This window comes from Lathamus discolor, chromosome 3 (assembly GCF_037157495.1).
Source record: "Lathamus discolor isolate bLatDis1 chromosome 3, bLatDis1.hap1, whole genome shotgun sequence".
Taxonomy (NCBI): domain Eukaryota; kingdom Metazoa; phylum Chordata; class Aves; order Psittaciformes; family Psittacidae; genus Lathamus; species Lathamus discolor.
The window spans coordinates 9,542,923-9,649,040 of NC_088886.1; the positions used below are offsets into that span (position 1 = coordinate 9,542,923).

The window sequence follows — 106,118 nt, forward strand, 5'->3', positions numbered from 1 at the left end:
CGTGTGTTACAGACAGCCCAGAAGGTTATTCTGGCTCAGCCTCTTGTTGCTGTATTGACTTGATGTTGGCTTTGATGTTTACCTTGTATGTTGTCAACATAATCGCCAAGTGAATTCTGATTACTTCATTTCTCATTTTCTTTGTATTTCAGGATTGTCTAGCATTATCATAGAATAGTTAGGGTTGGAAAGGACCTTAAGATCACCCAGTTCCAACCCCACTGCCATGGGCAGGGACACCTCACACTAAACCATGTCACCCAAGGCTCTGTCCAACCTGGCCTTGAACACTGCCAGGGATGGAACATTATCCTCCCACTGCCATGCGTGTTCACCACCCATACTGAACTGACCACAGCACACGGAGAAAGAAATGACACTAAACCCTCGAGAAGCCATCTAACACAGCAGCATCAGTCTTGGCGAGGGATGTTACAAACTGCTTTATCATTTCTGGGGAGCAGAAGGAATAGACAGAGCTTGGACTGCACCCTGATGGGATGTGCAGCACTCACCATCAGGGGAACACTTTATCTTGCAATGAAGTTGATCAGTAAATAATTGGAGGGCATAAATCTGGAAACTCCTAGAGTCAGCTGCATTCTGGGCTCTAAAGACACAATCCAAACCATTGAATTTGAGGAGGTAGAGTCTTATCAATGCAACACGTTAAACAACCTTAACTCCAGTGAGCAATGGCACCACTGTAACACTTATTAGAAAAATGCATCTGATCTCAAAGGCCTGCATGACAAGTTCATTACATATCAATTTAATTAGCTGATTTACATTTAATTTACATTTCAATTAATGTCTTTAGCAACAAAACGTTGCCTTAATAGGGTAATTGCCTGTTAGGCAATATGTAAAAGAATAAATAGTCACATTCTGAGGAAGAATTCCTATTTTCAATTTTTTATTACCATAAATAACCTAAATAATTATTGCTGTTAAGGGGCCATGTCCCAGTTCCCTTCTGGGTCTAATTATAAAGACTTAGTACCTCATTAAGCAAAATGCTTTTGGAGTCACAGAAAAGCATTACTCTAATCGTGACTCATTAGTTTCGACAAAAGAGGGGAAAAACTGCAGAAGTCGGCACATTTCACGATATTATTCTTGTGGTTCATAAGCAGCAGCGCATTTGAGACGTGGCTGTTACAGCTGTGCAGGCGTTTCTGCCACGAAGCCCTATTTTCAGAGCAGTTTTTTTGTGTAACTTTGGTCATTAAGAGAGTCACATCCGACTGGAAAAGCTGTCATGTGCGCCCCTGGCATGGAGCAAGAAGCTTGAGCAAAGTTTTGGTTTCCTGTTCCCTCAGAGCTCTTGTTTTCCCCATGTGGCCACAAGCATGGTGTAACACAGGATTCCTCTTTTTCCACCATGCCAGAAGGGTTGCTTTCATCACCCAGTGCATAGAAAATGGGCATGTCTTTTAGGATCTGTTTAAATTCAGTGATGCTTTATCACAGCACTCCTTGTCTGTAACTAGAGAGCAAAAACTGATGCAGGCTTGGGTGTGACCAGACTGTGACTTTAAGGCTCTTAGTATTGGATTCAAGCCACCGTGGCAATGCGATGTAAACCACTGATCTCATCTATGCTCACTCTGCTGTTTTAATTTGTTCAAAAACCCGTGGAAAGTTTGGCATGGTGCTGGCAGGTTTTATGCTCCATTAGGCATTGACTCTCTGTGCTAGTCTAAAACATTACACTGGATCCAGCATCGTCTGTCCTTCGGCAGCCAGTGCAAAGCCAATGCTAAAGCACTAAGCTGGCACAAACTCTGTGTCAGGAGCTCTGCCTGATTTGATTAACATGTGTGAGTTTTGTTTGGGTGAAGTTTGCTCTGCTGACGATCCAGTGGTGCAAAGATCCAGAACTGATGACTGGAACTAAGGCACTGATTGCATTTGCTTAAAATTATGTCTTCTATGGAAAGAAAAAGGGACTGATTAAGGTTTTGTTTAGCAAAAAATGAATTCATAATATTCTAGGAATATATACAGTTTTAAAAAAGAAGGTATTTAATGAGAAAACAACCTTTTCATATAGTGTCATTTCCTCATTAACCTTTAATTATGATTCATATGTAAAAGAAACCCAAACACCATGCTATTCTTCCTTATATTGCAAATAAAGCCAAAGCTAGCAATAGGATTTTTTATGATAGTATTGTACAGCTTCTAAGAACAAATAATTCACGTTTTTCTTTTTTTTTTTTAATTTTTTCCCCTTTTTTTCTTTCTTTTTTTAAGTGACTGTTACTATCTTAATTTCACAGGTAGTTAAACCAGCAGCACAAAAAGTGATGTTTCATATCTCAGAGCTGTAAAAGAGACCCCCTAACCTCACAGTCCAGCCATCCTGGACTACTGAAGTAAATGATGGCTTTAGTGGATTTTGGAACTGATCTTCAACCCCAAGGTCTTCAGACAACTAAAGACTGTGGTGCAAACACTGCTCACTGCTGCCTGGCATAACTCGCCCAACTTCAGAGGTAATTCATCTGGACTATGTGCTTGGGCAAATTTACTGCCAGAGACTGGGCAAGCTCTAGTTCCTCAGTGGTTAATTCTCCTGTAACAGGAAGCTGTATGAATATACCATTAGAACAGTAAAAAAGAAATCAGGAGGGAGTCACTTTCTTCTAATAATAAATGTACCCTTTCAGTGGGATAAGGAAAACAGTGCTGTCTTTAGACAGAAAGAAAAGGTTCCACTTCCCAAAAAATTTCTTCTTACCTTCAGAAGTTAATTGCTTAGGACTCAGAGGTATCTCCTGGTATTCTGCATTTTACTTTTGCTCCTATACTTGATGGATCTGGAATTCTCTTCTGAGCTGCTAACTCAATTTTTGCTTTTTAAAGCTCATTTAAAACCTTTCCTACTTTCCTGTGTCTCTGATTAACACTAATCCACTCTACCCTTTCTTTTCCTATAGCTTCTTATATTCGTCCCTTGCTGCAGCCTGCAAGAATTCTAATTGGCATCTGCTCTTCTTTTTGGGTTTCCATTTTTTTCCTTTCTTCCTGCTCCATTTTCTCTCTGTTGCTATCTGGGCTGCTCTATGCCGTCCTGTTATACTTTCTAGCCCAGATCTGCCTACTGCTGTAAAGGGTTTGACTGTTTTCTTTAGGAACAACTCTAATAATAGCCACAATCCTGCCCCTTTACAAATCGTCCTCCAAATGAAAAAAAGTTCTTCCCTCCAGAGTGAATTCCATTGAAAACCAAAAGTTCTTGTTAAAAAATAACATCTCCCTCTCTGTTCCTGATGGATTGGAGAAATTTTAAAGGAGCAATGTTGTAATTCACAGGGAATTTGAGCATAGATCTCAGAGCTCCCTATTAGACAGAGTAACTTCAGCCATTATTTAAAGAAAGCATTTCAGTTTTCATCTCTAATACAACAGCAAGCTACACTTTGTAACAGGAAAACAAGCCAACCAGAAAATCCTTGAGGTTCTCTAGTGACTTCACTGTTGTCAATCAAATTAACATGAAGATGCTAAAACACTGGTGCTTTAATGGGCAAAGGGACAAAACTCCTGACACATTGCAGAAAGGTTTTTGAAAAACAAGTGCCTAGATGCCATCTGAGCTGGATGAGGCTAAGAGAAACCAGAGCCTGGGACTATCATGGGACGTCATGGATTTTGAGCTTTAACTGCTATTCGGGTGGCCTATGCCAAAACTGCCATTTCTCAGCCCCTTATTCAGCTGCTGCCTCAGCCTGGCAGCCCAGAAGTGAATATTTTTCCTCTGAAGACTGGGGCCTGATGCTCGCCTCCTGGCCCTGATCAGAAGTAGTCAGTAAGACAACTCTGGCAAGCTTGGAGCCACATTGTGCCTTTGCTCTCAAGGCCTCAGAAGCCAGCATTCCCTGCTGCCCTCCAGTATTTCCTTTGGCCATGCCAGGTGCTGCAACGCACAGGCTCCGAAGCAAACTCTCCAGAGCCCTATCCTCTGTTCTCTGCTCAGTAAGCAATACTTTTATCACCTACATTTTAATATCTTTTACAGTCACAATGTTTACAGACAGAACATACTGTTATTAAGGTAGCCTCCTATACATCACAGACCATTAAATACTGTTGTCACTCTTCAACTATAGTATGTTTTGTTTAGACAAATGTCTTTCTTTAGTCAGTTCTTTGTTTTCCTTTTGATAGTTTGTTCCAGAGATTACTCACTTTCTCTGTTACGATACAGTGCCCAAAATCTAATTAAATATTTTTAGCTTCATCTTCTAGCAATTGCCTTTTGCTATGCTTTTCCCAGTTATATTAAAGATCCATACAGCACCCCGCATTTTTCAACACAAAGGTATTATCAACTGTACTCAAGCCACAGCTTTTGGTTTTCTGTTAAGGCCACTGTGCTATGGCTGCTGCAGCTGGAGCCATCACAGCTAAACTTCTGCGAGCAACGGTTCTTCAATGCAGAATACAGGTGCCTTTTTGTACACTTCCAAGCCAGCTGCTCTGAATTATTGCAGGATCAGAGTTGTTGTCTCTGGGATGACAGAAGAATGGATTAGAGTAGTTGGTGATTTTGGCTTCCTCCATGACCATCATCTTGAGTTGCTTTGCCAACCCGACAATGTTCTTTTCTTTGCTTTTTAAATACAAAGCTGTACAGGCGTAAGGAATAAAAGCTCTAATTTATTCTGCAAAAGTGTTCATCAAGTGAGAGACAGGACTCTGGGAAAAGATTAAGAGCTTACATTTTTCATTTGACTTATTTCACATAAAATTTCATAGAGGATAAAATGATGGGAGGCAAAGAAGCAAAGATATTTCTGTTTTATCTCCGTCTAAGGACCATAAATCTTTCTGAAGTACCATTAATTATAGCAGCGCCATTCACAACGCTATTGTTAAGGGTCTATCAGCAGTCCCATTATAAACCCCTATTTTCAGGGGTTTATAACTTGGTTTGAAGAATTTTGTTTCAGGCAAAAACTTCACTGGGCAATGTCTTTATCTAAGACATTTTTACTTTTTCAATGTAAAACATAAAGGAAAGTGTTACCTCTTTTGAACCGAATAAGGGAGAGCCCAGGAACTGTCTAGGGGTACAAAGCTAATGCTGTCTTGGCTGATTATATCTGTACCATTTGTGAATTCTTCAGACTGTATTCACAGAAGTTATCTCAAAGATGAATTTAGACCATTCCTTTAAAATGCAAGTTTCCAATTAGTACAACTGAATTCAAGGTCTGGAATATTCCTCTAGTGGCTGTAATCAAATCAGATTTGATTTCTTTTTTACCTGCGGCCAGCCAAGAAAGAATTTAGCAGAACTGGAAAGCAGCTTAAATGTTAAATAAACTTCAGTGTCTTTAGCTTGCCTTTTTCTTGTTGTTATTGCAGGCATGACCTACATCAAGAATCAGTGAAGTTAATGGTCACATCCATTAAAGAGCATATTGGCTTAGCAGCAGAGGAATTTCTCTTTCATGGCTGAGGCCATACTGAAATGTTAGAGAGGTGCTGTGTTTCTCTAGATGTGTAGTGAAAAATGCTCTTCAATAGGCACTAGTGAGACTGGGAGGGCACAGGGAAGAAAGGTCACTGATTCACCTATATAATGCCATGAGCAGGTGGCCTTTTGCCTGTAGCAACTTGTAGGTTCATCAAGGAAGCCTAGAGCTCTGCCCAGCTGTGTACCTGCACATTAAGAAAGAGCCAGATCCTCAACAAAACAGGATAGACAAAACCGTTTTGTGTTTTTTCTAAAGCAATGGATATTAATGAATGGTAACTTCTGGGCAACTTTTTCCTGCTTTATGAAAATGTATTTTGTGAAGAGTGTACTGACACTCTCAGGTAATCTCCATCCTCTGTCCTTATCAATCATCTAACACTCTAGCTCCCTCGTTACATTACTGTCTGCAGTAATGCAAATCACTTTGGTCCTCTTAGATCCTATCAGAACCTCTTACATTACAAAATTCTTCCAGCTCTGCCCTACAGCATACTAGGACTGTTTAGTCTTAACTTCTGCTGCCTGTTTTCCTCCACTATGGTTCTCTGCACAGGAACTGACTTTTGTGAATTGCACATTTAACCCAACCAGAGAGTGAGATCAAAATAAGTAATGCATGTGGGTATTCTCTTATGGCATCCCCTACGGTGCTCTGATTCTGCTTTAAACGCTGTTGAATGTATCTTGTTATAATGAGTTCCACTATCTAAAGTACTTTCTTCTATCAGTCTTGATTGTGTTGTCTTTTAATTTCATTGCATGTGTCCTCTGAAAGGATAAATAGGTATGGGTAAATAGAAGAACCTATTTCTACATATTATTTAATCCCTTATGTACTTCTTTTGTATTACATCTTATTTTTCTCCTCTCCAAAGTAAAACTGTCTTAATGTTTTGTTTGTTTGCTTTTTCTAATATGGAAATCTTTCCATATCTCATAACTCATTGCTGTTATTTGAGCAGATGTCTTCCTGGAATTCTCCACAGTTATTAATGACAAGACTATCATGCTTTAGATGATATCTAAATAAAGGATGTGCAGTAAGACAGAGGTCTCTTCTGGCAGCTCTGTCAACATCAGGGGTTTGAAGTAGGCAGAAATGGCTCTCTGACAACACCCATACAGACTGCAGCACAGTGTGGAAAACTGTGGAAAGCTCCTTTACTTCCTTTATTCTTATTGCCAGAATGATTCTGCAATGCCACTCTGTACCCAGCAGAACACTTCCTAAGTTTAAGGAGAAAATCATTCCTGGCTTCTTAGCCAAAAGTGACTCTCCTGACAAATGCAGTCATGTTAGACTTGCTCACTGACCTCCCGTCTTATTTGAACTAATTCTGTCTAATTCACATTATTTTACAGATCCTGCACTTCAGAATATCCACTATTTGCAAACCTGTATCTTCCCAGTTTTCCTCACTTTACTTATTTTGAAGCAGGTTTTCATACATTGAAACTCCTGAGGCCTGACAGTCACGAGCACTGCAACAATAAGGTACAAATCTTGTGATAATTGTATTAAATCAGTGCAACCTCATTCTTTTCACAGTTACTCTTGGTCTGTAATGACAGAAACAGGAGCAGAATTGAGTATTTTGATGACAACAGGGTTCTTCCATAGCAGGCATGTTGGAGGGCCTGGAGGACAGAAAAGGATGAAGCTTTCAAATGGAGGAGATTGCAAAAACCTTAGCATAATGCAAAGCTGTCATCCAGGCTTTTTTATTACATGGAACTAAGCATAAGTAGCGTTACAAGCAGATTTACTTTTCTAAAAGCAAAGGAATTCATGTATTTTCACAGCATGGAACTTTACAGCAGTTAAAACCTCAGGTCTATTAAAGTAGCATGCACTTTCTGTGGATTTGCTTATCAGTTTTGCCTATTAGCAAATGGATTTATGCTGAAAGCCAGAGTTTCCCTCGTTGTCCCCCAAATTCCTGCAGTGCAAATGTAAAAATAAATGGTGCATTTCAACAGAATGAGAAGGTCCAGATGGATCTCCCTCTGCTGCAGAAAGGTCTGGACAGGAAAAGCACTGCAGCAGCAGCAGCCTTTCTTCCCAAGACCCAGTGGGGTGAAGTGGAAGAAGCTCTGCAGACAGAGGGATGGAGAAGCATCTCTGTGCAGACTGCACTGCTCTCCAGTCTACCTCAAATTCTCCCTGACTCGCTAAGGAAAAGCACTGAAATTCATCGCTGCCTTATCACTTCAGAGGAGCTTTCTGTCCTGCCTTGTGCTTCTTTTTCAAGGGTTATAAAGTACTTCTGTTCCAGGGCACTGCACATGGATATTAAATTTTCATCACAAACATGATGCCATTTTTGATTTCAGCATTTATCTATCTTCCGTTCTTATATGGCCACACTTACTGTAGTATCTCATACTTCACGATCTTTAACACATTACTTATCCCTTCAAAAAGCATGTATGTGAAAGGTAACCAAAAATAAGAAATAAACCATATTAATACTGTTCCCATCTAGAGGCTACAGATCTTCAAGAATTTTTTTCTCATTAACTCTGGAATGCTATTCATAACCTTGAGGCTGATAATACATAGAAAATTATTACATCCAAGTGGCAACCGCTCCTTAATATATCTGTTACAGGTCTATGATTCAAAAATTAGTCTTTCCCAGGTCTTTTCCAGAATCCTGTTCTTTGCTTAGATAAGAAAATAAAAAGTCCCATTAATAAAAATAAGACCTGCATTTCCAATCATTTATTTATGTTAAAAGACTGGTATCAGGTATTAGCAGTGATATTTAATCCATCTATAGAGTTCACTTTTGTCTGCACTAGCATATTATGTTCTTTGCTCAGTTTCCTTAAAAAAAACCAAACAATCAAAATTAAACCATTTTGAGAATGCTGTTTCTTTCCAGATAGCAGCAGTAGCTTTCTACATCACTCAGCATGATTTTTCTTTGACACGCTAGTGTGCGCTCGCAGCCCAGAAAGCCAACCGCATCCTGGGCTGCATCAAAAGGAGCGTGACCAGCAGGCCGAAGGAGGTGATCCTGCCCCTCTACTCTGCTCTCTTGAGACCTCACCTGGAGTATTGTGTGCAGTTCTGGTGTCCTCAACATAAAAAGGACATGGAACTGCTGGAACAAGTCCAGAGGAGGGCCATGAGGATGATCAGGGGACTGGAGCACCTCCCGTATGAAGACAGGCTGAGGAAGTTGGGGCTGTTCAGCCTGGAGAAGAGAAGGCTGCGTGGAGACCTCAGAGCAGCCTTCCAGTACCTGAAGGGGGCCCATAGGGATGCTGGGGAGGGACTCTTCGTCAGGGACTGTAGTGACAGGACAAGGGGTAACGGGTTAAAACTTAAACAGGGGAAGTTTAGATTGGATCTAAGGAGGAAATTCTTTCCTGTTAGGGTGGTGAGGCACTGGAATCGGTTGCCCAGGGAGGTTGTGAGTGCTCCATCCCCTGGCAGTGTTCAAGGCCAGGTTGGATGAAGCCTTGGGTGGGATGATTTACTGTGAGGTGTCCCTGCCCATGGCAGGGGGGCTGGAACTGGATGATCTTGAGGTCCTTTCCAACCCTAACTATTCTATGATTCTATGATTAAAATAAAGCAATCCCTTGGATGCATTTGAGCCACTGCTCTCTTTTGTAAGCAATCAAAATTTGAGGCTCGGTTTCCTCCTTTCTATACAACTGTACTTGTGAATTTGAAAAGTATTTCAAGGCTTAAACTCCCTCACAGCCTTAGACTGAGATGAACTGAAGCTGCCAAAACATAAAAGTCAGACTGACCTGGTGTTACACGTCACTGCAAATAACTCTTGAGAACAACGTTGCAGCAAAGACTTTGGCGAATAGCCTTGGTACAATCACAATGGTGCTCAAGATCAGCACCATAAATCTGAATGAATCTAGTAATAACAGAAAGGCAGGCCTGAAAAGACAGTTTCAGATATGGAGTGCGGACACGAGACTCTGAAGATGGGACTGGTCACAATATACCGTGCTCACTCTGCGTCCCACAGGACTAGACACACTGAAACTCAGTGCTTTTGGCTATTCAGCCCAGGAACTGTGTGAAACTTGGGTTTTCCCCTCTTCCGAAGAAGTCTTTTGGCACCTTTGTCCAGGAGGACCAAAAAACTGGAGATATTAGATACATCACAAACTGCCTTCTCCTTCCAGATGCCCCACAATACCACTGCTCATACGTGGCCTGGTTCTCTGCCCTAAGTAGATACTTCAGCTTTTGCTCCAGCAATCCATCCCCAACACAGCACCCATGAGTGTGACTGTCCCTCCCGACGCTGAGGGCTTGGGAATTACTCCGCTTCCCATACACCACAGCAGCTCCCCAGCAGCACCACTGAGGCCCTGAGGGAAGTGCCAAAGCAGGCTGTTCTGTAAGAACAGGAATGAGGGCCGCACCAGCGCATACTGTGTGCACAAGCACAGAGAGCTCTGCGGCGAGCAGAGCGAGGCCAGCAGCACCACGCACACCGCAATATGGCCGCCACACGAGCGGCCGTTACCGCAGGGCACTGTGGGAAGGACAGTCGCGCCCGCGCACGGCATTGTGGGAAGGCGGGAGCGGCGCCGGAAGTGCTGCGGTTGCCGTGACGACGGCGTCGGCCCCTCGGCGCGGGCGAGCCGGAGCGGGCCGGGACCCCGCGGCCCATGCCGCGGAAGGCGCTGCGCTGCGTCCTGCAGCTGGACGTCCGCTCGGTGAGTGCCCGGTGTGTGGGACCCGCCGTGCTCAGCCGGGGCTCGGCGGCCCGCAGGCTGCAGGAGAAGCCGCGGTTTGCCCTTCCGGCGCCGCTTCCCGCCCCATTTCACCTCTCCCTGCCGCCGCCCGCCCCCAGTTCTGCCGGCCTGGTGGTTCCGCTGGCAGACCGGTCTGCGCTCCGTAGCTGAGAGGGAGTCACCCTCGGTCTTGAGCTCCAGCTGGCTCCTGGGCAACTTGTGCTCTTTTGTGTGTGCATCCCCCGGCAGCCGGTCCCCAGGCTCCCCGGTGATACTAGCACCAGCCGTGCTCCTCCACCGTCCTCACTTCCCCGTGTTAAAGGTCTTTTTTAAGAGACACTGATTCTTGCGGAGCTGTACGGTGTGGGAAGAGCACTTGTGAACCGAACAAAGTAAAAGAGATCCCAGGAAACAGCAGCTTACACATGGCATACACATCTCTGTGAGTGGTGAGGCACCTGTGAGTGAAGGATGTGGTATTGGGCAGCTATGAAGTGCCTGAAAGAGGCTGTGAGGTCAGTAGGTGTGAAAGTGGAAAGTTTTCCCGTTAATCATGTTAGGACCGTTCCCTGTGCACTTTGCAAAGTTTTTTGCTCATATACAGTGTAGGAGTAAATATGACTATCGTTTTCCTGATAACTTTTAAGGAGCAATTAAAGTAATCAGTGCACTGTCACTCTGGAGCTGTTGGCTTCATACACCCTGGTTGCTGTAACCCAGAAGTTTGGACTCCTCATAGGGCAAGAGCTGACAGAATACTTGCTGCTGAAAGGAAAACCCAAGGTGCCATCTAAAACATTTAAGTGCAGGTCCAGAAAGTATATACTGGGAAATGGACCCTGATTGCTGAGCCACCTTTGTTCCCAAACTTGTGCGGCTGCTCTGATACAGCGTTGTGAATTTCTGCACGTAGACTGTGAGGGTATCACACTAATGGTGTTGTTTTGCTGTCCCAACAGTTAGTGTCTATAATGCAAAGGCTCACTTGATTGCTGGAAAGCTATGGAGCCAATTTGGCATTTCACTCCTGTGATGGTTTGAAAGCTTTCCAGCCTGAATTTCCTTCTGATTAGTTGACACCCTACTCTTAAATATCAACACTGATCTTTCACTTAAATAATTTTCTTCCTTCCTTGGTGTTTGCTCTCTTGATGTATTTTTAGACACCAGTTCTATCATTTCACAAGCGATCTTTGTTAGCTAGAAAGACCTGGTTCTTTTGATAGTGTTTTACGTGATTGAGCAGTCTTTTGATCATCTTAGGGATGGGTGCCACTTTTCCCCTTTAAAACTGCATTGATCAGGATCAGAATTGAATTCAGCATTCCAGATGGGGTCTCACTGTTGCTTTAGGTTATATCGGGGAAAAAAGTCCAACATTCATCCTATATGTCTTAATCTAATAGTCTCCTCACAGCTGTGCTGCTGTTATGCTGTCATTTATTTGTTAACACACTCATCTTTCCCTCAGCCCATTTGAAGGTTAGTTCCCCCACAGTGAAACCAAAACCTGTTGTTGATACACGGTAAGTACATCTCATCCATGTCACTGTGGTCCCACAAAACAGGTTTTTCTGTAACATTTTGTTGACCTTTGATAATTTCTGAATTTTAATTGGAAAATGTCACGAGAATACTCTGACTTTTTGTGTCAGGGTCATTAAAAATATTAAAAGGCATGGATCCCAGCATATACAGAGCACCATTTTTAATAGTAACCCTCAGATCGATGTCTGCCAGTTTTGTACGTAATTGATGTGGAAGGTGTCCCTGCCTATGGCAGGGGATTGGAACCAGATGATCTTTAAGGTCCCTTCCGACCCAAACCATTCTGTGATTCTGTCCTTTGGGCAGTTCTGTGGCACCTTAGGACTTTCGTACTAACTCCCATCTTCTGCATCATAAGTAAAATTTTCTTGTGTGGCACCATATGATATCCTTTGTCCAGAAAACAGGTTTTTCAAGAAACTGTCAGGTTTTGCATGACTGATCTATTTTTATGAAATGCACTGCTGGGCTTTTTTCTAGTCATGTTTCCTGCCACATCTTTATTCTTTTATATATTTAAATATTCTTGTTGATGGGGTTAGATTTTTTCAGATCTCTTTTTCTGCCTCATGTAGTCCTTGTGTTTGTTATTTTTCAACAGATGGTGCTATCCTTGTTTTCATAACATAGGCTTTATTTATGTATAGACTCCACAAGAAAAATTACATGCTTTCAGAGCTTCCACTGAATGTGATTCAGCCTCCTTGTGGCTGCTTGGTCCAGGCTTATGGCATATTGGGTAAATTCTGTTACCATCATTTCATTGTTTAAGTTGTTTGGTTTTTTGCTCCTGTGTTAAGTATTATTAAAACCAGGGTAAATGATTCAATTGTTTCTGGGACATAGGTTTGTTTTCACATCTTGGTTGTTTATGCTACTTCCATTGCTTTTTTTCTTGTTTACTTTATTTGTGACTAAAATCTTGTCCAAATTTATGATTACCTTTCCTATTCTTTTACAACATTCCGCATATTTCTTAACCCTCTTTGAAACCTATCCACTTGTGTCAGATGTTCTGTCCTCTTTCGTTTTCCCTTGCTTTAGGATACAGATGGATTTTGCTCCTTTTAACTTAGTGAAATTCCAAGATCTTTTCCAACCTGAGTCCGCTAGCTCTTTGGTTTATCTTACTGCTAGTTTTCTTCATTTTTGAAAGGCTGCTCTTCTAAAATGAAAAACTTCAGTTAAAGGCCTTATTTGGTTTACTCTGGCATTAATTAAAGTTGAATAATTCATGATTGCTCAGACTGAGATTTCATTGTTATTTGTTTTTTTGGGACTAATTTTGGTGCCCTCCTCTGCTGCTGGCATTTAGATTGCTCATGTAGGAACAGAATGAAATTCGCATTATTCTTCATGTCATTGCTACATGGAGAATTCACAAATGCAGCAGGGAAGGTAGGTGAAACTTAAGCACTGTGGTGAATTAATAGTTTTGTGGATTACTGTCAGGTAAGGAGACTAAAATCTCTTCACATGGAGAAGATTATTTTTGCAACTCTGAGTCCAAAATGCTGTTCTTTCTGGAAGCTTGCACTCAACAGAAGTTAATACTGGCCATGGCCCTTCACAGGGAGCTCTTTGTTTTGATGGTAATGGGCAATTAAAGGTATTTTTCCAGGCCTGCCTTTGTCATTGGTTACATAGGCAGCTACAGTTTTATAACTGCATGTGACAAACGGATGCCACAGGGAGTTGTGGATCAGTAGAATTCTGTTCCTTTCCATGAGATCACAGAATGGTTGAGGCTAGAAGGGTCACCTAGACCACATTACTCAGGATTGTCTCCAGATGGCTCTTGAATATCTCCAGGGAAGGAGACTCCTCAGCCTCTCTGGGCAACATATTCCCATGTTGAGTCACCCTCATGGTAAATTTCTTCCTCCTGTTCAGGTGGAACTTTCTGTGAATTGAGTGTTTTCTTTATGGCTATTTGTGATGTCCCAACAATAAGGTTGTTACACATTTCCCATCCTCCTGGAAACTGCTTCAGGGAAGTCCAGAGTAATGCTGTCCTAGGCATTCATCATAGACCTCCTGGCTAGTAGTAAGATCAGTTAATTGCAGCATTGATATCCCTCTTCCTTAGCTAATCCATAGATTACTATGACAGTTTTTAAAATGGTCCCTGCCTGAACAGTTTGCACTCAGATAAGAGCTTCAATTTGTCTCCTAAGTGTTGTGAAGCTCCATGCATCACGTATTACAAAATAGATTTCATGAACTGCAGGAATACATGTGTCATTCGTTTTTTGGAGCTGTTTTAGTCACATAAACATGTAGATCTGTTGTTCCAGCCGAGGCAGCAAATTGTGCAGTTTATCTCAAAGGTAGTAACAGCACAACTTTCCGCATGTTTTATCTTGCCCCATGTGATAATTTGTAAGGATTATTCTTCTTTTGCAGGATAGCCAGAATAAATAGCACCTGTTATTTTCAGTTTTGTCCTCTCTGATGTCTTCAAACCTTTCATTTCAATAAATAGGCAAATATTGGTTGCATTCTGTAAGGTGAAAGGCACAAAACCCCAGCGAAAAACGACAGTCAATTCTACAGAAGTGTCAAGATGAAAAGCAAGAACTAAGCTAACATGACATGTAGTATGTAGTTTGGAGGATCTTGCTTTCTATGAATGAAATCTGTCTCTTTCACTCCCTGCTATTCACACTTGCAACTGCATGAGTGTCATATAAGCTGTTTCATGCTTGACAGTCTGTTTCAACTGGGATATCTATTACTCTGGCACTTCTGTTGCAGGTTCGAAGCCCTCATTTACATGAAGTGGAAACCCTTTTTTTTTCCTCCTCGGATTTTTATGAGTAGAAGCACTATTTTTTTTTTTCTTACACTATATCTATAATAATCCATCACACATTGGTTTCTCTTGTTTCTTTCACCTGAGGCTGTTCTTCTATTTATATAGTTTTCTTTTAAATCTGGTTAGGATTTCTCAAGTAAAACATTCATTTGGGAGTAGGAAACTGTAAGCAAAGAACTTATTTTCATTCCTGTCACTCTCCTCCTTTGTCTTTCTACCTGGCAATTGAAAGTCTGAGCACTTTCTCCAACAACCTTATGTTGGAAGAGATAACCTCATATTTATTGTATTGAGATAAAAAGTGAACAGTAGAACTGAACTGAAAGGTGACAGTTCTCTGGCTGGCTAATAGAATAAAACCACATGGCTGGGAAGAAAACAGCAGATAGTTTTACAGTAAGTTCTGTACATCCTTGCAGTGGAAACTCAAGAAAGAACATCTAATGTTCATCAGAGCTTTGAAAACACACCAACTTCTTCTTGCTTAAAGAATAAGAATTGTTAAGTGGCAGTATCAGGGAACCTAATGAGGAGCTTTCCCTGCCTTGAATACCCTGCATGGTGGCCAAACTTCTCAGGTGAAGCTTTGTGTGCTAAGTAAGTGTCTGATAGAATCATAGAATAGTTAGGGTTGGAAAGGAACTTAAGATCATGCAGTTCCAACCCCCCTGCCATGGGCAGGGACACCTCACACTAAACCATGTCACCCAAGGCTCTGTCCAGCCTGGCCTTGAACACTGCCAGGGATGGAGCATTCACAACTTCCCTGGGCAACCCATTCCAGTGCCTCACCACCCTCACAGTAAAGAACTTTTTCCTTAGATCCAATCTAAACTTCCCCTGTAAGTTTTAACCCATTACCCCTTGTCCTATTTACATATTAGAAGGCAAAGTTAATAACGTTTTTGCAAATGGACTTGCCTTTTTTGGTGACTGGACAGAGTATGAATGTCTAAATATGTACATTTACCAATGTCATTCTCTCTGTAGCTACACTAAAATTTGGATGGGTTTTTGTGTCTTGGCATCCTGTAGACCTTATTCAACATGACTCCATATAGAACCTCATGTTACCCTTGATGGTTAACTGTGGTATAGTTAGTCTATGCCTTAACTGTGGGATGCCAGGCTTCACTTGTAATTGAAGACTGGAGTATGTTTACTTACAGTGAGAAGAATTTGGTCCTGATTATTTTAAAATGGTGATTATTTTTCCTAGTCAGTCTGTACAAACAGAATTGCTTCAGAAAGGATTTTTTTTTTCACTCTAGTCTGTTATAATCTGACTCTTGGAAATCAACCATTTCAGCCTTGACCATTTCATTTTTGTCTTGAAAACAGCCATTACTTCTGTAGCTGAAGTTCAGGTTGTTTAATGAATGTGTTACTCTTACAGATAACTTGCCCTGGAGTGCTGCTGAAAGACAAAGAGGATCTTTATCTCAGTGTCTCTGTATTTGGGCAGCACAAAAAAACTCAATGCGTCCCAGCAGCGTTTCCACTCTTCTTTCAAGAAAAACTAGTATTTGAGAAGGTAAGATAGTGTCAAGAGCTAATGCAAGCCAAGTAAAACCTATCCCAAACTCCACAGAAACTCACTGCAAAACCCCTGGGCACAAGCAGTCACACTGAGGGTGGGAGTCACACACACAACTCCTGCTTTTCTTCAGCACATAGGAGGTATGTGTGTATATTATCCACATGTTTTACTCAAGATTTTTGCATGCTAGAGATTATAATGTATGTTGAGACTTTTTAGATATTTGTTCATTCTTCTGCGAACTGTCCTTTCTCAGTGTCTGTTTTCCTGGCTTGGAAGGAACTGAATGTTGTTTTAAAAATTATGGCAAGTTGAAGAACAAAGGCAACATGATATAGGAGAGTTAATTTAATTTAGTAGAAAGACAGAATAGCAGCTCAAGCCTTTTTGGTGACATCTTTCTCCCTTTGAGATACTTTTCTCACAGTTTGTCACCAGAATTCCCAGGTTGGTACTCTGGCCTTCTAATTTATAGTTGTTTATTACTTATTCTGAGTCCCTGCTAGCTTCATTATTAGTACCACAGGGATAATGAAACAGTATCTTCCAGATATGATCTGGCTTCTGGACTACCTATGAATAATAATACTTTGCCCTTTCTAGTTCTTTTCCTTTAAGCATCCCCCAGCACTTTGAAAACCAGACTGAGTAAACATCAGTGATGCTGTGGTGATGTGGGTAAGATACAAACAATGATAATTTCACCAGCTACTGAACTGTCAAAAAGACCATAGTTCTTTAAAGGCAAACATACCACAAACTACTTAAGGGAGATGTATTGAATACTGTTTTCAGTTTAATTTAGGGGAAGACACCAGGATCCATCTGCTTACAAAAGAGGTGAACAAGAAAGCTGAGAATATCTGTCTTCTTACAAATAGCTATTGCTCAGGTCTAGATACTTGTGCAGCACCAGTACTTTGTGTTTTTTAGTGGCTGGTACCTTGAAAGTGATCTACACGACTCTGCTGAGACTTTTGTACTGAATTAGAGGAAAATCTGTTACCTACTGAATATCCAGTGCATCATCCTCCCCTATGCCTTGCCACCTATTTCACATGGGATTCAGGTTAAAAAACCCTGAACAGTACTCTGTACACGAATAGTCGCTTCCATGGAAATAAAGCTCAAGGTGTAAATATATTAAAGAACATATTTTTCATCTATCAGAATTCTAGTGTATTCAGCAATTTATCTTTCTCTTTCAAAATTTTCTCAGACAATACTTATCTCTTTGTGTTCAGCTCTTCACAATACCTCCTAATTTAAATATGGAGAGCTAACCCTGAATGGCTAGAAAGCATATGACAAGAGCTGCTAGCTTTCAATGAATTTGATCATGTGCCAAATGATAATTTCAGTTTCCTTTCTTTTACCAGTGGGGATAGGACTCTTGGCAACCATCTTGGCAAGGGAGAATATTGTCTTTTAGAGGGTTTTTTTAACTTCTTTTTCCCTAGAGGTCTATCTGATTACTTTGGCCCATTATTACTTTTTATTAATTTCTTTTCCAGACATTTGCTAATATAGTTGATCCTGGAGACCTTGTGGAGTTACTGGAACGTAGGTTCTGCTTTTTATCTATACTATGTTGTATGTATTAATGTCATGTATGTATAGGCTCCAAAGACTTTTTTGGGGATTAAAGTATGTGATAATTTTTCTGTCAGGAACCTGTTCTCTGAAAAGCTAGTGGGTAACCAATGTAGTATGTCATGTACTAAGTAAGTAGAACAATAACATGAGTGGGTTTTCAGAACAGAAGATTCCTGGCCAGTGCAGGCCAGGAGGTTTTTTGCTGTCTTTGAATACTAGTAACTTCCCCAAAATACTGTTATCTAACAAAATGCCTCTAGAAATGTGTGCTACATGCTTTAGAACAGGAAAAGGGTAAAAAGTCATAATTAATGGAAAATCCAGCTGGTTATCCAGAGAGATAACAGATTCCTGTATCTGATCTTTTTTTATTACTATTATTAATAATTTTCAAATAAGCATAAACCTTTGGTTTTTGTAAAATTGCTCATTTTACTTCTTAAGAAAATTATCTTTTGCCACATGTGGAGCATAATGAATTGTAATGAGACAGCACTGAACTCAAACTCCACAAATACGCTCCTTCATATTGGGAGTTATATGAAAAGGCAGCAAAGTTTGCTTCATCTTTAAAAGGGAGGACAAACTTGGCAGCAGATAGGACTTACGAATTTCTAAGTCAAATTTAGAGTTGTCATTTGTACGCTGCTAATGCCATTGTGTTCATCTGTGGTATTATGCAAACTGTTCTTAATTTCCTCTTATTGTTGGTGTAGCGGAGGTAGTTCAGCTATGTACAGTGCTGTGGAGCTTAAATCAGTGAGCTGGTTTTCTTGGGGTTTGACTGGGATAATTACTTCCATTTTCTATTTTTTAACTCATGAAAAAACTTTTTCCCTTTCTAGTTGACACAACAGTACTTGAACTAATACAGCTTGTTCCTCCAGGTATTGTATCAGTCTCTTCATAAATTATGCAGTTTAATAGGTGAATTTCCATGAGGACATTGCCCCATTACAGCACAATCACTTCTTCCAAGACACAAACAACATAGAAAGCTCTTCAACAAATAGTCCTCTGAATATAAAATGTTAATAGATCAAGAGGATCTCATTCTTGAAAGAGAGTAATAACTGAATATTGAAATGTACCATACTCAAGCTTAGGAAAGTGATAATATTTTAAAAATGGAAAATAAACTGAACTCATCCAGTGCACACTAATTAACTGCATCACAATTCACTTGCAAAGTGGCTGTCTGTGAAATTTCAGAGTGCATAATCTTGTTCTCAGAATGACACTTTTTTTCCTTCCATTTTAATGGTGACCATTGGGAAAACTCTCATCCTCACTATAAGTATTACAGGTCTCTTGGGATATGTGAAGATAATAAATAGCGATTTGTCATACTTCTGTTATTGGTTTGTGTGATTATAAAAATCCATTTTAATGAAATTCAAGTGTTCCCATGAATAATGTAAATCTGCATTTTATTGGAAATAAAGTCAAGTTTTAAAGAGGACTCATTTGGAAACTGGTATTAAAAGCACTCGCTGTCTCCTGTCCTTAATACTTTCAAGGAAGCAGTTTCTTCTCTTGGGTGACTCACCAGGCTCTTTATGTGAAGAAATATACTAAACAGATTTTTGTTGCGGGAGGGTAAAAGATCTTTCTCAAAGGAGTTAAATTTCAGGGATCAGCCCAACATAAGCTGATGACTGCAATAGCACAGTTTTTAATTTTTTTTTATACTATACATTCAAGGTTTTCCCCTAAAGAAAATATTTTTTTTTAGAGAAGTAGTAAACCAGGGTAGTGACAAAATCTTGGGATAATTATTTTGATGTTGCTTGCATTTCTTTCTTATTACTATGCCCACTATTACTACTACTATTCTGTAATATGGAATGATGCAGCTTTTGATAAGGGATTTGCTGCCATAAAAAAGAATACTGATTTATTCTGTGGCATGGAAGTGAAAAAAAGGGGAAAACTACTTCAGAATTACCTAGAGAAGACTTCTCATATGTCTCTTACAGAACAGTTAAGACAATCTTATTTATTTTTTTCCTGTAATTATGAATCATACTTTCAGAGTAGATTCTGCACATTGCTGCTGATTTAACTTGATAAGGTTATTTCCCAGTGTGATACGAGTTTTAGAGCCTTGCTGTTAATTTGTAGAGAACAAAACTTACTGAGTTTCAGTATGGTCTTGTGTGTGGTGTCTGTGCATGTCACTTTGTCTATTTTCCAATTAAAGTACATATTTTTCTTTTTAGTAGGAAATGTTCTAGCTACATATGAAGAAAATACAAGAGATTTCCTGTTTCCTGACCCTAAGCTTACCCGTGGGCACCATGGTTTTGATCGTGAGATTTTAATGAAGAGGTCCTCTTCTTTTACAGTGAGTGAATATCTATGAATTGTATTTATGGTACAGTGTGTTCCACAGAAGAAGCCCCTTGAACTACTTCAAATGAAAAGTGATTACTTCTGACAGATTTTGCCATTTCAGGTGTTGAATGTACAAATTCACAGTTGAACTTTGGTGAAGGTATAATCTCTTTTCAAAATGCTTCAAGAAATTACGCAATGAGAAAAAGTTAGTTTCCACTTGGTTTGCAGTGTGGCTTCATGACATTGCTTCCATACAATTTAATCCATGATGCAGTTGGGAGTGGAAGGGGTGCAAGAGAAGAGGGAAATACCACACCAACTTCACAGTTCTCAACACAAAAACCATGTAACCCTCCTCCTCAGTTTGGCTTTGTAGCAATTTGTTTTGGACCATTTTTGGTACCGTTTAAGACAATGATAGTCAGCACGAATGTCTAGTGTTATGTCATCTGACTTGTGGGCCTCTCTGAGGTGCAACATCACCATGAAAACAGTAAGGAACTGAAATTTAGCTTAGTGCTGCATGATTATTTTTCAGTTCCAAAGCCTGTTTCTTAAGTTTGAGCCATTCACACTAGTTTAGTAACTTGGCTTTTCTACAGTTTCAAAAAAGCTATGATAAATGACAACTAATTGGCAGAATGAGTGCAATGAATTAATGTTAATTTTCTGGAGATAACAGCTCAAGTACGTAGTAAATGAAAATGAATTCATATCACACTGCCCTTTCATAGCATTTTACTGTTGAATCTTGGGCGTCGGTGGAATAACTCAGGAAGGCACTTTGAAGATGATGATGTGGGAGATGTGTTTTGTGGCTTGTTTTATCCTATTTTCGTTAAGTTTTACTGGTGGATTGGCAGGAGATTTGGATTGGGAAAGTAGGGGCTTACTTACCCTGTCCATTGTGATTGGATTGAAAACTCATGTCTGGAGGAAAATTATGACTAAAGGTCATTGGTACCTTTTAGCTGGTATAATCTTTCCCCTGCGAGGGCAACTTGGAAATTGCCCAGTCACTTGCAATTAGAAGTGCTAATTTGTTGTCTAATGTTGTGTTACATTTAAATGAATTAAAGCTGTGATTTTGTGATACAAAATGTATGGTTCTGCAGCAGCTTAAACTGTCCCTGCAAAAATAGCAAAATTGGTTTTTGACCATAGCATTCTTTGATATGGCTTATCCTATGCACGTAAGTGGTGGCTCAAGAGAGGGGATGGGATTGTATTTCTTTCATATTACTTGTAGAATAGGTACTTTCCTAATGTTGGGAAAACACAGATAGGGAGGCAGTAATATATGAGATGGTACTAGCAAAATGGTTTCAGATTTTTTTGTGAATGGAATATGAGGAATCTTTGTAGAAGCAGAACCAATAAAGAAGTTTGTTGGACTAAGGTCTTTAATACAAAAATTAGGTTCCTTCTAATAAAGAGAAGGTGCTGTAATTTGTGAGCTCTAGAAGATGTGATCAGAGTCATTTGGATGTGTAGCTGAATGATGACACTGTAGTAGCTTTAAGAGGTGTAAGACAGATGTAAGACAGAAATGTGCTTCCGTGTCCTTGGGAACAGTGTAAATGAAATCCATCTCTGCCCTGGAACGAGGACTACAGCAGCTGTTGCTCCATACCATCTCCATCGCAGAAACAGTTTAAGAAAGGAATTTGGCACACTGACCCCAGTTTTCTGAATAATAAAGAATCTGTGTTAGATGGAATTGGAGGGAGGCTCCCAAAAAGAACTTGTGGTTGCTTGCCAAATGGGATAGCTGTGAGAGAATTTTTACCTCCAGTAGAAGTGCAGTCTTAAGTGCCTCCATCTTCTAATGTTCCTTAATCTTTATTGGCAAGTATCTCCTGCTAACTCTGTCCACACCAAGCACTGAATGTGAATGCTAAGCAAAAGGCAAAAGTGTTAAACAAGGTCATGAGAACCCTTATACATTGTTCCTATGCCAGTGAAAGCCATGTTCTTCATGAAAAGTTATTTATAGCTAGCTGAGATGTTGAATATTTTTGACTGACAGCTGTGCTTCAGCAGCACTTTGATTCCCAATAAATTTGTCTTTTATTAAAAAAATAAAGGTAGCAACAGCAAGGTTACGGTTGTGGAGTTCAGATAGGCAGTGACAAGCAGTGTCTGATTAACACTGCTAATCTGCCAGTTGGAAGGAATCCCAAGTTTAGAGGATCAGAACTCCTCCAGAAATCTGGCACTTGCCTGATAATGTCTCTGGCTAAATGTCTTACGAGGTTTACAAACACAATACACATACAGGACATGCCTCGAGTTATCTCTCCTGGTCCAGTGTTGCCCAGCTGAGGCTTTTGCTAGCTCTTCTGTATTTCACTGCAACCTTTGCCTTGCAGAATATGTTTAAGCCTTGACTGCTGATGACTTCTTACAGATGGTCTTATCTCCATTCCCACTCTCATGTAGTATTTGCCATGTTACTTAAAGCAGTTTCTTTTTAGCTATGCTTTCATTAGCAAACCAATGCAAGACGTTCTATTATATTCATATATACCTTTTTATGCTACAAACTTGTACTTATTCTCCTTACAGTCAAAGCACATATTAGACCTGTTTTCTAACTTGTGTTCTTCTAAATATGAACCACCTTTAATTTTTTTTTCTATGAGCAAATTGTTATTACATCCTTATCACTTCTGTTTAATGGCTGATACAGAAGGATTGACAAGCCTGATGAGGGCTGTAGACACCACTAAGTCAGAGGCAGAAGAACAGATCCCAAAAACTTTCTGGCTGGATTTTCATTTGCAGATATGTTTGGGGCTATATGGCAGTCTTTTCATAATGCTATATTGGATAGCCTTCAGCAATCCCTAGTTTGGGAACTGCAGAAAACAGAAGTTCTCTGATTGCTTTTGGCCTATAAGTTACTTTTGACATCTCCTTGGCTGTATATGCCAGTGCCATCCCATATCCGCTCTCCACAAACCATTTCTTTGGAGAAGATATAGTTTTGTGTGACTTATTTATTTATTTTAGGAAGGAGCATTTAACAATCCTGTAATCATTTCCAGTCTCTGTAAGAGCAGTAGGTGCTCAGTTGTTGCTTTTTATAGAAGACTTACTAATTCTGATACGTCCTTTTTTAAATTGTTGATAGCACTTGACAATTCATTAGTAATAAAATCAGTTGATTAAAGACGGTCAGCTTTAAAGTCTCTTTTATGTACCATAACTTGACTTGATTGAATCCTGGGCCCAGTTAATTGTTATGACTGAGCTTTTGTGGCATTTTTGTCATTTCATTTCCGTAATCTAACCTGGAGTCAGATCATATTCCCTTGTGGGAAATCAGTGTGTGTTCAGTCTGGTGTTAGAGCATAGTTTGGTTCAGCAGTAGCCTTCACTTACGAAGTTCCTGCTAATCCTTAAGAACATAGGGCAGAGTCACAAACAGACCAGCTCCTTTTTGTTTCTTGGTGATTTCGTGCGTTCATGTGCGCAAACGCCCATGCACACAGATGCCTCAGGGCAGCAAACTCTGTCTGTGTCGAAGGGAGAGAGAGTAGAAAGTTCTAGGGATGCTTGATTCTGTCTTTGCTTCTGCAGAGCTGTATAAGATGCACATAGATGATCCCCACTTTTTATAGCATATGTGGCCTTTAGTTCTTTTATGCCTTTTTTAATGTCACTCAACTTGTGTGTTGTAATCTCTGCCATTTGCACCCAGTACATTTGTACACGTTGGTCAATTCTAGATAAATTTCACAGGAGACAGAGCTCTTGGAGGTACTATGTTTCTAGGCATGGCTGCAGTAAAAAAAGATGAGTTGAACAGAAACTGTTAGTCACATAAAGACAGAGAAACCTGCTAGCCATTAGTACAAGTGTGCTGGTTGTCCAGGAGGTCCAGTTAGACCTCACTGATTCTAAGTTGGTCAAACTAGGGCTGCCTCTTGCCAGCCACATGTATAAGAGGGGATCGAGAGAAAGTGAAACGTGGTTATAGAACATGGGAGACAATCCATAGAAATCAGACTTTGATCTAATGGTTACAGAATAAAGATTATTCTTAAACATACTGTTACAAATTGGTGATAATTTGCAGTGTAACTGACCAATTTTCAATGTTTTTACCAAAAAAGATTGCACAATTGAGGCTGTTTATAAGTAAGTTTCCAAAGTTAGAGTTAATGAAACTTCCAGAGCATGACTGGAATTTTTATTGATGCTATATAGCATGACATGAAAAATCTTTAAAAGTGCTTTTGACTAAGATATGTGTTGAAATAAAAGTCAGACCTTAATTGTTGTACGAAAGCAATATAATCATCTGTAATTGAATTGTCAGAAATGCAAATGTTAGCATCTTGACATTTACCATTGCTGTTCTGTCTTTTCTAATTATCTTTATTAAAGGCTGAAATTAACAAAGGAAATGGCTGAAAATTAGGAATGGTTTGTTACATTAGGTGACATTTACCTCTTTGATACCCTTTATCTTGAGTTGGAGCTTGATGTTCAATTATTGTCTCTCTTCTAGGGAATTGCACCAAAATTGAGATTTTCTACAAGCTCCCTTATTACAGAAAGCCTGTTAAGCTCAGGAAGGAGTCACATACAGGTTAGCATAATTTAATTGTTTGCAATTTAATTTTTAGATTTAATATTGATAGCCTTGCTTCCAATTTTTGCATGTGCTGCTCACTTCAAACTTTTCTCATTCTTTTGTTGTGGTTAAAGCAGTTATCATGGGTGCTTGACAACTTGATTAAATTTTTAATCAAGTATGAGTAAAGAGTGGGCTTGGTGCATGACAGCAAATGCTGAGAGTTCCTTGAATCTGAAACAATTATCAGCTGCTGTGTTCTATGATCAGCTGAAGTGTCAATCCCCCGTGTATTTATAGGTGGGAAGATGCCTTCTCACCATTTCTTACTGACACTTAAAATTAAGGACAATGAAAGCCAGGTGAAGTCAGTAAAGGTATCTTATAAAAACCAAGCCAATTAATTTAATTGTTTTCTGTAACAGTATCAGTAACAGTAATGAAAATGAAAAAAAATGATGTTTTTTTTGTTGAAATGGCTGTCACCAGTATTAATCTGGAAATGCTGCTTCTGCAACAAGTGAAGTTGGAGGTGAAGTAGCTGAAGAGACTAGGGGGGAAAAAATCTATGTGTGTCATTCGGTAGCACTTTACTCTGGTCTCATAGATTGGAATTTTGGTTGGGTTTCCTGACACAAGTTCTTATGTAAAGTTATTCTTATGTCCTCCTGTTTTTTGCTGTAGTACTGGGAAAATGGTTCAGCCTCATTAAAATGGAATGGTTTTCAGGAAGGCTTGCATGCAAAGAAGGTCAGGGAAGTGTTTGTGGCATTGCTAATTAGTTATTGAGAAGTTTCTTCCAAATTTAGCAAAAAATGGATTGAGACAATTAGATAAAGAATAAAAAAAAATAGTAAAACCAGTAGCTGTCAGAAAACTAACTTCAGTTTGATTTAAAATTTAAAATGTCCTTTAAAGTATTTCATATGCTATGAATGGCATATAAAATTTGTATGTGTTGCAGTGAAGGTCTAGTTTCACAATTGGTGTAAGCCAGAAGAAGCACAGCTTACTTCTGATTAAATTGAAATTAAGCTTAGAGAATTAGGTCTCTGTTCGTTTGGGCCAGTTCCATACTCCAGTTTGCTACAGGTGCACAAGTGCTAATGCAGAGTGAGAAAGATGCTCGCATGAATAGTCCGAGTGATGCCAGATTCAAACTGTGTTGATGCAAAACAAACGTACAACCTCAGCCTCTTTCATTGTTGGGTGGAGAAGTGATTCAGAGCAGTCCTGCAGAGAAGGACTTGGGGGTGTTGGTTGATGAGAAACCGAATGTGAGCCAGCAGTGTGCACTTGCAGCCCAGAAAGCCAGTCATATACTGGGCTGCATCAAAAGAAGCGTGACCAGCAGGTCAAAGGAGGTGATCCCGCCCCTCTACTCTGCTGTCATGAGAACTCACTTGGAGTATTTTGTGCAGTTCTGGTGTCCTCAACATAAAAAGGACATGGAGCTGTTGGAGCAAGTCCAGAGAACGCCACGAGGATCATAAGGGGCCTGGAGCACCTCCCATACAAAGACAGGCTGGGAAAGTTGGGGCTGTTCAGCCTGGAGAAGACAAGGCTTGCATGGAGACCTCATAGCAGCCTTCCAGTGTCTAAAGGGGGGGCCTATAAGGATGTTGGGGAGGGACTTTTCATCAGGGACAGAGGATAGGACAAGGGGCAATGGGTTTAAACTTGAGCAAGAGAGATTTAGGTTAGACATTAGGCAGAAGTTCTTCCTTGTGAGGCACTGGAATAGGCTGCCCAAAGAAGTGGTAACTGCTCCATCCCTGGCAGTGTTCAAGGCCAGGTTGGACAGAGCCTTGGGTGACACAGTCTAGTGTGAGGTGTCTCTGCCCATGGCAGGATATGGGACTAGATGATCTTCAGGTCCTTTCCAACCCACACCATTCTATGATTCTGTGTAGAGAGAAAGGCTTGAAGTCAAGCTGGACATTTAATTTCTGAGTTCTTCTAAAGCAGTTTGTGCAACATTCAGATTTATGACTAATGTCAATTTCCTCAAGTTTGAAGAGGAATTTCTAACAGGAAGTAGAGTTTTTCTATATGATAATTTTTTGTCTTTTATAATTTGTGAATTTGGGCCAAATTTGAACAAAAAGTCTAATTATATCTATACTGTGGTATTCAAAGTTAAAATGCTGCTAACTGTGTAGCCTAGTAAGAGTTGTAGAATCTCGAGTGTCTTGACCTATAAAGCTTGTAGAATAATTGATTGCTCATTTAATGCTAGGGTTTACAAAGGAATGATAATGTATTTCCAACAAAACTTCAGTGTTGGAAACAGCTTCCCAGAATATGAAATCAGTCACTGAAGACGTTAATAGTTACTTGGAGGGGGTGTCAGCCCTGGTTGCTAGATAAGCTTTGCTGATTGTGGGAAGGGAGGTGGCGAGGTTGGTTGTTCCTCCACGTTCCTTGTTTCTGCTGTATGTAGGTGTTTTGACAGCAATGCCACTTCAGAGATAGACTTTTAAGGCAATATTTGATAATAGTGGGATTTTTATAAGTTTTAGCTTCAAAATCCATATTGTGGATGTCAAGTGCCAGCTGTAAAAATAAACAGCTGCTTTACCTCTCCTTTTGCAGAAGCATTCACACAATTTGAGAGGATCTTGGGAAGACGGTCTTCAAACATTTTTTGTTGGTATTTTTTTGGGGAGGATGTTATTTGTTTGGCTGGTTTTTTACTAAACATAGCTTCTTTATTATAACTCGTTGAAAAACTGGTAACTTCACTATGATCCAAGAAAATATAAATTTCAGAGAATGCACTGAGACTTCTTGTAAGGCTTTAGGCAACTCTAAATCCACATAAATTAAAATATTAAACAGGCTTCTAGTTTAATTTATATATTTCATTTTAAAGGGCAAGACTTCTAAAAGGTTAAAAAGAGTTTAAACAGATGAAAAAATGCTTCAAATCTGTGTCTGTGCAAGCCAGGTAAAGTTTGTGTGAAATGAAGTTATGACAAAACTCAATTTTTCACAGTCTCTGTACACTAACTGTGTGAGAAAGCTAATTGGGTGAGTATCAGACACTCTGCCTTAACTAACATCTAGTAACGTGTGGTTTAACCTTCTTTTGGTTCCAGAGAAAATGGAAAATACGTTGTTGCATTTTAAATTGCTGTTTGATTATAGTTGTTTGAGGGGAAATCAGTTCCCTGTTTACATTATTTTCAGTGATCTTTGTTCCACATGCTGTCAAAGCAGATAATTTCTCTTTTTCACTTTAGGATGATTTGAATTTGGTACATCACTCAACCCCAAATGGAAAATTGCAAACAAAGTTGCCAAAGAAAAATACTCTTTCACCTGAGAAAAACAGGCACAGCTTAGCAACAAAGAGCTACGAGCAGCCTACAATAGCTTCTAAATCACGTTCTCCATCTCCATACACAAAAAGACGAATGTGTGAGCTATCACAAGACGCCAGGCAACGACTGGCCCATTTAAAACTTGGTCCTTATGAATTCAGAAGAGATACCGATAAACCTCCATTTGTAGTTAGACGGGTTTGTATTCTCTCCAAAGTGCTTCCAGCTTAACTCAGATCAAATATTGTTCTTTCACTAAATATAGCTCCAAAATTTCATTCAGCTCTTAGTTTAGATGAATAATTTTTCTCTCCTTAACAGTCTGTCACATAGTGATTTAAATGTAAAATTAACTAAAATAAAATTTCTTTTATCCACATTAGTAACAGGAAAAGATCAAATTCTTTCATGAATATCTTGGTTAAATTCTCCAAGGCTCCATTTCTTTTCTTCCAGCGCACTAGACAGGATAATAGGTGTATAAATTCAGCTTGGAAGTAATTGATATTGGTATTAAAAATTCCTGAATAAGACTTTAAAGAAGGAGTGTCTAGTCACATTCTGAACATTTGCACTTCCTCTCTTTCAACTTTTTTTATGTTGGCATCCTGTGATCTTTGAAACACTTCCTTTGCTCGGAGCTACATCTCTAACACTTTGACTCATAACACTAACACTTTGGTTCATAATCAAACTGACTTTAGCACCCGCATAAGGACTTTGTTAACCGTAAGTGAAAAATTGCTCTGAAATCTGGTACTTATTTAAAGAAACTGTGTTTAAGTGCTTTAATACGAAGGGGGCAGATTTCACATCCTCTTGGAGGGTGATATTCTCATACTTGTTTTTCCCCCTTTTAGTATTACATATCATTGCAACAGTCCTTTCTTTTTAGAAAACCAATTTGAATGTATAGGGCCAGAAATGGGATTGTTCTGATTCTCTGCTATGACATTATGATTTGTCTACAATTCTTGTCAAAGCCATTGAGAATTTAGTGTTTAATTAGTTTGCGTCTCACTTTATTTATGGGTTTTTTTTTTTAGTTTATGTACAAATGAATTAATAATATCTTGCCAAATTTCAGAACTCTTTTCCAAGTTTTGTTCTACATATGGGTACCTTCAGAAATTCAGATTAGCCTTAATAAACCATTAATCATTCATAACATACTGTTTATCTCTCTTTATTTCTCTCTCAGATATTTTACTTTTATCTCCTTCTAATCAATTCTTCAGTTTTTTGATCTATAGGTGAAGTTTAGTTTAATTATAGCATCTTTAAACACTGATTATTGATTCAATTGCTTGGTTATATTTGTACAAAAAAGGAAAAAGCTTTTCTCTTAATGTACCATATTCTGACTTTCATGGCCTTTCTAGATTGAGAATGCTCCTTGTAGGGCAGCTTTACTGCTGAGGACTCTTTTGGCCTGGAGATTTTGTTTTAAATGAAGATTAAAATTAGATTATGTTAAATGTAACTTTTTAAATTAGAAAGAAATTCAGATCTCAGTTTGTGACATCTGAACTGTTTGGATTAAGTATGAGATACAAGAATTGATTCAAAAACTGCAGACACAATAGATGAAAGAGAAACTAACTGCATTTTTTTTTCTTTGAACAATATGATATTGAGAGCTTTCTAGACCTTCCCAGCACTATGCTCAGTAATGTTAATAATATATATAATGTAAGCAAAGTGTAGTAAAATCAGTTTCAAATAGTATTTAAATAAAAATAGTATATTTCAGACAGGACTGGATGTGATCTTATGAACAAAAACAAAAAAATAGGAACTTGTCCATCTGATACTGATCATTTTAACAGTATCTTTGCTTCAGGTTGAACAACCAAGTCCTGGTGCTAAACTTCATACCTGTTGTCACACACGAGAAAGTGCAGCAGAAGTCTGGAACAAGGTAGACCATGGTCAGTATTTTCTACTATATATTTCATTAATGCTTTTGTTATCTGCAGATATGTTGGTCTATAATGGAGAAAAAGCTGTTCTTTCTTCCTAGGAATAGGAAGAATACTGCATAAGCTACTGGTGCAAAAGGTGGTTTTGAGTACTACTTTACTTCATGAAACTTGAAACATAGTCCTGTGTAGTATGAAAGTAGGAGTAGAAAATAGCAAAGCCCAGGTGAGGACTCTGTTTCACACCACTTGTTTTAATGAGTTGGATAGTGCAGCAAATCTGCACCTCAGCCTGTAGGTGTGTTGATCAGGCTTGGAGTATTGATCGTTTTGAAGTTTAAGGGCTTTTTTGCTTCAGAAATGAGTATTTATTTCAGCAGTATTTGTGAGTAGTGGATCAGTGACTTACCATTATTAATGAGCATCCAGGATGTGCTCCAATATCTGCTTCATCATTCATTAGTGTCAGTAAGTGAGAGTTTAATAAGAAGTGTCAGACCAAAATTTAAAGAAGTACCCTAAAACGTGATTTTATTGCCTGTGTCTGGCAATGTGAGTATTTCACGTCTCATCAGTATTTGTTCATTATGTGTGCTCTGCCTCATTCTTATTGTGCCTCCTCACTAATTACAAGTTGTTATGTAGGAAATTATTGTGAATTTGTTATTTTGCATTTGTTCTTTCTAGTAACACTGAATCTGCCTCGAGAGAATTCACTGGTTACCTGCTTGTGTCTTGAAGCTTAACTGTAACGTCTGAACAAAACAGATTCCTAGGATTAAAAACCTTAACACTGACAGTAGAGTTTACTCCTTTTGGCTTTTGTGCAGGTAGCTTATAGGGGGGTGTCTTTACACTGTGGTACAGCATAGATGTACCTCTTTGAGCTTAGGTCACTACAGACTGGTAGAAATGATCAAGAAAGCAGATATAACTTAATGTTAGTCTCTCAGGTGAAACATCACCCAATATTGACCTAATAGTTTCCTCACATATGTTTCCACGGGCTTCATACTCATGTTTGTTGCATCAGTTGTGAAGGATGAAATTAAGAGATGATAAGAGGAGGGAAAAGCAGTCATAAGGAAGCTTGTCCAGAGATTAGTAAAGTACTGTAATGTACATGAGAAATTTTGGGAATGGTGGAGCCTGATTTTATACAGATTTAGGCAATTAATAGATTAACAAATGCCAGGACACTTGCATACACAAGTTAATTATTATAAATATTATATTCCATTAAATGTGGGAATTGTTTTCAGCCAAAGAAGGTGATCTCCTGAAATATTCTGAGACTGTTTAGAATTTCAGAGGGTATAATAACAACAACAACAACAATAATAATAATAATAACTTTAATATTGTTTGGGAGGAGAGGTAAGCTATTTTGTAGAAAATTTCATAAAATTGGGGACATTTGGATTTTTTTTTTTTTTTTTTTTAATTTTTTCTGGGATACATCTTTTTTCTTTCTCCAGATTCTTCTCTTCTTGGCAGCTACAGACCCAGGGAAGCCAAAGTGAGTACTCTGAAATACTACTGTTTACACACTGTTTTTTGGGAAGCTCTGAGTGAGAAGGATTGTCTTGCATATTTTCTTGCATCGGTATTTTTGAAACTTTATCTACTGTAGTAGCAAAAGCAAGAAAAGGGGAATGTTAAATCTGATCTAACCCAGTTTAGGCCTGCTGACAGCTTATTTACACGTAGAAAATTTAAACTTAACACTCTATATTTGTGCTTGTAGGTACAGGCCTTGCTTCTCCTTGGCATTAAGGCTTGTGACAAGGCCTAGAAGAGCTTTTAAAGGCAGTTTGCCTTCGCAGTCCTTCTGAAAGCAAACTCCACTCTAGATTTATATAGAAGGGTAGCACTTGTGCAACTGGGCAGTCACTGTTCTGTTATTTCATATCCTTCCTTTTTCAGACCTTAGCTGCTTTGTATATTGCATGGATCTAAAGAATGATGTCAGGGTTCCTTTGGTTTTGGTGGGTTTTATTCTTTCCATCCTCATTTAGTTGGTTTTGCCTGTCTTCCCAAAGTACTGTAGGAATCATGGGTTTAAGCATTTAATTATGTATGCCCTTTTGGATTTCCTAATGGCTGGGAAAACTGATGATAACAGGGAGGAGGAAAGAAGGTGAATTATAAGGATAAACCTTGCCATATATTAAGTGCAGTTTTGTCAGATTCTAAGCTTTTATTACCAAGGATTGCAGTTTTGCCTACCATGTAATTCTAATATATTGTGCCACTTCTAGCTTGTTCCATGGCTGTAAATGAGATACTGTAAAGAAAACAGGGAAATTCTACTAAATATACTAAATATGTATTTTTTGTTTTGGTTTTTTAAGATGGCTATTTTAAAGTCATGTTGTTTCCCACATCCCTCTGCTCTCCCCCAGTGGGAAAGCAGATCTTAGGAGCAGTAGATTTTATGCAGATAGCCGCAGGTTAAGTCATCATGTTCTTGATACCACTAATCACTTGTGATTCTCATAAAATTAGGGCTGAAGAGAATGTATCTCTTTCTTGCCAGAAACATAATACAGCTTTGTTTAAAAGGAGCTGTTTCCCAAAGCTGAGAGAAAATAACCCAGCAGCCTGGAAACAGCTTATGAATAACCTGATTACTATTGGTCTGGTTTTGTTGTGGGTTTTGTGTGTTTTCCTTAGATTTGGCAAAAAGCTCCTGTAGAAGTCCCCATGCCAGATAAAAGGTGGTAACCCACAGAGACATTTTAGTGGTATGTTACATGTTAAGGGGAATCATGAAAGGAGTAATGAGTGTCATGAAGAGTGAGTAGATGATTAGATGGGCCTGAGTTTTCCCTTGAGGAACATCAGATCATGAGAGAACAAAAAGTCTAAGAACAAGGGGTATCAGACCGAGGAGAAGTCTAAGGTTTGTGTTCTTTAAACTCTCTGGCATCATTCTGAATCTGTGAGATTTCTGGGAAGGGTAAGCCTTTAAACTGTGCAATCAGACAAGGTGATAAAAGGGCTGTTACAGTAGACTTTGCCATAAGATGGTGTGTAAGATACCAGCAAAATCCTCTGACACTTGCTAATTTAATTTAGACCAGGGCTGTTTCTATGAAATGAGGGTCCTTGTTCTTTCTGCAGCAGGCAGATATTCCTGCTGCGTGTATGTGCAATCTTTAGCCTTTTGGTTTGAAAAACAGGAATATGAAATGTGTGGATCTTGATATTCATATTGAAATTTAGCAAGGTTTGGTGGGGTTTTTTACAGGCAAAATCACCTCCTGGAAAATACTTTGGCAGCTCTGATGTTTGCAATGAGGATGTGATCTCAACTCCAGGCAACAGACGGTCCCATTCTGCTGGTTCATTAGAGCATTCAGCATCTCCAGCACTTCAAAAGCATTCTCTAAGTTCTGTGCTAAATCGATCCTCTCTAAGGGAAAGGTAATGTCCTAGTTTTGTTTGTGAAATTCTGGAGTTACTAACATGAGCAGATGATAACAGTGCTTGCATAACTGTAGTTTGCGTGTTTGGAGGTATGCAGGCTGAAGAGACTGAAAAATCTTTCCCCAACAACTGTATTGTTGTTTGACTTCTCTTCAGGTGCAGTGTTTGCCATCCCCTCTCTGCTTAATGAATAATACAGCAATGAAAAGGATCTTTGATATCTCTGCTGCTAACCTTCTCTGAAATAATGAAGCTCTAGATTTCAGGCTGCCAAATGTCCATCTAAGAGAATACTTAAGTAATCATTGTTTCACAGACAATTAGAATCTCAGGAATGTGACTGTAGCTACATGTCAAATAGGCTTAATGGGAGGTACCTGGAAACCTTTTGTAAGCACATACTTGCAGTTATGCTGTAGTCAGATGCATGACTAGTGTGTGTAACATGCTTGGGCTAGCATTAATCTAGTAAGTATATTATTTTCCAATCTTTCTGATTTATTGACAGCTTAAGATTTTGTTTTGTTTGAGTTGAAGCGTGGGTCTCTGCAGGAGTTATGTATATATTAATTGCTATATTTAAATTAGTTTTACTAGTCTCCACTGACCACAGTGGGGTTGGGATGGAGACAGTTTCCAGTATTCCTTAGTTCAGTGGATTTCAATCCCTGGGTTAGTATTTTGAGCAAGTCTTACAGCTTCAGTCTCATGAGAGTGAGATGAAAGAAATGTCAAAAAGCAACAGATTTTTTCTTGCTTAATTCCTCCAGTCCTTCAAGGCCAGGATTCCCTAACTCCTGCTGAGTGTATTTGGTGCACAATGCCTCTACTGTACATTCAGTTTAGCAAGTAACTAGATAGCTTTCTGGGAGCAAAAAATCTATATGCAAGCTGGACCTGAAAAAGCAAATACATAAAATAATTGGGAGAAGCTGAGGATCAAACAGATGTCCTGCCCTAAATGCTGAAGTGTTTTCCGAGGCCCTACTTGGAGATGTACTTCAGTGGCTAGTTCACACTCGTTCCAGACTGTTTCACCCATGTTACCAGTTGTACCTCAGTTAGTCAATGCTCACAAGGTGCCTTTTATAGCCTACACACACTCTAATGCTTTTTTCCAAAGAAAAATTGTCTCAGATTTTTTTCTCTAAGAAGAAAAATGACAGATGGCAGGTGGGGATTGAATTTTTAATATTCATAAAGATCAAGTTGGTGTTTTAACATCTTCCTCTGCTTGAAAACTTGCTTGTTTGTTGATCTGTGTAATAGTATTTCTTGAGAACTGTTATACAGAGATTAGGATGCAGCTGGGTTTTGGAGGAGGTTTCTTTGTCATCTTGTCTACCTCCCCACTCTCTTCTGATAATGTCAGTGTATTAGTTCCCCATGTCTGGGGAAGAGATGTTGTAATGGGGACTTCTTTAATCCTTTTTCCAGCTGGACTTCTTTTGGGATGGGGGGGTACATTTTAAAATGCATTATATTTAAAGCTGGAAGTGTCCTTTATATTGATAGCAGAAAAGTCTTGTATGTTGTGAGCTGCTGTTACATGCATGGTAATTTAGTCATCTGTCACTTAATCTTGAACTTGTCTGAATGTTCTTGCTTTTTCTCTTTATGAGCCCCTCTTCAGAAGAGATTTGTGATCTTGTGAAATTATGTTTTTTCTTCTTATTAGAACAAATGTTCTCAGCTTTTTAGAGATATAAGATCTCTTTATGTTACTCTTTATGTTAAAGATGTAAGCACTTAATTTTGTCATCAGGAAAATATAAAAATGAGAAGGTACAGGGCATAGGCTCAAAAAAATTTATCTCTATTTCATGCTGCTGAGAGAACAGTTTTAGCTGACTGTATACTGAGAGTTATACTTGGAATGACAAACATGGAGCAGAGGTCAATGTTTGGAAATGCATGCAAACACTGTTGTTCAGATCATAGAAATATAGAGAAAATCAGTAGTACTGAAAGTACATCAGTGTTAAACTATATTCTATTCGCAAGAATATAGAGTCTTATCTCACAGTATTTGATGTTTATTTCCTCAATTTTATTTTGAATTACAAAGACAAAGAGCTTAGCATATCCAGGCTTATATTTTTAATGCTAGTTAACCCAGAGTGAGTATGGAACTTGACTCCCCACCTTGACCTTTAGTTCCCTTTTTCCCTTCTTTTTTTCTTAAAAGAGTAGTGTGAAGTGAATGTATGTCTTCTTGGGAGTATTTGCCAGAGCCAGCTACTGAGTAACTGTGAAGTCACTGCAATACTTTTCCAAGGTACAGAAAATGGGGTCTTGCATAAGGTCCTCTGAGCCCTTTTGTATCCTTTCTAGCAGTTTCCAGTCCCTTTGCTTGAGGGACCACAAGGACAGTCCTCTCCCCTTTTCCCCTGGGTTTGAGCCAGAAGCAGAACTGTAAATAGATTTACTGCTGAATCAGGGCAGTGAAGTTTTGAATATTTATTCTTAATATTTTAGTTTTACATTTTTCATTATTTAGGTCACCTAACATTGGCTGGTGTTGCAAACTGACTCTCAGTAGAGCATGGCTGTACAATTCCAATTCCCACTTTAATTCTAGCTGCTGTGCAGACCAGTGGTACATACACACTCTTCAGTTCCTGCCCATGGTGTGTGGCCAGCAGTGTATCAATGCAGTTGACTTGTCCCCATGGTCTGGTTGTTTGTGCATACATATGTATCCTTTTGTGTATAGCTAGGTATCCTGCATGCTTTGCAAAAGAGCATTAGTACTATATTCTCTCAGTGCTGCTCCAGGAAAGCAAAATCCATGGTGTATATACATCCTCATGCGCTCCTAGAAGGTGGTATTTTTCCTGGGGACTTACAAGCTAAGCCTTCCTTGCAGCACTGAAACCTGGAGCAAAGTACCTTTCATAAAGAAAAGGAGAAATAGTGAAATGGATTCTGTAAGGTCAAGAAGCCCTATGAATGGAGCTACATGCTGGCACAAGAAAAATCCTTTTCTGAAGAGACTATAGCAATCATAGAAGTATTTGACCATTTCTGTTATGTTGAGAGGCAAAGCTACTTCTTATGCATTTGGGATCAAAGGATTCTTTTTCTTACTCTGGAAATGGCAGGCTTTTGCTTTTGTTTCCAGAGTGAAGTACAGCTCAATGTTTTTTTTTTTTTTATATTCTCCTGGTTACACTTCAGATATGTGATCTTACCCACTATAAAATTTAACAGAAATCTAAGTTCTCTTTGAAGTAAGACAGAGGTTAACTGTCAGGATCAGATGCTCTTCTGTAATATTCCTCTATTGTTTTACTACCATCTTTTTATATTATCTTTTTCCAAGTGCTAGGGAAATACCAACATTGTTAGATGTTACTGATGATAGATATAATGATAGATCCTAATAGTTAAATATTAATAAAATACTAGATCCTACATGAAGGCCTTGAAAACTCCAGTTTTCAGAAGCTTTGGCTTCAATGATTTGGAAATGTGTCACCCCAGGATCTAGGGTACTAATTTTGTCACAGAGCAAAATCCAGACACAGGTAGTTCACCTGGTATTTTTGATTGTGGCATATATCCTAAGACAGAGTTTACTTCTATGAAAGTATACGTTTAAGTTCTGACAAGTTTCCACTACAAATAGAACACTGAAAAAATTAGCATTCTTGGGAAAAAAGGCTTGCTATAGGAAGAGGCTGCAACTTGGTTTCCTGTCTGTCTCTAGTCATTTATAAGTAATCATATCCGATTTTATTTTGAATTTAGTTTGGTAGTGAGGTTGTTCTTGAATCCTTTGGGTTTATCACTCTCACCTCTTTGGGGAAGTTTACTTATTTTGCATTCTTTAAGTTAACTTCTGGAATCAGCACTTGAAGATCAGTTATTTCATACTATAGTTTGCAAAACTGAGCAATACCTAAGCCTTGTTTCGTATTTTTGAGCAACATCTGCACGATTTGTTATCTTCATTGGTTGATTTTGCTGCAGTGGTAAGTAAATTCGAAATTGATTGCTGTCAAAGCTGTTTTGTGTATAAATTAATAAATTCAGAGAAGATAGAAAGTAATGGAAAAGCTTCCAAAGAGAGTAAGGAGGTGCAGCCCATTTATGACATACTAATGATTTAGTACCAGCATAACTTCAACCTTTTTGGGAGCAACTGCTCAGCTAGGATATTGGCCTGCCTTGAAATCTCAGAAGCTTCACATTTTACATGAGAGTGCTTCATCCTGTCACAGTTTTAAGGGCTAGATCTGAAACTTAGAAGGGAAAAGAAAGCCTTTACTGTTGTGAAAACTCAACACTGAATGCATCTTTACTGCTTGAAGGCCTAACTGTAGACAGGGCTTGTGAAAATAAGAGGAACTATATAGAAAGGATGAGAAATGTTTACTCTTTTTTTTTTTTTTTCCCATTTCTTACTGAAGAGGCATACAGCTAAGCTGTCAGCTTCTGCTTCCAAATATTTAGGCTTCTGTGCTTTGATTTAAGGCCTTGTCTGTGTGTAATTGTTTCAGCTTCATAGTAGTATTCTGGTATTGTGAAACCAGCCTACTTCTTCCACTTCAAATACCGTGAGAATGTAAGGATTTTTATGTTGGCATATTTTCATTACAATTCAAGAACTGGTATGTACCAACATAGTCTCTAAACCACTTCTGTGTGGCATCTACACTAAGGTTTATAGCAGTCAGTCATTTTAAGAGAAAGCAAAACAAAATTGCATCCTTTACTAAGTAGACCAGTAAAACTCTCTTAAGTGTAGCCCAAGCTTTCTATTGTGCCTCTATACAGACCAGTATACACTGAGAACCAAGTTCATCGTACTGAATTACCACTTCACATGCTCTTAAATGAGAAATAAAGCAACTTCTCCACTTACAGTGAATGCTGCGTAAGTGCCTACTTAGATATAAAATCTGTGAGGTTTCTCTTCTATTTCAGATTAAAATATATTGGGCTTTCTCGAGAATCTCTCTTCTTCCATGTTTAAGTTCTTGCAGATTGTGTTTTCTTCAGGTTACAGTTAGCTTTAAGAGTTCTTTCTCACTCTTTCCCCCAATTACAGTAGTGCTCTTTCCAATTGAGAATCTGGTACTATAGGACTTAATTGATTTCTGTCCTCTGATAGTTTGTCCTTGTATGTGTATTTGCTCAGCATGAAGTCTGTATCTTTGAAGCTGATGAATTCTTCATGGAGGCCACATGCACCGAGTTATTCACAGGCTAGAAGGTGTAATGGTGGGGGAAGGGGTCATGATAGGCTTTGCAAATATCCTGCAGTAGGCTTCTGCTTTAATTCTACTGATATGAAATGTATTAGTATCTCCTGCTGAAATGTGATATTAACATTTTGGCTATGTGCAAGAGGATGGCTGGATTGTCTGACATTTGAAAATTCCTATTTATTACAGCTCTCAAGTTTTCAAGCTGCTGTTTGACTACAGTAAATGGGATGTATCCTGTTTGTATTTCTAATGGAGTATTTCATCTTAATGGATAAAATTATACATGAAAACAACTTTAATCTTTAGCAGAGGATCTAGACTGTCTGCTTGGCTTCCTTGTTTGTTTGTTTTCTTTGGGTTTTATTTTTATCAAGGTGGATATTTTCTCTATGACCTTAAAAAAAAATCCTTATCTCAGAAAAGAAAATAAATGCCTTTAGTCACGTTACAGGGAAAATGGTTCTGTTTCCTCGATTGGACTCGACACAACATCTTTGAAATTAATCTTGAGAAGCTGTCTGATTGATCTGGCTCTTTCTAGGTCACTGAGCTATATTTCCAAAGTGTTTATACAATCTATTGGAATCAATAAACAATTTAAACTGATGTAACTGCAGAATGTTTGCAAGTCCCAAGGAAAATTGAAAGTATGACAAAGAATACAGCTGTAGAAGTTTATTTTGTTTATCAGGACAAACTGTCATTGAAATGAAATTACTTTCCTTTCAGCATTGCCATATGATAGTGACACCTTAATCACATAAATAAGTAGCTAGTCATTTTAAAAACTTTGTTATTGGTGATTTTAGGCAAATAGAATCTCTTTATTTATACTCTAAGAGGCTGTGCTATAAAGCCTGTTTTATAAAATATTTCCAATAGGAGAGTTAGAGTATCATGAAAAGGTTTCACTTCAGAGTGGAGCTGCTAGATTTCAGGCATGATTTTATTTTAGCTTAAGTTTTAGTTGATGTAAATATTAACATTGTGACTTTAAATGTGAATTAGACTCTGTAGTTATTACTTAAATTAGACAATAACAATACTAGAAGAGCTAATTAAAAAGAAGCTGGTACTGTTTTAATCACGCTCCAGGTTTTGATTTTCGTTTTTGTTCCTCATTTACGGGGAGTAAATGAAGTTGGGGGGGGATGTGTGAGTGCCTAAGGTTTGTTATACCGCAGCGCACACTAGTGGATTGATCCATAAAATCACCCGAAGAAAGAAATTTAATAGTTCTTGAATGAAGTACTTAAATCTTTTCCTTCTTCTGCAGACATAGCCACTATTTTTTAAATGAATACAATAGCAAGGTGGGTTTTCTTTTTTCCAAAAGTAAATACATTTATCTCCAAGGATATTTGTAAATTTAAGATTAATAACAATGATCTGAAATCTTACATATGAACTTCATAACATTTATTTCCCAAAGGCAATCTATTCCAACTTCTCTGTGGCAGCAACCTGGATGTTGGAAGAACAGCAGCAGCTGCTGTATAAATAAAAGAAAATGCCATGACTTCATGGGTCTATCTTTTATTTGTCAAATGGGAAATGACTCACTCTTACCGCATCTAGGATGCAGATTTTTAAACATGCATTTTGGGGGTTCTTTAATATTAGTAAATGTTTGGAAATGCTAATGGGAAGCCATAAGATGATAGTCTCTTTCAGGTTACCTCTCCGTCCCTTTCGTTTACCTCTCTTCTTTATAAAAAGAAGAAAAAAAGGATGGGGTTTTCTTTCGAACCACCACCAGTGATAGAGCACATGCATTATAATGCAGTACATCAAACTGGGTTTGACTGTGTTAGGGAAATGAATGTTCCTGCCTGCTTAAGGGACTTAGACTTTTATTTCTTTAAAGGCAATGCTTTCCCCCACTAATAAAATTCACTAACCATTTTGCTTTCTCTTAGAAAAAGTTATGTGAGATCTTTTCATGCAACAGATCGTTAGATTCTAGTATGCAAAGGAATTGAACAGTATGGATTTGCCATACATGCTGTAGGGTTTGAAATTATTTGTTAGTGTTCAGGATGCTAATGCAATTGTTATAACCAGTTTTATAAAAATTCTTGCCTTTAATGATCCAATAATAAACAATGTTAAATGACATTAGAAATGTGGAGAATACATCCCCATATAGATATATGATTCATGCTTCCAATATTGTGTCATTTCTTGGCATTCAGAAAAAGGCAATTTAATTTACAGAAACTCAGAAATAGTCTGAAAATATTGGGGCTGTTTAGAACAGAGATATATGTTTCATAAAGGTAAGCAGTAATAAGTGAGTCCAAATAAGTTGATAAGATACAAGAAAATAGAAGAAAGTTACTTAAAAGCAGAGAAGTGGTCACTTTCTACTTACATTTCTGTTTCTTTCTGGTAGTAGAATGAATGATTCAAAAGACTGCAAAGAACTCCCTGTGTTGCCTTAACCTTCAAGGCAGACTGGCACTTCCTATTTTCAGGATCCTGCTTCCGTTAATTTTAACATTGACAAGTTACTTGTTTTGTACTAAAGCTTTCTGTGTGTACTTGACTTGTCCTTTTTAGAAAGAGCTGTGCAGTTCTTTAGCTGTATTGAAATTTCTGGAAGTCTGATGAAGGTAAACTAAGCCAGGTATGATAAGATTGAGGATTTCAGAGTGACACGCTGCATAATGTACGGAATAGATAAACTGGAGAGAAGAGGGCAGAGGGGCTTGCAGTCCCAGTCCCACAAACCCATCCAGAGCCCACTGTAGAATCTCAGAGTTTAGAGTCAGGATGTTTCTCCGCTGCATCAAATTTGTGAAGCCAGCTATCAAAACATGTCACTGTTTCTTGTGCTCCTAATCCACCCAGAGTATGGCAGCCCAGTACTGCTGTTGGCTGTTGTTCCACCAGCTCAGATTGCACTGGTATGGCTTGCCAGCTCACAGCTTGCGCGGTGACCTGCATTTGTAATAACGTGATACCACACTGTGAGCTTTTATTTTCCTCGTACAAAGTCAGGTTCTCAGTGTGTAAATGATCCTATTGTTAAAATCTTACTTGCCTCCCTTAACAGTCTGAATATAACTATTGATATGAAATTTATAGAACCATAGAGTGGGTTGGGTTGGAAAGAAACTTCTGATCATCTAATTCCAACCCCCCTGCCATGGACAGGAACACCTCACATTAGACCATGTCACCCAAGGCTCTGTCCAGCCTGGTCTTGAACACTGCCAGGGATGGAGCATTCACAACTTCTCTGGGCAACCCCTTCCAGTTCCTCACCATCCTCACAGTAAAGAACTTCTTCCTTACTCCAAGTGGGGTTTACAAGAGCAGAGTAGAGGGGCAGGATCATCTCCTTTGACCTGCTGGTCAGGCTTCTTTTGATGCAGCCCAGGATAATTTCAGGAAGCTTCTGAACTTGCTGAGACAGATGAGGGTGGTGAGGCACTGGAATGGGTTGCCCAGGGAAGTTGTGAATGCTCCATCCCTGGCGGTGTTCAAGGCCAGGTTGGACAGAGCCTTGGGTGACGTGGTTTAGTGTGAGGTGTCCCTGCCTATGGCAGGGGGGTTGGAACCAGATGATCTTAAGGTCCTTTCCAACCCTAACTATTCTATGATTCTATGAGGGGGTTGAGTTTTAGAAAAGCGGGAAAAAATGTGCTGCAAAGCATAGAAGGATAAAATCCCAAAGTAGCTGTTAGCTTGAAGTCGCTCATATCAAGCAAGCTACCTGGTTTTTAATTTAAAAAAGCAACTTAAAATGCAGTTCTGTCTTGTGAAATAAAGACTGTGAATTTGCAACTTTTTTACTCCATAGGCTTTCCAATTTGCACTCGTTGGGGTTATCTTCCTGTTGATTTATTCCAGTGAAAAGAATTTGATGTGTATTATACTTCCTTTAAAGAGAGTAAAATAAAACCTGATCACTGAGAACAGAATAACTGTATAGCTTTTCTATACCGTAGAGACAATGCAGACATTACAGAAATATTACTGAAGTTGCAAAATCATCAACATTTTCTGTTTCACATCTTTTGTTGGTATTGTGCACTGCTTTGAAATCGCTCTTTACTTGTACCCCAGAGGAGCAAAAGAAACAAACCTAAACATTGTGTATGTTCCAAATAGAAAGAAGTAATGCATGCTTCATGATTTAAAACAACAACAGAATAAAAAACCACAAACAAACCTGAGTCTAAAGCATGTTTGAGCTTTCCAACAAGGAAATGTTTCTTCCCTTTGTTTTTCCTCTTCCAGATTTAGCTCTGGTTGGCCTTTACCAGCAAATGGAGAGGAGATCCACACGAGAGTGAAAAATATTTTGAGGACACACAGTGCTAGACAGCGCCTAATATTTGTGAGTTTGACTGCAAACTAAATCCTTTCTTTTCTCCAAGATGGCTGAGGAAGAGAACTGTACCTGCAGTCCTGCTTTTATTATAATATTGTCCTTTTGAGGCAGCCTTGACTGTAGAAATATGGATCTAGTTCCTAAGCCGAACTCTTTCACACTGTTTTGAGTAGCCTGCTTATGTGTAGTTGCTGTAGGTAACCCTTTCATGGGTTACTGAGAACAAATATTTTCTTATATATATATCTAGTTTTCCACTTCCAATTCAAGAAAAAAAATATGTTACAGATCTGTAGAACATTAAGGCTTAACATGTTGTGCAGCTGCACATCAGCAGCTGCTTGTATCCAGCTGTTTATAGAGCTAATATTATTCTTCAGATGTGTGCTTTTTTTCCCTTAATTACATGACTTTCGGTGAGCAGAGCTCTTTATCTAATAAGATTATGCCCGGGATCAGAATATCTTGTCCTTGAGACTGATGGAATTTTGAAGTGTGGTTTTAGACAGATAAAAATTTTTGCTATTGCGATTTTAAGAAACCCAGTTGTGACCCAGCACAATCCCAAAGCATTATACAAACTGAATAACAGTAGTGCTCATCTGCAAAGGACTCAGGGTCTTAAGTGTGAGGTGAGGTAGAAGAAAGGTAAAATAAAAGGATATAAAGGTGAGATTAGGTAAGATTAAGATTAGGAGCTCTGATAAAATGACTATTTTTGTCTGACTGTCATAAGACACAAATGTTATTGATGGGTTAGAAGATACGAGTCTTCCAAAGTGGAGAAAGACATCTTTTTTTGCTTCAGTTTCTCCTCTTAGAAAAAAGGGAGTGTTGATAGAAATTTGCTTTTGAATGGTCCTGCAACTTTAAGTTACTACTGTCCCCAGCTGTCCACCTTTCTCCTCTGATGTAGTTTACTGTGTCAGTGAGAAGTGTGGAAGCCTGTCCCACCACCTCACACTTCAACACAGGAACAGCAGATGTAACACACTGGCACATGAGCTTTGCTGGCTGGGACACGGTGACTCCACCTACTACAGTAAACTTGTGGCAGAGTGAAGGATGTTGTCTCAATCCACTGCTTCAAGATGTACAGAAAAAAAGTCAGCTCTGAAGTCTCTATTTATTTATTTATTTCCCCAAATTCAGCCATCCTCGGCAGCTCTTTGTGTTGCCTGCATGCTTTCTTAATCTATTTTCTCTTTTCTGTTCAGTCTTCATTTTCAGCTTAGTTGTTGTCCTTTTTGTTTTAAACTCAAAATCGCTTCTCTCATGCATGCTAAGATTGTTTGATTTAGTTCATGCTGTACCTCCCTGGGTTTATATACCAACATTGTGGTCTTGTGAGCTGCTGCCTCTCAAATAGAAGATGCCCATCACACTTTTCTCTCTCAGTTACTCCAAAATAGGTACAAATCATGTCAAATGCTTCTCTGATGTTTCAATGAACTTAAGATAAGAAATTGGATTTCATTATGGTCTAGCACCTACATGTAATGAAAGTTTGCACAGCCTGATACTATCTCCAGTGGTCTTTCACTACTTCCTTGAGCAATAGACCATGACTTTTTAGTAAAAGATTGACTAGTTTATTAGGACAGCTGGATGGCTGATTACATGGTCTCTTCAGACAGTCATAAAGACCATTAAGTACAATAATGGATAAAGGACAATTCCATCATTTTCTTCCTATTTACTTACTTATATAATTTAAAACATTTAGAATGATTAAAACATACAGATATTCACTTGTTGCTGCAACATTGCACAGATGCACGCATTTTGCAGGCATGTTGTTAGATTCTTGGAGCATGGTACTTTCTGTTGGCTTTCTGTTAGCACACCTTGTCACTTCCAGAATCAAACCCTTGCTGAATACTCACAGGGATTAAAAATCAGAGATGATGCTTTTCTGTTTCCTTTCCTGCCCAAGAAAATCCAGATATCAGGGTACTGGATAAGATTTTTGAGTCTTTAATTAGCAACATGGTCAGAACAGTGTTGAAAAAGGACCATTTTTCTTCCCCCATTTACTTCCACCAAGCAAAAGGAATGGGAGGATGTTACAGAGAAGTCTCATGGTGTTTGGTGGCTGTGTATGGCTAACTTGTGAAAGCTGTGCTAACAGCAGCTGACCTGCTTCAAAAAAATGAAAATCAGGCCTACTTGTAGTGAGTACTGTAAAATACACCAGGATTGCTTTGTTCTTCCCCAGACTGCACAAAATCTAGAATGAGTTGTTGCACAGTGGATGGATGAGGTAAATGAGTCATTTTGAAAGTGAAGGGATAGTAAATCAAGTGCACTGGCAGTGTGGCGAGTAGATTTTGACTCCAGTCTGGATTCTCCTTCAAACTTTGAAAGGTTAAAAAATATCTCTTATTTTGTTTCGTTCTGCTAAATAACTATTCCCAGAAGCATTCAGCTGTGTTTTCCAAAATTTTGTTTCCATAATATTCTATAAAACTAGTGTGACTAGAGCTCTGCTGCAGATTCCTTAGGGTGCCCACTGTAGCTTTCTGCTGTGACATTCTGACAGTATCCATAATGTTTCCATCTTTTTTTGCTTTCCACAACATAATTTGCCTCTGGCAAATGCTGCAGTTTTATTTACCACTGTACCCCATTTCCTCTTCAGTGCTCTATAGTCTGTGACTGCTGAAGCAAGAGAGTTTGCCTGTTTACAAATACACTTATTACCTCATATTATACCACAATAAATTGTGTTAGGTTTTTCCCCATCCATACACCTGCCGTTCAGTTTGCTCTGCATCTTACTGCCATTTTCCACTATATTCATTGTCTTTTCTCTCAGTTTTGTGTTACCAGCAAGTGTGATGATTTTTACTGCACAGTCTTTGTTTCCAGTTATTTCTTCTATAGCATGAAAGATGATTTTGTTTACTAATCCTTACAACAACTGGCTTCTGCTGAAAGCCACACTTAGTATCACCTCTTAAGTAGTGCCTTTGCTCTTCAGAGTAGAGTGAACGTGGTTGTGTGTGGTGGAATTTCTACCATCCTGCCTCAGGTGAGCTACTGGCTCCCTTCACATGAAATGTTGTCTTTGTTACTTACCTAAGAAGGCAAATATGGCTTAATTAATGTCTAGATAGCATTTAGAAAATCAGACTGCTTTCTAGTGACTACTAAGAATACCACTGAAGGGTCATTAAGTGTATCATAGATATTTTTTTTAATTGGCTAAGTATGTTCTCAGTCTTGTATGTGGAATCGAAGTATTCAGATGTGTGGAATGCTTCCATCTGGTAAAATGCATTAAATGGATAATGATGGCTCATTAGAAAAGCTAATAAATAATAAGTTTTAGGTTCTTTTCCCCTCTTTTCTGCAAGAAACAAAAGTAAGGCAGTGAGCAGTTTCATAACATTTTACCCATGTGTTTGTTGGGGATTACTGAAGCTTGTGTGTCTGCATAGTTCTCTAGATCTATATTGTCTAGAAATTCTTTCCAGTTTATTACCTGAAAATTATTAGCTGAATTGTACTGAACTTAATTAAAAGTGTTCATAAATGGCATTTGGCTCATTACACTTTGTCCCTTTCTCCCCCAAGAAATGTAAGCACTTTAATAGTCTTCTCCTAAATGGAAAGAATTTTTGAAATGAGATCATTGTAATCAGAAACCAAGGTAATGAGAATTTGATTTCTTCCTTTTTTTTTTCCAGGATGAGAGTAACTCATCTAAAGGAGGCTTGACTAAGACAAGAGAATCTGCGCATAAAGCACCCTTATCCATGAGGGAACAACAGAACGGGTATGGAGTTTTTCTCTGGCCAAGACAGAACAGTCATAATCTTGATATTGCCCTTTAAATTTAGCTAAAAATTCCTCTTCCTATTTTGAGCTATGTAATATATTGCACTGGGGAAAAGCTTCTGTAGGAGTTACTCCTACCAAAAGCAAAATGCAGTTAACTATAATTATGCCTTTCATGCTGTTTGGCAGTGTGTCAGTATAGTCTTCATAAAACACTCATTTTGGAGCTGGACTTGGTCATAAAAATGATCCTTGGGCAGCATGCTTTAGATTTCATCAGCCAGAGAGCAAATGTCACTTTAAAAATAACTAATTAGTTATTTTTTCTTAAACCTATGGGAGTACAAAAATAAATTGGAGTTTATTTAGTGATATGGCTTCGGGCTGTTTGGTTGTTTTCTTCTTTTTTTTCCAAAACACATTTGGAAAAGAGAAGCAGCTTCAAAATACACAGCAAATACATATACTGTGGTTTTGTGATTCAGCTTGCCATATTTCAGAAGACATCTTGAAAGCCTGAGATCTTGAAAGCCTGGTTTATGTAGGTTAATTATTCTGTGTACTCCTCACATTTATGACTAGGGTTTTGCTTGAATATTTTACTTAAAAGCACCAGTTGAATTGGCTTTGACAACGTCTTTAGTAGAAGTTATCAATATTGATGTACTCTATGTATGCACACAGTATTTTATACAACATTTTGGGTGCTTGTTGGAGGAAAAATGCCACGTAATGTAAAAAGTTTTTTGAATTGTATGGATTTGGATTGTTTGGATTTTGGATTTTCTGATTTTGTTTGTATAAAGAGAGAAGTCCTGGAACTATGATGCTAGATTTGAGAGGTCCTGACATAAGAATAAATAGGGTTTATTTCGATAATTGTGATGCAATATTTTGTAACAAAGGCTTCCGGACTCGTACTTGAAAGGAGGGTAAGTCAATATGGGTATCGTAGCAAACTTCAACTTGCAATTAGTTAGCTCTAAGATGTTCATTTATGATTTCTTGGCTTTTTTTTTTTTTAATTCCTATAAATTGTAGTCACTTCTGTGCAAGGGATCTAGTTAGTCAGATTTCTACATGTCTGCGAAGTTGCTGTTGAAGTTGTTGGTATTCCTGTGCTCACTACTTTAATCTGCGTGTAGCCTTTTTGCTTCCTTAACCTTGGCCCTGACAGCTGCTGCAATTACATTTTGTAGGATGTGCTTGTGAGAAAGAAAGTGCAAGTTTTTGTTTTGGGCAGCTTTGGGACTTTGAGGTTGATGCTGAAACTGCAGACCATGAAAAAAGAAAACCCAAACCTTAATACTACAGAATCTTGAAGTGATGAGATATGAAATGTGGCACTCAAATTGGGAAAAGGCTGCTCCTTGGGTTTAGAGGCCAGCAGCACTAAGGGCGAGGCATGAAAGGACTCGAGGAAAGTGACTGCTGAGTGTTTGCCCCAGTGCTCATAAACAGGATACAAGGACAAAGTTCATAGAAGGACATGGTACTGTCGACCAAATGTTGGCAGTAAAGTATATAGATGATTGAAAACCACTGGGAGTAAGGAAAAGGTCTGTGTTTTGTGAAATAGTACATGATTCACTCAGAAAAGAACTTCTGTGACTCTTAAAGGAGATGTATGAGGGAACAAAAGCCTATGACAGGTATTTCAGAGCAAGAGTTGCGTGAAGAAGTCTTGCTGTTAATACAATTTGTGAGTGTAATTCCCAGGTTGCTTAGCTCGGGTATTCAGCTGGTTTCCAGTTGAGGCAACAGAGGGACCCTTCTCTAGCTTGGCTGTATCCTTTTGCACACTAGTGCTAAGTATCTCATGTGCAAGGTCTGGCTAATGGAAATGTACACACTCCCCCCTCCAAAAACAGGAAGGTAAAATGAAGCTTATGTCTTTTTTTTTTTTAAGTCTTTGTCAGTACCAGAATAAGGAACCTGTGAAAGTTACTGTTGGGTTTTGGAGTCTTTCCTTTGCTGCAGTTGAAGTGGTTGGATTTTGAGTGTCTCTACATGTAGATCAAGCTTTTAGTCAAAGAAAAAGTCAAGCACAAGGCTGCCTGCAGGAAATGAATACCAGGGAAAAGAGTGTCAGAGTTATTTCTTGTATAGTTACAAGTGCCACTTCTAGCACCGTGCTTATTTGTTGGCCTGAGAATGCTTCATCACAAGTGAGATAACACCAACTGAAGAAAAGAGGAGGTGAAACTTCAGTTGTTGGTGGGTCCTGAGGGTATTGACTTGTCTACATTTAACACAGGCCTGTATAACTTTTCTATCAGTTTTGCTGTTTGCTAGGTTGGTTCTTTGTGTCCAAACTGTGAGCACAGTTCACCCTCTCCGGGATGGTGAACAGGTTTAAGTTTGCTTCATGCTGCTGACTGACTTTTAAGTGTTGGAGCTCTTTTGAAAAAGTGTGAAAGTGGCCTGCCTTCCTTTCTGATATTGGAGCCACATTGAGATCTTGTTGTTTTACATGGTATAGGTTGGCATCACCCTAATATTTGAATGTTAGAAATCTAAAAGCAAAAACTATTCCTTCTTTTGTTTTCACAGGACAGTGGGAACTTAGAAATGGGAATTTAGAAAACTGATCCTACATCTTCCTCTTCTTCCCTCACCGTTTTCCTTTCTTAAAGTGAAAACTTTGTGTTTTGATGCAGCTAGATAGAAGTACATTTGTGAGTCCTTTGACAAAAGGTTTCTTTCAATTGTGTCACAGGTGTTTATTGATACTAACTTAGAATCATAGAATAGTTAGGGTTGGAAAGGACCTTAAGATCATCTAGTTCCAACACCCCTGCCATGGGCAGGGACACCACACACTAAACCATGTCACCCAAGGCTCTGTCCAACCTGGCCTTGAACACCGCCAGGGATGGAGCATTCACAACTTCCCTTTGCAACCCATTCACTGCCTGACCACTCTAACAGGAAAGAACTTCTTCCTTATATCCAATCTAAACTTCCCCTGTTTAAGTTTTAACTTGTTACCCCTTGTCCTATCACTACAGTCCCTGACGAAGAGTCCCTCCCCAGCATCTTTACAGGCCCCCTTCAGATACTGGAAGGCTGCTATGAGGTCTCCACGCAGCCTTCTCTTCTCCAGGCTGAACAGCCCCAACTTCCTCAGCCTGTCTTCATACGGAAGGTGCTCCAGTCCCCAATCATCCTTGTGGTACATCCTCTGGACTTGTTCCAGCAGCTCCATGTCCTTTTTATGTTGAGGACACCAGAACTGCACACAATACTCCAGGTGAGGTCTCAAGAGAGCAGAGTAGAGGGGCAGGATCACCTCCTTTGACCTGCTGGTCACGTTCCTTTTGATGCAGCCCAGGATGCGGTTGGCTTTCTGGGCTGTGAGCGCACACTGAAGCCGGCTCATGTTCATTTTCTCATTGACCAACACCCCCAAGTCCTTCTCCGCAGGGCTGCTCTGAATCTCTTCTCTGCCCAACCTGTAGCTGTGCCTGGGATTGCTCCAACCCAGGTGTAGGACCTTGCACTTGGCATGGTTAAACTTCATAAGGCTGGCATCAGCCCACCTCACAAGCGTGTCAAGGTCCCTCTGGATGGCATTCCTGCCCTCCAGCGTATCAACTGAACCACACAGCTTGGTGTCATTGGCAAACTTGGTGAGGGCACACTCACTCCCACTGTCCATGTCACCATGTCACTTGAGGACAATGTTTTAAGTACTGGTTTGACCATAGTAGATTAATAAGTTACATGTGTGTAAGAAAATGTAAAGCTTCCCTGCAATATGTAATCCATTTCCTAAGCAAAGATGGACACTGTAAGCTCATATTTCTGGTTTCATTTCACAGACTGAGAACATTCACATAAGGCTGAAGATAACTCTGTCCTAATTTTTACATGTCCTAAGTGTTTGAATCTTTGGGCAAATGTGAAAAATACCACCTCAGTAGCCATTTTCTGCTTATGGTTTTTTTAACTACTTGTTTCATGCTTTATTACAGGAAAATGCTCTTTTCATTACGTGACACAAGCCTTTGTTTTGAAAGTTTTAAGAGAAGGCAAATAGTCATGAAGTTTCGCTGTACATACTTCAGCTCTGTCAGTGTTTTGTAATGATTTTCAGAAAATAAATTTCACTTCGTAGATCCAGGAAATAATTTCTCAAAGCAGCTGAAATATGAGGCTGTTATTTGTGTTTAATATTAAAACAGTGACACAGAAGATGGGGTGGGGAAGGAACATTCGATTGCCACTATATCATAATGTATTTGGGAGAATACTTAATCCAAGATGCTTCCGATAGAGCACTTTGCAGCTGCAACCACAGTAATTTAGTATACCTCTGATAGATTGTCTTCATATTGAAATAGCTGCTTGTGGTTACATTTTAACCTTGAAAGGACGCAAAAATCCTACTGTGTTGCTCTTACATAGGCTTAGTACCTAGCACGCTGCCTATCAATAGACAGCAAGATTACTGCATGCTCTTTGAAAATTAATTTGCTTTCTATTTGGGAGGTATTATCAAGTGCACTCAGATAAGTGGGGGAGAATTTGTGTGTATGAATAACATGAGGCTCCCATTTTTTAGAAGTAGCTGCAGTGCAGTTTTCATTTCAATTTGTGAAAGGTAATCTGTGTTTAGCAGCTCTACATTGTGATTTCTGATGATTTTGTGCTTCTGGTTCCTATTCCTTATCTTGATTTGTTCTTTATTTCTTCTCTCCTTTGTTTTGACAGTTCACCAGTGCAGCAGAACACTACTGTTCACTTGGATAATGGTGAATATTGGTCTAATCGTGCATCTGTATACAAAGGGAAGCCTCACAGAGCCATCTTTGAAGAGAGTCTTGAGAAAATATACAGAAACATGTACCAAAAAGCTGCTGGCACTGCTTCAGACAAAAAACCACACTCCTAATAACAATTCACCTGGAAATGCACAGTATGCAGTGTTCGTATTTGTTATGAGATCTATTTTTATGTAACAAATATTTGTACTCTATTTTTAAGGTGTAATTATGGTTGGGCAGGGTTTTCAAGAAGTGGAGTTTTGGCCTGGGTTGCCAAAGAAATCTATTAACTCTGCTCCTCACCTTGCTCTTCCTTCTCTTCCTCACCCTCCAAACAACAAATCAAACAAAAAAACAACAGCAACTAAGCCCATCCACAGTTAAGCAAGATGGTATTACTCATGTGGGACTATGAAAAGAAGGCTCATTTGAAAATATCTGAAGAGTAATAGGTCTGCTGGACATTGCTGTCTGATATTAACTCAGGGTTTTGCTGCAGCCAATTCTTACTTAATAATTAAAGCTATTTAGTGACATAAACAGACTTGACTGACAAAGCAGTATATCATAGTGTTCAGAGGGGGGGTCTAAAAAGGAAAGTGAATGTGAGCGTTGTCTTAAAAGCATCCCATGTGGGACAAAGGGAATTGTTTTCTAGAATATTGGCTTTGGATTATTTAGTTTTGAGAACTCTGATACTGACCTATAGACCTGTTTTCAAAGTGCTTTCAAGCACCTTTAGTCACAAATTTCCTAATACTGTCAAATTTTAAAAGAAACCCTCACAGCCCAGCAGCCTTTGTATCCGAAGAAAGGTCATCTTCACACACCTTGTGCATTTGAGAGTTTCCAGCTTCTCTTGAATGCAGCCACAGTATTTGCCAATATACTTGTAATTTTAACCAATATGAATAATAAAAGAGTGTGGAGGGGGAAAGACTGCAACTACTCAGCAAACTCCTCATATGCTCTGTGCAGGCCTTCTGAAGTTCGTGCATCACAATCCCACCTAATCTGGAGCCTGTCCTTCCCAGTCTGCTGGGATCCTGTTGGCAGAAATAGCATCGTTTTTGCTAAAGGCCACCAAATGTTCATCAGCAGTTCGATGCTTTCCCCAGAGATGGAACCTTTACAGCCTCGCATTGAACAGATCCCACATTAGCAGACCAGGGCAAATTGCCCATGTATTGAAAAGCAGAATGTTTTAAAAGGGCAAGAGTGTCCATCTCCTGCTTCCTTTCAGAATGGGGGAAAAAACAAATGCCTGTTATGGCTCCTTCTCTGAGAGAACAGATTCAGTTACACCAATGCCATTTTACCTGTTATGATTGGATAAAGGATAAAGCTAGCAGCACAGATGGCAGAACATATGACTGTAACCTGCCAGCATGCCTAGATAAACAAGAAGTTGGTCTACTCTGCCTTCCATCCTTTAGTGCTGAGACAACGTAATTGAATTGAGAAAGCAGTTGGTGAGCAATTATGCTAGTGGGAAAGCATGTTGAAAGGCTTTGTGCTTCTGTTTCAGGAATGGGGACTCTCAGAGGAAGTGTCTTGCATACAGACATTTCTATTCTTCGTAACTGTTAAACCAGTTGAAGTGGATTAGCACTGATAACTTCCTGTCCCTGATGCCATTTAGCACATTAGTGCTTTCAAAGGGCATTAGTTGCACAGTCTTATACTATAGATAAGTGTTGAGTCACTCTATGAAGTAGTAGTGCACTTTTTTTGCAGAAGTGAAAAGTAAAACTTACTCAAGATGTGCCACTGAAGGCATAGTGGCCATGGAGTATTGTGCTACCAGTACCTGGTATTCATTCATCAGCCTGTTCCTGTCCATGTTTGTCCATAAAGGAACAGTTTCTTTCTCCATGCTGCTCAGGAAAGTAGGTATATTCAAATGGATCCTAAATAGGTAGGGCACATTCTAAGAGATACTTTCCAAGCTTTGGGCTTAAATGAATCTACTGAAATCTGAAGGTTGTTGCAGTTACCTAGGTTTGAGCCATAGGATTTGTTGTTCTTCTTATGGTATCCCACAGTTTTCATTCAATATTCTCTGTGTTTTGCCTCCCCAACGTCATAGCTTAGCAGAAGTTCCAGTCTTCTGAATATTGGCTGCTTGCCTTTGGCCTAATCTGTGACAGAATGACTTTTCCGTTCCTGGCAATCCAACAGATTTTAGTCCCTGTTCTATACGTTAGAAGGCCTGACTGCTGAGTCTTTGGGGTTTTCTTAATGGATGAGTAGGAGCACAAGTTGACATGAATTCAAGACACAAAGAGGAGATGAAGGAAGTTGGAGGCCATGGTGAAAAAACAATGTAATGTTTTTGAGAGGTCCAGGGGAATGGCTAGGGTATATCTGTTTGATTCCCCTAGCTAAAGAAAGGAAACATATGGTCATACGGCAACCTTCAGTTTTTCAGCAAAGATGAAAAGTCTTTCATCAAAGTTGAAAACTAGATGGGAATTAAAAAAGAAGTTGTTGACCAGGATGAATATTCTCAGTGTAGCATTCATATGCAGCATAACAACAAATGAAGCAGATAGACTGTGAGTGTCTTTGGCCCTGCTCCAGCTGCGAGGAGAGATGGTGTGTATAATGTCTTTCTGAATCAGCTGCTGCAGGATATGTGCTTCTCTCTTGGGTCAGAGTCATTCCACAGCTTGTATGCTGTGGTACAACAGAGAGTGTTCTTTTCCAAGCACTGTGCTGGAAATCTGGTTTGGTTAATGGAAAACTTTTCTCTGAAATGTGACTTAAAACCCAAATTACTCCGATCCATCCATAAAATCTGCAAGCCACTTTGTTTTCAGAAGCATTTGGCCCCTTCCCTGTTTGCTCAGCTAACCCTCTTATTAATATGCATGCAGCTCAAGTGCACAGAGCACTGCTGCTCCTTTGCTGCTGCAGTATGTGATAAGTATAGGTTCAGGCAGCGAACCAACGTAGTAATAAACTGTAATTGTTTAGTGCACCTTGCCTTCTAATACAATTTAAATCCCTTCTATCAAATGCAAATTTCCAGGTTCCTGAGTGGATCTTTAAATAGCCTTTTTCTATGCTCATTCCTTATCTTTTGCCATCCACAAAGTGGTCTGTTAGTGACAGTGGGATGGCATAATTCCACCCCCGTCATTTTACCTCCTAAAGGAAAGCTGCCTACTCAAATCTAGAAATAATGGGCTAGATTAAGAGGGAATTATTGTTTTTCTGAAGAGTCTGTCTCTTTCTCTTGCCCTCCCCAAGTTATTATAACCCATGAGTATTCTCACCAAATGCTATTCAGCATCCAGTGTTGCTTGCAGTATGCATTCAGTGCAGTATTTTAATCACTTTCATTTTAATTAAGTCAGTCTGCTTCCTACTTACTCCCTCCCCTCTTTCCTACAAATAACTTGTTACAGTTTAGGATCTTGGGGTGGCTTTAGGCAAACTATCTACCTGTGTTCAGTAGAAATACAAATCCTTTGGTGAGTAGTAGTTGCTTTGGAAATCACTCGGTCATTGACCTATTGTGGATTAAAGGCAAAAATGTCAAACTCTAATGATTTGCCTTATCTAAATTTTCCACTAGAAGAAGAGAAGCTTAAATTGGTCCACTGGGCACAGGAGAAGATGAGTAATGGGGACACGTAGGAGCATCTTGGCAGTCCTGAAGTGACGGATCTTAAAGGTCTTTTCCAATCTAGTTGATTCTGTGATTCTGTAGATGGGCAGCAGTGTTTATACTCCAAATCTGAGCAGCTTGGAGGATGATGAGAGCTGTTCTTTAGATTGTGCACCACATGTTTGTATTTTGCTATTACTTCAGAGGCTGCCAAAATGGTGAGGGGAGAAAGAAATGTACCTAGAGTTGTGGGGAATCTATATTTTTGGTAAAGTAACAGAACATTTAGCTCTGCTCAGTATTAAAGAGTCTTCCAAACTCCCTCTCATTGTTACCTCAGCTGTAAAATGGGGAGTTTGTGCTCTGTTGAAGCTTAATTAAATGACTGTGAAGTGCTTTGGGATCCTGAGGTGACTGTTGCAGAAATTATTTTGTGGAAGCCTGGCTGAAAAGTCCCATCTCATCTCCAGGTTATTAAAGAGGCTTTATTTTAATTTTCCCAGTTTTATTATGTTTTAATTAGACAGTTATTAAGCAAGTGTTAATCTTATCAAGATAGAAATCTATTAAGTCTAAGAGACGGCTGAAAAAGATAATGAAGTACTTTACTACATGTGCTTTTAGGCGCTAATTTTTGCAGTTGGTATCCTGCTCAGCTTCTGTCTCCTGCATGATTTGGGTTCATCATATTCAGACTGATTGTTCTCATGATATCTTTTCTTTTTTAATACAAATCATTTTTGTCATCCTGATATCTCAGTGCTGTCTGCTGTGTGTACTAATCAGCGCTATTAACATCTATCACATCATTTGTTCTCATCCTCTCCCCAGGAGCAAGGGGTGCAATGATGTGTGCAACTTGACAGTGGACAAGTTTGTGTGGTGTGCCATGGGTTTGTCAGAGAAAGTAAGTTGGAAGGAATCTCTGCCATTTCAGGCCATGTGCATGGAATAGCGTATTAAATCTACTCTTCCTGATTTTCAAGCTTCAAAGTCTTTGCTGAACTATGCAACAAAATTCTTCACCTTTTAGTAGTGGTCACATAACTGTATAAATCTTGTAATGTGGAATCTCTGGGTCATAGGAAAACCTACCATGATGTTCATTTCTTCAGTGGTTATGGAGTGATCATTATCAGGATGCTGAGAGTATCTCAAGAGATTCGGTTAGTAGTAAAGGAATTTGGGGAAACTTTCAAATCAATGGAACTTAGCTTCTTGAGTCTGGTGAAAATAATTGAAGCTAGAAGAATATTTCTGTGGATGATCTTGATGAGCTACCTCACTGACAAATGATGCTTGGTATAGGTGAGGGTCTCTGATTGATAGCAGGCGAGAACCAGTCTTTGACCAATTCCTTTGTGGTGGGAAGTGACCGAGAACACCTAATATTTCTATTACATAGTGAACTACTAAGCACAAGCCCCACTTGTGCATTGGTTTCTACTGCTTTCTCCATGGAATTCAAAGCATCATCAACCAAAGCCCTTAAAAGATGAAGCTGTAGCTCTTTTTGTTACCAACGTTGGCTTGCCAAAGACTTGCAGTTTGTTCCCTGTTTGTCTTGAGTGAGAAATTCTCTGAAGTGCAATGATAATTTGTCAGGATGACAACATAAAGGAACTGTAATCTTTTTCTTTGCTTGATCAGTTTGAAGATTGTGCTCTTTCTTCATGTGTATTTCCATTCAGCTCTGGGTGATTGCTTCTGACCTAGCAGAGAACACTCTGCAGTCTGAGAAGTGGTGATCTGAGCCTTCTTCTCATCTCTTCAGGGAAAGGAGTTTGCTGTTACACAACACCACCCTTCTTGGTTCATAAGAATTGACTGATCCTGAGAATACAGCACAAAAACCCTGTCCTGTGGTCAGGCATTTCTGTAACCCTGCAGAGCTGATGCCATTGACAGAGCTTCACACAGAGGTGGGGTGGGAGGCTGAAGGCTTTGAGAGTGGTTTGAGAGTGGCTTCTCATGGCATGCTGTGAATTATGCATTTGTATACCATGAATAATCAGTGTGTAAAATAACCTGTGAAACTTTGAAGTAACAAAAGCACTATTTACATTGCTGAATGGGGGTGAATTCTAATGCTTATATTTGTATTGTTACACTGACTAGAATTCTTGAACGGTTAGCTAATAGTGTTGTTACTATAGTTGTATGAACTGGTTCATTCAGTACTCCAGTAGTAAACATTTGCTAAGAGGTTGCTTTCCCTGCCTGCCTTGTTTTCACCACAGTCATCTAGTGTTTACATACATTTTAGCCTCTGTACCATTTTTGAAGGCTTTATTTGTCTCATTTACGTTTTTGGTTTGGATAATACTTAAATATGAAACCCATCTGGGGAACATATTGTATATTCACGTTGAGGGGTAAAACCAGTTTTTAATTAAAATTTTATACAGCACTTGTATTTCACTTTGTCCTGTTTTATTATGAAACACTTCAATCTTCTTCCTAAAACACATATGTCTTGTGTGTTTCAAGATGTTCCTTGTTGCTCATGCAGAACCAGTTTCTGAGCCCTGTCAGCAGAGTGCCATATGTTCTGGGGTTCATTTAGCTTCTCTGGCGTTTGTGTAGGCAGCATATTGGATGTAATGCAGCTAAGCTCTGCTCCATTCTTTTCTTTGTAAACTTGTCAAGAGATGAAAAAAGCCGAGAGAAGAAAACACTGAATAATACTCGAGTGATTTGAATTATCAATAAGTTATGGTGACTTGGCCAATCAAAATTGAGGTTTCTCACATACTTGAGGATTTTCCTTAATTGTGGCTTATGCGGAGCCTGTGAAATGATGCATCCCTCAGTGCTACCCGGTATTACACCCCAAACAAGTGCTGAAGATTGAGATGTAACCCAAGCCATTTGGAAATGACAAGCATTATGTGCTCTTAATTTTGCATTGATTTGCAAAGAAAAGCGAGTACTGGAAGATGAGCGTGTGAGGGGATTGTGCTCCTGTTTGTGTCTTCTGGCTCTGTGGAAAATAACTCTCCACTGTTGAAATGCCTGATACTGGAAAGAGAAAACTCAAGACTGATGGTGCATTCCTGTCATTTTTCTTACCAGTCCATTCCTGTTTCTTCCCTGTCTCTCCGTACCATGAACCAAGTAGGTACATCAGTCTTTAATACACCAGTGTGTAGGAACACATCCCTGACGCCTTATTGATAGTAGCCATATATTGTCAGATACTGATCTGATCTGTCGAAAGCTTTTCAGAACCATCTTGGTGACTGTGACAGAGGACCAGAGTACTGCTGTGATTCTGTAACTAGAGCTGAAAAAGGAAAGAAGAAGCTAGCAAAAAAAAGAGATAGATATGAAGCTGTTTCCCCTTTGCTGAGGTATGAGGGTGGAGGGAAAGGGCTGGAGTGGCTCCTTGATACTGAGTGTATGGAGGAGAAGGGAGGGGGACTTCTGCAGTGCTGACCTAAGGTCGGTCAGAAATAACCAGCTGGAATGACATGAGTGTAAACCTGGTTGAAGTGACAGGCAGCTCAGCTCCTGGGACTCTATTTACATATGTTTAAAACAAACAAAAAAGCTGCCTTTGTTCCCCAGGAAAATCTATTTACTTGGCATTCAGCTCATGTATAAGCTGGAACTTCTTTCATGGAAGATGTAGAAACAAAGCAACTGACATTTCTGCTTTGATGTGAAGCTGAAGCTGAGATCTGATTTTGAAATATGAAAATAAACTGAAACTACCTCCAATTTAAAGGGAGGAGGAGGGGGTCTAATGACCTTAAAAGTTTTGGGAAGTTTTTTTCCCTCCCCTTGGGGACCAGAAGAAATTATAACAGTAATCTTACTTATAGCTGTAAGTCTACAGAGACAGTGGCTGTAGGTTAATGAAAAATTGACACTGCTCCTTGCCTGTGCTTCCAGCAGGATTTTTTTTCTTCAAACTGATGTGAACTATTGCACTGGATGAGTTGGTTATGAGGCTCACATATTAAATTGGATGTTGCGTTGTGGAAGCTACAGCAGCGAGTCACAGCTGAATGTTTTGAACAACATTCCTGTTTTGACCGAATGCAGCAAAATTGAGGGGTTTCTTAAAATGGTTGTCGTGGTCCTTCCCCCTCACACATGCACACATGCAGTAATAAACCAGTATAAACCAGAAAGCAGGCAGAGGAATTGTCCTCAATGATCTCCAGCCCAATACTGCACCAGGAGTGCCGTGAACCCAACCTGATAGTAGTCTAGTAGAGAAACCACACCATGGAGCAGTAACTGAGTGTTGTAAGTGCAGTTGGTCTTATGTTTTGTATACATGTGTGTACTGTTTAACACGTGTGTACTGTTTAACACGTGTACTGTTCCATATGTGTACTGCTCACACTTTCCCTTGCATGGCACTGAACTCCTCAGGGGGCATCCTGTGGCTCACAGAGTGTGGCTCAAGTGCCCTTTCCAGGAGTCTATTTCTGCAGTGCCCTGGGGGACAGCTTCTTTGTCGATCCTGGGAACCAGGCACAGAGATGGCATGAGCTCAGCAGCTCAGGCTGACTTTGGTTTGTACTCTGACAACTTAATATGTGTTTGTTGTCCTTGGCATGGTGGTGCCATCTGGTCTTGCTTGGACAGCTTATCTGTAATACTGCACTGCACGGTATTTCAGTTTTTGCTTATGAAATCTTGGGCTGTGTTTGAATGGCACAGCGATACCTTGATGCCAGCCTATGACCAGATGGCACATGCTTAAATGACATCCCCCCGTGTACTGTGGTGAAGGTTAATTCACAGAGGTGCTTGAGACAAAGGGAGGGAAGGCATGAAGATGGCTTCAGGTATTAAATGGGATCTAAAGTCAGGAATTAAAGAGCCATTGGATGGCCACAGACTTCCCTGCTTCCCTTGAAGGACTTCATAGCAGACTTTGAAGAGTGCCCAGTACTGAGGCTGAGGGGCTGTTCTGGGGCAGAAGCATTCTCCACCTTTCCTGTAGGAGTTTCAAAACTCATTTGGTTACAGAAAGGCGGAGAAAATGCACGACTCTGAGGGTCATGGTACACGCGGGAAAAAGCAGTATCATGTGTGGTGGAACCTGGGGCAATGATGGGCAACACCAACAAAGACTCCTCGAGCATTTTTCTAGTCTGAAATGGGGAAAGTAAATGTACCCCAAAAAGTATATATATAGGACCATGAGATGAGGGCCTTGAATTTGGTTTCCACATCCACTGTATTTTGTCCTTTTGCCATTTCCTTTTGGCCTTATCTCTTTTCTGTCTTCCCAAGGTTATAAAGTCCTGTTTCTCTGCATGTACTGTCTGTGTTTTTTATGTACGTGGTATAAGTTCATAACAGGCAACTGCTTAATGTAGCAGAAAAGGCTTGATCAAATCCAGCAGTTGAAAGCCCCAGCAAGATGCAGTCACACAAGAAGGAGCATATGCCATATATATATATATATATATGTGTGTGTGTGTGTATATACATAATGAGTATTGACTTTTTAGAGCACCTTAACCAGAAACTGGTTTCTTAGCTTGCAGTCTTTATGCCAAAATTGATAATTCTACTAGAAGAAATATGTCAGTTTGGTAAGGAAATATGCAGGGACATTCTGCCGTATGCACTGTGGTTATTGCTCAGTCAAAGATCACAAGTTCTATCAGTAAATGCTAGGTCAAAGTAGAAGATTGGACCTCTCAGAAGCTCTGAGTCTGGTCCTACTTCAGTGCGTATGGCCTGGACACGTGCAGCTGGGCTCTTGCCACTTACCAAACTATAGAGTGTCCCCAAGGTAACGGGAGGTACGGCTCTAGCTTAAACAGATGGGCAACTTGCTTCACTTATTAACTCATTACCTTTTAATCTGAGGAGAAGCCAAACCCTGCTTTGGGGTATATTCAGCCTTTTCTTATTTGTTATAAACTTTTCAAGACCTATGCTACGCTGATGACTTTTTAATTAGAAAGAAGACGTAGGTAGCAATACGATGTACGGTTAAATACCCGCCAGTTCAGTGAGTGTGCTTTTGCTGCTCTGCAGAGATAGATACACAAACGCACATCTGGAAATCCTCTTGCTGATATGTCAGCCTTTTGAAACTGCTACAGCTTGAGGTTACCAGGGTTATTTTCTTTAGTCTGGGGCTTAAAACATTGCTCCCAACCTGGTATCTGGGTAAGATAAGATGAATCCACCGCAGGTAAGAAGTTGACCTTAGTATTTGTAGGAGAGATGCTTCTTGACTATGTCATGCAAAATTGTTTCAAGCAACCTTCTCCTTTCCCTCCCTGGCAAGGAAGAGGAGTGATGTGCTGGTGTTGGAAGCACTGTGCACTGAGAAATGGAGAAGTGAGCTGCATTATCTGGGATGGAGGGGAAGCACCTCCCAGGCACAAGGCTATGGAGGGGAGTGATGGGGTTCCCATTGCTGGAGATGTCACAACCCAGAGCCAGGCATGTGGGGAAAGTCCTTTGAAGACATAGTGGTGGGTACTGCACAAATATGGGTCTCAAAATGTAAGTTCATGAGTATGAACAAAGCAATGAAAAGGCAAATCTGATTTTAAGGTTTTGCATTACTATTGGCAGTAAAAGTAGGAGGGGGTTTCTGATATCTTCTTGTGTGTATATTTATTGTTGTTTTACTTGGGAAGGGAAGAGGAGGGAAAGGAAGGGAAGAGAAAGAAAGAATGCAGAAGAAAGGAATCTAAACAGTGTACATTTACTGAGTTTGTTTGTTTTCTTCCTTGGGACCGAAAGTGCAGCAGATGCTGGGCCTTTATAGCCTACGTGCCCTCCCTTCCATGAGCTTTATCCCAGTGAAGTTTCCCAAAGTTTTGTCCTTTATCATTTCCTTTTGGCTTTATCCCTTCTTTTGCCTTTCCATGGTTATAAAGCCCTGTTTCTCTGCGTGCAGATCCTTGTGATCCCATGTTTTAAAGGGTCTGCTTTAACCCACAAACAGCGACAATCAGCTGTGATTCACCTAGGCAGGTGCCCCTCTGCCCAACAGAGGCTGTAGGAGCTGCTTCTCCTTGTCACAGAAAACAAGTGCAAGGAACCAGAGGAAACACGGTGCCCTGTTTGCTAACTTACTCTCCACCCTGCTAAAATGCATGCAGTTTCATTTCTTTCCTTTGTAATAAGCTGTGCCCACCACAGCGTATATTCTTTTAAATAACATTTTTAAGTATTTTCCGGTAAATTAAAGTGATGACATGTTTGTAGGGCTCATTGTTAATTTCATTTCCTTTGTCTCAGCCAGCCAGATAAAACTCAACGTTATTAATCTCTGTTTAAAAGAAGATCCTTTGCTGAACAGTAATAAATGATCTTGATAGATTTGTCAGGAAAATGAATGATAATCATTTGCAGATAGACACAAGCCTAGTATGGAAGATTAATAAGAAAATATGTATTGGCATCATTAATAACATCTGCTGCCAATGGACTTGTATATTGGTTACAGCTCTGAAAGCGATGTGTTCTTGCTAGGATATTGCAGTTCATCCCGTGCTGTGAGGAGCGAGGCTGTGTCATGCTCCTGGGGCGATGACAAGCTACTCCCCAGTGAGGAGCCCAGCACCAAGGCTGCACTGCAGCCCACACATCCACTGTTGGGTAAGTCTGTCATCACCATAGCCCTGGATCCGCTGGGCTCTGGCTTACTTCTCACTTGCATTTCCTCATGGCACTGCTAAAAACCCTCCCGGACCCCATGAATTTGCTTATTCCTTGCTTGTGGGGCTACAGCTGGCTTGGATCCTCATTCTGTCCTCATGGTGCGGGCTGAGCAGTGCCAGTACGAAGCTGCTTCTAGCGCAGCACAACATCTGCAGCATCGGGTGTTTGATGTGTGCTTTTGCTTAGGGTCTGCGCTTCTCCCGCCTCATATAAAGGTTCTTCCAAAGCCTGCCAGAGGCATTTCAGCACTTGTATGTCTTCTGACAGCTTTAGAAGTACCCCCGCATCACTGGGTGCACACTGCATTAGGAGATAAAGCTCTTCACAGGTGCTGCACATGACTGTCATGGGCCTGTGTTTCTTTGGCCTTGATTGTCGCTGTTAGGAAAAGAGTGCTTTATTTGGAGCTTATAATCACTTCACCTGCAGGGCCTCTGTTGGGGTTTCCTCTCTTAAAACCCTCAGAGCATATCAGTGCAAAGAGCTGTATGCTCACAGCACTGCTCTCTGCCACAGCATCACCCTCCTCTGGTCGGGAGTCCAGAATTATCCTGCACCATCCCTTCCAGTCCCTGTCCTTGTCCCTGCAGCTCCTTGGCACATAGGGGTACTAATGGGGAGCTGCTGCGGTGAGCATGGGTCTGCTTGCTGCAGGAGGTACCCCATGATTTCAAGTGCAACCCATGGGGAGATGTAGCATAAACTGGAATTTATCAAGGCTGCAGAGGAGTGGCTTGGGAGATGGAGGGGAAGAGCTGCACATGGATGTAGGCAGAAGGAATGGGTGTAGAAGAAGAAAAGGAAGGAGCAGAGGCATTAAAATGAGAAAGAACATGAAAAGGCAACTCCCCTATCCCCAATCTTCAACCAGAAGGAAAAATATAACCTTTTTTTTCTGTTTGATTTTTTTCCAGCTAAATATAGTGCTTTCCTAGATAGTACAAGCAAAGGTCAAGATGTTTTGAGAGAACTTTGGCTTATTTCAATAAACCATTTCAGCCTCCTCCTCCCCAGTCATTCTTTTCTCTTTCATTTCAATTTAGTGGTTTCAAGCGGAGTAGTAAGTCAAATAAAACTCCCAATGAAATGTGTTTCTCCTGTAGGCACACAGCTGTCTGCATCTGGCAATGCGGATGTCTCCGTTCCTTCTGTGGGCCAAGCTCAGAGATGCAGTCACATCTCTCAAAGTGCATTACTTTGTTTAACTGACATAGACATCATCACTTTAAAAGAAACATCATCTTTCAGGGTCCATGGGGTGAGATGGGTCAGGATCATATAACTACAGATCAAAGCTATTTGTGTCATTAAAAAGAAAAGGCTTAGTAACTTTCAGTTCTATTCCCCACAAACCTGAAGTTTTCTTGGGGGAAAAGAATAACCTCAAACATTTTAAACCCTGCCCTGATATTCCTCATCCTGTTCTGCATTGCTTTGCACATGGCCTTAGCGGATGTGTGGTCCATAAAGAGCCAATAAAGCCATTGAGCTAAGTGCTGCTAAGGGGCTCTGTGGCTCAGGAGCACTCAGCACCTCGCTGCTCCAGGCAAGGAGGCAGGAGCCCCGGTATAGCTAAATGCATTAGAAACGTGTCCGTTATTATTAGACATTTACCAGCTATTAATCACAGCTGGTAACTTGATTTCCTCTAAATGTGTTGAAGCACCCTCTGATCTGGGCACCACCTGCTCAATACTGAGTAGTGGAAAGGCAAGGCAAGCTCTGCGTCATATGCCTCTTCCCATGGGGGTGCACAGGTGACTGATGGGGCTGTGATCTCCCTTATTCAAAGGAAATCTGTTTTTTCCTCTTAGAAAATGCTTGCATTGACCTGCACGAACACAGCACAGACCCCATCCTGCATGGCTGACGCAGTTGCCACCATCCAAATTGATGATGAACAAAGGAACCATGTATCCAGGTGGGCACAGAGCCGTGTTTCTCCTCTCCTTGCTGGATCATGACTCATTGTCTTTGTCTTTATAGCTGTGCTTCACTGCATGCCCCTACGTCCATGCACAGCCCATGCCAGTTGGCTTGAACATGCCCCTTGGATGCTGGAGTGGAGGGTTACATCCCTATGGGCATTTTTAGCCTTCTCCAAGTGAGCATCCTAACCACCAGACAAAGATATTAACAGTGGGTACTGCTCTCTGTTCCTCTGGAGGTGGTTTAAAAAGTTATGGCCACGCCACATTATGTGATAGTAACAAGATGGGTCAGAGAAGCCTGGACTTGGTCTTGGAAGCAAGGTCCAGCCTTGCTGCATATTTCCTTTCCCTACCACAGCCAGGTCACTGTGGTCCCAGGGAGACCTTTGTGCATCAGTGCAGTATACATAACCACAATAACCCAAAGTCAGAACTGGCTTTGTTACTAAGGCACCTTTATTGCTGGCAATGCTGTTAAGGGGCAGGAGCAACCTGACGAATAAACAGGCTCAGGCTGCTGTAAGACGCAACCTGACGAATAAACAGGCTCAGGCTGCTGTAAGACCAATCGCATGGCAAAGTGGGCAGGATGACAGGGCTCAGGGAGGGTGGGAAGCCTCCCCACACTAGTGTAAAACAAAAGTCCTTCCCCTAAATACAGCAGTGCAAAATCAGCCCTGAACTGGTGCACAAAGGGAGGACTCAGCCATGCCACAGCTGGGCTTTCCAAAGCCTTTGCTCCTTGTTTGGCTTAGACCTTTAAAATTGACCCCAAGCCTTCTGATTTCACATGTTGCCTCACATCCCCCTGCATCCTGGATGTGTTGAGTCTCAGTCACATCTTACATTACAGAGAAACCGAGCCCTGCAGTCATTTCCAGCAAGCAGTGCCTCCAAGGAAGGGCTGCACCAAGGTGTTCTGGTGCATCTGGGAACCATCACAAGGGTCTCTGTCACTGCGTGGTTCCAGTTTAGACAAGAATATGAGGACCCCTGAGAGAAACCGAAGCCACGCACTGCCTGACCCTACCTCAGCCAAAATATGCCCATAGAAAGACATTAATGGTCAGCAGGAGAATAGCATTCACATCGCAAACAGTCTTCCATGGGTGCTTTTCCTCGATGCTGGTGAGTTTCTGCTCCAGGGCAGCTTTCTCCTCCTGGGACAGGGTGGGCTTGGGGCCGGTGGACAGACCACAGAACCAGAAGTACAGCATTTTCCAGCAGGGAGGCTTGCCTGTTGTGGGAGATGGACCAAAAACTGGGTGTTATCACCTAACTGGGACTCTTCCCTCCCTCCTTCCACTAGTTTGGAGGTGCATTGACCAATCTGGAGTAGGGTTTAAGATGCACCTTGCATGGGAGATGCCAGATGATGGCAGGAGACGGGGAAGGGAAGGGTAAAGAGAGCTCTCTGGCTCAACCATGTACAGCACAGCCTGATTACACTCTGTTGATTGCAACACCAATCGTTCATTAGTTAATTAACAGACCTCTTCCCCCTCCTCCCTGACCCAGCTTCCATCCACTTTCATGAACTCCTGACAGCATGATGGTCCATTTAGAGACATCCTGGCTTATTCATTACACGTGACATGCCCGGTGAAGTATGCGCTTTAATTGTCAACCCTGCGCCGTGTGTATTTCACTGTCTGTTCTTTCCAAATATAAACTTTTTGTGAGATGCAGAATGTCAGAAGGCCTTGTAAAAGGTGTTACCTGGGAAAAGAAACCTCATTAAACTGTCAGCTGCTGTGTTTCACATTTCCTTTCCCATCAGTACTAATTACCAAAATACCAAGACACTTGTTTATAAGAATCCGAGCTAGTTAAGCGAGCTAGGAATTGATAAGAAATAATAAATAACACTGAATGGCTGCATTCATCTTAAACCCAAACTCACTCTGTTGGGTCAAAACAAATACTAAGAGATTTCTTTAGTTGTTCGTTTCTGTTTAGATTGGCTGTCATTGGTACCAGTGTCGTTTGGGCTGCCCAGCAAAAGGAACGAGTGAAGACATCTTACGTATATACCTTTCTTCTGAGGTTTCTGCTCTGTAACCTTGGAAGGTTAAGCTCAAAACCAGAAAGCTGCATTTTTTGAATGGATTTGCAGAATAAACCTCTGTCCACTCTGAAAAGAACTTGCTTATGTAGCTTCTCCTGCTACTGTTCTGTCTCGTGACACCTCTTTGAGTTCATTTGACTCTTTGCCTTCTTACTAAGTACCCTTGGTAGGACACACAGCTATTTAAGCAATCTGGGTCTGAGTTTCAGCCATGGCTTATATCCTAAGGGAAGATTAAAGATATTATTGGCTTAATGTAAATGAGAAAGCTGAGGCTTGTGGATTTATCCTAGTACATCCATGAAGTGCACGTCTTTCCTAGTGTCTCATCATTCCTTTGGGCCATGATGCTATTTTGATACGTACATTACAGCAACCCTGGGTGAGCTTGGCCCACGGAGCCCACACCAGGGTAAGGAAGAGCACATACACAAGGGGGTTGTCTCCTATCAATGATGAGGACAGGAAGAAATGCCACTTTTATGTGCTGAAAGCTGAAGTTACAGAGCCTGCCACAACTTTTGTAGTGCTAGTGGTAGCTTTGGTCATGCCTGCAGTAGTGCTGTGGATCTCCTCAAGAGCAGGCTGGTGGGACAGACAGATGCAGTATCATGGCACAAAGCCACAGTGTCAAAGGAGCAAGGAGCAGTGTCCCAGCAGCACAGACCTCCATCCTCCCAAGGGGTGTTCATAAGTGGCCACTGACTTCCATTTAAGAAGTCCAGCACACCATTAAGTGTGAAGGCCTTAAATGCTAACACTGTAACTTGGGCATAACTGGAATGGGGTAATTTGCATAGATAAATAATTTGTTCTAGAGAGGAGGAAGGAAAAATCATTTTACTGAATGGTTTTCTTTTTTCTTTCTAGGAATGGCAGCTCTTCTGAGCCATTCGGAGGATTGCAACATGGGGGTAAATGCTAGGAGAGACACTGGGAGGACCAAGAACCACAACACTTACATTTGTCGCATCCTTATAACTGGTATACCATAAACCCATGCCCCAATTCCAGTGAATGTAACAGATGGCCTGTCATGAGCTTTAGAGGGACTTGCATGAGGTCTTGGCTGTGCACTCACGGGCGCATGACTGTGCTTGTTCAGAGTGTTCCTACCTGCCTCCTGCTTATCGCCGGAATCTGCACCTTCAACCAAGTCACTCTCTCCGTTGGCTGTGTTGATCTGTGCTGCTCCACTCTTGTAATCCTTCAGGTCAATGGCAGGTGGTTTTCTGTGCCTTGTCCACCACGTCAAGGAAGCGAGCTGCAAAGTGGGACAGAGAACAAACAGGTTATTGCCTGTCATATCCAAACTGGCATACCTCTTGTCTCCCTTTCTGGGGGTGCAGATCCAAGATGGTGCTGAGAGACCTGTTCTGGGGTGACAGTTGCTCGCCCACTTCATCTCACCTCCCTTCTGCACTCTGGAAAGGAAGACTGGTACCATCCAGCTTGAGCTGAAAAGCTGAGAAAAAATGTGAGTTAATCTAGTTTCCTTCCTTATATTTTTACAATTAACCTGTTCCACCCCTGTCTTCACTACGAGTAACCTTTTAGTAGACAATGAAGAAGTGGTATCCTATTTGCTAGGGTCACTTGATTGACATGAAATAATGATGATCTGCATCCAGAATGGCAGCTCTTCAACAGGGAAGGGTAATAAAATCAATTAAAAAAAGGAAGCAGCAGCCAAAATAACCCTCTCTGGCTACAGTCAATCACAGCCAGGCACTGTACCCTCAGCAGAGAAAGAGCAGTCAGGTGTTAGCATGCAGGTATATGGCTATAGGAGCACGACGCAGTTATATGGCCATGGGACACTGGTGTTTGAGCAGCTCCTTCTCTGGGACATGGGGAGGGTCTAGAGGATCTTCTGTCTCAATTGTCATTTTATAGGAAAAGAAAACCCAATGGGAACATTAAATCCCACAGCTGGGACAAGTGGACTTCCAAATGAGCTTATGTCAGGGCTCTGAGTGGGAAAAGCAGCAGTATTTGTGTCTCTGTTCTATGACTGCGTGTATGTGTTCAAGAAGTGCAACTATGGGGACAGACAGAGTCATGATACGGTGAATATCAAGTCACAATTCACAGGCAGGATTACACCATACATTAGACCAAGAGAGATAGTTAAAAGTATTAAAAAATCATCTCTGGTATACACAGTAAGATTTGGCTGTCCAAAAGCCTTTCCTCTTTTTTTCTCTACTGAGCCAAGACAAGACATTACCTCTGTCTGCAGTCTGTCAATGAAGATGATGGAAGATGATGAGCAGGCTGCTGTGGCTGCAATCTGCTTTACAAAAGCAGGTCTGAAACCCTTCTCCTCCCTGGGATGCAGAGAGTGCACAGGAGGTGTTAATCTTGCAAACCTCACCGTGGTCCTTTCGCAGCTGTGGGATGGAGTTAATCACCCCAGGGGCTCCAGTGTGAATTTAAGCCAGGCCTGCTGCTGCTCTGACTGATTATGGCACACCAGCATGTCCTAATTCCTGCATGCTCTGGTCAAGGAAGATGCTCATCAGTCCCATTGGAATGCTGCCACCCAGGGCCATGGACTGTCCCCCAGCTCCAGCCCATCAGAGGAGTCACAGGATGGGACCAGGGCAGCAAAGCTGCATCAGTGACAACAGGCCAGGTGAAGCCAGATGAGCGGCTGCCTCCCTGCTCTGCCCACATGGAAATGAACATCTCAAATGGGTCACTTACAAAGTAAAGTGATGTCCCTGACACGTGAGTTTAATTCCTGACTTTTATACACACAGATCTAGGCAGGAGTTTCCAGCTGACACAAAATGTTGCATAATTTCCAGAAGATTTATAGCTTTATTTAAATCATTTTCAACCAAGATGAGCATTGGGCAGGGCTAATCTTTCTTGTCACGATGTGCTAAATTGCTTTGATTTGATGATCCTCATCTTTCTCAGGGATTTTTTTTTCTTTTTAATCACTTAGGAAATGTCACTGGAACACAGCAAAGTTTCAGGCTACTAGAGGATTTCCAGAACTTTCCTTTCTTTTCCCTCTTCTTCCTATGCGTCTCTGAATGACTGACTCTTTATATTGCAGCAAAATCTGCAAGGGCTGATATTTACCTGCGGCTCTGACTCTGCCAGACAAGAGCATTCCCAATTGAAAGCAGCATAGACATACAGGTAACCTCATACACATTAGCCCACTGACCCAGCCAGGTGCTGGTACTTTGACCATGGCCAGATAAAGCAAACCATCACCCTAGAGAGCTCCTTGGTGAAGCATCACAGCAACGCTCAAACTTCAAGCTCCCCTGTGTGGGTTTTGGGTGGCTGAATTCCCTAAGTCCCCCTTTCTCCTCTTTGCCATTGCCAGAAGGGTGGATGCTGAGGCAGAACGACAGCACTGCGTGGCCATAGAGGCCACCACAGAGATGGGTACAGTTCCTTTGCACAGACCCACAGAGGGATAGGGATGGGAGAAGCAGATGACGGCACTTGTTCTGCATGCCTGGAGAAAGCAAGCAAATACATAAATAAGAACTGCTGACGGAGGAGCTGTGTTAGCATAATTGACTTTGACCTTGGAAATGCTGCCTGTGCCTGCCATGCCCAAGAGCAGGAGAGCAGGGGGTAGCCACTTGGCTGGTCCTCGGGAGCCCTGTGTCTCTGCTCCCCACTGCAGAACCATGCATGGGCACTGCTCGGAGAGCCCTGTGTGTCCCCCCCCCCCCCCCCCCACCTTAGTTTGCTTCTCTCTTAGTGCCTGGTTCCTATAGGAGCTGAGTGTGCTTTGCTATTATAGCACTAAATATGATGTGAGACCTTCAGCTGCAGAGTGCACGGTGTGGGTTCAGGCCAGCCAAAACAGTGCTGAGCTGTACACCTAAAGGAGTCACTGAAGCCAGAGCTCAAGACGCAGGGAAAACATCTCCGACCCCAAAGTACATCATGTGGAACTGCCAATCCATCAGCCTGTCTGGGTGAGCCCTGACCCCTGGGGATGTCACCTAACTTGTGTAGCACTTGTGTTTTGTAGGCTGTTCCTCTCCCTTTCCCCACCTCCCATTCTCCTTGCACAGGGGAGTTTGCAAGAGCTCAGCAAAGTTTTCCTTTTGTTGTTTGTAAACTCGAATAAATCCTTCTGTTCCAAAATGCCATCTGGCACCTGACAGTTGTGTTTCAGCTTCACAGTCTCAAATCTAATTGTAAGCTCTTTTTCAGGGCTTTCAAGGACGGTGTGACACAATATGGACTACCTACAATGAAGACATATGAACTCGGGAGCATACCAAACAAATTCCTTGCATACTTGTTTTCCAGCACAGCATCAATCACCACAGGGATGGGAGAGTGTCCAAAACAGCAGGAGAAAATGCTACAGCTTGCAGTTCTTGGATTGTAATTCATTTAAAGCCAGACACATTAGCTGTACCACTAACATCAGATACAAATCTCTGTTCTCCTTTTGTGCATTTACTATCTCAAAAGCATTGAGATTCAATATTTAAAGTTGTCCAGTGTAGATCCTCAGCTGGTGTAAAGTGGCATAACTGTGCTCAACAGCTGCTCCTGGTCTTTGAAGACAATGGAGCTATGCTGATTTACATCTGCTGCAGGAAGATCTATCACTCTATTTCCTTGGCTTTTTCTTTGTTGGCTTGTTTTTCTTTGCCTTTTCCTTGACAAAATAAATGGTGTAATTCCTAGCTTTTATGTGGTGTCTTTCATCATTACACCTCAAAGCACTGCACTGGCAGAACTAGTTCCACGCAGTCTTTAGAAGGGAAATGTCCAGGGCTCATAAAGTGAATTGACCAGCACATGGGACTGGGAAGCACCAGAGCTTCAGGTATCCTCAACCAGGACATCCAATACCAGCTTGCCCCTCTCAGCCACTATCACGGGGGATAGTGGCTCTTCACCACAGGCTTGCCTGCTTGCACGCCAAACCCCAGCAACTAGAGGTCACTGATGGCCAAACACAAAGTTCAAGTGCTGGTTTCTACCCAGTGTTAGAGCCTGACACATCCATCCTGATTTCCCAAAACCTTTCTGTCCTTGAGCCATCTCAGCACAGCCACAAACTAGCTTGAGATGAGGAGACAACCCTGCTTGCAGGACACCATGAGAAACCATGGTCCAAACCTACATCTGCACTCATGTTTAAGGCAAAAGTTGGGGTGAGTTTGACTGAGGGAAAAATGAACAATGCTGGTTTTAATGCTGCCCGCTCTGATTCTTGCCACACAGGCAATAACCCAGTAATGTTGGCACCTACCTCAGCTTAAGACCCACACCTTCACTTTGGCTGTTCTCTGAGGAACAAGGTCAGAACTTTCCTTTGAAATCGAGGATAAATAGTAGAACCTGGATGGAAATCAGAGTAAAACCAAAGAGGAGCAGGCTCTCTCCCATGCTACCGAGCTATGGGAAGAGGGAGTTAGCTACCCCTGTGTGGCACAAATTACCTGTCAGCCCATATCATTGTCTTTGTGTTAAGAAGGTCTTGAAGGCAGGGGGGCACATGGGACATGGATGGTCATCACTATCATCAGATGATTGATTTATCTGGGTCTCTGTGTCCAGCCTTTCACTGCCACCGGCAATATCATTAATTCTCATTAAATTTCTTCAGCAGAACCATTAATACAGAGGTCAAGCACTGAGCTCAGCAGTACGTGGGGTCCATTGCCTACCGAAAGGTTATCCTGAACAGCCCTCTTTAGAAAACTTCCCCCAAAATGCCCAGCTTATGTTTGTTCATGGCAAGCTCTGCCCCTTTAGCAAGCCCTCCTCCCTCCCTGGATCTCTAGATGTACCTGGTGGGGCAGTCACCACCTCCACCAACTCATCCTTTGCTTCTCTGGGATAACTGCACACAGTTTTAGACAAAATCCTGTCCTCCCTGAACATTCCATTGGCTTTCCTTCCAGTCCAAATCCACCTTTTCTGAGCACTGGCTTTATGAAGACTATGTCAAATAAGGTCCCTTAAGCCCCGCACCTATAAACTCACCTATCGCTGTTGAAAATCTCCACTAAGGAATCTCTTATGCTCATAACCTCTCTTTCCCTGATTCTATTACAGTACATCTTCATCCTGAAATCTCCCTTTTAAAATGTGCCTTAAATGTTCTACCTCCAAGGTCAGACTACAAAGTGTGTAGGTGCTGTGGCCAGCTTCTTCATTTCTTAAGCTGCTGGTGTCATGTTCACTATTTACCAGTGCTGCATTAATGCATCTTATCTTGCTATTGCTGTGGGCAGGGAGCACTGCACATGTTTAGTTATCACAGGTCAGATGATGAGTGGGAACTCATTAAACCACAGTAATTAATTGCTGGCAACCATCTGGCCACCCCTGAGCAGTAGTGAACAACGTAAGCAGCAGAACTAATGGTGCCTCCTTGTCAGTATTTCTCTCTCCCATGTGGATCCTCTGATAGCTAATAAAAGCTGAGACTTTATCTCAAAGCAGACACAAAGACAGTCTCCCTCTCCCTCCTTCTTCTCTATCTGAGCACCTGCTTTCATGTAATCTTTAGGAGCTGGGTAACATTCAATCAAACATTGATGGAACCGGTTAATGCTTTACAAGTTATGAGGAAGCAACAGATAGAAAATGCTCTGATGGCATCACCTGCGTTTCCTCATGCAGTTAGACAGGAAAAAAATAGGTCTTTTAAACCTTTCCAGTAACCTTTGTTTGGAGGTAGATGGCAGGATTTGTTATATTGACAGCTGCTTTAAAACTTGGGACTGGGAATAGCTGCTCTAAGGTCTTATTATATAAAGCCTCCCAACTCTGCACCACTTTAATGTGTTAAGTAAAAGAAAGTTGTGCCTGACTCAAAGTTATTAAATGTAATTGAGATCATATTGGGACAAAATGTTATTTTCCTAAATGCCCATGTTGCAAAAGATATTAATCTTGTTTGCCTGCAAGATTGATGCTGGCTCTGCTGAAACTGGGTAGATGCTACAATTAGATATATTTAATTCCTCCTCAGCAGTGCTCTGTAATGCGATTTCATCTCCTTCCCCTTCTCCTTTCCTTTCTCTTCCAGCTATGATGGGCTGTGGTGTCTGCCCAGCTCTAGGCACAGCATGGGAACTCACACTCAATTTGGAGCACTCAGTGCCTCAGGAAGCATTAACACTATGCAACCTGGGGAACAGAAAGCTGAGGAGCAAGGGCTTCTTCACAGCATATGCATTAAACACCATTTCTTAACCATGGGAGGAAAAGAAAAGGACAGATTTCAGACATCTTTTGGAAACCAGACGTGGGGGGCTCTGCGGAAAGGTGCCACGGCACATCACTCACCTTTTCCTCGGGGATCGGTGGGGTGCAGAGACTGATGAGGACAATGACAACCGCAGTGAGGACACAGAGGATGAAGGCAAAGTAGAGGTAGTGCATGTCCTTTAGCACAGCTGGCCTTCTGTCCTCCTCACCACAAGACGGTGTGCTATAAATAAACTCCATGATCATCCGAACAAGACCAACAGCTAGCCCAAACATGAGGCCCCAGAAAGCACCCTGAGAAAGGGCAAGCATAAAGGAAAGGTCACTGCATGTTACCTTTGGTTGAAATTATCCTCCCCTTTCCCTTTCCTTCCCTTTCCCTTCCTTTCCTCTCCCTTCCCTTTCCTTTCTCTTCCCTTTCCCAAGACCCTTTATGCCTGATGGAAACCCACACTGACATGCACCAAAGGAGGGTATCTTCAGTTAAGAAAGTCCTCATTTTCTCTTTCTGCCCTTGAACACGGAACAGATAGAGCGCAGACAATGCAAGAGTCTCCTCCTAACAACATGCCCCGAGCTAGAACGACACATCATCCCTAAAGTGCAGAACAACTTTGCCTTCCATGCTTTCAAATAAGACTGCCAAGAAGTACCACTTGCAGTGGCTGCTTGGAAGCAAACAAACACATACACCAGAGACTGGGCTAAGATCCACTAATGCATGCCAGGGCAAGTCTAATTGTCACACATTAGCTGGACTGACTTTGGAGTCTCAGACACTGAGGGGAGAGTTATTTCTTTTGTCAGATCAAACTACATATGTATATTAATTGGTTGTTGTCGCTTTACTTACAGGCTCATTAATCCTCTTGCAGAAGATTGCCAGGATGAAGAGAGCTGTGACCGGTGGGGCCAGATAGCTGGTTATGGACTGAATGTAGTCAAAGAGCTGGCCGCTGTTGGCCGACTGAATGATCGGGATCCAGAGAATACTGATGACTATAAGGATGAGGATAATGACTCTGGAAGATGAGGATAAAACTGTATTAGCTCTGCAGGTGTTGGAGCACACCTGAAAATAAGTTTTTCAGGAAAACTTCTACTTGCTCTCAGAATTTCCTAAGAAAAATCCGCATAAGACTCCCAAGAAGAACCTTTCCCTGTACGGAGAGATTGTTCCCTTCTAGAAAGTCAATTCAACCAATTCCCAAAGTGAACTTCACAGATTTCGGAGGGAGCTGAGCTAGGGCTTGCCAGTCAACATGCATGAGAGATCCACAGGGCATGGTGGCTCCCACAGTGGGCTGGATCAGTGCAAGCCTTTCAGCCTGGTGTGTCCTAGAGTGACATGTTCTTTGAAGGACTAGCTCTTTGATGTAATACAGAGAGGGAGCTGAAAGCTTGTGGAAGCATGGAAGCAGTCCTTCCGCTGCCTTTCCAAGCAGATAGGATGTTCAGTCTAGTGCCTGTGCCAAATTCCAACTCATTTACTGCTTATTAGAATTGCTTCTGTGGTCTCAGGCGCATACCGTAACCCTCCATCTTTGCACTGTATGTTACAGTTATGTATGTAACACTGTATGTTATTGCTGAACAAGAAGGAGGCTCTTCCCCTCTCACTACTCTATGGTGGTGGAGTATGAGACTGCCTGCAGCCCTCAGACACCCCACAGCAAAGTTTAGAACTTAATGCTCATGACTGGAGAGCAAAAGCACCACAAATGTTCAGAAAACAGCTTAAATTCTGCTGTCAGGAGGAGAACTTTATATGCTCCTGGTATAAGGCAGTACCAAAGCTTGCTCGCGAAGGGCACTATAACTTACCACAGCAACAGAGAGCTGGGAGGCCCAGCTCTGCACTTTTCCCTGAAAAAGAAAGGAGTAATTGCAATGCATCGCTCCTGTCTGATGCTAAAATAACATGTTCTTAAAGAGCTCTGGTGGCAGCGACTCCAGAGCTCCTCCGGCTTCTCTAGAAGTTACATTGAACTCAGTATTTATGTTAAGTTTAGAGAAGAGAGAGGCAGCGATCTAGGTAGCTCAGTGGCACGCTTGGTGTTTCTCTTTGACCAGCTCTGTCCGAGATGAAGCTGGAAAATGTAATGCTCTTTCCCAGGCGGTGTTCCCGCGCTATATTTTAGGCACCAGATTTTCCTCAGTGAGCCCAGACTGGAGAATGCAAATGCTGCCCTCGAAACAGATGATGAGAGCAATGAGACATAAAGAAACGTAAGGACCTGCCCACAATCATCAGCTCCTGCTCTGAGGCCTTTCTGCGGATCCGCTGCCAGATGTCTATAACGAAGAGAGTGCTGCTGCTGTTGAAAATGGAGGTGAGGGAGCTCATCAAGGCTGCCATCATCACAGCAATCATCAAACCCCGGAGCCCTGGGGGAGCAGAAAAGGGAAGGGAAAACCAGGATTAGACCGTCAGCCTTTCAGCGCTGTCTTTTCATCCTCATGTCTGGTGAATGCATCCCCATCCTTAGGATGGATAAGGGCAGTCTGATCCCCCCCAGCAGCACATGGCTCAACCCCACCTCCATCTGTGTAAAGGTTTCTCACCATCAGGCATGAGTTCTATCACTAGTTTGGGGTAGGCGATGTTGGAACAGCCCACCGCAGCTCCACAGACCCTTTTGCAGATGTCTGGGTCCACACAGCCCACTTCATCTGTAGAAGACAGGAAAGGAACAAGAGGTCAGTGCAAAGCCTGTGGAGCCATAGGCAGTTTAATTCAAGGGAACAGATCCTGATGTCTTGTGTGGTTTTGTATAAATTCAGAGGTGCAGCTGGAATACAGCGAGAATGAGTGGAGCTGAAGAATGCCTTCAATCATCAAATAAAGGTGAAACTTTGAGATGGCATCCTGCAACCTGTTCAGGGTACAGATATAACTCTCCTGGATGTTGCATAATTGTAGCCCTTGACGGTTCGTTGTCTGTAGGAACTGGACTGTTTCCATGAACCTGTTACCAAGGATGCTGCAGGCTTACTCCTGTTTGAGGAGACTGGGAGAGACGCATTTCCCTGCAGGAGCAATGCTCTTAACAAACAGAGGTATTCTTCCCGGGAAGTGGCATGCTCTGGAGAATCCAGCAATGAGACCTCCTTGGGAGAAAACAGGAGGAGGCAACAGGAAAACAGGGCTGTTTTCCATAGTCCACCAGGAATTGAATGAATCTCTGTGGTGGGTTGCTAAAACCCCCACCAAACTCCTAATGAAAGTAGTCTATAGGACCTGAAGAACAGCCTCACTACACTCTCTATTCCATCTCAGTGACTTCCTCCAGATAGACAGATGCATGCAACGTCCACAGCAGGGAGCTGTATGCCTCTAACGGCAAAAAATGCCCCATACAGATAGATACTTTCAGTGACTTCCACACTGTGGAAGCACTGGAGGTGGAGAGGAAGGGCACAGGAACACCATTGTCCTACAGGAATCTATACAAGTGTGCCTGTAGGACAGCAGCTTCTGAGGTGCAAAAGTGCCGGTGAACCTGTGTGGTGTTAGTAGTCATGGCAGGTATAAAGCCCTGCGGAAGGCTTACCTGGGTAAAGAGCTCTGCTGATCATTCCTGGCATGACAATGAAAAACATAGGGAGGATTTTCAGATATCCTCCCAGCACCGATCCACCTTTTGCATGGGAGAGGTTCTTGGCAGAGAGAGACCTCTGGACTATCACCTGCAATCAGTGCAGAGAGGGAGCAAAGAGTGAACCAAAAGCACTAAAGAGAGAGCAGGATCCATTCTCTCTCTGTCTCTTGTTCTCATGGATGACTTTCATCCATCAGAATCCCAGGGTGTTTTGCGTGCCAATGGCAACTTTCCCATCTCAGTCGGCTGCAGCCTGCTGCCACTGCTCAGAGCTCGGTGCCCCGGCTGCAGGAGAGGGCAGCGTGGAAATTTCCTTTAGAGAAATCATTTCAGCCTTGACTGAAATGAAGCCACCTTGAGGGCTGGAGACCGCAGCTGCACAGCAGCAAGAGACAAGGCATGGAGCAGGCTGTAGGTGCTGTGGTTAAAGTTCCATGGTAGGTTTTCCTTGCACAAAAGCACCGTGTCTCAAGAAACAAAAGCTTTCCTTGTTTGTAGCTTGGAAATGAATAAGAAACATGAGACCTCCAGGAACATGAATGGCTTGTCTGGAGCTCTACACAAGGTCACCGCAGAGCCTGCTCCAGCTCCACGTTTTCATACCCTTGTCACACTAACTGTGTGAAGACTCCCAGTATGCACCAGCCCGCAGTGGGATAAAGATGGAAGAAAACCACCTTTTCTTTCTGTGCTAAGAATTGCACAAGATATTCTGGTCTAGACCAGCAGGAAGGCAGTAACTGCTGCACAGTGAGACACAGTCATGTTTTAGCTCACAGATCCACAAACTGAGGATTGGAATGGGAATAAACATGTGGCAGTTTGCCTGCAGAGGGAAAGACTTTCTTTACCTGGTCAGTGCACCAGGTCCAAAGAGCCAGCACAGAGAGTCCAAATATAAGGCCAGGCCAAGGAATGTCTCCTGTGAGCGGATCCCTGAACAAGTGAAAGGCATCCTCACGTGGGAGGTGACAGGTCGTGTTTGGGACTATGACCTTTGGTGTCGCTGTGCTGTATTTCTCCTGAAGTCCTTCGTACCAGCCAACTTTTTCAAATCCTGAAAAGAAAAAGGCTGTGATTTAAGGCCTGGTGCATCCTGCAGTTGTTTCCTTATCTGAGACTCATAATTACTTTTATTTTCTCCCTTCCTCCTCTTATCTCCTTGCTTTTCATTCCACCCTCACTTTTGGCAGTCGAGATTTCTACAGGAGTCAGTTGGATTTTGCCCAGAGTCCTTGTACTTTTAACAGTGCATCCTGGAAGAGCATCAGTGCAGGAAAACTCCATGATCCTAACCCCCACAAAGTCCTCAGCTTCTGGTCTTTGTTCATATGCCTCCAAGAGCTAAAGCAGGAAGATATGAATTGATTCAGAGCAGCCCTGCGGAGAAGGACTTGGGGGTGCTGGTCAATGAGAAAATGAACATGAGCCGGCTGCAGTGTGCGCTCGCAGCCCAGAAAGCAACCGTATCCTGGGCTGCATCAAAAGGAGCGTGACCAGCAGGTCGAAGGAGGTGATCCTGCCCCTCTACTCTGCTCTTGTGAGACCTCACCTGGAGCATTGTGTGCAGTTCTGGTGTCCTCAACATAAAAAGGACACGGAACTGCTGGAACAAGTCCAGAGGAGGCCACGAGGATGATCAGGGGACTGGAGCACCTCCCATATGAAGATAGGTTGAGGAAGTTGGGGCTGTTCAGCCTGGAGAAGAGAAGGCTGCGTGGAGACCTCATAGCAGCCTTCCAGTATCTGAAGGGGGCCTATAGGGATGCTGGGGAGGGACTCTTCATCAGGGACTGTAGTGACAGGACAAGGGGTAACGGGTTCAAACTTAAACAGGGGAAGTTTAGATTGGATCTAAGGAGGAAATTCTTTCCTGTTAGGGTGGTGAGGCAGTGGAATGGGTTGCAAAGGGAAATTGTGAATGCTCCATCCCTGGCAGTGTTCAAGGCCAGGTTGGATGAAGCCTTGTGACAGAGCACTGGAACAGGTTGCCCAGGGGGGTTGTGGAGTCTCCTACACTGGAGATATTCAAGGCCCGCCTGGAGAAGTTCCTGTGTGATGTACTGTAGGTTACCCTGCTCTTGCAGGGGGGTTGGACTAGATGATCTTTTGAGGTCCCTTCCAACCCTTGGGATTCTGTGATTCTGTGATTCTGTGTGGGATGGTTTAGTGTGAGGTGTCCCTGCCCATGGCAGGGGGGTTGGAACTGGATGATCTTGAGGTCCTTTCCAGCCCTAACTATTCTCTGATTCTATGATTGTATATGACATGAAAAAAGACGTGTCTGTATCTCTGTTTGCCAAGAAGGCTCAAAGCAGAGACTGATGATGGTCAGCAACCTGTTGATTTTATATAATGCTCAGAAGATTCCACAGTAACTCCCAGAGTAAACAGGTAAAGTGAGCAGAATAACTCCAGATAATTTACATGGGCACAGTGAGACTTGAATTTGGCTCTGGGTTTGCAGTGTTGCAAGCTCTTTACCACTCTTAGTAAAGCCAAACTGGCAAGGTGAAGTTAACCAGAACCTCTCCTCCACAGTTACTGAAAAGGATGAAGCAAGCCTGATGACCTGGTAAATAATAGTTGTTAAAACTCATTTCTGCAGCATACATGAAAGGGTGAAGTACCTTGGCATCAGACATGAAAGGGTGAGGTACCCTGATAAGGTCTAATGACCTTGGGGCCATTAAACTAGTGCATGATGCCACTGTAGGTTCCCCTTACCTATGAACATGAGGACGAAAGCTCCCAGAACCATGATGATGGTCTGCAGCACATCTGTGTATATCACTGCCGTTAAACCACCTGTCAGCAGAACCAAAGACAACAGGCAGAATGCGTCACCATGCACAATGCAACAGGTGCCTCACCTGGGAAAAGGATTTCCTTGGCCCCAGCACTGTAATTTCAGGACAGACCCATTGGGAGAAGCCGGCATTGAGCTGGTCCCCAAGAGCCTACAGGTGTCATAAGCCCTCCCATGAGGAATGGCCTGAAGGGGTTTTCCATGCTCATGACAGGACTTGGAGGCAGTTCAGCATCTCAATATCTGAAGTTGCTAATGTTGCAAAAAGAGAAGATAACAACAAATATGGGCAGTGGTAACTATCAGCACAAGGGGAGTCAGGAGCTTTCTGTAGTGATAGAAAATCCCCTAGAAAAGAATGATGTTCCCTCATACCAGTTTCCCTTGGGTCAGGAAGAGAGACAGGAATAGTCAGAGGTCCCCAGTAGCTGGGAATGACAGGGCAGGTACTACCAGCAACCAGGGGAATCTCTCCCTCAGACCAAGACCCAAATACCTTCCCCTCTGTAGGAAAGGAGAAACATCCATCCTAGGTTCCAGTTTATAGTGTTTCTTTTAGAATCAGCTATTTACCAGCTATGGTGTAGACAGCAGTCACTGCTAGCAGGACCCCAGTGGACAAGTAGAGGTTCCAGCCCAAAGACATTTGGATGAACAGTGCTCCGGAAAAAATGTCTGTCTGGAATAGAACAAAACAAGCCCAAGGGCAGTCGGGCGTTAGTAGTGCTTCGTGCAAGGGATATGTAATAAAGCAGCCTGCAGCCCTCTGCAGCTGAAAGCACCGACCAGGGAGGACACCAGGAAGGTGAAGAGGAGGAGAAAGGATGGGGCTGTTGGCTGGGAGCCTTCTTGTTCTCAGAGTAAGGAAAATCATCCCTCCAGTTCTCAGCATCTGGAAGCTGGGGAAGCAGGGGGTAAAAAGATCCAGGTCCTATGCCAAGGGTCTAAGACCTCATCAAATAAAGACTCTCTTACAAGCAGCCTTTATGGCATTCAACCTTCACTGGCACAGAGAGGTACTGGTGGAAACTGCCATTCCTTTTGCTGACCTTGAAGACATCCATGGGGAGCAGGAGTCTAGGAATCCACAGGCAAACACAGGAGGGAAATGGGGGCAAAGAGCAGAGACCAGGTTCACAGAATCACAGAATCCCAAGGGTTGGAAGGGACCTAAAAAGATCATCTAGTCCAACCCCCCTGCAAGAGCAGGGTAACCTACAGTACATCACACAGGAACTTGTCCAGGCAGGACTTGAATATCTCCAGTGTAGGAGACTCCACAACCCCCCTGGGCAACCTGTTCCAGTGCTCTGTCACTCTTACAGTAAAGAAGTTCTTCCTGATGTTAACGTGGAACTTCCTATGCTCCAGTTTACACCCATTGCCCCTTGTCCTATCACTGGATATCACTGAAAAAAGCCTAGCTCCATCATCCTGACACCTACCCTTCACATATTTGTAAACATTGATGAGGTCACCCCTCAGTCTCCTCTTTTGCAAGCTAAAGAGACCCAGCTCCCTCAGCCTCTCCTCATAAGGGAGATGTTCCACTCCCTTAATCATCTTTGTGGCTCTGCGCTGGACTCCTTCAAGCAATTCCCTGTCCTTCTTGAACAGAGGGGCCCAGAACTGGACGCAATATTCCAGATGCGGCCTCACCAAGGCTGAGTAGAGGGGGAGGAGAACCTCTCTTGACCTACTAACCACTCCCTTTCTAATGCACCCTAAGATGCCATTTGCCTTCTTGGCCACAAGAGCACATTGCTGGCTCATGGTCATCCTCCTATCCACCAGGACCCCCAGGTCCCTTTCCCGTTCACTACTTTCCAGCAGGTCAACCCCCAACCTGTACTGGTACATGGGGTTGTTCTTCCCCAGATGCAAGACTCTACACTTGCCCTTGTTAAATTTCATCAAGTTTCTCCCCGCCCAACTCTCCAGCCTGTCCAGGTCTCGCTGAATGGCAGCACAGTCCTCTGGTGTGTCAGCCACTCCTCCCAGTTTTGTGTCATCAGCGAACTTGCTGAGGGTGCACTCAGTTCCCCCATCCAGGTCATTGATGAAAATATTAAACAGCACCGGTCCCAGCACCGACCCCTGAGGAACTCCACTAGTCACAGACCTCCAGCTAGATTCTGCGCCATTGACCACAACTCTCTGCCTTCTTCCTCTCAACCAGTTCTCGATCCACCTCACTACTTGATCGTCAAGCCCACACTTCCTTAGCTTATCTATCTTCCCAAGACTACATCTTGGTGACCGAGTGGCCAGGAGACAACTCCTGCTTGAACGGCCCTAAAGAATCACTGATGTCTTGTGCCATGATTTATTTATCTGAACAGGTCAACACCTCGCTTTTCTATCCATGCAGTTCAGCACACGAGAACGACTCCAGAAGAACAGGTTATACCTGCTGAGGACCTTACTAGAAACACATCAGCGTTGCTTTTTCTGAACCTACTGGCAGAGAAAGTGAAACCAGGAACTGGGTGAAACTCAGTTTATATCAGTTATACAGATATCAGTTATACAGATAGCATCACTGAAAGTGATGTGGGAGATACTTACGTTGGGAAACCAATTTGAAGGACACCTGCAAATCTGGTGTGGAGTGAGCTACAGGTAAATACGTTTGCCAAGGGAGACAGAAGAGATGGGGCAAGATTTCTATCTGCTGTCCCTGAAATAAACACCTTAAAAGCAAGCACCCAATGCAGCTCCTGACCCTGCGACAGGACAAACACTGTCAGTACACCACAGGAACCACAGTGTCTTCTGTGATTTGACTTCCCAGCAGGACACACAAACACCTCTGTAGCCACGCAGGATCAGTCCTTTGACAACACTGTTTAATGAGATCTCTGGTTTTCTCTGCAGTGTCCTAGCTGCTAACCTATGTTTGGGCAAAAAGCATAGGGAGAAAAATCCTTCTTGTAGCCACTGCCTGCTGTCCAGCCAGCCGCTAAATGAGCTCCCTACAAACAAAAGCACTGCCTAACAGAAAGCACCTGCCATGCCCATAAACTGCACCAGCCACATCCATCAGCCACGCGTGAATTAGCAGCACAGAGGAGAAAGCACTGAGATGAGACAGCAGCGACTGCGGCCAGGGTCCTGCTCTGTGAGGCACTGGCAAAGACTGCTCTGAGAAGGTCATTTTGAAAGACTGGTCTGCTTTCACCATGTAAATTGACTGTAGCTGCGCACATCGTGATGCTGGAGAGAGCTTCCGTGTACCCCTCATGGGTAAAGCGGCTTCAAGTGCCTCTTTGCAAGACTTCATCCTGGGCCATACTTCAATCCCACAGAGCAAAGCTCCTGGAGGCGGAGGTGGCAGCAATAGGTGACAACCAAGAGCTGGCCACTAGAGGAGGAGATTTATTCCATACTCCCATCCTGGAAATCCTCTTAATTCACCTCCCAGGACCTGAGATATAACAACCCTGTGAGAAGAACCCTGAAGAGAGCTGCGCATGTGTCCCTCATCTCCAGTCAATGTCTTCCAAGGCAATTTGACATCTAAATACTTCAGTAGAATCTAGGGAAAACTGGCTTGTACTGGCCATGGGACAATCAGCTGGAGACAAAGGACTGACATTTTCAGTCCCTGTAATGGAGTCTGAAGTACAGTCCTCTCCCTCCAAGGGTAGAGGTAGTTCTTAACAAATCTCTTATGTGTAAGCTCTGCCTGTTTACTAATGGCATTTAAATGAAGATAAATACCCAGCAGCTTACACTGTTTTTTGGCTACCAGTCAGGTACAATGCTACAAGCAATCCAGGGAAGATGCTGAGGTTTTTCTTAAGCTGGAACCTACCTTCCGTTCCCCATACCCTTTTTATGCAACGAAAGTGACAGAAAGAGACATATGGATGTCTCAGTGTCCAACTGGAGATGGGTCATGAGTGGTGTCCCTCCAGGGTCAGTGCTGGGACCAATCTTGTTCAACATCTTTGTTGGCAACATGCACAGTGGGATTGATGCACCCTCAGCAAGTCTGCTGATTGCACTCAGCCTCAAGAATAACCACAGATTTATGATAACTTAGGATAATTTCAGCTCTACAAGACACAGGCAGATCCTTGGATGGGGTAATGCTGCAGTTCCCCTGTTTCTATTGCCTAAGCTTTGATCTGATAGAAGAGGAAAAGCAGGGAGACTTGGTACTTGCACTGTTTAATAATTAGCTGCCATGTCCCTGTAAAGCTCTCATTGTGCATTGCTGTTTAATGTTTAGGATAGGTCTCCATGATCAATACAGAGGCAGGTATTTACGTGAGCAAAGCCACATGCTAACACACTGCTACTGTTTCTGGTAGCTGAGCTGGTCTTTTCAAGGACATTGGAGTTACCTCTGAGAAGCCCCGCAGGGTACCAGCATGACCTACCCCTGCCCTAGACACAAGGGTGCTGTTCAGTGGGTACATACCGATATCCTGGTGAACATATAGAGGATGAGGGACAGCACGGACATGTAGATTTGTATCCTCTGCCCTCCAAACCTCTTCTGCAGGTACTCGGGCATGGTGACCACTCCTGCTGCGATGTAAACAGGCACAAAGATCCAGCCGAGAGCCAGAAGTGTCCAGGTAGCCTGTTAAGGAGACAGAGAAATTAAAGGCATGTGATTCAACACATGGGAACATCGCTCTCCTCTGTTATTTCACTGGACATTGTAAGAAAACAAAAAGGCACAGTGCCATGCAATGTATTTGGGAAGCAGTCTGTCTTTTTCTCCCTGCTCAGGAGATGAGAGGACAAATGGAGGAATTATTACAGTATAGTTAGAAGCTTTTGAACTTATCCTCCTAAACTGTGTGTGTCTCGGTGTGTCACATCCTGTTCCACCTACTGGTCTCTTTGGGGAAGATGGTGTATTCTATTCCTCTGGAGCTCTGAAAGATGGTGTTGTATTTGGTGGCCTTTGAAACCACTGATGCGGTAGCTGTGAGGAGTTAAGTGATTCAGAGAAGGATGGGAGCATCTGTTTGTTGCTTGATTAGCAAGTGATGAGGCTGAGGCAGCAGACTGTCCCTGCGAGGCATAAAAATAAGCAACAGCAAGACTCTGCTGGGATGTTCTCCTTGCAAGCTGATGCGGATATGCCTCTGTCACTGATGGATAAAGGGGCAGTTCAGGCGCTTTGCCACAGGTGAAGGGTCTTTTGGAAGGTGTAAAGGCATCTCCCATCATGTATTTCCTCTCTGAAACCCAGCAAAAGGCCAACAGGATTCTTGAACATAAATAAAAGCTTGTTGGATTATCAAACCTTATCTTCCAGCTGTCTCAGGCCATTACCTTTCATCCAAGTACCTTACATTTGTCCAGATTTTACTCTGATCCGTTATTTAAGTTATCAGAAATGAAACTGATCTCTGTGAGCAGAGATTGTGAGTGATCAAGGAGAAGGGCCATGGCTCCTGCAGTGGCAGAAACTGGCTTAGGTAAAAGGTGCTCATATGATCCCTGCAGCTAAGTAATGTCCCACGACAAAAGGAGAGAATAATGGCATACCTAAGGTCCCTTTCCAATCTGGAAGAAATGAATCTAAACTCATGAAGTTAGATTTGCCCTGACATACAATCTTGTTTTCACGGGCTTCTAAAATGACTTGAATAGATTTACTTAAAGCACAGCGATATTGGTGTGTATGTCCCACGTGCACCAGGCTTAACATAGGCTCTGCTTTCTTCGCAAAGGACTTAAAGGTGATCTTCATGGCTAAGAAAAAACCCCAATGCAGGGAATAGATATCCCAGGAAAGAGCTTTTTGTGGGCTCTGCCTGTGCTTGGCAAGTGTCCGACCCTATTAACGGTCTCTGCTGATATAGACAAGAGATTTAGAGTTAGGTGAGTGATGTTTATTGTGAGGCTGGCACTAATCTCACTCCTCATCACTGCAGCTGAGAAATTCCATTAGCATCACACACAAAGGACCTGGTTTTCATGCTCTCTGTGGTGACAGTGGCAGTTTCCTAGGCCACTTCAACAGGCCAGAATGAGACCTGCCTTCACACCCTGATGTTCACCCCAGAGACAGGGGAATGCAGTGTTGCTGATTCTCGTGGCTTTACACTGAATGTAGGAGCACATTCTGCTGCTCTAAAAATCCCCTGTACCCAGAATCCTGTGATGATCCAGGCACCTTTTCAGCATCCATTCTCTTTTATTATCTTCATGAGTGCAGACTAAAGCTTAAACATATGGCCATGTGCTTCTGCGAAGTTCAAAGAGCTAACAATTTTAGTGGATTCCCCTCAAAGTAAAATAAAGATCTCACGTTTTTAAGGCTGTCTGAATGTCTGGAGGCTTCTCTCCTGAGGCACGAGAGCTCGCAGTCGCTGATACTGTTAGCGTCTGATTTTGGAGACAAACCCCCAGTCCCTCTGTAAACAGTGACACCTTAGTTGACAACGAAAGTAACTCTTACATTCCACTCGAAGCCGCCAACAGCAAGGCCCCCAGCTGCTCCAGTGCCTGCCAGGCCAATGAATAATCCACTGCCCACATTGCTTGACATCAGGGATGCTCCAATCTGAAACACATGGCACAGGCACAAAACCCAGAAAGTCACCTTGAGGAACTTCCATATCATTTTCCCAGGGGCCTCATCTCCTTGTAGCTGGGTGCTATGGAGAGTTGGGTTTTCCTTCTCCCTTTAAAGAAAACTATGTTTCTGTATCTTACAGCGGGTGTACCTGCTCCATTCCACAACCCCACTCCAATGCAAAGCTTAATCTCAGAACGGGGGTTCACTTTGTCAGTGGTTCTCCTGAGATACATGCCTCTTATGGAGCATACAGTGGGGTAAGGAAAGTCTGGTGACAGCCACAGACACCTCAGTGCCAATGAAACATGAAGGATTTCTCCATTGCCTTGTTACTCAGCCAGCAATGTGCCTTCTCCAACCTTGCTGACCCTTGCTGTACCTCTCTAAGTCTTGCAGTGAACATGCATGTGGTGGTTTGCACAGCCATGGTGACAGGAGCGCTCTCTTGGAGCTCCTCCTAAGGGAGGGCATTCTTGACCCATAGCAGGGATGATGTTAGAGGCATGAAGGCCTTTTGTGTTTACTGTCTACACATAGGTTCAAAGATACCTCTGCAGTAAGCTGGAAAATGCCAATGCCTAAAGTTAACTTTGACTGTAGGCTGTGGGCATGGTAGGGTGTCCCTAGCATGGCTCATTGACACCCTAATTGGAAGAATGCAAGCACCAAGGTACTTTAAACAGGGCAAAGGCTATCTGACTTAATTAGCACGTTTATTTGGCACAAAGCCTCACCCTTCTGTGTGCCAAGATCAAATCTCTGGCAGGGTCAAATGAGAAGTCACCCAAAGGACAAGTCTAGCCTTTTTGTCTCTAGATTGCTTTTAGACACATTAACAACAAGGAGCTTTTCTCTCCTTACTACTGCTTCATGACAAACAAGGAATGATGGAATTTGATCTGCTTCTCACCTTTGAGAAAGGTAAAACATTAATATGGCATCAACACCGATTCCTGCCAATGGCTTTGCCTTCTTGTCTAAGAAAAGCGTTGATTAGAGAGCTGGCTGCCACAACGTGAATTTGCAGGTGAGGTGGTGCTCTCGGGAAAGGTGAGCAGTTTTCCTGCTGTCTCTATCACAGAAATACAGAAGCTACATTGCACAGGAGCAGCAATGCAATATCAGGGCTTACTGGAGGGTGCCTAACACACAGCACTAACAAAACCCCACTAACAAAACACATGTAAGCCAGTCGTGTACTCAAGGGGGAGGCCACAAGGAGCTGAGCCTGCAGGCGTGCTGCAGAGGCAGAATCAGCTCTGACGAACAGAACTGAGAAGTGAACAGTGCTAGAGGTGGCTTTGAACCTAGACTGGTAAGGCAGGAGGGCCAAGAGCTGACCTGTACCAAACAGACCCTGTGACCACCTGTGGATGGAGCCAAAAGCAATGAGAATGTTTTGGGGTTTGGTTTTTTGTTTTGTTTTAGGAAAAAAAAAGAGCAATACTGGCGGAAAATTGTTCCATTTTGGTTTCTTTTAATTTCCCTCCTCCAAATTAGAGAAAAGCATCAAGCTAAGCTTTTCCATTAAATGTCACTTGGCTGAGACAGAAGTGTAAAGAACATTAAAGAAAGAACAGATTTTAGAGAGGTGTATGTGTCTCTGATGGAAGAGGTTGACAATCTAACCTAATGAATTTATGGGCAATGTACATCCAAAGATAAAAATACAGTGTTTTGGTTGAGAAGTGCATTCTGTTACCCATGACTCACTGGAGATATATGGTGCTGGTGTCTGGCATTGGCTGAGAAGCATCTCTATTCCTGTGGCGTTTTTATTCCTTTCAAACTCTAAACTATCTTTCTATGTACAATTCACACTTAAGAAAAGGCATCTCCAATAGATTTGTTTGTTCTTCACAGTGAAGATTTATACTTCGGTGGTTTGAAGTTTATACCCTTTACATTGTTAGTCAATAATCTCAACTTCACTCTAAATAGCAAGGGCTCAGAAAGTCCTGGGCTTTGGGATTATTTTTTCTTCAGTCTCTAAATGCTGTTTAATGGATAGCACATTCCTAGGTTACCTACTGCTCTCTTGGCTTGGGGACAACAGCATCTTTGCTTAGTTGGGGACAAAGAGTTTCAAACCCAGCTAGGCAGTCAGTGCTCCACACTTCCATCAATGTGAACATTTTTACTACTGATTTTAGCAGAGAAATGGAGTTGAGAAAACCTGAGGATTCTGAACTATCCTTTTGGCCCAGCAGCTCCATGCTGTAGCCCATTAGCAAACTTGCATGGGGTGATTCCTGGTGGATCCTCTTCATCTAAACACTACAGTCAAAATATGCGTGGACTGGGGCCCCTTGTAAGACCTGCCTTGCTTACATCCAAAATTGCTTTCAAACCATGTAAAACAGAGGGATGCATTTTACTCACAGGCCACCAAGTCATGGATCGTCCAGCTAGGAAATAGCCTCCAACAGTGCTCCGGCTTGCTCGTATCGATGACTGCATGCACAGGAGAAAGAAAAGCTTTTTCCTCCATTCCCCACCCTCAAGTCAGATCCGATGCCCGTCCCAGTATCCTTGAAACATCCCATCAGCAACCTCTTGCGCCACCCTAGCCCTATTCCTTTAGGTGTCACTGCAGTCAGCTGGCTCACCCTATTCACAGCAGCACAGGTAGTGCATGGCTCTGACACAGGCTGAAGCAGGGCCCCTGTGAAAGACATCTGATTTTGAGAGACCTAAGGCTTCGTCTGCTCTCAGCCGTGTGGAGATAAGTGCTTGCAGCTCCAGGAGAAGCTGCCCACCTTCCAATGGTGGTGTGCATTAAGAGGAAGCTTTACCCTCTTTGCTGTCCAGCACCCCTGGCAATACCTCCAAGACACATGGGTGAGAATCAGAGGACAACCTTATATCCCATGGGATGCCATAAGGCACTGCAATTGGGCATGGCATGCGAAGGCACTCCAGGATGACCAACAATGCCCTGCTGCAACTCATGCTGCCTTGCTTCTTCCCACTGCTGTGGATTCAAGGTTTCCAGCAGCCCCACACTTGCACGGCCACGTCACGCAGCCCCACCTGGGAGCTGCATGAGAACTGCAGGGATTCCGAGAGTGATAGGATGTCCATCGGCCAGCGAGCCCCTCCGGCGTGCCTGACGCTGCCTGTGCTTGCTGTTTGCGGTAACCAGGAACCTGCAGTCAGGCACCGCAACAGTATGGTTTGCCGCACATGGCAGCAGCCAGAGTGGTGAGCAGCACTGCCACGAGGCCAGGAGAAGCCTGAATGTCTGGTCTCAACCTCAGCCCCAAACACTTTACTGCGTACCTGTAAGGAGTGCCAGGCTTCACCCATTATCTTTACCCCTCTTTGTTCAGGTTTATAATAGTCCAGCTTTGGAAAGAAGCTGCTTGTACCTATTTAATGACTTCCCTTGAACGAACCAACTGGGAAAGATAACCAGAACAATACAAGTCTCTGTGAAAGAGGCTTTTGCAAAGCAACATGAGTAATTAGCAGCAATCTTCCCAAAGCTGTTTAAAGTCCCATTTCAGTCTTCTCCACCCCAACCCTGCCCGCTCCTGGTGTGAGACTACTTTGCAGCATGTGGGAGGTAGATACCATCTCATCCCCAGAACTCCAGGGAATGACCCCCAGCTATTCCCATGTGGAGGTTCACAAGAAGGTCACTGTCACCCCCAGACTCGCTCAATAGGATAACAGCATGCACAGAGGATGCCTTCTGCAGGCAAACACCTTTGTGCCCAGGAGGGTTCAGGGAGGATCAGAAGCTCTGCGCTTCAGGCAGACCTAAACCCAGTCACTTTGGGGACTCACCCATATCCCAACGGTGAGGACAAAGGCGAAGTAGCAAACCACGACGATGAAGTCTGCCAAACCAAAGGCTGCTGTTGTGTCCCCCAGCAGCACGGGCAGCTCTGTGGTGGTCGGGGTCTGCTGGCTCATGGCTACAAGTGAACTGCTGATTTTCCCTCTCACACTGGACTTTGGTGCACGTTGGTATTCATCGCTCCCCTTGTAATAATTAACAGGAGAAGGTGTGAGTGGGAGCAGGACCCAGGCAAGACAGTGGCTAATGTTTTCCCAGCAGGAGCTTTGGCTCCATGGTTCATCAGTGAGGACCTTCCCGCATGGTGTTGTGGTGTGAGCATCCCTCCCAGGTGCTCCTGTGTCCTTCACCAATGGTCCCCTCTCCTGCCTGCTTATCCATTGGTGACAGCCGTTGGGATGGCAAATGAAGAAGCGTCAAATTGCCTTTTCCCCACCGCTCTCTCACACCACTTTCTCCACAGCATCCTATAGAAGAAAGTTCCTCCTACAGGAGCTGCCATAGAGGGAGCTGCTCTTCTTTCCTGGCGCAGGTGGTAAGGATACTGATCTTTGCGGGATGGATGCAGCACCCACACTCAACCCCTGGTGCAGGAGCAGCCACATGCAAGGTCACTGTGCCCCTTTCCTCACTTGGTCCAGCATGTGATGGGATACTCCATGCTGCAACAAGACCCACATCCCCGATGGATGGCCAGCAGACAAGAGCATGTGTTACGCTGCACATTCACTTTGCAGGTAGCAACAGGGGGAAGTGCATGAGGAGACTGATGAGTTTTCTTGTCAGGCTCCCCAGCATCCACATGGCCAGCAGGAAAGGGTTAAGCTGCTTCTGGGACAAGCTGAGCCGGTGCCAGGTCACCTACATGGGTCGAAAGCAGCAGTGGCAGCAGGAGCAGCAGGCTTGGGCTGGTAGGAGGGGGCCATCCCCTACCACAGCAGCAAGCTGCAAACCACATCTCCTCCCCGTCCCACCAACTGCTTGGTGCAGCAGTCATTTCTCGGCGGTGCAGCATGTCTTGCACGACAGGACACCTCAGCTGAGGGCACCAGCCTGGTTTGGAGGCAATGTGGGGACCCTCCAGCACCAGCCCAGCTCTCCTACACACTCAGCACTCTGAATCACACCACCCCTCTGTTCCTGCGTTGGGATGTGTTTGAGAGGATGGCCAAGGGTTTGCAGAGCCATTACAGAGCTGGCTGCAGGCCCCAAGCCTTCTGCAGGCAGTCCCTGGATCCTCCAAGCAGAACCATCTCCTATCTCGTCTACCCTCCACCATTCATGGTCACCCACCCCATAACACATCAGTTGGAACGGTTTAGACCTAGGTGAGCTTTGTTTGTTACAAGGAAGGCAACAGAACCTCTCATTTGGCTTTATCCTTCTCCCTCCCAGTGTTCTCTTGCAAGTGCTGGCTACCTACTTGCTCATTAACTGCAGTGCTAAAGCAAGGCCCTTGTCCATCCCTGCTCTCCAGTCTAAGACTCCCTAAGAGCAGCATCTTCCCACAGCCTCATTATCCACAAGAGGCTTTTCAAGACTGAAATGCTCCAACACAGTGGAGTACAGCAACCAGAAATTAACACTCTGGAAGCCTAAATCCCCAGGTGCAAACAGACAGCTCTCCCTGCTGATTTACACTCACCCACACGCTCTTCGCTCTTCACACCGCAGCACCCAAAACCAAAAAGTCAGCCAGCTAATCCTTAAACACATTGAATTCCTGACCAGGAAGCAAACAGAGCCGGTATATCCAGCTTTTCCAAATGAGGAATCCTGCCCCCTGCGGGGAGCCCAGCCCAAAGCACTCATCCACCCTTCCCAAGGTGCTGTACCAGCAGCAATTACTATCTGCAGACACTTGAAACCTTGCCCCCCTGGAAAGTAAACACATCTCATAAGCCATTCCCAGCAGCTGTGAGCTATCACAAGTCCATGGACTCACCAGGATGATGTTGGCAGGGTGCTGTTGGGTGTTATCACACCAACTGGATCATCCCAAGCCATAATGGCCAACCCCATTGCTGGTGAGCTAGGGTAGGATCGCGGTGGCTGCACCTCGAATGCGGACCATACCTCAAGTGCATCCGCATCCGTGCTTCACCCGCTTCACTGCTCAGCGGTCTTGTGGCCCTCGTGCCTTCAATCCTGTTGTGGCTGGAGTTGCTCCGCTCCTTGGGGCTGGCTGCAGAGGGGCGCTCCTCCCACACTTCCCATGGGATGTGGCTGCTGTCCCTGCCCACAGCCGCAGGGATGACGCACGCCGGTGTTGTGTGACACTCGCTCTGGCTCCCAGCAGGAGCTCTGGATGAGAAGTGGGGTGCACAGTGCGAGGTGCGTGGTGTGTCCCAACAGCAGGGCAGTGCTTATCTCCCACTCCATGCACTTTGAAGTCAATACTGGCAGCTATTCCAGCCCTGGGAGAGGTGGCACTCCTTGCCCTGGGAACCCATGGGGGAATTCATGTGCTCAGGAAACAATACACATTCAGCACAGCTGACAAACAAGCAGGCAGCTATTGAAGTGAAAGATATTGCAGCAATATAAGCCCAGTAGGTGCCCATGGGCAGATCTCTATTGATTCTGAGGCAGGCAACTCCTTTGCTCCTGCTTATCTGCATGGGGCCTGGCAAGGCACCCTGAATGCTCTTGTTAACTGCTATAGCTATATCTTCCCCAGCAGCAGAGCACACCAAAGCCTCTCAGTCATGTAGGCAAAGCTGCTTTCACAAAGCTAAGGGATGGTTTGGCTTATGTTATCTGAGCAGTGGTGGTGGCAGGAGAAGTGCTGGGCATGGTGGGGAGGAGCGAGCTGGTGAGCACAGGGCACAGAGAGGTTGCAGGGCATGAACAGGCGCTGGTGGAGGTGTTGGCTCATGGAGGCAATGGGCACAGAGGGCTAAGCTGGGGAATACAGATCTCCATCCTCTCCCCATCCCTCATCTACCTCCCAAAAAATGCTTTCCTCCTCCCTCCAGGACTCGAACTCCTTGGTGCACGCCTGGCTTCATGTGGCCTTTCTTTTGCCCTCATGGTGGCTTGAAGCAAGGCTGGCAAAGAGCGATCAGAGACAGCCTCTGCAGCTCACACAGTGGGGCTGGGGCTACCTCGTGTGTCATCTCCTCGGCCAGAGATGGTTCCATCAGCACCAAGCCCTGCAGCCACCTCTCCCAGCACCACCGCGATGCACAGCAGAGGCGCAGGGCAGGCTGCAGAGGAGCAGCAGCCCTGTTAAACATCACAGTTCCAGCAGTACCTTAGAGCCGCCCGAGGCCTCCCGCAGCACAGTTAACACACTCCCCTCTCCTTGCAGCAGAAGTGACAGCACGTTTGGTGTTCTCTTGTGGAGTGTGCTCCCTCGCTCGTGTCACAGCTGCTAAGAATGAGCCCTTCAGCGAATACAGATTGTAAGTGGCGTTTCAAAGTGTGCAGCTCAAAACCCCATCCCTACAGTGTGCTGGAGAGCAAGTGTTTGTGGGGCAAAGGATGCTCAGTTAAGTGACAGGCAATTATTTCCGCAAACGTTAACGCATAAATGGACTTCCTCTTCATTACGGAGCTGCTTCGCAGGTGTCAGCAAATAGCTCCAATGACAATTAGTGCATTTCTAAATGGATTGAGAAATTGGCTTCTATACAGATAACAATGCAATGAGGCACGGCGAGAGCCAAGCCTCACTTCTCACCTTCCCTCCTGGGGGGATTTTTGCTGCGTGCTGGATGGGTGACGCATTCAGCAAAACCACTATTTCTTCTCAGCCCTTTCTCAGGGGGAAAGACTCCTGAATGAAATCCAGCAGTTTAATTTTGCTTTGATATGAATGGGCTTTAAATGTATTTAATGTTTAAAGGCAAGCTATTCAGCTCAGAGCCTGCTCCCGAGGAACAGCACAAGAGCAGACCCCCGGGAAGCTGTGGCGATGCTACTGCAGCTCTTTTCTTCCCTCTGCAGGCCACATCCTGATTTTCACTCCTGGACTGTCCCATAAGCCTGGAGCGAGTCCATCACTGCAAAACTCCTTGCATTATTTCTTTTGCTTTATCCTTGGGGTGAGTCAGGGGTACCTGTGCTGAAGGCAGTGGTGTAAATGCCTTGCAGAAGAGCTGACTGTGATGGGAACCTCGGTACCGCAGCAGGCTCCTTTATGCATCCCTCACACCAGGGAGAAAGCTCACAGCTCTGTGCGCTGCAGGCTGCTCCTGTCCACTCCTGGGGTGAGGGAAGAGTCACACTGAGGATGCTTTTATTCAGTTTCAGCCATGCAATGCTGGTGCACAGGCAGGTGGGCTCACCCGGGATGCGCTTGGTTTGGGCTTTCTCCTCAGCAGGGAGCTGCAAGCACTGACCAGTTCTTCCCCCCTCCCACTCTATCCCAGAGATCACTTGTAGCTCCTGCCTGAGCACTATGGACCCATGACCCTGTCACCTGTGTGTATATTAAGGAGCATCTTGACATTCAGGGCAGTTTAAAGCTAGCATATAGGTTTTGCTGCACTTAACTGGGACGGTTAAGTGAGAGGGCTTAGCCTTGGGCTAAGCATGGTGTTACCAACCAGTCAGTCTAAGGTGAAGCAAGCACTACAGGGAGTGGAGTCTCATCCCATGTGCCTTTATCCAGGTGCCTCATCTTCCACCTCAAACAAAGGCTTGCACCTCCCTGTTCAGCTGAGCCGCCATAACTCCCCTTGTCACCACTTCTGTCCTCATGCATCCCACTGGGAATCTTCTGTGATTGCTGGGTGAAGGTGAGAAAGCACAGGAGTGTCAACCTGCGCTTCCAGCCGCAGCTGCCTAGAAAAATCATTCTAGGACCAAATAGACTCAGGATGGATAAAATATGTCACATTTACTGAGTGACTTTTCTGAGTAACAGCCAGACTTTGAAAGATATTAGCAAGGGTGAAACATTAAGTGACAGAACAAGGACGCTTTAGATGAAGGATGCTGTTCTCTCTTTAATTTACTCCCCTGTACAGCCTTGGAAAGATCTCAGCAGAGTAAGTGTCCTTATTGATGGATACGCTATCCTTGTTAAGACAGGACAACATACTTATTTACAGCCTTCATCATTGTCACGAAGGCACAAAGCAAACAGAACTAATGAAGATTTAGCTATTACATAATGTCTGTACCAACTCCACGCAGGAGTCTGGGTAAAGGCCCAGGGAATAAATCTTTTTATAAGACCATTTTTAAAGCATTTAAGATACGAAGAGATCCAGTCATGGTTTGTATTAGGAGCCTGGGTATTGCTTTTCTGGAAACCGCAATGGCTCAGGCTTGGAGTACAAATGTGAGAAACACCAAGGAAAAGAAAGCCACATAAGCCCCAAGATCCAAGCTGTGAATCACTGTGTTCATGGTGACGCTCCACAATGGAGTCTGTTGAGAGCTGTGTCAATTATCCACTGCCAGCAAGATGAAGATTAAGTAATAATGAATCAACAAGCAAAAGAGATGGAGGAGTTGCAGTAAGAACAGGCCCACCTCATTTTATCCTCTCTGGTGCCTCTGAAGATGACAGCCAGCCAAAGGGGAGGGCAGGAGGAGGAAGCCATACTGCCTGGGAAAGTAATGCTCTACAGCAAAGGTAAGTAAAGGAAAGTAAAGGAAAGTAAAGCTCTACAATACAGGTAAGGGAATGCTTCACAGCCCCTGCAAAGTGCATAGAATCATAGAATAGTTAGGGTTGGAAAGGACCTCAAGATCATCCAGTTCCAACCCCCCTGCCATGGGCAGGGACACCTCACACTAAACCATCCCACACAAGGATTCATCCAACCTGGCCTTGAACACCGTCAGGGATGGAGCACTCACAACCTCCCTGGGCAACCCATTCCACTGCCTCACCACCCTAACAGGAAAGAATTTCCTCCTTATATCCAATCTAAACTTCCCCTGTTTAAGTTTTAACCCCTTACCCCTTGTCCTGTCACTACAGTCCCTGACGAAGAGTCCCTGCCCAGCATCCCTATGGGCCCCCTTCAGGTACTGGAAGGCTGCTATGAGGTCTCCACGCAGCCTTCTCTTCTCCAAGTTGAACAGCCCCAACTTCCTCAGCCTGTCTTCATACGGGAGGTGCTCCAGTCCCCTGATCATCCTTGTGGCCTCCTCTGGACTTGTTCCAACAGTTCCATGTCCTTTTTATGTTGAGGACACCAGAACTGCACACAATGCTCCAGGTGAGGTCTCACAAGAGCAGAGTAGAGGGGCAGGATCACCTCCTTCGACCTGCTGGTCACGCTCCTTTTGATGCAGCCCAGGATACGGTTGCTTTCTGGGCTGCGAGCGCACACTGAAGCTGGCTCATGTTCATTTTCTCATCGACCGGCACCCCCAAGTCCTTCTCTGCAGGGCCGCTCTGAATCTCTTCTCTGCCCAACCTGTAGCTGTGCCTGGGATTGCTCCGACCCAGGTGTAGGACCTTGCACTTGTCGTGGTTGAACTTCATAAGGTTGGCATCAGCCCACCTCACAAGCGTGTCAAGGTCCCTCTGGATGTCATGTTTGGTATGTACGACAAGAGCAACCGGTTTCCTTTTATGTTCTCCTGCAATCCATTGTCTGGGAATCACAAGGAACTTAGAACAACACTGGTAAAGTGGAGGTGGTGTGCAATGAGCTGGAAAGCTCCTATGGGGCAGGGAACAGAGCACTTCCCAGTATGACCTCGCACAAACGTTTTACAGATCACACCGTGGGGAAAAGTGTCTTTACTGAATGATTTTGATGTAAAATAGCACTCCCTACACAAAACTAAAGTGATCCAACGCATTTGAACTTTCACTGTGGTCCATTTCAAGAGAAAATGCCCCATGACAAAATGACAGGCATCAACAGTCTGGATGCTTTGGAACTGCGGATTCAGGCAGATATCAGCAGCTTGATCCACCTCCACTTGGGGTCTATGTAGAAAATCCATCTTTTTTATGTCAGGGCAAAATGGCAAGGAAGAATGTGATGCTTCATTTTAGAGTCAGGAGGCAGGATAAGGATGCTCACCCTTGCGACAGATCAGTCAGTGTTACTGGTGGTTCTCACCAGCAGGTTTGTACCAGACTTCACCTCCTTGTTTGGAAACACTGAAGTCCAACAGGAGGAAGCAAGGAAAAGTTCCTTCCCAGCCGGCATTTTCCCTCAGAGCTCTGCAGGGCATTTATTAAAGCTACAAGGTCTTCCCCACGATCTTCAGCGCTCCTTCGTTCCCTACCCCATGTGCAGCTTCTCACTCAGTGTCTGTTCCCCATGTCTGCAGCAGGGCCCCAGGGGAAATATCTTCGCCAGCATGATTTGGCTGCTGACTCTCCCTTGAATGCAGTCTCGAGGTCTGGGGCAGCAGCTCCTCTTGCTCCAGTGAGCTGTCTATGAACACAGCTAAGATCTTTCCCCATCCAGGCTCACTCAAAGACAATTATCTTTCATTGTCGTTTCCCACATTGCTATGGACTCATGGAACTGGAAATGAAATCCATGGGTTTCAAGTCAAACCCTATAGCTCCAAGACCCTCTTTTTAGCTTCAGCAAGAGCTTCCCACAAAGTCTGTCTGTTCATTTCTAGCTGGAACACTTTTCAAAGCAAACTGGACAGATAAGATACAACTTTTTTGTAGAAAGAAGAATTTTCGAAGGATGCTGCATTTCCTTTGACTCGTCGATAAAACAGATGTCAAAACGCTCTACGGATAAAGGATATATATGAAGTGAGTACCGTCTTCAGAGTTACTATCCCTAAGGAAAAGAACCAGAGAGGAAGGCTGAGCCAAAATGGTTACTGACAGAAGGAAGGAAGGGGGAGAGAAGTGGGAGGGGGAATAAAATCAAAGTTAATGGTTTGTTACAGTTTGTGGGGACTGAGGAAACAAAGTCTGGAACTGCAGAAGTTGTCAGGCAGTCAGATAGGGTTACACTTCCTCCACACACAGCCTGCAGTGCTGGCTTGATTAGGCGAAAGGACTTGGGACCACTACAGAGAAAGCCGCTTTGCTCCCTGTCAACTTGCAACAGCTAATCAGCATCCCAAGATGAAAGCTCCCCCCAGGGATGGGATTCCTTAAAACAAAACTAAAATGAAAGTAAGAAGTCTCTGGTCCAGTTTCAAATCGTGTTTTGTAGCTGCCATATAAAAAAAGAGGTTGGAATGAGATAGAAAGACTATGACATTCCCCAGCAACACCCCCAGTGCTAACGTTCACCGTGAAAATAACAACTACAACAATAACTTATACCACTCGTGTACCTGAGTCGAGCAGCTTGTGTCCTGAGGAGCACATCGGACTTGATAAACTACTGCCATCAACTCGCACACTGTGATGAGACCTAGCGTGGGAGGAAGCCGCTGCTTCGTGATGCCCTGGAGAAGCTGAGGACAAAATGTATTAAAGAGCCCCATGTGGAGCTGGATTTCCAGGGGAGGGTTTGGAGTACATGGAAAGGGAATCATCCGGTTTGGGACAGTGGCCAGGACAAAAGAAATAATGCCCTTATTCTCGGCCAAAGCGTCAGTGGAGTTTCGTTACTGCCAACTCCAAGCCTTAAAAATGCCTGAGTTGGGGGCCAGAACAGGATGATATTGGCTTGGATATCATGAGATTTCTTCTCTTTTTTAGCAGTGAAGGGTTTTTTTATTCCTTCTGGTTTCTCTTCCCAGAGGATGCATTTTGACACTTCACCACAAGGAGTTCTAGCAGCAAGTCCCATACTGGCATGAAATCCAGGATGGGATGCTTACAGCAGTCCCATCACTCCCAAAACTGGGACTTCAGGGAAAACAATAAGCCTCACCAGTTCCACAGGAATGCTGCTGGCACTCAGGTGAGGCTCCACTCCTACACCCCCCTGCTCTCCTGACACAGTCTCTGCTCTTCAATGTGCAGCCTTCCAAGCTGCAGCTCCAAGTACAGGTCCCCAGGAAGACCCCAAGAAACAAGCTCTCCTGTGAGCAATTAAACTGCTGAAACTTGCTTTCCTTTGGGTGTATGCCCTATGATAGGAGGGTCTGGTGTCAGAGGAAGGGGTGAGGTCTCACATACCCATTCTAGTGGTCAGAGTACAACTGCTGCTGTGGATTTTCTCTTAGCTAATGAGAGTTAAAGCTCACTTTATCTTTGCTGGTAGGACTGACAGGGTCTTTCTCCTCTGCTCCATCAGTTATTTTCATGAACCTTGTAAGGCCTTCATATATTCAAAACTATTAGTCCTCTATCATGTTTAGTTGGTGTTAACCAATGCATCCCCTAGGATGCGATGCTCAGAAGGACCAATGGATCCTTGCCACCTCCTCCCTGTGATCACCCCAGGAAATCTCCTTTCCACATCCAGGGAAAGAAATTGCTCAGATCACCTCTGGCAGCATCTGTGGCTTTTCTCTTCCCACCTACAAGTGTCCTGCATGCAGGGAAGGAGGGAACAGGCTCACAGGGCCTGGCTGTCTGGGACATTTGCATAGCCATTAGCTCTATCCACTAACCTAAAGCAGAAGGGCTGATGTGTTGAGCTGCATGCGGAGGGATGGGTGTCTGCTGCAGGTCACACAACAGGCCAGGCCTGACCACCGCGTTAGGTGATATACCTGACAAGGTCCAAGATAAGAGGGGCAGTTGCAATGTGGGCCTGCGGGCAGGGAGAAGGTGTTTCCTGCCCAACCAGTGCTGCAAACAGCAGTGAACCCACTGTTCACACTGTGACACACAGCCTGTATTCATGTGATAGGCCTGGGACGTGTCTGACTTGTGTCCTCTTTAGCAAATATGCAGCAGAACAGCTCTGAAGTTGCACAACTCAATTAAAGACAAACAAAGACACCCTAAACCCCAAACCCTTTAAAGACCCGAGCTCTCAATAACCGCTTCACTTTCTGCCAACTTGCTTTTCTGCACCTAAGTGACCAGAAAGCAGCCGAAACACGCTTTAACAGATTGTTTCCCACCTTTTCCCCACCTCCCCAAGGCAGGTTTAACAGCTCTCCAGGAACACGTTAGCCTCCAATAAATCATTAAGTTCACTGCAGCACTCAGACCCCGCTTGTCCTTCAGTGCTCCGGTGGAACAGGGTTGATTCACCCCAAGGCACCTTGAGACGAGGTCCCTTCCGCTCAGACAGCTCTTTGCCACTCGCGTGGCTCCGGCAGGTCGCTGGCCCCCAGGGATGCCCGGCTTGGCGCACGGGGAGGTGCCCGGGGCGCGCTGCCCGGCTCCGGCCCGGCGCAGCTACCACCAGATGGCAGCTGGAGATCGCGGAGGGGCCGCTTCCCGGCGGCTCATGGGGGAATGCCGGGTTTCCCGAGGGCAGCCCGCAGGCACCGGCTGAGCCCGGCACGGCCTCACCACCGCGCAGCCATGGGAGCTCCCCGCTCTTCGCCCCGAGCGGGGGGTGAACGCACTCGGTGCCCCAGCAAGGGCAGAGGGAACTGGCTGGGGAGGACGCGGTGCTCACCCTTCCATGCACAGGAGAAAGGAACTCAACCAATTCACAGGCCACATCTCTCCTCCCCCCCACCACCCGTCTGACCTCTCAAACCACAAAGTGATTCAAAAGAGAAGGCTCTGCAGAGACCTTAGAGCAGCTTCCAGTACTTAAAGGGGACCTATAAGAAAGCTGGAGAGGGTTTTCACAAGGGCGTGGAGTGATAGGACACGGGGCAATGGATTTAAACTGAAAGAGGGGAGACTGAGATGAGCTCTTAGGCAGAAGCTCTTCCCTGTGAAGGTGCTGAGGTGCTGGCACAGGGTGCCCAGAGAAGCTGTGGCTGCCCCATCCCTGGCAGTGCTCAAGGCCAGGTTGGACACAGGGGCTTGGAGCAACCTGGTCTAATGGGAGGTGTCCCTGCCTGTGGCAGGGGCTGGAACTGGATGAGTTTTAAGGTCCCTTCCAACCTAAACCATTCCATGATTTAGATGTGGCATCACGTTAGAAAATGACTTCAGGCTCACCCGTGCACATCCCAGTCCCAAACATATTTTAGGCAGAGTAGCTCAGAATACAGGGAGCAATCCCTGCTCCCCCTCCACACCAAAGCCTCCCCCACGACCCATCACACTGCTGGGCTGCAGCAACTCCCCGCACCACCAGATAGATGCAGAAGCAAGAATTAACCTGTAATTATCTCTTGCTTTTCGTTTTCAGTCCCCACTGCTCAGAAAGGCCCCTTCCTTGCTCCCTTCCTTCCTCGCTCCCAGTCAGTCCTGCAACAGAACCATCTCACTCTTCCACACCACAACTCCACCTCCACATCCTCTTCTGAAATAATCTTGCCCTTCTTTTCACTGTTTTCCTTCTTCTTCCTCCTCCTCCTCCTCCTCCTCCCAACTGATGGCCTTTGTGGGCTGCCTCACAGAAAGGGAAGATGCAAATCCCAGCTCTTACAGGGCACCCATAGGGAGCTTCTGGAGGAGCTTTCTTTAAGGAGCTGCCCAAATGAGCGGATCCACCCATTCCCAGATGCACTGACTGATTAATTGATCCTCCGTCAAGAGGCTGTGATTGGTTCTGCTAATGCAACTGGTTGTCCTCTCAGGCCAGGCAATAGGAACAATTTATATCAATACATAACATTCCCAAAGATGCCCCATCAGCTTAAAACAGCCCTATTGCCCAAGGACCAGATCCACACCTGATCCAGGGTGTAAGGGAGCACTGTGCACCAGCTGGACCCCTGCACAAAGGTGCAAGGCCGAGTAGGTAGTGCATCCCAGCAGGGTGTCTCCAGGGAGCCTGCAGCACAGCTCAATCTGGGTGCACTGTCCCCCTGAGCAGTGTTTTGCACCCAGGAGGGTACTTTCCATCCCAGCTCCTTGCAGCCTTCCGCAGGCAGCACAGAGGTAACTCAGGCACAGAAGTTTGTCTTGGCAAGCTAAAGAAATGGAAATATTGTGTGTTGCCCATCGACATCCATCCCCTCGCCCCTGACACCCAGAGCTTCAGCTCTGCAGAAACCAATGGAGCCAAACAAGGGACTAGACAACACATCAAGCGTTATCAGTTTAATCCAACCCCAGTTCCTCATTTACCAATGTCAGCCCTCTAGCCAAGCTTCCTTTGGCTTTCATCTTTTATCTGTGTGCTGTCTCTGGTTTGCCCCTTCTGGTCGCTACTGCTTTGATCTCCTGAACCTCTGCAATCCTGAGCCGAATCCACGATAGCGCATGCTGAAGGGTTTGCACGTTTCTCCTTTTGTTTTTCTTTACATTCTTTCATCTTTTTCCTCCCCTGAAACTTCAGGAGGATTCATTCTGTGCAGCCAATGAGCATTTTAAATGCCCAGCCTGGGTAACTGACCCAGACCCTTGGACCTCTGCATCCCTGTGCTGCTGGTTTGTGGTGTGGTTGTACTTGGCTTGTGCAGGTCTGCAAGAGCCCCAAGGGTAACTATAGAGGTTTGCCTATGCCATGTTATCTGGTCCCTAAGGAGCACAGAGAGTGTCTACTGTTCCATGAATAGTTTCATCAGCACAGGAGACAGCTGGAGCTCAGTGTGTGAGGTAACTCATTTGATTTCAGCTCTTTTCTCCTCCAAAGGTGGATTCTTATTTCACCATGAATACATTGAGAAGAGCAAGAAAGACAACAGCAGAAGGATGAACAGGGGCTTTTAAGAAAGTTTTGCTGTTAGGTAGGGCTGTAGCCATCAGGCAGTCATGGAAGCACTCATCTTTCCCATCCTGGAGAGTGCAGGAGCCCTGCAGTAAAGCCAGAGCACTGCAGTAACCCTGTGAATTCCGTGTGAACGACACAGCTTGCTCGCTCAAAAAGCAGCCTCTTATCCTATTCACCAGCAGTTTTGGAACAGCTGTGTGCAAAGTGCCCTCATTTTTAACTAAAAACGTGGGAGGACAAAAACATGTGAACACATGGATGTGTCTGCAACTTCCTCATTCTTCCCTGCGAGGGACAGTGCTGGGCAGAGGCTGAGCTCTCTCTTGTGGTCTCTGGCTGATACGGACTCAGTCAAACAGGAACAGTGAGCCACTGCGCTGAACCGTCCTACCCATTCCCCCCAGCCCCGTAGCCCCGGGACCCTCCGCCCCGGGGCCCCGCATTGCTGCGGGGACAAGGTGCTGCATCAGGGGGCAGCAGCAGATGCAGCAAGATCTGCCTCTCCCTTCCAGCGAGCCCTGCCGAGCTAAGGGCCCTGCTGCCTCTCCTCAGGCTGATTCCTTTTGAAAGCAAAGCACATAACATCAGGCCTGTGTTTATTTTCCCCTTAAATTAGGGTGGCTTGATTTTAATTGAGAGATCTGCCAGAATAAGGCACATTTGTGCAGCTGTCATCAGAAATGTGTAGCTGCCCATTCTATTTTTTCTTTTTCTTCTACTTTTTCTTTTTTCTTTTCTTTCTCCTTCTCCTTTTTTTTTTTTTTTCCTTCTTTTTCTTTTCCTTTCCCTTTTCTTTTTTCTCTTTCTTTTCCTTCTTGTTCTTCTTCCTTGGTTTCTTTTTTTCCCCTTCTTTTCTTTCCTTTTTTTCCTTATTTCTCCTTCCTTCCATCTTCCTTCCTGCTTTCATTCCTTCTTTTTTTACTTCTCTTCCTCCCTTCTGTCTTTCATATATCAGCTTACATGGTATATGTAAGCTACCCCACTTACAGAGAAGAAACAGAACAAAAGGGGAATAATTCCCAGGGGATCTCAGATGAAGTGGAGGTGTCACCTTCCACTGAGGCTAACCCTGTTCCTCCCTATCTAATGTGTGAAAAGGATGCCGTGCTTCACCTTCCCCCTGTTCATGGTCATCTGGTGTATTTATGCTCATACCCTTGGCTGCACATTGATGGGGCTGGGCAACCTGTGCATGGTGCCCTCCAGAGAGAGGACTGCAGGGGACAGTCTGACATGACCCATGTCTCACAAGGAGTTTTCCACTGCTGTACCCCAGACTTCCCTATAAATACATGGAGTTTGGGAAGCCATATGCTGAAGGAACGCTTCAGGTCCATATTATCCCCAGACCCAGAGCTGAACGGTTCAGCTCTGTTTCAGGTCTCTGACAGACAGTGGTCCTCAATATATGACGCTGGGAATAGCTCTGGAAACAGCAATTGCCCAACAGGGAGAGGAGTCTGTCTGGTGGCCTGTATTGCGTCGTCACCCCAGCATCCTCTAACCTTTCTAACCCCTTGCTTTATATCAAAGAAGTCTACTTTACGTTGTGGAAAGCAACCAGGGAGATACAGCCGTGCCTGATCCCTTTTCTCATCTGGAACAGCTGGAAAAAGACAGTAGCCTGAGAAGTTGGCTGACCTCCTTGATGCATTCATCTGTCTAGCCTTATATTTGTCCTTTAAATAACTTGCCAAAATACAAACAAGCCCAAAACAACCAATCAGCAGGAAAAACAAAGAGCCCAAACAAAACAAGAGAGACTTCCCTTTCCAGCCTTGCCCTTCTGCAGTTGCTGGTCTGAAGTAGTTTAATCTAAACCAGGCTCCAGCAATTGCTGGAGAAAGCAATGTCCATGGTGGGTATTTAGAGACGGGGGCTCGCCTGCCATGCACTATCCAGGGGTTTATTACCTGCTGAAAAAGCTTAATGTGCTTCAGGTGCTATGTGATGGCCAGATGTCGTGGCAGAAGCAGCTTGGAGAGTGCTGCTGATAGAATGCCATCAGTGCCGAATGTGATATTCAAGTCCCAGCTCATCTATTAATAGAGAAAGGAGAGGAATGGCCAAACTGGTAAAGACCAAAGGTCCATCCAGCCCAATAGCCTGTCTATGGCAGCCAGCCGCAGTAGGTACTTGAGGAAGGATGTCAGAACAAGGCATGCAGGTCGTGGCTCAGGGCCAGTGATTTGTGGTGCTGGGATTTCCGGAGCCAGACATAGGGTCTTTGTATTTAATAGCCCCTGGTGAATTTTGCTTCCAGGAATTTATCCAGCTAATTCTAAATCTCTTTGTATCCACAGTTTCCTGTGGCAAGCAGTTTCACAGCTTAAGAACACGTATTGTTTAGTGTTGCCCATTTTTTCATGCCCTGAAGCCGGGTGAGTTTTCTCCCTTGGATGCCATTCAAGATCAGCCCTGGATCCAGCACACATGTAAGAAATGGATGGAAGGGTGGATGGAGTCTGAAATAATGTGGCTGTTGTGGTCAGATGCGCAATTATCAGTAGGCCACAAGCAGGGTGTGTTTTAGGAGCCAAGACACAGCTCCTCACCTGCCCGGTTGTTAACAGCTCGCATATTATGTGTATCCATGATGGAAAAAGTGAGTTTTCAAGAGTGAACAGGAACAGGAGAAGATTGGCATAATATAGGTAGTGATTGAAGGACATGGAACAAAATGTGTTTGTCAGATTGATAGAGAATGGTGTGGCTGCAGGCAGCATCCCTTGTTGGGAAAGTGGAAGTAATATTCACAGAATCATGGAATTTTTAGGGTTGGAAGGGACCTTTGGAGATCATCTGGTTAAACACCTAGTTCAAACAGCTTTATGCCC

General features: G+C 43.1%; 2 protein-coding genes and 1 long non-coding RNA gene across 8 annotated transcripts; 2 read left to right on the forward strand and 1 right to left on the reverse strand.

Annotated features, from left to right (window-relative positions):
• Positions 1–10,083: 10,083 nt before the first annotated feature.
• Positions 10,084–67,744, forward strand: SPATA6 (spermatogenesis associated 6). 5 transcript variants are annotated; one of them, XM_065673391.1, is made up of 14 exons: positions 10,084–10,195; positions 15,976–16,113; positions 17,634–17,682; positions 18,561–18,602; positions 19,938–20,062; positions 24,575–24,655; positions 27,886–28,164; positions 29,810–29,897; positions 31,367–31,407; positions 33,142–33,317; positions 42,785–42,884; positions 46,571–46,659; positions 51,378–51,582; positions 67,572–67,744. In XM_065673391.1, the coding sequence occupies exons 1-13, from the start codon at positions 10,148–10,150 to the stop codon at positions 51,556–51,558; spliced, it is 1,437 nt and encodes a 478-aa protein (XP_065529463.1). In that variant the 5' UTR covers positions 10,084–10,147; the 3' UTR covers positions 51,559–51,582; positions 67,572–67,744. The 5 variants fall into 5 exon arrangements, 4 of the variants coding, with proteins under 4 accessions (XP_065529463.1, XP_065529461.1, XP_065529462.1 ...); XM_065673389.1 differs by lacking the exon at positions 67,572–67,744 and adding an exon at positions 55,878–57,462 and having other exon boundaries at positions 51,378–51,591; XM_065673390.1 differs by lacking the exon at positions 67,572–67,744 and adding an exon at positions 55,878–57,462.
• SLC5A9 (solute carrier family 5 member 9) lies at positions 65,068–92,652 on the reverse strand. Of its 2 annotated transcripts, XR_010611404.1 has the most exons (16): positions 92,637–92,652; positions 90,679–90,876; positions 89,269–89,340; positions 86,767–86,871; positions 84,766–84,930; positions 80,910–81,015; positions 80,255–80,335; positions 78,379–78,584; positions 77,480–77,615; positions 76,491–76,598; positions 76,163–76,313; positions 74,779–74,947; positions 74,004–74,219; positions 67,818–67,965; positions 65,165–65,870; positions 65,068–65,125 (listed from the first exon to the last, which is right to left on the reverse strand). XR_010611404.1 is itself a non-coding variant. In XM_065673388.1 (15 exons), exons 2-15 carry the CDS (start codon positions 90,805–90,807, stop codon positions 65,665–65,667), a joined length of 1,998 nt encoding a protein of 665 aa, XP_065529460.1. In that variant the 5' UTR covers positions 90,808–90,876; positions 92,637–92,652; the 3' UTR covers positions 65,068–65,664. The 2 variants fall into 2 exon arrangements, 1 of the variants encoding a protein (XP_065529460.1); XM_065673388.1 differs by having other exon boundaries at positions 65,068–65,870.
• On the forward strand, positions 69,171–71,355 carry LOC136011510 (uncharacterized). The gene is made up of 3 exons (XR_010611406.1): positions 69,171–69,434; positions 69,772–69,857; positions 70,899–71,355. It is a non-coding gene; the product is annotated as an uncharacterized LOC136011510 (long non-coding RNA).
• Positions 92,653–106,118: the final 13,466 nt, after the last annotated feature.

Excerpts from the sequence above, each read along its gene's own strand:
- SPATA6 (XM_065673391.1), top strand. The coding sequence starts at position 10,148 with ATGCCGCGGAAGGCGCTGCGCTGCGTCCTGCAGCTGGACGTCCGCTCG. Across the intron at positions 42,885-46,570 it reads CTAGACAGCGCCTAATATTT|GATGAGAGTAACTCATCTAA; the intron begins GTGAGTTTGACT and ends TTTTTTTTCCAG. Across the intron at positions 46,660-51,377 it reads ATGAGGGAACAACAGAACGG|TTCACCAGTGCAGCAGAACA; the intron begins GTATGGAGTTTT and ends TTGTTTTGACAG.
- SLC5A9 (XM_065673388.1), bottom strand. The coding sequence starts at position 90,807 with ATGAGCCAGCAGACCCCGACCACCACAGAGCTGCCCGTGCTGCTGGGG. Across the intron at positions 86,872-89,268 it reads GATCCATGACTTGGTGGCCT|ATTGGAGCATCCCTGATGTC; the intron begins GTGAGTAAAATG and ends CATGTGTTTCAG. Across the intron at positions 76,314-76,490 it reads GATAGAACTCATGCCTGATG|GGCTCCGGGGTTTGATGATT; the intron begins GTGAGAAACCTT and ends CTGCTCCCCCAG.